Consider the following 144,179-nt stretch of genomic DNA (forward strand, 5'->3'; position numbering starts at 1 on the left):
GTTAGTTAACAAACCCTCTTACTGATGTACACCATCAGCAAACCTTATTAAATTAGCAAAGCCTATATACTGCCTAGAAATTATCAGTCACATGACCATTTTTATTCATTGTGCTTTTTTGATTTTATAACACTTTTTTTGCATGCCATATGGCTTCCCTGTTAGCTACATTGGCTGCTAATGGTTAAAAACCATGTGCTCAAATTCACAACAACAGCATAAATATAATCATTTAAATGATAATTTACTAAATCAAGGATGCATGAAACCGAATTGAGGGAATATCATCGTTGTCTAATGAAATCACTTGTTTTACTCATTACCATATGTCTACATAATAGCTCAAATCAAATTGCAGTACATTGTTGAATAATATTTGAAGATGCCCATTTTCTTCCCATCAGAATTTTAGCATTATTGCTAATGATGTATTAAGGTAATTTTTATTACACAAATATTCATTCACGCAAATATGTTTTACTTTTAATTAAAAAACCGGCTGCCAAATAGCTTGTCGTTAACTTGTCATTTTATTTGCAAATGAAGTATTATTAACTCAGAGTCCGTAAAAATATACAATTTTTTACTTGTAGAGGGACATATTTACAAGAATGGATCTTTTCAAAATGAACAGACTGGTTTACAAAACTCATAAGAGAAAGATCATTTTTCTTTCTTCTAACCAGATGGAGACTCTCAGGCAAACGGGGTCACCAGCTCAAAAAATAAAAAAAAAAACAGTAAAACAAAAAAGTAAAAATCCGAACTTATAGAGATGATAGACATATTTACACTTATATATTCAGCTGTATACAGGTACCTGTATGAACACAGAAGCAAAGCATTCCCGATATCTGATCTGTAGGCCATAACATGCAATCCCTTTTACCCTTTAAATTTCCTTTTACACACACTGTTACAGTTTCCATGATAAGTTAAAGAAGCTATTTTGAGACACCTGTTTGATAGCAACCATGTTGGATAACAATGAATAAATAAAGGCTATACAGTCAAGTACTTTGAACGCTCATCCGAACTCAGATCGCAATGTGAGCACCACATCAAAATGTACTGGTGGCTTTATGGGAGCGTATTCTCCATTAGTATCTAAATGCTGTAGCAAGATGGCTCTTTAGCCGTATAAAGTAATAATGAAAGCCACCAAACTGTCCAGCAGGCACCAAAATGGACCAGGCTTGACTTTTTGCCAAATAAGATTAAATAAATGACCTGAAACAAAGAAGCGAAACAACCGGAGGATGGGTTGAACGGCTGCCCAAAAAAGCAAGACAATGGGCTGTGTTCCAAACTGTAGGGAGCTGCCTACGTATTTGAAGGAATCATGCTTTAAATATTTGAAAAGGTAATACACCTTTCATTTGGCCAGATAAATGTTAGGAATTATTTTAAATCAGTTTCAGTACCAATTGTTACACGACATGTCAATCTTTACCATTTTTTGTCTTCTCTGAGTCTTGTTTTATTAAGCCAGCTGTGTATAGGCAGCTCACTATGTTTAAGAACAGAGCCAGTGTTTCAGTACTTAACCCAAGAGTTACTGATCCTGCAAGGGTTTGGGGAAAGCACGCAATCACCTGGTTTGTTTGGACGTAAGGATACAGGAAAACCTCTGTGAGGTTTGGAACCGGACAACTCCGCCTGTGTTCCCTACCCTTACGTTTCCCATTGTTCACTCCTCACTCTATGTGACAGGCCATCCTTCATACTTAGTGATAGCAGTCCACCCAGTCGCTCCTGAAATATGTGTCTGTAGAAAACGTGTCTTTATTTATGAGTCTGGGTCAGCCCATGCATGTATGTAGAATAAAGGCAATTTTAGGGTAAGTTGGCAATTGGCAGAAGCAGTGTTTTGCATTATAAAAGTAAGAATAATAACCAGGTTAATTTTGCTTCGGCATGAAAAATTTGGTAGCAAATGTGAAGGCCCAAAACACTTATTTTTGAGTAATTGCATTATGTAATACTTGCTCCCTTATGGCTTTGCTTTCTTAAATATGGTGGATATATAAGTAGCCATTAAGAAGGAAATTATTTATTTATTAAAGGGAGGTTAGCGGGTACGATCACTTTGAGAAAATGCATAATACCTCAACAACAGCTTTATTATGGCCTATAACTCCAATCTTCAAACGATAACTTAAAGGATATAGTGTGCATATATTTATCTGTATGTACAATATAAAACATCATCATGACTACAGAGTATACATTATTTGTGTGGCTGTATATGACTGCCTCTTTGTGTCAGAGCGTTCTTCCTGCACCGACAGGACTTCAGAGGCTCCCAGCACATCCATTGTGTGAAGAAAACAAATCTCAGGGGTAGACGTTTCTGCGAAGGCACACAAAACAGGCAACTTGTCTATTTCAAGTCTCAAAAATGCACCATGCACGGTCTTCCCGGGGGTTCGGATACACGGCTAATAGAGAAAGTTCTTGACAGAGCTTGGCGGTGGAAGCTGCGGGCCGTCTGACACAAAAAGGCAACCATCTTGAGACGGTACCATAGTGTCACTCTGAAAACAAATGGTGCTATATAGCACCAAAAGTGGTTCTTTGCTCGTAATCATAGAAGAACCATTTTTAGTGCCATATAGCACCGGTGAAGCACCTGTGTAGAACCATATAGTGCTATGTAGAATCATATGTGGTGCTATATGGCCCCTATATGGTTTTACACAGGTGCTTCACCGGTGCTATATGGCACTAAAAATGGTTCTTCTATGATTACGAGCAAAGAACCACTTTTGGTGCTATATAGCACCGTTTGTTTTTAGAGTATACTGTAAGCAAACCCACACCGGCCTCCCAACTAGGATGCAGAAGTGTTCAGTAGAGAAGTCCCTGTTATGTCATTTTCTTTTAAGTGTCCACAGTATTGTGAGATTATATTTAAAAGTTACTTGTGCCTCATATGTTATCATGTATGACTGCTGGGTATAAAGAATACAAAAATGAATAAAAACAAATTCGTCTTAAGAAAACATTCATAGTATTCATGACAGATTTTGGTTGAAATTAAAGCTGTAACAAATACAAACTGAAGCAAAGCTTTCCAATGAGTTCAAACCCAAACCTTGCACTTTATACTATACACAAATTTGACTGCAAATACTTATATGAGTGTGAAAGAGTACAGATCGGTGTATTTAGCATGTGCTGCCTGCTTTGCTTACCACCATTCACTTAAGTAATAATGCAAATAAGGTAACAGAACATACCTGCCCCCTCCCCGCAAAAAAGGGGTGCATACATTTTGCACAGTGCAGGAGTCCTCCACTTTAATGTTTTACTGGGACTGTACAGCATCGCACCACCAAATAATAAATGTACACTATATGGCAGGTCTATATATGCCAATAATAATAATAATGCTCTTCTCCATCATTTGATTATCACACAAATGGTAATGATGCCATGATTGCCAAACATAATTGAATTCTGAATAATGTGCACTCTAAAACTCGGCCGAAAGCAAGTGCGTTTGCTATTAAAACTATGACAATGACCTAAATTAAGTATGCATGGAAGAGCACAACACTAGCGCACTATAGTACTGCAGGCAAAGTGGTGCAACCAATTAGCGAATTTATTGAAGTGTCCGAGTCTTTCTGTGTCAAGTCTCATTTCAAGTCATTTTTTCCAGCCACTCCATGTGTCCCCCTTTTTAGTGGTTACCGGGGCCGGGGCCAACGTTTGCAGTGCATTCTGGGAAACGATGGATAGGAATTTCGTGGAAGTATGAACAGGTTATATATTCCTATCAGCAACAAGCAGCGATCAGATAATATCCTTTCTCTTTAGATGGAGATCTGGCCGTTCCTTTATCGCCTCTACATCGTGTTTCATAAACCCAGCCTGCACTTGGTCCTTTAGCCTCTTTGATTCAATAAATAAATAAACTGCACTTGGGGAAATCATTCCACCCCACTGCCCACAACGCTTCCAAAGCTTTAAGAAATCAAAAAAAAAGTGAAAAAAGGCCTGCTTGCGCCGTGTGATCAAAAGAAAGAGAGCGAACCAAGGAAAAACCAGACTAAACATTTTCCTCTCTTATTTTAATACTTCAGAAGGGGGCAAGCACGTTTGTATATTCCTCTTTGTAAATATGCATTCAACTTTTTAGCTTTAATATGATTGATTTTATTTTGAATTACATACTTATTTATGCTTTTATTTTATAGTTTTTTATAGTATGTTTGTGTCGTAGGTGCAACTTTTGGAAGAGTCACTGTGGGTTTCCCATATAGGTTGGGTTTCCTCTACACTGTCTTTACACTGTCTGGAAGGCCTTGCTTTGAGCGGGCGCCATGACTCCTGCAGGAATGGTCATGTTTACTGAAGGGTTAGGGGGTCTGAATTTTGGGGTGCCAGGGGGTTCTGGGGTCTTGGGCACCACCTGCGTGTAGGCCGGGGGAGACTGGGGAAAGCTGTGGGGTTGTCCATTTTCCTTGAGGGCAACGACGGCGGGTGGCCGTGGACGTTGGTTTCGGGGGGCGCTGTTGTGCACCATGGACTGCGTAGAGGATGCACCAGAGCGTGAGCTACCAGAGCGGGATGAAGAAAGGGAGTTGGGCTTCACCAGTTTGGCTTTAGGGGCTTCTGCATCTTCCCTGCAAAAATGCATACATGTAGAGGTTAAGCATTGTTATTATTGTACTTCCATAATAAAAAAAATACCGTACTTTCCGGACTATAAATCGCTCCGGTGTATAAGTCCCATCAGTCAAAAATGCGTTTTAAAGAGGAAAACATATATAAGTCGCACTGGACTATACGTCATGTTTATTTGGAAAATAATTTCACACAATCCAAGCCGTAGAACAGACATTTAATCTGGAAAGGCAAGTTATTTAACTAAACAATAGCACACTGAACAGCAGGCTGAATAGGTGTCCGCACATGTTAATATAACATAAACAGTTATGAATGAATAGGCCAAATTAACAAAATCAAGTTCCCGAAGTCATTCCACATCACTAAATCCATTGAATTACATAAATACAGGAGCAGCATAAAGCAGACCCTCGGGGCTATAGACGGTAATGGTTTCTCTTGGTTCAAATGAAATAATTTTGACTTATAAGTTGCACCTGACTATAAGTTCCAGGACCCGCCAAACTATGGAAAAAGTGTGACTTATAGTCAGGAAAATATGGTAATCAAGACAAAATACATTTATTTGCCTGTATTTGTGTTCCAAAACAAGCATGGGCTGAAAATAAGAGGGCTAGGTGACATCATCCACCAATGAAGTCTTGTTGTTACTTTCTGGATGACAATACAAGCCAAGCTAAACAGATAATTCATACATCCATATAAAGAGACTGTACTGTCCAATTTAAATCAGTGTACACAAGATATGCCCCCATGTGTAAAGCTTATGGTCAATTCTGTGTGCATAATTCAGATAAACAACTATGGTTGCATGGTTACACATAGTGAATTCTCTATAGGTTTCAATAACAGCTGTCTCATATATATTATGGAGATTGTCCTGTAGAGCTGGAGAGCTAAATGGACCATCCAGAACATACACACGAACATACAAGCTCATGCATGCTGACATAGATAAAATCACATTGATGAAATCACCCTGCCGCAGTTAATATAAGAAAGTGGTCCCATAAACCACGATCAATGCAGATCACATATGAAACACAGAGCGAAGACTCACCTAATCTCATTAGGAGTCTCCTCCTCTTCATATTTCTTTTTCTCCTTTTTGCGGAAGACAAGCCAGATGATGAGAATGAGGAGCAGGACGCCGAACGAAACGCCAACCACTGCACCAGCCACCACACCCATACCCCTCACATCTAAACACATGAGAGAATGGCACGTATGGTCACCCTACTTTATTAAAGTTCTCATGAGATATCTAGAGAGTAAAAACTGAATTAGTCAGACCTAAATTAAACTTTGCAATGCAGCTACAACAACAAAATGTCTCATTCACATCAATTCTTATTATTCCTGTGGTGTGACAGATGAGGAGAGCAGGCCTAAGTGCAGAGCAGTTGTCAAATGTTTACAGATCTCTCTCTGTCTTTCCTCTGGTGAGCATTAAATTCTTCTGCTTCTTCCAAAACCATTACACACAACAATGAGAAATGGCCATCTGAGCAAGACCAATGACAAATAACCACACACTGCCTTTCACTTGCCAGTGTTCCGTAAAAAGTGTGTGCGTCTGTATGTGTCTGAGACAAAGGGGAGAGGGGAAAGACTGAACAAATCAACCAAGCAAAAATATTTTCTCTTTAAAGGCGCAGTGTGTAGATTTTAGCGGCATCTAGCAGTGAGATTGAGAATTGCAACTAACAGCTTGAGACCACCGCTCACCCCTACTACAAAAGCTACAATTGCCACCACAAGAAAAATATGTTGTCTGATATAAATATGTCATCTGAGAAAACATGCTCTGTAAAGCACTTTGTCCATTTAGGGGTACTTTAGAAACATGGCGGCGCAAAATGGCGACTTCCATGTAAGGGGACCCACAGTGTATGTAGATAAAAACGGCCTATTCTTAGTTAATTAAAACAATTCAGTTCATTATGTAAGGTATTTATACACCACTGATAATATAGTTAAAGACCCCCCTAAAATTTACACATTGCACCTTTAAATAAAGTGTATATACAGAAAGAAAGAAAGAAAGAAAGAAAGAAAGAAAGAAAGAAAGAAAGAAAGAAAGAAAGAAAGAAAGAAAGAAAGAAAGAAAGAAAGAAAGAAAGAATAAAAAAGAAAGTGTGCATTGTGGAATCAGCCTTTATCCATCACATTAAGTGTGGTAACGCTAAGCTAAAAGTGGCACCACTGACTGATCTCAGATCAGAGTCTCCTAACCTCTGCACTAATTACACCCTTCCAAAGCCCAGAGGAAAGGCTGACCCCAGAGCTGTACTCACATTGCATTGTCACCTCGATGATGCAGTTCTCCTCCCCTACGTCATTGCTGGCGGTGCACTTGTAGACCCCTGAGCTGTCCTGTGTCAAGTTCCTCAAGGTCACAACCTCTGGGTTCTTCAAATCTGAAAAAAGGGAACAGAATTAGATTTTTTGTTACAATCTAATCATATATTTACACACACACACACACACACACACACACACACACACACACACACACACACACACACACACACACACACACACACACACACACACACACACACACACACACACACACACACACACACACACACACACACACACACACACACACATATATATATAATCAGAATCAGCTTCATTGCCAAGTCCTGTGGGTTAACATGTTTAAGGATTTTTTTGGTATATAGGTATTAACAATAAAATAAAAATATTCAAAAACAAATATAAAATATAAAATCTACGGGCATTAAATATATACCAAAAAAATGGATGATAATAATTGGATAATGTGACAAACTATATTTAGTGTCAATCGGTATTATGTGTCAATGTTATATAGGGGGATTTTGGAATAATGAAAACATAACCATGTGTCATTTTCGAACATTTATAACACTTTCAAGTTAAAGGAGTAATTCAACAAAAAAAAATAGAAAAAAATATTATGGAAGTCAATGGATCCCAAAACGTTTTTTTTAAAGCAGAGGATCTGTTTTATTTTATATATTATATGTTTATATGTATTAAAGAAGAACATTTTGTGGAAGGCATTAAACTTTTGTGAAAATCATAAAAAATGCTGGCACTGGCTGGCAACTTTTTTTTTAAAAACGATGGTGAGGAAAGAGTTAAGGGAAGTAAATGATGACAGAATTAAAATTTTTGAGTGAACTATCTCTTTAATTCTTATTATTACACGGCTCTCTGGAATGCTTGATTCTGATTGGTCAGTTGAGACATTTGCAGGTTCGTTCTTTTCAAATAACAACCGCTCCAAAGTAATAACGCATAGCCGCACTGTAAAAAATTGCTGTAAAAAAACGGGGAATTTTGGACAGTAATTTACCGTTTCTCATAAATACAGTTGAATACTGTAAATAAACATTAATATGACAAACAAAATAATAACAGCAAGCTCCTGTTCAGTCTTACGGGATAATACAGTATTTTTTGGTTTGGTCAGGCATGTCAGACATGTGACGAGCTCATCTGCAACCATGAGTAAAACTGATTTAACTTCACTGTTTTTCTGCATTTTATTATACGAGAAGGAAGCAGAATTAAAGACTATCTATACATTTTCACTCCGATTGTGACCCTACCAGCACTGAGACGGACGACGAATTCACTTGTTTTTACTCCTCGCCTGTATATCAAGGTAAGCACAAACTGAACAGAGTCTGTGTTTCTAAGTGAAATAATTGACAAAATGTTATATATATTTGCTTATTTTTGAAATATTTCTAAAAACGATTTATTTGATTTTGACATATTTAGGGCAGATTGTTAAACGAATTGGCAACTAGCTATATAGGTTAAATACAAATAAAGATGCTAATGTTAATTTGCAATCTAATCAAATCTCTGACTGATGTGCGATTATCTATTGATATTTTTTTTAAATCTACATGAGGGATTGGGCTCTGTTTCACCATTTGTTTGTATCTTTTTTCAATGTGTGCACTTTTAATCTTTGTACAGGGCATTGTGAATGTGTTAGCATTTAGCCTAGTCCCATTTATTCCTATGGCTCCAAACAGGGATGAATTTAGAAGCCACCAAACACTTGCATGTTTTCCCTATTTAAAGACTGTTACATGAGTAGTTACACAAGTAAGTTTGGCACAAAATAAAACTTTTGTTTGGAGCCATTGGAATGATTGGGGCTAGGCTAAACGCTACATTCACGAGGCACTGTAAAAGATGAAGTGCACGCATTGAAAAAAGATAGGGCTGTATTAATTCGTCTAAGTTGAGGTAAGAACATAGTAAAATATTGAAAACGGCTAGTCCAAGGCTGATACTGCTGAGTAAGTGTAACACTAAGGTATGGAGTATAAAACAATAAAACAGTAGGCCTATAGAAAAGTCTTTCAGTCTGTCTAAAAAATCTCTTTCTGTAATTAATATCATTAGCTTTTCTAAGTAATGGATTTGTAGCAGTATAATATCTGATAGTTTTTTGGGACATTAACTATAATTGTTGTCTGCATCAGTTGCTGGTGATGAAGTCACATTTGGAGGTTGGATGATCAGCAGTGAAAACAACATCATCTGTGAAGGAAAGATGAAGCTGCGAGGACACTGGAGTTTGTTCAAAGGTAAATCCTCTACTAGCTGTTCAAGAATGTCACATTGCGTTAAATTAGTGTCTCTTTCTTTTTTGTAAATTGACTTTAATTGCATTAGGTCTTTTAAATAGTAAGTCGAAGTTTAAGCTAGCATGTGCATATAGACATAACACTGGGTTTTGGCCAAATTTGTTGTCATGCTACATGTTTTTGAATAAAGTATTTCTCTCTCATTACTGCCAGAATGGCAACAACCAGAATATTTATACTGTGAATGCAGTTGGTTTTATCTGTCTTCATTGCAATTAATCTTTACTTCTCTCATTGTACTTTGTAGATGCTTAATTGGTGTGAACCCTAAGAGGTGAACAAAAGCCAGGCAGGTGAAGGTGTCCGAGAAGACAGGAAAGCTTGTCCAGAAAAACGAAGCAACTGTTAATCCCCATGTGACCACCCTCATCAAAAACTTCATGGACTTTGAGTGGCTTTCACATTGTATTCTACAGTGTTGTGATATTTATGTGACATCACAGCATTATGTTTTATTCAGCCCAGTCTCATTAGTGAGGCAGAAACTGACATTTAAGAATGCACTGAATTTTGTTATATTTAATAAAAACAGTGTTTTATCATCATCCTTTGTTTGAGAATTTTTTTGCAAGCAATTTTAAGTGTTTATTTTAAAATTACATTTTAACAATGCTAGAAAATCACATTCTACAGTATAAATAACAGCAGGAACCCTAAAATAACAGTATAATGCATCCAAACATCTGACAGTATTATACTGTGCAGCTCCCTTTTTTTACAGTACTGTCTCGTAATATTTGTACAGTAAAAAACTGTTGTTGTAAATTACAGTAGGTAATCTGTAAAATTACAACTATATGCTGGCAAATCTAGCTGCCAGTATATTACTGTAATTTAACAGTGAAATTTTTTACAGTGCGGTACTACTTGTACGATTAAAATCGCTCCACGCCAATAAAGATTACTGTTTGGCGCCATCTTGTGACAAACACTGGACAACCACAATTAAGAATGGAATATTTTGACATTAATTTTAACATGTACGGAAAAACAAAACATTTAAACAGTGGATAGAAGAACGAACAACAACAAGACACAGAGAGCTTACTGAGACTGAACTTGACAAAATAGAGCATGACAGCTACGAAGCCAACACACAAAAAAATACAGAATGGGCATTAAAACTTCTCAAAGACTGGCTAAAAGAGAAAATAAATGGAGACAGACAAGTATGAAGCAGAGGATCTTAATAAGGTATTACGATCATTTTATGCATCTGTGCAAAGTTCGCGGAAGGATAAAAATGTTCAAATGTTCAATATTCAAATTCATATTCATGTCCAGTTTTTTTTCTTATGTGGCAAGTAGCCGTGTAATAAGCGGCATAATGTAGAGACAGCCTCCGCTTCGCATCAGCTCCTGATCACACTGTCGGGGCTTATTTCCCGATAACTACCGGCTGCCTCTACATTATTCCTTACATAACTTTCTTTCTCATTTTCCCTGTGCCACGTTATGCTTATGAACACCATTAAAGGGACAGGGTCTATGAATCGACCTCAGGGTAAGAGAAACATAATGCCGATTAAGCAGGATTATGATATCGGTAACTCTCTGGTTAACAGCTCAGCCCTGAGCCTGCAAAACAGTGTTAGTAGTCCAGAGCTACCCTTATTTACCTCTTCTTTTACTACACTACTTTACAGAGGGTGTTAATCAGAGACCAAAGCCTGTGAAGCGTCTCTGTCAGATGCCACGTAAACAAATTAACGTGTGTCAATCTAATATATGGTTCTGCTGGAACTCCAGCAGAAGAGATGGACAGTAAATGTTTATCCTCTGGTCCATGAGGAAGCGTCTCTGTCTGCGGCTCATGATGAAAGAGGACGCACTGAGCGTGCTCAGAACCCCTCGCACCTTCATCATTACAAGTCACTAGGACCATTTACTCATTCAAAAATTACTTTTTCAAAAAATCATCAGACTCTCTCATCAACTATGTGATGTGAAGTCTGGGAGTGGTGAAGCGTTAAGCGGCCAAGAAAAGCTAATTACATTGAGCAGGTGTTCATTGATAAGGGTGGTTAACTGTTGAGCTTGGGCAAGGGTATGATCCAGCACGTCTGCAGAACTGCGTACGGCTAAATAGATTTGAAAACAATAGGGCTCTGATGAGCTGGTGTGTGCTGGAGTAATCATTTGGAAACAGTGCTTGAACATTGTGTTATTCTCTGTTCGGTCTGCGGCTGCTATTAAAGAGTTCATCTGTTGTCCAAGCAGAACCAAGTAAGACTGCATTCTAATGCATCAACTGACAAAGGTGATTAAACATCTTTGGTTTGTCTGTACCACACAAGCTTTGTTTGGTTTTGGCCAGTGGCCGCAGGTCTGTTCTTTTCAGAGTGTGTAATTGTATGTTAATATGTAATGATGAATAATTCACCACGGATCATTGAATTGTTAATAAAATAATGCACACCCAACATTGCGGGTGTGCATTATTTTCTTATAATTCAAAGGACCAGAGTCAATTATTCCTCTTATACCACAGTTACCACAAACATTGCTCTGGTGCCTACTTTTAAGACATTCACCCCTGAAACAAGCCAATCAGAATAAAGCAGTCAACAGACCCCTGGTATAAGTTCAGTTTAATTCAGTAAATTATTTTTTAATCAAATTAATTAAACTGAAAAGTAACTCGCATTACTTTAAAAAAAAGGAACTCAAATATTAATGTGTACATTTATAAACTAATGCGTTACTTTACTCGTTACTTCAGAAAAGTAATATTATTACATAATGCAAGTTACTTGTAATGCGTTACCCCCAACACTGCTCTTTGGTACCAATATGTACCTATGAGGTACTAATAAGAACTCTTTGGTGCCAATATGTACCTACACTGTAAAACCTAACAGTTAACTTAACTCAAACCATTTAAGTAAACCGGTTGCATTAGACCATTTAAGTTTTAAAACACATAAATTTAAGTACTGTGAACTTGAGTCATGTGCAATTATGCACTTATATTTAAGTAGTGTGAACTTAAATATAAGTGCATAACTGCATATGACTCAATTTGTTTAAGTTTACAGTACTCAAATGTATGTGTTTTAAAACGTATGCAACTGGTTTACTTAAATGGTTTAAGTTGAGTAAACTTTTAGGTTTTACAGTGTATGATATCGTTTAGTTATCTTTAAGCATATCTAATAACAATCTGATGAATAATGTTTGCTAATCTTAAAAGAGATCCGATGTAAATCTTTATCATTAAGTTTTAAAGAGTATAAGTTACCAGACTACTACAATCAGCACTTCTGAAGCAGTCTACTGATGTGCAAGGTTTACGAAATTAATGTAATTAAGACATCGTCAATCACAATTTGCTTTATGTCCCAGTTTTTGGTCAAAATATGCTACTGTATGACATACACCAGAAGTTATGTTAATGGTCAAAGGGACTTGCAAGATTATCGGGTGTTGGACTCACCAATGAGGGAGAGAGGGGGGAGTTTCCCCAAACTCTTGCCTTTATCCAGGACTCTATCCCATTTGTAACGGATGGGGTCTGACCCATCAGAAGACTTGCAGCTCAGTTTGACATCACTGCCTTCTAGCAGCCTACCCTCCATCCAGCACCGGGGCTTAGATGGTTTCACTGTAAAAAAACAACAACAGGAATGTGTGTTAACGTTACGTTTACTGACACACTGTTACATAGTTACTACCCATGTATGCATTTGGAAGATCCAGATAGCAATTTATCAGTTGTGTTTATTGAGAGAGAAACAATAAAGCAATTTCTTATAGGAAGGCAATAATACAAGAAGTGTATTCTTTAATGCTCATAGTCATAGTTGTTGCAACAACATAAGTTGCATCAAACTTTCAAAACAGCACACTAGTATTTCTGTTGACGTATTCAAAGAGACAATCAATCACAAGTCTGACATTTGGGGGGCTGAGGGTCATGACTCCCATCTGACCTGATACAGCAGATCTGAACTGACAGAAGTCAAATAACAGACCCTACTACCAGCTACCGACTGGCCTCCGAACAGTCCCACTGGTATCCTGAATATCCAAGCACTGCTCTAAATTGTTCTGGGTTCAGTTATAAGGGCCTGTCCAGAGGGATCAGTCTGGGGAATGAATTACAGACCTTTCGGCCCTTGATGACCCCGTCTATAAACACACCAGGAAATAAGAACAAGAGTCTATAACCTGTCCATAGATTTTCTCAACACTGTTGGCGCTGTGGCCTAGTGGGTACATGTGCTCTAAAGCCTGAAATATAGTGAGTTTTTTACATGTATGCGAACTTACATGCATGGTCGAATGTACACCCTTCAAAACATAGTTTATTTAACTCGTATGTGTACATTCTCTAGTAGGCGCATGCACAACTTACGTGTACAATGTATGCAGGGTTAAAAAATCTGGTGGTGCGCAGAGAATTTGTGCGCACACTCCTGATGATGAAAACTGTGTCACGCACACTATATGTGGACCCTCGCGTACACCTAAAACTCCATTAGACACAAAATAGCAAATTTGGCTTGCTTTCCCCCATTCACAATCTTTCTTTCCCATCATAGCCCATTCTCTCTCTGCCTTTTGTGGCAAATAACAGGCTGAAAATATAATAATAAACTCTACACTAACTTGCTAATGTGTCTAGATTCGAGCAGGGAGAAAAGATAAAAGTAAAGGAAAGGGGGAAATGGGGTGGTGGCAGGAGGAATTATGGGAAGGCAGAATTCAGCTAATCTTCTTTGATATGTTAATAAATGAAAGAAATTCCAGCATGGATGCCCAATTTACATCAATCCATCTGCCCTTTCTCTCTTTCTCAACTTCTCATCAATTTCCAGGCCCTTTGTGGTTAACATACTAATCTAGGAATAAAACCATTTTGGAAATACAATGAAGACATTTTTCGCAGCTTCAAACTGCTCATCGTAAGCTGTCACTTCTTAAAAAGATGACAGCCATGAAGCAAGGACCAACTAAACCAGAAAAGAAAGCCAGAGATGAGTCGAAATATCTTTGTTTCCACTTCTTCTCCTGGCTGGTGACAGATATATTGCGTTTGAATGACGGCTTGGAATCGCTGCAGTCTAATAATGGAAACCAGGCAGCTCCAAATATCAAAGCTCATCTGAAGCTCATTTGTGATGACAGAAAACTGTTTGGGCTGAAGAAGAGAAATCACACGAGCTCATAATTCTGTCTCTTCTGTATTTTAAAAGATAGAGCTCAATCTATGCTCTCTCCTCCAGCTGTTTCAATTTAGCATCATATCGCATTACCATCTGAAGTGATATAAACTTCACTTCACCAGCCGCTAAAGTTTCAGCCTTGCTAATGCAACAAATTATATTTTTAGATTACGTCAATATGTTTGAATGATCGTCAGATTGAATCACAGTAAAGCTGGCTGATGGTTGCGAGCTGGTTCATGGGGATCTTACCCAGCACAATGAGGTTGACTTGGCTCCAGTGGTATTTACCACCTGTTTTGACCTTGCAGTGGTATTCACCGGAGTCCGTCAGCTGCAGATCGCCGATCAGAAGAGAGGCGTCTCCGTTGAGGTAGTCGCCTGCGAAAGACAGCCGACTGGCAGGGTTGTCATTGGTGTAGACCTCATTGTTGAAGAATGTGATGATCTAAAACATAACAGAGAGAGTGATTTTAATATAGATAGTTAACAGAAATCCATCCGGCAGACAAACTTTATTTAGGGTGTAGTATATACACATAAAATACAACTAATGCATGGCAAATATATAAAATATATAAAATGCATTGTTGATGCAAGAGGTCAGAGGAGAATGGGCAGACTGAGTCAAGCTGATAGAAGAGCAACTTTGACTGATATAACCACTCGTTACAACCGAGGTATGCAGCAAAGCATTTGTGAAGCCACAACACACACAACCTTGAGGCGGATGGGCTACAACAGCCAAAGACCCCACCGGGTAACTCTCATCTCCACTACAAATAGGAAAAAGAATCTACAATTTGCACGAGCTCAAAAAAATGTGGACAGTTGAAGACTGGATTTCTGTTGAGACATTCAGATGGTAGAGTCAGAATTTGGCAAACAGAATGAGAACATGGATCCATCATGCCTTGTTACCACTGTGCAGGCTGGTGGTGTAATGGTGTGGGGGTTTTTTTTGGCACTCTTTAGGCCTCTTAGTGCCAATTGGGTATCGTTTAAATGTCACTGCCTACCTGAGCATTGTTTCTGACCATGTCCATCCCTTTATGACCACCATGTTCCCATTCTCTGATGGTTACTTCCAGCAGGATAATGCACCATGTCACAAAGCTGGAATCATTTCAAATTGGTTTCTTGAACATGACAATGAGTTCACTGTACTAAAATGGCCCCCACAGGCACCAAATCTCAACCCAAAAGAGCATCTTTGGGATGTGGTAGAATGGCTTCGTGCCCTGGATGTGCATCCCACAAATCTCCATCAACTGCAAGATGCTATCCTATCAATATGGGCCAACATTTCTAAAGAATGCTTTCAGCACCTTGTTTAATCAATGCCATGTAGAATTAAGGCAGTTCTGAAGGCGAAAGGGGGTCAAACAACAGTATTAGTATGGTGTTCCTAATAATCCTTTAAGTGAGTGTATGTCTTCTGAAGCTAACCAATACATTTGTGAGAAAAACAGCCATGTTGAGCCCATTTCTGAAGATAACCAACATATTTTACAAGATGGCTAATCTGTACAACCACATTCAAAAATGTTTATATTTTTGCCTTTGATTTGCCTTTGCCCCTATGATGTTGGGGTTAGGGGTGAAGTCCGCTATTGTTTTTTTATGATAATCATAATTTTTGCATGATTAACTTTGTACGAATTCATATGAATTAGCCAACGTCTTCACAAGTCCACTTAGATTTGAAAACCTGAGGGCCTGAGCGGGTTCTGGTCTAAAAGTTTTATGTGTTCCCCGGACAAAAGTTGGTATGATATTAGCGGAATCAGGTTTCGGGTATATCGCCTGCATCAAATCCTTTTCCAACCCCTTCCCTGTCTGCCAAAAGTGCTTGCGACATTGTGTCGCTAGGTTAATTTTCATTGAGAGAGACCTGACGATCACTTTTGAATCCACATTTTAGTGGTTACCTCGTTGTCGTCGTCAGACAACGAATGAAAATAAATAGAGCAGCTGGCCTAATTGGTTGTGAGGCCATCAGGTTTCTTTCTGTCTGACTGATGCGTGCAGGCCTGCAGACTTTACATGTGCCGTTTATATGTGGGTGCAGTCAGGTAAAACAAATTGCCACTGGGTCGGGTAGGACTCGGGTGTAGTCTTTCTTTAAAAAATTATTTATGCACCTTGAGTTCGCTTAGAAAGTGAATGACATGTGACATTGCGCTCGAGAAGACATCTACAACTCCTAAAATATGTACGAATTCTCGTGACATAAGGCTGAGATAACAGAACAGCATTTTAATATAATTATATTCATTTGTGTTCATCTGAAGAAAAAAATATTATTTTTAAAATCTGGGATAGCCAACACATTCTCATGGCAATTTATACATTTTATGTTGTGCCCTATTTATATTAATTCGTAAGACCACATTCGTAGGATTTTGTATGATTTGCTTTTATCTCTGTGACGGTAGTATTAGGAACAAAGTTAGGGGTGGGGTTTCATTATTGTTTTTTTTTAAATCATCATATGTATTTATACAATTCATGCAAATTAGCCAACTTGTAAGAAAAAAACTACATAAGAATTCCCATGAGATCAGGCTGGGATTGCATGAGGCTAAATTATGAGACAATTTTCATATTTAGGTGAATTTTTTTTTTTTGTCGGCAGGTAACAAATCATCTTCTGAAACTTCTAAAAGTGCAAGTTATTTTGAAACCTTTAAATAAGTCTTTAAAACTTCTGAACTATACACAAAGACAGTCACACAAAGGTGCTTCTCTAAATCAGGCTCTACCTGTTCTGCCAACTGCCCGTGAGAAAGATGCTAAACGCCTGCCACACAAAACCACAGCTGCCAACACACAAATACACACAGAGTTTGATGGTGACAGGCTCCTCGATGCCTGCAGTAAAGAACTAAACTCTAATGCCACTTCACATCAACACACCTGCGGTCAGGTCCACCTGCTGAAGCTGTTTACTATAACTGCTCATTTCATACACATGCTCAGTGTGTGCAAACTGACAAAACACTCGCCCCAAAACTCATTTGCATCTCTGGCAAAACATCTGTGATTCTCCCTGTATCACTGACAGTCATAACGCAGTGTTCTTTGTCATATTTAATTATTTATTTAGATTACAACTGACTCTAATGTTGCTGGAGAATAATCTTCTCCAACATATTTTGAGTCCCAGCAATACGGCATCTCTTCAAATACACTATGCTGATAGCATTGTCGCGTATGGATCCCCTTAGAGTCTGCGACATGCTGATATACATGCTGTGGCTAAATGTTGACAAGTCGCACGTTTAGTCACGCATTCTTTGCATCCGAACAAAGGAATGACTTATTCATGGCCAGGGGCTTGATTTTTTCCACGAATTAAATAATCCAAAAATGATGTGACTTCTGATAATCCTGTCTCAAATGTCTCAAATCTTTCTGTTAAATATTACATGTGACAAGCAACCCGATGTAGAGATATTGCAGATTCCTTTTACGCCTTTCTTCAGTAAGTCTTCTGAAATCAAATCTCAACTGATTTTGAGCAGATTTGTGCCGACTTTAATACAAAAGAGAGATCGGCTCTGTGGAAGAATGAGAAACCTTATCGCAATCAGATAATAAATAATGTAATCTGAAAGTATGACACAGAATGACTTTCCCCTGATGAATAACTGTGCTGATACAGAAACCATATCTAAATGTAAAGCCATGTTAAAACAATATTCGTTTCACAGTAGTTTAATTTTATAGAAGACATTGCACGCATCTGCTTGTGTTTACTGAACCTTACTAAAAGAGAGAGAGAAAGAGAGAGAGATTTGAAAGTTGATCATTTGCACTTGGTTCAAAGGCTTGCAAATGTTAACACGTAAATGATTTTAAACAATTTAACCACAAAAGCCACTAAAATTAGCAATTTTCTGTAAGCACAGACACACATGCGTTGAATGTGTCCGATCCAACTCCAATCAGACGTGATTATCCCTATGCCCTTCAAAGATCAGAACTCTTGATGTATAAACTTGAGCGAGAGAGTTGCGGTACTGTGTCTCATAATGTGTCTTTACACTAGCCACGGTAGGGGCGGCAAAAACGTGATATTCGCGCGTAGTAGGACGCTTGAACATTTGAGTTCACTGGCTTCATTTGCACATGAAAGCCGCACGTGAAATTCTAGTCATTCGAGAAATAAATGCGGAAATTCGCGTCATGGGAGGGCCTTCTGCGACTCCGCGGAGACGCCGCCACTCCACTCGCTTCCTGTAATCACGTCACTACTACAGCAAGGTCATGGTTGGTTAAAGCAGCGCGGAAATCAGCCGAAGTTAGATTTTTCAACTTGCGCGTTTCCCGGGGCAACCCTCAATTCGCACAGATAATAATCCATGTGTAATCGCATCTTTGCATTCACTTAACATGTAAATCACCCACGTTTGCAGCCTCTACCCCGGCTGGTGTAAACGCAGCATCATATTGTAGTCCATTAAAATACATTTGGCAAATAAAGCACTACAAAAAACGTAATTTTCGCTTTATGTGGCAACTGTTTAGGCTGCATCTTTTTCCCAAAGCGCCATTTGGAATTCGTCCTCCTTCTGTGTGTGTGCGCTTGTGTTTAAATGCACTCAACAAATGTAGGCATGTCAGAATTACAGTTATGCTGCTTACATAATGTAGCCTTTTTTCATGTTTGATGACAAGATGGAGACTTAAGGAAAATTATGTAGACTAATAATTTAAGTTTAATGTCCTAATGATCAGCCTACTCATTTGTATGTCCCACAGCTGACATGGAATGTTAATAACCGGTTCGGGAACTAAATTTTTTTGTTCTAACCGGTTCAGGAATGACCGTAAACCTGAAACGTTAAAATACTGTTTCGGTTCAGAAAGAAAAAATTGGGAAAAAACATCTGGTTCAAAGCCCTGGTCTTATCTAGCAAAACCATCATCTTTACACAAAAAAATAAAAATAAAAAAGAAGTACTTTTAAACCATAAGTTCAAACTGGATTAGAAAAAAAATTATTTGCACCTATAAGTTATGATGAAACCACATTGTGTCCCCTTGTAAAAACATTAGGAGGACCAGGGATTAAAAACTTTAGAGGAGATCATACAAAGTAAAGGGTACATTGACTCCCCCAGTCTGTACCATACAGACAGGTAAAAAATAAAAAGGCCAAAACTCAGAGATGTCTCACCACACGCTGTTTGACGTTAGGTTTCTGTAGAAGCCATTCAATGTCCAATGTCTGCCCATTCGACTGCCAGAACTGATGATGGCAAGGCAACGTGGCGTTGTCTCCAACAACCCGCTTCATCTCGGTCTGAGCTCCAGCCGAGAGCAAACTCAACAGCACTGTAAAGAAAAACACAAGCATAACATCAACATTTACTCTGATTATTGTTTATAAATACCAAATTTTCATTATCCAATCTAATCCCAGTGGTCACAATAAATTTTTTTAAAACATTATGAGAATTGAAAAAGGTTACAGTTAATTTGCTTACAAGACGGGCTTAAAATCCCGTTCATCAGCAAGCCTAACACAACACACAATGGACAACAGTCAGCAAAACAATATTAAAAAAAGACTTAAGCATAACTTTGTTAGCAAAGCTAGCATTACGTCCAGTCACAAAGGCTTTGGTGAATTCACAGACATGTTTGGGTAAAAGTCCACATTCAGTACAGCAGTGTCTCTGTGAATAAAGCTCTTACTGCCACCGGGACACGACTAATTTACTGGAGGCTACCGCTCATTGCCGGAGGCTTGAGTCACATTATAGACGGCGTCATGAGGATTTACGCACTAGTCCGAGTCCCACGGGGTCCAGAAATAGTATGAGATTTACAATTCTTTCCACCTGGCGAGAAGATCTTGCAGAGCAAACAATGCGTCACACAGGTCTTATGTGCAAAACCTACGGATATTTATGGATTGCTGGCATTAGCATAGCATTGCGCTTAATCTGCTGTTGAATATCGCAAATAGCTGTTGTCGTTCCTCCCATGCAACCGTTGCTAAAAAGGATGCCAGCACAGCTATATAACCTGCTTGTGTAAATATTATGACATTTTCCCCTTTAGCTCTACCACCCAAGGGAACGCACAGGAGATTTCGGGGCTGTATTGCTAAGCGCAGGCTTAGGATGGATGGACGTGTCGTTTCAAGCGTGTTTTCGTCTGGCTGTGCTCATTTGTAAGTCACCAGTTCATGCTATGAATGCATGCAGCACGTGTCACAAGAGAAGCATGGCTTACGATTAACTGAATGACATGCAGCCCTCGAGACGCCACCTGTGCCAAAATGCTCGCCCTGCTGAGTCACGATACAAAACCAACAGACTGTAATGCCTTCCTGAATATTCTTGTTTGGTATAGTGAAACATTTTAATGAGAGAAACCATGGGTTCCTTTAGGTTATATCCTGAAGTCATAACCATTACCAGTGAATTTCTGATTCAGCTCTGCTGTCTCAAAAGGCTCAAAAAGCCGCAGGCAATGGAAAGAATTAGACAAATGACTGAGTTCCTCTGGCTCCCTGTCTACTTGTGTGAACTGTCAGAACCAAAACCGTGAGTCAGCAAAAACGCAGCATGCAGGTCCCCAGCAGCGAGCCTTGCTTTATGATTTTTTAATGCATTGCTTGCACCCTCCATCTTCTGGCGTGATCTCCAATGAGTCAGAGATGCAGGGAGAGAGATGTGTAAGTATGCTGTGGAGGTACAGTAATGTGGGAAGAGGAGAGATAGGACCTGCGTCCAAAATCACATACTGTGACAATAGGTACTGAATTAGATGAAATACCTACTCATTGACCAGTAAAACAGTAGGTACAATAGAATAAGAATATGGATAGTATGAATGAAGTCGGACGTACTACACCCGCCATGCTGATACTAGTGTTGGGCAATTTTGAGATCGTCCTATCGTCAGCCTGTGAAATTGCTGATATACGATAGTACCGGAGGGTAGGACAATAGTTTACTCATTTAGGACAGGCCACTTGATTTGTAGACAAAAAATAATCTGATTTAATCTAAGGGCAACACTGGCTGTTTCTCAATATGCGTTCTTCAGCGATCTTGCGTCCTTGTGTCCTCGCTCTACGTCATCATTAACAGTCGAAGTTCAATTCCAATTCTCCAGAACACAAGTACAGAGGACGCATGAAAATACCCGGATGAGTTCTTGATATCGAGGATGCATCGAGTGCAGACTTGCATGTTGAAATCTGGGGAGGTCAGGTGACCAACAGGAAGATCGCACACATCTCAATTCTCACAAGTGCGTTCTGTGTTCTTGCGACCTTCTGAGTTCGTTCTTACAAGGTCGCCTGGAAAGACCAGTCTCCACGAGAACACAAGTCCGTTCTTTGCGTTCTTGGAATTGAGAAACAGCCATTGTCATGACCGCAACCTTCTAAAAACTGATGGCATTAATCCAAGCGCATCTTTAAGCCCAGGCACACCGAAATTTCCTGCATGCCAGGGAGCAGGAGCAACAAACTTGCTGTTTTTTAACCCCTGCATGCCTAACAACCTCTCTAGTGCAAGGAAAGTCAGAACAGTGCATATTACATGTGCGAGCCGAGGAAGAGTCTGAGTCATGCCATTACGTATTCAGGTTGAGCAAGAGTCCAAGACGTGTGCATTAAGTCCAGGTGCATGCGAGAAGCCTAGTTGATACGTGTGACTTTTGTTATCATAACAAGAAGTTAGTCTTTAACTGGAATGAGGTTAAACAAGCGCAATTTAACCAACAATTTAACAAGAGACATTTTTAAATAAAACAATGCCTTTTTTCTTCTTCATAGCTCCTCTCCCAGGGGCTCACATGATAGTATGGCCCTTTCCCAAATGGCGCACTTCATGTGGACATAAATTGCGAGTGCTTGCTTAGTCTATGAAATGGGTGTCGCATCTGTCATTTTTACACTCCAAAGTTTGCTCATCAGCGCCACATTTGCACCCTTGATGCAGTCTTCGGCGAAGCCCCGCACTGCTGCAGGCTTCATGGACTTTACCTACCCAGAAGTCCTTGCGAAAGAGCAATCAGACGACGGATGGAAGGTGTTCACATTGATGGGCAACTTCTTTTCCTATTTCCGGCTTTACGCTCGAGTTTACCCTCGTGGACTCGCGTCAAGAGTCCCTAAAGTCTGCACTACATGATACCATCAAAGTGTGGATTCTAAGGAAGTTTGGGACAGGGCCTATGTCAATCGAATGAACACTTCAGTATTTTGCTGGAGATAGTAGGTCATCTTGGTACTTTTTGCCTACTGTTTTTCAAATACTATGAATTCAGACATACTTCTCGCCTACTGCTTTTTCCCGACTAAATAGTATTAAAGTAGATGGTTTCGGACGCAGCAAGAGTCTAGAAAGTATGCATTTGGATACATTTGGCAGATGCTTTTATCCTATGAGACTTGTGCATTCAATCTATATTTATTTAACCAGTATGGGTGTTCCTTTGAATCAAACCAATGACCTTTGTGTTGTACAGTGCTCTACCCCCTGAGCTTCCCTAAATGCAAAGACAATATAAAATACAGTATGTTAGGCTGTTATAAGTCAATTGCTGGGTAGTTGGGTAACAACAACCCAGCATATGGTCATTTATAATCCAACAGTTGGTTTTGTCCAGATTTGTATCAACTATGGGTTAAAACAACCTAGGATGTTTACAGGAGTGTACAGGACAGAAATATTTAATTTGCTGAGTTCATTTAAATGCATCTTTGAGAAGGTCAAATTTATTTATTTATTTTTGATATCCTTCTTTGTTTTTACTAAATTAACGTAAGTGACCCTTCTAATTGCCTGTGTTTAGAACAGACCGAAACAAGACAGCTTCACTTAGTGTGTATCAGGCCTGTATGGGTCTCCTCGGTGCTTCCTTTTGATTCGCTCTGTGCTGTTAAACGCCTAAACCCTGTTCTCTCTTAAACCCACACGAAGTACGTGATTGGGCCAGCAAGCTCATCCCTTTCTTCTTTGCACATGCAGACCTAGAGGTAAGGGGTGAGTCTCTGAGTGTCTCTGAATGCTCACATCTAAGACTTAAGGCTCAAATTTCCTTAGACACAATGTTCCTTCACTTGCTGAGTCACTCCTCGCCGCTGCCGGTTACAGATGGACGTTTTAATATGTTGGAACAGCCTGGCAATAAATCAAAAAACAGAATGAAAGCCGTTTTAATTCCTTTCTCCTTGAAGGTAGCTATAAGACTCAGTAGTAAAAATATCCAGTGCACCGTGAGCCAGGTGGTTTAAAAGCGCTGCTTTATATGGGTGATAATAGTGAACTGTTTTTCATTTGAAGTTAAGGATGAGCTGTCGGGTTGTGGGATGCTGAGGTTGTGGAAACTTTGTTCACTGTGAGTGTTTAAGTCGAATAAACACGCCAATTATTGGCAAGCTGGTAATATTGGTTACAGTAGGTCGATATGATGCTAAAGCATGGAGCACAGTGCAAGCAACACCAAGGTCATGAGTTTGACACGTTTTGTCCAAGTTAGTCTTCACAGATAAACACAAATTTTGTAACTGCATTCTGTCGTTCTTATATGACAACCAATCTACTTAAGATAAACTGTAACAAAGGGAAATACAAACAATTGGATAAACTGTATGAGGAGTACTCATATTGCCCTAGGGGGAGTTATGCTCCAATAAATCCACTATCTTTCTCTCTCTCTCTCTCGCTCTCATTCATTGTCCACCAAACAATACCTCCAAATATTTCCTTACCCTTATCTTTAAACTCCTCTTTAACCCTTTAAATCCTTAACCTTTCCACAGCATGCTTGCAAACCGAATGCATCCTTTCCTTGGTTAACATTCGAAGCACAAGTGCAGCCTAAGATGTGAATGCCAATAAGCAGTAATCCCGTAATCTGTATTGCTAACCAACACAATGACTTCTAGGCTGTCTGAATCACAATCTAAATTTGACTTTACAGATGCAGTACTACAAGACAATCCTTATTTAACTCACACATTCACCATCTATGTTAACCAGCACAAATGGAAATCAAGAGTGTTTTACTTTGATCAAAAAAAGAATGAGCTATTTTCTAACCTTTGACCCCCAAGACAATTGCTCTTAAGAGCCTTACATTAAGAACAGATCAAGAAAAGCTTATAGGTCTTAATGTTGCTCATCTTGTTATCTGTGATCTATCGTGAGCCCTCTGTCTGCTGGGACACAGAGACAAATGCAGGCATGTAAAGTAACATACAATGAAAGTGACTTCCTGATTAATTTAACACAATAATCAATATGTGCTTTTAACTAACAGACTGTTATAAGAGGCATTGTGTGAGTGTGTGCCATTAATTTATTCATGTACAATTCAGAAAAAGCACATTAGTATGCGTGACATTTACCACAATAGCTTCTTTATAAAAAGAATATAAGTGTATTTGCTTTAATTATGCTGTACTTATATATGCATGTATGCAAAAGTTAGTTTTGTGAATTTAATATTGGAAAAATGGTAAGGGATCATGTTTAAGGTATAAACAAACCCGCAGTTTAAAACTTCTAGCCTGACTCTTTAGGAAAGTGAACAAGTTTTGTCTTACAGCTCAACTAAATTTATGAAAATGAATTCATTGGCGCTGCTGACATACAGCACACATCATCTGTTTCTCTCTGACACATGATAATGTCCCGTCACAGACGAGAAAACACTGAAACATTCAGACCTCTATGGCTCCTCCAGACAGGTGGTGGAATTACAGCATGAATGCGTATTCACATATGTTTGAGATTAAGTCCGGGCGAGTAAAAGCGCAATGACAACAACAGGCCTGTGCGAGAACCGAATCCGCAAAAGTTTCTTCACTATAGGTGGAGATGACACATTTTGATAAATGTGTTAATGAAACAGTCCTATGAATCATGAATGATGAATCAGATCATTTTGAATGGTCCATGAATGTTAGATCACATTTGAATGTGCTGGAAATGACAAAATGACGGCATGCACGTATGCAAAAACGCATAAATTCACACGAACAGACTTTCCATCTGCTGTTTTGAAGATCATCTGTAGATTTTATATTTAATCAAAGTTTCCAGCATCTTTCTCTTCCAAGCTAATCTACCAGCAGGCACACCCTTATACAAAAACATTTCGTCAGCCCAAATGTTTGCTAAATTATACATATTCATAACACACAAACACAAATTCTGACTACTGGACACTATTAAATCCGACTAAAGATGGTCCTTTGATGGGATAACATACCATAACCCTCTCCATAGCCCGATAGATGAGAAAAGGAAGGTGTTTAGGAGAGGAGAAATGATTGTTAGGAAATGAATGTGGGAGTGGTGATTGCAGTTAAAGGTGTGAAAAATAGACCTTGATTTAGACATCAACTATATTGGGTTTGTTGGTTTTGCAGTCTCTCAACTGATGTATTTAAAATAGAAATATATCATAGGCATGTTTGTTAAAACTAGTTATATTTCCTAATTAAACTAAGGCCTAGTCCTGGTTTAATATAATCCCTGTCCTGGAAACCACCCCATAGAGTTTAACTACTGTTTTTGGTTCAGAGAAAAGGAAAGCTGTTTATGTTCCCCTTCAAATTGAAAGCTAAAGAAAAGTTCAGAAGAAAAATGGCAAGCCAAAAGAAATGCAGTTACATTGAGCAATACTTCCAGATACAATAAGACAAGAACTTAATCTGGATTTAATCTGAATCTAAAAACAGTCCATGTTTTCACAGCACTGAAACCAAATGATGATTTCCACTCTGGAATGCTGGTCATGGAAAACCTGGCTGTGTGGTCAAACTCCAGCAGTTGTTCCCATCACAGAGAAAACTTTGTGAATCGGAGAAAATGAGAGTTAAAAGTCATACAGAACACTAAAGTCAGATTTTCCATCATGCTTTGCTACTCTTCTCTCTGTCTTTGTAAGATGCACACACTCATGATGAAGGAAAATAGGCAAAGAATGTTTGCAACACATCTTTCATTGTTCAACGTACAGGTATCATCCCAAACTCAGTGCCATTGGTTGGGAGAAAATGTTACGTACTGTAGCAGTTAAAGGAAATTTACCATCCATCCCTACTTCTAAAAAAATACAGACAAATACAAGTGAATGTTACAAATACATAAACAGATTATATAAAGCCCCCCAAGCAAAAGAAAAAAAAAAGAAATTAGTTTGTTTTAAGAAATAGACTTTTTAGGATCATCATGATATTTGCATTGTACGGAGCCCCTAAGGAGACATGGAGCAAAAATTAAATAAAGTTTAGTTTCATGTGCTCACGTGAAACTTTCATGTGCTCACACGAACCTTCATGTGCAGAAGTTTAGTTTCGCATGCTCATGTGAAGCTATCGCGTGAGCACGTGAAACTATCACGTGCTCACCTGAAACTATCGTGCCCGCACGTGAAAGTGAAAGTTTCACGTGCGCGCTCGATAGTTTCACACGAGCACGAAAAAATTAAATTTAAAACAAATTCTGCACATGAAAGTATCATGTGAGCACATGAAAGTTTCACGTGAGCACATGAAACTAAACTATAGACTTTTTTTACTCCAATGTCACCTTAGGGGCTCGGTAGTATTATAACACTAACATTCAAATAAAAAAATCTGAAAAATGCACATCAATTTTTGCAGTACTGTAAAGTAACACCAAAAATCTCAATTTTAAAAATTGGTTTTATGATGTTGTTGTTGTTGTTTTTTTTTCAAGAAAAACACATGGCCTTCATGTTAAAGGGATAGTTCACCCAAAAATGAAAATTCTGTCATCATTTACTCACGCTCATGTTGGTACAAACCTGTAAAAATTTCTTTGTTCTGATGAACACAAAGGAAGATATTTTGAAACATGTTTGTATCCAAACCATTCATGGACCTCTATCGCTTCCATAGTAGGAAAAAATAATACTATGGAAGTAACTGGGGTCCACGAACGGTTACAAACATTTCTTAAAATATCTTCCTTTGTGTTCATCAGAACAAAGAAATGTATACAGGTTTGTACCAACATGAGCGTGAGTAAATGAAGACAGAATATTTTATTTTTGGGTTAACTATCCCTTTAATAGCAGGTTTTGTGCATTACTGCCTGAAAAATATTTGCCCAAATATGCAAAAGGATCTATACCCAACTCTCTAATATGACATATGAAGATGTTTATATGAATATCAGAAGAACACACAGCTAGATTGTATTGCCAAATATCTCATCTGTGGAAATGGAAACCTTTTATCGAGAAGTGACACATTCTTGTCTTTTCCTGTCGATAAAAATAAAACACATTTCTCCAGGATATCTAGACACCTTTATTTTTCAGCATATTCACCTAGCCAGAATGACAGTCGGTTATTTTCCCTGGCAGATGTTTCATTTTGTGGAAATGAAAAGGAAATATCCATTACTGAGAGCTTACTAGATGAAGAAAAGCACTTCTATAGTCTATCTATTCCTCAAGCTTGTTATCTCTCTTACACACAAACACACCCAGACGTCACAACAAGTTTAGGTTTATATCTGACCATCTAAACAGATGCTCTGGAATAACAGCAGACCAAATGAAGGAAATACACTTTCTTATTTGCACCTATCTATAGTCCAGAATGCAAAAAAAGTCTCCAAAAAGCAATATATAGTCAAGTTTAAACCTGGTTACAGCATCATAATAAAGTTTAGCAATCAAAAAAGTGAAAGAAAAAAAATCTCTGAACTTTCTTCATGACTTCAGCAGAAACGGTCACAATATGAATTTATTATCCAGCACAAAACCCCACTTAAACCACTGACACAAACTCTTTGGTTTCCATCTTCTGTCTGTTGTTTAAAACCACACTGATCATTGTTCCACCTGCACTGAGACACAAATAAAAACCCCACATCTCTTTTGTTTATTGATGCTGTCTCATCTGTATTTCTGCATGTTGGGTTCGGATCCTGTCACATTGTAGAAACTGAATTTCCACAGCGACCTCCCCGGATCAATACTTAAACAGCTTTTGTGAAGTTGGGCCCTTTTTGCTGCAATCTGCAATTTTTTTTATGTCCGCTATGGGAAATCCAGCTGACTCGGTGTATGAAGTGAAATTGCGTAATGTATCTGTGTCTCACAGCCATTGGTTGATGGATGCCTTATAACCGCAGTTGGCCAGAGTAAATGTGAAATACTATCTGCCCCGTGCCTGTTATTACGAGTAATTCAATACTCCGGAGGGTTAAAAAATGCACCTCTAGCTTTTCTTTCATTGCACATAAAGAATGAAATAAAAATGACGAGTAAATGCGAAAATGGTTGAACGTAAAAACTAATTGACTGAGAATAGGGCTGGACAATTTATCGAATGCTCATAAGACTGTATATTCTTGATGATTTGCAGACAATATAAAATAAAGTAAGATATATCTTAATCATTTTAATGTGTTATTGATGGAGTCATTAGTCTTCATGAAGACTAGGATTTTCATTTGGCTAATTTCGCAGTCTCTTTATGTTTCACGAATTGATTTAGCTTAATTCCTCTATTTACAAGTGTTTGTAAAAAAGTGGCATTTTGAATGTATTCAAATGTTTTAATAATTGTTTCGTAATGTGTACTGTATAGTAAATTATGTAAGAAACATTTTTTTTAAACAATTTTACATTGCAATTTAATCTGCTGTTTATTCGAAATAGTTTTCCTAAAAATAAATACATAAATATAATGTAAAATTTTAATAAATTTTGGTATTTTGATGCAAGTCTATGGTTACAATTTGATGTACCTGTCATCTTTCTATTTAGAAACTGAAGAAAAAGAAACTTTTTACAGTATTGCTATATCCTAGGAAAAAAATCCTTAAAGGGATAGTTCACCCCAAAATGAAACTTCTGTCATCATTTACTCACTTTCATGTTGTAACAAACCTGTATACATTTCTTTGTTCTGATGAACCCATTGACGAAGGAATAAATAATATTATGGAAGTGTCAACTGTGTCTACTTTTTCTATATTTGTTATGTTTTTTTCCTTGTGTCTGCCTATACTAATATGCAAAATTGTGAAAAGCGCTTCAGTTTTGAATTTTAAAGCAAATGTCACATATCAGATTTTCTCTCTCTCAATCTCTGACTGTCGTGTAAAAGGAATGGCTCTTACCACATATTAGCGTCAGTGTGTGACCGGAGCATCAGACAAATGAAGCCTATCAGTAAACTTTCCAACAGCACTAAGCATACAATCCCAAACTGCTCTCCAGGGTCTCCTACAATGTGTCCATTTTAATCCATGTGAGGAGACAGACTCAGGACTGAAGCGCTGGGTTTTGACAGCACCTCCAAACGAAACACACGGAGGACATGACAGGGCAGTTGCCACAATGCCTGTCCCACTGGTTAATTAAGTATAGATCAGTATTGAAACCATCTTATGATTTGCTCCAATCATCTGTGGATCATTTTGACAAGGAACATCTTGGCCTGAGACAGTAGCAGGACACAGGAAGTTGCAATGGGAGGGAAAAGCAAGCGAGATTGATGACACGCGTTCGATCAGAGCGTTTCACTGGCATCAGCTGAACCCCTGGAGTTGAAAGGGTGTCAGGGCTTCATGTGTTACAAATATGAACAGGTCTTTGATGTGAAGGTGGTGTGACAGTGACGAACTGCCACCTGTCCTGCCGAAGCAAAGCAAGGGCTTAGGAAGGTCCCATTAAAGCACAGATGATCATTAATAGCGCAAGTTACCATCTGTCCTGTCAAATGCTCATATAGGACCAAGACTGCAAAATATTTAACTAGTCCATCCTTTAGCATTTCCTTCTGCCTTTAAGTCTCCGTCAGACACAAAAAAGTGGAAACTGGACATTTTAGCCAAAACACAAATCAGTTACCAGGAAAGTGTGTTCGGATTTTTATTTGTAGCCAAAGATCCTGTCTGTGAAAACCAAGCTATCAAGTCATTGTTTGTGATTTAACAAAACATTAAATCAATTTAATTTAATGTATTTAACTTTACAGCGATATGGACCCAACACTGCCTGACTTAACTCATTATTGTACTGTTTTCATTTAATTTTAGGTGAACCTGTCGACAAATGCAATAAAGTATAATTTTACCAATTTTATTTATTATTATTATTATTATTATTATTATTATTGAATGATTGATTTTATTTGTTGAATCCATGAGGCAAACTTAAAAAACTTGAACTGAAGAATATTCATGACACTGTTATAAAACTATATGACAGAGTATTAACACTTAATGAAATTTAAATGACAAATTATATTTGTACCATTGTAGTTGAGGTAAAAAAAATATTCATGACGTTGTTATAAAACTATTTGACAGAGTATTAACACTTAATGACATTTTAATGACAAATTATATTTGTACCACTGTAGCTGAGGTCAAGAAAAATATTTATAACGCTATTATAAAACTATATGACAGAGTATTAACGCTTAATGACATTTTAATGACAAATTATATTTGTACCACTGTTGCTGAGGTCGAGAAAAATCTTCTTCATGTTCATGACACGTGTAATGTCAAGATTATGAATGTGTCATGGCAGTCTTATGAACACCCCTTCATGTTAAGTGTTACGAAATATAACCTTGATATCTTTAATTAGGTAATGAAAAAGTTTGAAATCAATGTAAAATGAATTATTCAAAAATTTTAACTTTGATGCTACAAATCTCATCACTACATTATACAACTTTAGCCAGTTTTTTACAGACAGGGTCACATTTGCAAACAAATCAACTATTTAATATTTTAATTTCTTTTTACTTCATTCTTTAAAGTCTATCGCCTGCTCAATGACCCATGCATGCTGGTCCCATCCCACCAGACTGCACACGGCCCCCCAACCCTGATAAAAATGCCCACGCGGCCACGTCCGGAGGAAGAAAGAGAGAAGATTGAAAGCAGATGAAGAAGGCTCTGGAGAGGCGTGTGTGTCAGCCTCATATTTCACTCCCTAAAGGCTGATTAAAAGGCCAGGCAGAGAGATTCCAGTGATCTGGACATAGTGCTGCTTTCTGACTGATGTCTCGGCCTCTCTAATTCCTCAATGAACCAGAAAGCCTCAGTTGCTCTCAAACGCCCTCCTTTTCTTATTGGTCCCCTTGACTCTCTGTGTCAATCTGGACAGATAATAAAGACTGAGATAAAATATTGAAAAACAAACAAGCCTTTATTTCCAAGCAGGACCTTTTAAAAATCTCTAATGTCTGATACATTTTTCTTTATTATTTTTCTTCCTTCGCCTTGTTTTCCAGCAAAAAACAAAGAAATACTAAAAAAATACATCTTATCTTAGACTATTTTGTTTTTTTTTAATATCTAATGTGTAGAGAGTTCATCTTTCCTAACCTATTTTTGCAGTGTGTGTAGCTGTGCATTTTTTTCATTAAAATGGGGGTTTAGACTGCTGCCAGAATGCATTATGGACATTTTTTGTTGAAATTCATTGACATGAAGGCGAAATGTAGGTCAAGAGGTGGAAACAATGTGATGCGATACTTTCAGAGAGAAATGAGGACAAACAATATGATTTTTTTTAAATTGCAACGCCTGGGTCAAAACCTAATATGAAGCGAAAGTAAACAGAATCATTATTCCTCATAAAAGCAGTCTTGTTATGAGGAGAATTGTTAAGGCTTCACACCTCAGAAGCTTCTTTTCTTTTCGGAAAACAGAGCATCGCCCCACGAGACACATTTTCTAGCCTTGTGGCACAAAGTTCGACTAGCAGACGTCCGTTGTGCAATTCACAATCGTAATGGATTGAGCAACTAGGCTTATTTTCATCTGGCCTTTATATTCCCTGAAGGACTGAAGAAAACAAATAAGGAGTGGAGGTCTTGTTTATCCAGCCCGTTGGCCAGCGGAGGGCCACTGCCACGTGTCCGTGTGGAGCCTGGCGTTGTGCCGGAGCCCTGCGCACACAGAACAGCGGATCTGGGGCTGGATGTGGGTGGATGCAAGTCTTGTTTGCAGTGCCGTTCCACAGCCGACTGCCCTTCTGGGAAGGGACTGGTGTGTTTTTCCCTGCTCTGGATACTGGACCCTTTTTTCTCATTTACTTACACAGCTGGTCATAATAGGCACACCAGCCAGCAACGCACATTCCTTTGACATTGCAGCAATGTCACAATGCAGGCGCAGCAGGAACCATCTACTTTGCCTAACAGTGACGGAGAACTGGGCTCGATGAAACACTGATTCACTTTTTTATTAAAATTGATCGCAAGATTTAAATATACTGGATTAAGGTTAAAATTGCATACCTCAGTTTTGCAGACCTTTGAGTTTACCCAAAATAATATTTTGTAGACATAAAGATTATAGAGGTACAGAGTGTATGTGTACTTTATAGTGCTGATTATTTGATCTGGGATAAAACTGATGAAAAGTTTTGTTTGTGATTGCAAAATATAAAGGAGGTTATAAAAATCTAACCTTTTCCATGTTTAAGTGCTGTAATTGGGTCCTCAGTGCTTTTATCAACCTAGAAATTATGAAAAAGAACAACCCAGTAACTTAGTTTTGGAAAACCATTCTCTGCAAGCATGTGAAAGAATAGGCCATTGAAATTTAGCTCCCCTTGTGATGTCAGAAGGGGATAATACCGCCCCTTAATCTGCACTATCCAACCACGCCACTGCCATTTAGTCCAGAGATTAACTAATTTGCATTTTAAAGGACACACCCACACACGTTTAATTATGTGTGGGATCAAACCCACAACCCTTTGTGCTGCTAAACTAAAGCCCTACCACTGAGCTACACAAAAACACATCCATGAACTTCACTAAGCCCAAAAAAATGACCATACATCCCCCTTTCAGTTCTGCACTGTATTATAATCTGCACAGTAAACTTTGTCTTTAAAATAAAAAACTCTTCAAGCTATTATTATTAATTATTTGTTGCTGTGTGAATAAAAACTTGCCATATAAATAGAAGGTTAATCACAATATCTTCTGGAGAAGACCCCAGGCATTGCTTTGTCATGTGGTACACAGTATGCCAAACACGCTGTTGTTTTAAAGCAGTGCCACGACTCACAGGCCCCTGAGCGAGATCAGTGCATCACTTCTATGGGCCCTTGATCCAATAAAGATCAGAGCTCTTCATGCCACTGTGCCAAACAGGCATTCGGTCGAGTTAATGACTCATTACAGCAGCTGAACAGAGAGAGGGAGAAGAGTTTTACAGAAGTAGAAGTGAGTAGGAGAGTCATGCATGTGGTTCCCATCATGCCGAGCGAGAGGAAGCACTCCAAATATTCTACCTGCTGAGAGAAACTGTTTTACGAGAGACTTGTTCCCACAATACAAGAGTAGACCAATTAGTCTCCTTATCAACTTAATAGGCCTACTGCTCGTGCACCTTCTTTTTTCGTCTCGTCTATATTTTCATTGTGGTTTCAGCAGTAACACATTAACAAATGGCTTTCGTGGAACAAACGTAACTTACGGTAAACTTTGCAAAGAATGAATAACATTAGAGTCCTTTTAGAGTAGTTTATATCTGATAACAACAAAAACAACAACAACAACAACAAGTAGATTACTTTAGTTCAAATCATAGCTTAAGCGTATAAAAATGACACTGAGCTACTTTACTTTGTAAAATGTGTACTATTTAATGTATACAATCTTTACTACAGATCAGCTGCCAAACCTCCTTTCACATAGCGGTCATCCATGAATGCCATCTCCCCTAATCTTTAGGAAACCAAAACATTTGTTATTTTCGACGATGTACAGGTATTTGTTCCAGAGTTCAGTTTAGCAACTAGCCAGACTATTAAAGAAACAGAGACCAGTGGCCGGTTGCATAAACTTCTAAGACTAGTCTTAAAAGTTAGTCATGAATTTTTTTCTTCAAGGATAACGGTTTCAAGTATGTGACATAGAAAGGTAGCTTGGTCTAATTTAAATCCAAATAATAAGACTGATTAGCCCTAACTAATTGCTAGTTAATCAGATTCATTCTTAAGACCCAGTCTTAACTTCACGGCTGTTTATGCAACCGGCCACAGAAGTTAAGTTCCGCCCAGAAATGCAACTGCGACAATGCACGTGCGTCCAATGAAACCGTCTACAGCAGGGGTGTCAAACTCAATTTCATCCCGGGCCACATCAGCATTACGGTTAATCTCAAAGGGCCGGTTGTATTTGAACGACTGTATGAATGTATCAACTCTTTTATTACTGTACATTGCATAATTTTCTCTGCATTTGCTTACTATTGGTTTTGTTAATAACTCAATACCTAGCTTTGAAAGTAGAAGCCCAGGCAAATAATGACAAAGTGTATAGAGTACAACTATTCTACAGATTATTTTAAAAATAATTGTGGTGACAAAAGCACATGTTGTATGTGAGTACATTCAAAATGTTCTGTTACCCTTCATTGTGCAGGTCAGAAAATTAGAGGCATTTTAGATACTAATAAAGAGTTTTACAATCTCCACCACAATATGCATTTATTAGACACATATACTCTCACTTGTCATTTCTTGCCCTCTTTACAAAAAAGCTGTGATTTTTTACCTAGCTTTAAGTGTCTGATTGACTGATGTCTCATGAGTTCTGTGTTGTAGGCTACAGATCAAAAGTTTCAATCGTTTATTAATGAGTCAGATGAGTCATTAGTTCGCGTATTTAGCGGGAATAGACGCGTTGTAAACTAATCAGCTGGACATCGCAAAACATTTCTGTACACAAGACGGGAAAAATTTTCTTGCTGGATCTGCGTGAGCGTGCGCGAGAGAGGGAGAGAAACAACGAGCAGATACTGTCCGTTTCCATATGCGGAGGTCGCATAAGCAGCGTCATCAAGCCTAGTTTATTTAAGTTAACTGACCATTACATTCGCAAGTCATACGCATATTACAACTATTTACTATGAACAAAGAATAATATTTAACTTTAGAATTGTTAATAATCTGAAACAAGACAGTCTTGATGACGTATGCAGCCGACTTCCGGAGGCTGCAGCGTTCGCATTCAGACACGCCCACTCTAGAAGTGCGCGCGTGCGGGGCACTGCTCGTTCTTTCTCATTCAATCATCAACATTATCACTATAATTACATTACAAAAAGACTTTGGCGAGACAAAAATTTGTTTTGGTGGCTGCTAAAAAAATCAATGTAGGAAATAACCTGCAAAAAATAAAACTTATAATAACAATAAAATAATCTGTAAACTCTGGCGGGCCACATAATTAACATAATTTGTAAACTCTCGCGGGCCAGATGAAATGAGGGGGCGGGCCGGATTTGGCCCGCGGGCCTTGAGTTTGACACCCCTGGTCTACAGTGACACCAAACCTAGACCCTCCATAAACTTATATTGTATAAAAATGAAGTCAAAACGGCCGCTGACATCTTGCGTAGTATAATGATCAATGTTGCCTTCAAGTTGATGACAGTGGTTTTGGTAACCTAGTAACCAAAAATAAATAACACAAGCACGCTTATAAAATAGAGACAGGACTGCATTAAGTTACCATTTGGCAAGTTATAAATTTACTAGCAGTGCAGCTTGTAATTGGCAAACTAAATGCTGTGCATAGAAAAAAATTTACAAAGGCATTGCGATGACGTCAAGCCCCATATACACTGAAAAAAATTATTCATTCAATTTACTCAATTTTTTAAAGGTAAGTGGTTGCAATCAATTTATGTAAGCTACATTTAAACAAACAAGATTAGTAAAGTAAAATAAAATAAAAAACTTTTGTTTAAATGTAGCTTAAATAAATTGATTGTAACCACTTACCTTAAAAAATTGAGTAAATTGAATGAATAATTTTTTTTCAGTGTATGGGAAAGACAACGTCAACTAACACAGCTATACGATCAGTCACGTGGGTTTAATATTTGCTACATCAAAATTTCCATCTCCCATTATTTGCATTTACTTTCGTTCACACAAGTCAAAAACCACCTTAAGTGACCATAAAAACTTTTTTTGCACATTTAGGGGCTAATCACACCAACCGCGCTTTAAACGCTTCGAAACGCAAGGCCCGACGCACTGCCTTTTTAAAAAAAGAGCAGTGCGACGCGGCTTTTCATATTGCTAAGCAACCACAGAGTCATCTGTCTTGTCAATCAAATATTGAAGCGTGAGCGCTCTTTTGCTGTTAACTGTCATATTAGCAGAAACTTTAAAAAGAGGGCGCTTGCTCTGACCTTGTTTGTGGGTGAGAGGTGCACAAACACGAAGGAGAGAGTGAGCGAGTGTAGTCCGGTTCTTCAAAGCAACTGTAAACTTCCCTCACCACAACGTAAGGCCCGCCTCTCCCCTCATTCGATTGGACAATGGAAAGACGCGAATGACGTCGGGCGCTTCTCACACTTGAATGTACATGTGAGATAAGAAATAACTAAACTAACAGAAACTAATGAAAAAAATAGATTTGAAGAGCCCCAACTTCCTGTTTATAGGAAATCAGTCAACAAGATATTCTTCTCGTTCCCGTATGACAACCCAGAGGAAAGATCAGAGAACAAAGCTAACATTTCACTCCATCTCTCACCAAATGAAGCTCTTGATTATTAATGAACGCAGCCCGCGTGGGGCGGAGGTTGCGCGCGGCAGAAATGAAAAAGAATACATTTACAGATGATTGCATTTGCGATGCATTCGTAATGTTGGCTTTTGGGAGATAAAGGAAAACATAATTATTTCCTCCTATCAGACTCTGTATATTTCTTCTCTGATTTATGTCATCCATCCGCTTCCCTTTCATTTATTTCTGCTTGTGTTGTTTCATATTTTGCATAATATAAATCATACCTTCAATCCCTATATTTAAATATGGATCCCTGAACTTAAAAGGCATCAGAAGACAGTAAAAGAAACTGAAAAGGGTGTGAAAGACAAGCAAGCAAAAGAGAGAGAGAGTGTGTCATGTTAATCTAAGCAAGCGCCCTCTTAGCCATGAGAATGCACTGCCCTGGAGCCCTACACAAATGAGGTTTATTTTTGGCAACAGAATGAAGAATCTTATTTAAGGCTAGACATGTTAAATGTCTTGTCTTTTATGCTTCTGCCCAAGGGTAATGTTTTTTTGGCTACAGTATGGAGGAAAAAATCTGCAGTGACTTTGAAAACTTAAAAGCTAAGGTGGTGACTGTTGCCTTTTTGGTATAACATGGCATCTTTGGACACACTCCCCTTCTCGATTCAGCTCAGGCATCCGTTCTGCTGCAGCAAGTGCTTTTGTCCAAAGATTAATGACAGGGATTAGGCCTAAAGAAGCTCTGCACCATGAAAAACGTTCAACCAACAACTGTGAAACGATTTCTCCCAGTTCACCATTTCATAGAAATATCAAATAAACAACACTGAACTGGTCTGCTTCAAAGAGGACATGTCTGTTTCGGGAGGAAATTTGATTTAAAGCACATTGAAATGGCAATGACGGTAGAATCCAATAATGTTTGCATGGTTGGAGACTTTGCCTACAACTTCATCATCTATATGATATCAGCATCGACATAATGTGCATCAATATCCAATTTAAAGTCTTATAGACGGTTATTTTATCCTGCTTGATTTTCCAGTCATAAAAATGTTTAAATGTCTGGTGTTAGTAAATGATATATCAGAAAAAAATTATCAATTTGCAAAATTAGCATACTTTACAGCTATGTAACTATTAACAGACTTTTATTTGCCATATTTTCCTATGCTGAATACCACCTGTGCGTTTTTTACTACCCACAATCTTTGCTCGACTCAGAACTGACTTGCGTCAAGAAGTCACTTGTGGTTCATTTATTCACTGCTCAGAGGGAAACTAAATCATACACATCCGTCCCAAAGGATATTTATAAATTTATAACAAAATAAGTGCATTTCACATATGATACAGAAACAGAACAAGAGATCTGATCATCATGTTATCAGATAACTGAACTCTGGAGACTCATTCTGACTCAGCACCTCCAAAATTTGATCTCTGATCCTTTCATTACAGCATCAACATGGACTGTGTGTATCCTGAATTCCTGGTACATATTTTATCACATTTATTATTGGTGCTTGTCAAGGCAAAGATCATACTACTGTTTATACAGTATTTCACAACCCCTAAGCCTTAAAGTTCACGTTCTTCCTGATCCCATTTTTCAAACTTTAGTTAGTGTGTAATGTTGCTGTTAGAGCATAAATAATACCTGCAAAATGATAAAGCTCAAAGTTCACTGCCAGGCGATATATTTTCTTTAAAAGAATTCCCATTTCAAAGGCTACAGCCAACGTTTTGGACTCCAGCTCTTCTTCCCGGTTGAATGATGTCAGTAAAACAGTTTTTGACTAAACTCCGCCCACATGAATACGTCAGTCACCTGCTTTGGCTCAAACGGCTCTGCTAAGCTACGCTGCTATCGAATCACAACACAGTAAACAAGCTACAAAATAAAAACTCGATACGTATTTCTGAAGGAGAGACTTCATAGAACAAGGAAGACATCAGCCTGTTTTAAGTACAGTGAAAACAGCGCTATATAGATAAGTAAATTGTGTGAAAAATACAAAAAAAATGTTACATGTGAAACATGAACACGTTATATTGCGCACAATCAAAATTTCAAGAGCACAGAAAAAATGGGACCTTTAATAGAGAACTAAAAAATCATATTACTGTTTTTTTACTTGGGTGAGTATGCAACCACCTACTGTACTAACTGTTTTTATACAGTAGGCCAACCCGGATGTTATCGGGACGGTGTTTCCCTCACATAAAAGCCCATCCATTTTCCCATTGACTTTTGGATTATCGAAAGTTCCTGAACTCCTTCATATTTTGGGCGAACATGAACTGAACGTACTGTATTACTGCCTGATGAATGTTATAGTGAACTCGTTCATTCTGGTGCCTGTGAACGGCACGCTCTCTTTCAGTTTAACGTCGTTCAATTGGGTGCCAGATTTCTATAGAGTCTTCCAGGCGAAAACCCGGCTAAAATACACTGTAAACAGGCCTTAATGTGTAGCAAAACAAAAAACAAACACCCAATCTGGCAACACCCGCGTTTCATGGCTGCATGCGTCATCAAAACAAAGAGCAGCATGGAGGTGACGCACTGGACGCTGCTCACATAGTCTAACATTAAATAACATCATATTTGTCCTAAACGGTTAACGATTAACATAGGCTGCTAACGCATATTCTGAATCTTGAAATAGACTCTGACTAACCTCACGCTATTTAACGTGCACGTGCAAGTTGTCCTACACGCGATGCCTTGTAGCGCTTCTCGCCCGGAAAACCCCCTTGAAGCACCCGGCTAGCCTTTCAAGGTATGTGCAAGCAAATACAAAAATTAAAAGACAGTCAATGCTAATGTAAACCCTGGTTGGATAAGGATTTAAAGTTGGATATGAAGATGAAATCTGATGCATTTAACTGATAAAATAATGTCTGTCTGTGGTTCTATATGGGCCATAATGGCAATAATTTAAACAAAAAATAATATGGGGAAAAATAACTATAAATATTTCATTTTTGGAACTGTGAACTAGTTCAAAATTTTGAAATATGAACTATGAACTGAACTAGTTCATTTTAAAATTTGTGAACTGTGAACTGAACTAGTTCATGTAGAAAGTGAACTTTCCCAACACTGAACACAATGCTCTACCAAGTAAGCTACAGAAACACAAAGGGGAATTTAGGGGCATATCCACATTTTTGTCCATATTTGTTGTGCACTTTAAAATACCTGTGTCCTGCTTATAAAGCAGAAATGTTTAACTTATCAGTTTAAATTTCTCACACCATCATGCAGACAATCTGACCGAAATCAGAAAGAGTTTCTTTGCAAGGTTCAGTCCACCAGCATCTCTGCCCATTTGTGTATTCATCACACGGGTCAATTAAGATCACAGAAATTCTCTGTGGATTAGCCGGGCGTAATCTGCCTAGCCGCCCGACTATTTCTCCTGTTTTTGTGTCTCCATCATGCCGGTCACGGAGAGCCCTGCTGTACATCAAGTCATGAGTCTCCTTGCGTGGCTGAGGCTGCTAATAGGGGCATGAGAGGAGAGGCTATACGTTACATGGGACTCAATTTTCTCTTGTGGCGTTATCTCACTTTTTCATTAGCTGCCTCTCTTTTGGGTCTATTTCTGTCATTCCCGGGCTCTCGTTTACAACCCATCTCATTTGTAAACATGCCGGCGCTCTATTCAATCTCTCTTTCACCCTGTGTGCTGCTGATGTGGCTGACTTTGTGAATGTGGCTGGAGAAACATGTCTCCTCAATTCATGCTCACAATCACACTAAGATTACCCAGAATCCCTCTGGTGTGAACCAGAGAGAGACGGCAGTGATGATTTTATGAGAGGCGGGGGCTTCCCTTGAGCAAACACACAAACATGTTTACATCTGAAAACACACACACACCTCGCCAGAGTTGGGGTAGACGGAGAACAACAAAATTCATGATGTGACCTTCAAGCCCTAATGTCTTTATGGTCCAGGTAACGGTGAGATACGTGTAACCTGTCAGTCAAACACAAAGGCAAAGGTATCTGCATAAGCGTGAAGGGCAGCGTGAACTTGACTTCCTGTCATACTGCAGATTCAGAAACATGCTGTAGGCCACTCTGCCCAACAAAAACGTGCTACCTTGAGGAGATATCTGTGCGACTGAGCGTGAAAGGCTTGAAGACGATTTGCAGAATTATAAACACCATTTGATAAACTTCAAATCGGGTGTACAGTCGCCTGGACACGTGACAGCGGGTTGAGGTGCGTGTGCGCTCCTAGCCATCAGCGTCGTAATGTCACTGGCTTTTATATGAAATTAATCTTAATGTCACTCCATCCGCATACTTTGAATGTCACTGGCGTTTAATTGGATGCTCAAATGGCAGTGTTGTTTGGGTCCGAAGGCAACGGAGAAATAAGCAAACTTAAATAAAAACAATAATGCAATATTGAGCTTTCTAGTGTAGCGTCACACTCCGCCGGTTCCCCGATGCTGTTTCGCTGACAAAACCAAAGGAAAATGTCACTGTGCTCCTATGATTAAACCAAGGGTCACATGGTTTAAAAGCGTCTGCCTTCCAACACCTGACAATAAATGTGAAAAATCTGTCTTTTAAAAATAGAGAAACATAGAGAGAGAGAGAGAGAGAGAGAGAGAGAGAGAGAGAGAGAGAGAGAGAGAGAGAGATGGAGAGAGGTAGACAAGAGGAAGCAAAGTCCAAAATTAACTTTTTGACACAGCTGAAATGTCAAGTATTTGAAACAATTGACTGACCACATTTTTCGCCATCCATTGCATCATTATGTCAAAATATATATATAGAATAAATCTGTTTGTGTTATTGCATTTTAGTGTACAGCGTAGGTCATGACTCACCATGAGTCAGTTTCCGTCTCTCTCTTTCCGACACACTGTGAGTTTGTTCCTTGCAGTTTTATTTTGGAGGCTTAATGCGAGGAATATCATATGTCACCATGTGTTGTCTAAATTTTTTTTATTTATAATAAACAGATTTCTTTAATATTTCATTGACGTAAAAGTTAGAAGATGCGGATGACAGATGTCTTCTGTTGGTATGAATCCGAATCGTGCACGTCACTAAACAATGACATTTCAATATTTGAACAAATTCTGTTTACAGCATACAATATTATGTTGCACTGGTACAAACATTACACTTTTTGAGACCAAAAAACACTATAATCAGGACATGACAATGACTCCAATCACTAGGAAGATCAGCAGACCTGGATCCATGGGACATTTCCACCATTGTAAACAAATTTCAAGTTCGCACATCTAAAAGTTAATGGTACCCAAAACATCACTGAGCTGTGCCAGGTACCCACACTCTCTGGCATCCATAAAAGGTGAATTAAACACAGCAGGACTTTATTTAAACCTGGCATGAATGGTGTTTATAAAATTAAATGTCTTGGACTGTTTAGTCTAACCCTTACAGAGACTTTAAATGGAAATCATGAGAGAGCGAGAAAGTCTTAAGAGCTCCAGTATTATATGCCATACAAAAAACAGTCACCCTTCCTATCACGCTGACTCACCTGAATGCAACACATTCTACATCCACATGTAAAATACTTTCACATCCTTAGACGGCAGAACGATTTCAAAGAGCCACACAACATAACACAGACACGTTGATGTGATCTTACACACACACACACGCACACACACAGGCACACAAGCTGGTGAAAGCTATTGCTGTAAACTGCACCAGGATTAAACAAAACAGACCTGAACCTGTCAAGGGGAGCAATGTGGCGGCTGTAAGTGCCACATGTTCCCTGTTAAGTCTCACAGATACACACACACTCCTGTCATACAACAGTACAGCTCCTCTCTATGCAAACCATATACAGGCATGATGGGAAGCCATTGCCTTTCATGGGAGAGAGAGTGAGCATGAAAAAAAGATGGGAGAGAGAGAGAGAGAGAGAGAGAGAGAGATCCCAGATCTATTGTCATATGTTATTTTACATGCTCACATCAATCACGTCACCAGGGAAGAACTGACCTGATGTAAGATGTAAATGTAGATAATGATAAATAGAAAGAATAATGCTCTTCTTTTTTATCTGATTTTGACACCTCACAGCCCCTGCAGGATCTTGTGGTCGCAATAATGAGCACAAATGCAATCAATTCTCATATTACTTGCAATTAACTTCTGCAAAGAACAAAAACAAAAAACAACTAGATACCAGTAAGACTATTCTATAAGGTAGACAAGTACCAAATCAGCACTTACTGTAAACATCACAAACCAACCTGGGAAAGCATTAGTGTTGTAGTCAAGACCACCTAAATCGAGACCAAGTCAAGACCAAGACAGGCCAAGACCGAGACAAGACCAAGACTTTGAAGGGTCGAGATCAGGTCAAGACCAAGACGAGTGCAAGTCACTGCATTAAAACACTTATGATAAAATGTGGTATATGCATATGATTAGGCCCTTCTCGTGTGTGTGTATGCCATGAGAGAAGTTGATAAAAAAAATAATAATAAATTGGCAAAAAAAATCAGTAAATTATAATAATTATTTAATAATTAATTATAAAAAATAATTTTGTGATCTGTGGTCTTCACCGCTCTTGAAATAAAATTCCGAGTCCTTTTCGTCGAGACGAGACGAGAGTAAAAATGCGGTTGATTTGAGACGAGAACAAGACCTTTAAAAAGTGATACTACACTACTAGCAAGCATGGTAGTCTTTGTGGGTTTAAGCTGATCTTTTCTGTGAAACAGCCATATTTGCTATTCTTTACCTACCCAAATAAAGGCCACGCTCTGCTGCAGCTGTAGGAATGCAACGTAAAAGTGATACATAGCAGAAACACTTCGTCCTATAAGAGGATGTGCTTGCTTGCATTTTAGGAGTTTGCACCAGCCTCATTATAAATGGATGACAATAACTGTTGCCATGCATGTCTTTTAAACTGACATATCTTAATGGAGGCAGTTAAAAAGCCACAACATTTTAAACAAGTTATGGGAATCACCACTGGCTTATTGATCTGTGCTCAGAGTGAAACAAGTGGCTTCACTTGTTACAACGATAAGCCAATCATTGATATGTAAGGCACTACAGACTGATGACACAGCTGGTTTTATGTTAACTCTTTCCCTGCCATTTATGAGTTAACTCAATTATGAGAAACTCTTCTGCAACTTATGCAACCCGGAAGCAGTGTTGTGTGTAACTAGTTAGGGGTCGATCACACCAAAAGCATTTATGGCAGTTGCAGGCGTCTTTTTTGAGTAATATTCTATGGGCAGGGAGCGTTTGCGTGCTGTTATGTGCGCCGAGCGCCTTGCAGTTTTTGCCGCCAGCCGCAGCAAGCGCTTTTGAAGGAGCGCTGAGAGCGGAGAAGCGCCCAACGTCATTCGCGTCTTTCCATTGTCCAATCGAATGAGGGGAGAGGCGGGCCTTACGTTGTGGTGAGGGAAGTTTCAGTTGCTTTGAAAAACCGGTGTCATGAGCAATTCGATCCCCCCCGAGCAATTCGGTCTCCCCTAGGACCCCCGCGTGATTCCATTGGCTGGAAAAACTCCTCATGGGTAGTTTTCTTAGAGCCTTATTACAATTCCTACAAAATCGCTTTATAATATGATTTATGCATTTAGAACATTGTTAAAATTACAATTTATGTCTTTTAAATGATGTTTTATATAGTAGTATATAAATGAGGCTATAGGTGGGAGATCTACACATTGCTAATGTCATATTATTTAGATATTATATTCTGTACCATTTCCACTTTTTACTGTCTACTTATACAATTACTTACTCATTAATTACTTATACAAAACATGATTACTACATAGTTGAATCACACATTTAAATTATAATTTATAAGCCATGATTACTACACTTTTACTATTAAAAAAATATATTCCATAAGGTATGTAAATTTTTAATTTGTAAAAATAAAAGTATGGTTTTTGTAAAGCAGATGATGACATAAAAGTACTGACGTGTCTGCAACATGAATATTAGTTTATTATATTATTTTTTTGTTAACTTTTATAAAAAAAAAAAGTATGCTTCTATTTTGTACAACGTAATTAGCTTGCTAGACCGCTTACGCAGACAAGATATCGCAATCACACATTTTTGAGCAGGCATTAGTGCTAGGTACCAATCGGGGTCCTAGAGGAGACCGAATTGCCCGGGGGGATCGAATTGCTCATGACACCGGACTCCACTCGCTCACTCTCTCCTGCGTGTTTGTGCACCTCTCATCCTCAAACAAGGTCAGAGCAAGCGTCCTCTTTTTAAAGTTTCTGCTAATATGCCAGTTAACAGCAAAAGAGCGCACACGCTTCAATATTTGATTGACAAGACAGCTGACTCGGTGGTTGCTTAGCAATATAAAAAGCAGCGTCGCACTGCTCTTTTTTTAAAAAAGGCAGTGCGTCGCGCCTTGCGTATTCAAGCGTTTAAAGCGCTTTTGGTGTGATAAGCCCCTTACTAAGTTTTTAGTTACTGTAATTTAATTACTTTTCCCTTGAAAATGTAAAGTAAGGGATTACTCTTATTTTTCTTGTAATCTAATTTTAGTTACTTGTGGCCGGTTGCATAAACATAGCCATGACATTAAGACTGCGTCTTAAGAATGATTCTAACTAACTAGCAATTAGTTAGGGCTAATCAGGCTTATTATTTGGATTTAAATTAGACCAGTCTACCTTTCTATGTAACATACTTAAAACAATTATTATCAGTCTTGAAGAAAAAAATTCATGACTAACTTTTAAGACTAGTCTTAAAGTTTTATGCAACCAGCCACTTAACTAAATACTGTGTATGGACTCTAAAATAATTATGTATACTATAATACAATAGTGGATTTAACATGGTTTAAGTTTACAATTCTCACTATTAACTGGTTGATTATTAGCATTAATATTAATGAGATGCTGGCTGTTTATTAATACTTAATAGCACATATTATTCCTGATTCTGCAAAACCTTATTCTACAGCCTTAACCCTCCCCATTTCTACCAATACTTAAAATTAACAACTTCTTTAGTATTAATAAGCAGTAGTTGGAGTATATTGAGGCAAAAGTAGTTAATAATTAGTTAACAGAGAGAATTGGACCCTAAAGTGGGACCAGAATAATGGATGTACTTTTATATATTATTTATTCGAGCCATTTCAAGCCTATCCTTGTATCATGGACTAAATAGGATTTAGAAAGTAATAAGTAATAATTAATTAAATACTTTTTGGAGAGTAATTTGTAAATTAATCTAATTAGATTTTATTAATCAGTTGAAAATTTTAAGGAAAGATGCATTTATTTATGAAAATAAGTTTTGGTATTAGGGCTAGTATCATTGGACTAGTTTTGATCAGCCATGGGATGATTTTCTTATGCGGATCTGGCAATCATGCGGACCAAGCCCAAAGCAGTTCATTGTTTCAACAGCAGCCATCTTATGTTTCTCCTAAACTGAAAACACATGACAAAGAAACGAAATAAGACAATCGTCAAATACTTGGATCACGAATGAGCTAAAAGCATGTGTGTGTGTTTTGTAGAAGCTGTGGCTTTGGGGAACGCTCTGAATGGAGGGTGGGATCTAACGCTTTCCGCTACAAAATTTCCCCACCTTTACCAAATACCATCCATGCTTTCTGTATTTACAGACACAGTCGGTTATTATAGTATAGTGCAGGTGAATACAGTCTACATTTTCCAAAGAAAAGTCCTGTTGAGAAAATAGTACACCTTTCCATCAGTCATCAAAAGCTGAGTTTCCCAGCTGCCCTTCCCTGGATCCACAACCATCCATCTCTTGAGCTGTTGTCTGGTGAGCCACGGCACGAGCTGAGTCTCTCTTGTCATCTCTCCCCCCTCAATCTCTTTTCCTCTGTGTGCAGTGAACAGATGGAGCTCTGGCATCAGCAGTCAGTCAGGAGCTCACAAACAGGTAAATGGGACCACAAGGAGCCTGACTGTACACAGTCAAAATGGTTTTGTGCTCTAAAGTTTGGGACTCATATGCTTGCATTCTACTTAAATGAATACAAACCCAGCTAAACTAAATAATGTTTTATACATAAAATCATCCTACATAATGTAGAACAATTAATGGGAAATCAAACTTTGATGCTCCTTATCTCATAAGTATGCTTTTCCACTAGCTAGACCAGAACTAAACCAGCCTAAAGCTCCATGCTCATCTCAGCTAGGTATGTCCAGCAAGTCCAGTGCTCTTCTTGAAACCATCCTGTTCAATTACCTTTATTGGCCTTCTCTCTTCATCTTTATTTATTCAGTTATCTTTGTTGAGCACGAACGTTCCTGCACTGTCGTTCTTGAACTCTTTCATTAGCTGTCAGACACAGAAGTGCTCCCGTGAGAGCTGCAGATAAAAGCTAGTGAGGGCCGCATGTTGCAGTGACCATCCCGTAACCGTGTGGACCATTATCACTGACAAGCTTTCATCCTCAGTCCCGCTCTCTCCTTGCCTAGGGCCCTAGGGTCTCATTCGAATCGTAAATAGCGCACCGCTTAACCCTGCCAGCATTGGTGGGGCCACAGGGCTAACAGACCAGAGAACAGCAGCGGGTGGACATCTTTTTCTTTCTGCTCTTAACATTAACAAGCTTTGGGTTGGACATCACAAATGAGTTCCAATGAATATGTCAATGGACTATTGCTGAAATATTTTGCCGTTCAGATTTTTATCCTAAGATACAATTCTGCAAGATACAATCAAAAGTCAAACATTTCAATAATTTTCAACAACTTATTCCAAAAAAAAATAACCTGCTAAAAAATGTACAGCTTTATACTGTCATCACATTTGTGTCTATCTCTTATTTTCCTAAATAAAAAAATAGAAAGATTAAATACAACTCTATTCTAAATATGTGTGTCTATACTGTATAGGTAAAACATAATTCACATTGCCACCTTTCAGTTGAAACATATAATAAATATCCAAAATTAAATTTGGGCCCTATTTTGAAGTTGTGAATCTGACGAATAAATATGACAATTCCTCAATAATATATATTTTTTAAATATCCCTATAGTGCTGCTGTTAAAGGCGCAAAAGAGGATGTTTTCCGCCGACTGAGAATCCAAAGACCGTTACTGACTTTTTTAAATAAGCGCATGCGTAAGAACAGCCTCCCTCCTTCACAGCTCATTTCTAGGGAACGCCTTCCAAAACTCGTGCATGAGTATTTGAACACGAGTGTTTGTTTACCACCGGCATATGCTGTGTCGCGTGACTCGCGTCAGTGGATTCATTATGTGAAACTATATGATAATAAACACATAAGACGTAAAGTTAGATCATTCGACGCTACTCCCATTTCAACTAGCATGTAGCAGACTGGTCACTGCCTTACAACTACAGTACACAAACAACGTCAATATACCTGAATAACAGTACAACAATAGTTATTCTACAAAGAAAGAATAATCACTGTTACCTGTCGAGAAGAATTTTTGCGAACTGCGCGTCTGTCTTGACACCTCTCTGTTCCTTCATTGCTCTCCAGCGTTGAAATGTTTCTCCAATAACGACTCTGTTTACATTACGTTCTTCTGACAATTTTCTCCTATTCCCAGCGGCTTAAAAAGTCTTTCTTTTACGTCCTCCTTCGGGTTTCTTCTCTTCCGTGGTGCAAATTCGAGGAGGAAAGCAGGAGCGACAATGAAAACAAACCGAAACTAAAGACGGAGTTCATGCGTTATGCGCATGCGTCACTCGTGTAAAGTTACTGGAGCGTGCACGTCTCTCACAAGGAACGTAATGGCAGTGATTGACAAGCCAGAGGGCCAATCGCTCATGCGATGATTACGTCAACGAATGGCTGATGTTTTTAAAGCCCTACCTTATGCACAGATGACATATATTAAATGTATTAGTTTCAGTGCACCTAATAAATAGTCTTTTATCATTTAGTAAAGACAGTTTCAAGTAATACTGCAAAAATGTATTAACCAAACATCCTCTTTTCCACCTTTAAATGGATAGTTCACCCAAAATAAAAATTCTGTTCTTTTTCATCAAACCTGTATGAATTTATTTTTTCTGATGAACACAAAACAAGATTTTTTGATAAATGACGGAAAGCACACAGCTGATTGTAACCATTGGCTTCCATAGTAGGAAAAACAAATACGATGGAATTCAATGGGTACCATCAACAGTTTGCTTACCATCATATATCAATATCTTATTTATCATCAGGAAAAAATAAATTCATACAGGTTTAGAACAACATGAGGATGAGAAAATGATGACAGAATTTTCATTTTGGGGGGAACAATCCCATTAAGTCTGTGATACAAATACCCCATATATACGGAAATATAATACAACCACATGAATCTCCTGAGCTATGAAACAGCAACCTATAAGTAATAAAATTTCCCCTAGGGGGCCTGGGTTCATTGTGGCATGGGTAAGTCCTTGAGTTTTGGCAATAAATACAAGGCCTTACCTTGTTTTTAATCAACCGCTAGGACTAATGGCCTCATGCTGTCACACACGACTACCGTTTATCACAGGGCCAATGGGGCTTTCACATTTATCAGGCATGCTTAAGTAATTCCTATGACCCCAGAAGGTCAGCTTTGACCCTCGTGACCCTGTGCGTGGGTTCAACAAGGATCATATCTTGGCCTATATAAGGCGACCATCATTAACAATCAGTTTATTGGTGCCTTCATTAGATTCCAGTCACTCTGAGGTGCTTTATTGGAGGTCTGTGCGGTCGAGTCTTCATTTCTGATTCATCCCTTTGTTTGATGGGACTTGAACCAATTTAATCACACAGACCAGAAAGCTGGCCATCCAATTACTGCAAAAAAGGACATCTAAAGACCCTGAATCTGCATCAGATCCTTGCCATGCCATGTGATTGAATCCTATGGGCGTAGTGATGTTTTACCATTTCAATACTGTTAAGTAAAAGCTTATATCTTTAAGTATGTTAAAGATCATATTGGTCAGAAGAAGAAAGAATGAAAAGAGAGAATGAGAGTGTTGTCGCATACTAGATTCAGTCAGAGCTTTGCCAAGGAAATAAAAACAGAAGTTGTGCCAAACCTTTCAACATCTGGGACTAACAGTGAACAGTCTTAAAGCCATCCCCTCCCATCAACACGCAGACTGCACCCTTCCTCCTCCTCCATAAACATCTGGCGTCCAAACCGCATATTGAAACCAAATCCAACAAAGCAAGTCTCCAAGCCATCCGCGCTTCATTTGATTGGCTAAGACCTGGCCAGGGCATTGAGATGATTCACTCCCACCAATGAGAAATAATGGTTTTGAATGGCCCCATTGAAGGGCTTGTTTTTATTCTAAATGGTCCAGGAATGAAGAAATCATATTCGGAGAAGAAATGAACCAGAGAATGCTCTCCAAAGAGCAAAAAATAAGAGAACAAGCCAAGCATGCCTCATTTTAGTCAGACATTCTCACACTCAAATGACTGTCAATGTTTTAAAAAAGCGAAAGCTTTCAATTATGATTTTCTACCGGCAGTGATAATCTTGTGAAATTCCTTACGGGATGAAATAATGCTCACTTTCTACTTTCTTCCAAAGAGGAAGAAATAAGAAAACAGTTTGTGTAAACAGTCGGTTTGCTGCAAGTGGAATTCCACAAAAGTATCAGGAGGCAGTTTCCTCCATTCCATGTCAATCATTTCAGGTTCATCCCTGATTAGCGCATTTGCCGTAATGGTAATGAGGAACAGCAGTGGCTTTGTGATTATTTGCCTGAAGTCTTACGAAACTTATGAGACAGCAGATCAGACTAATTTAATCTGATAACACAAACAACTGTCAGCAAGAGGGCAAATTAGTCATTTCGATTTATCTGTTTTCATCTCAGACCTACAGTTCTATCTGAGATTAAACTCTTTACTCATCAAAGGTCTGCGAGTCTTTACTACATATGATTAATTAATGATCTAAACCAAAACAACCTACATTCCTAATGTGATCAATAGCAGGAAGGCTGGGAAAAACACTGACTGAAATTCACACGATTAAAGCTAAAGAAAATTAAGTATAAATTATGTTCTAAATAAAAATTTAATTCATGTATTTGGCAGACACTGTCATCAAATGCAACTTACAGTGAATTGCACGCTATATGTTTTAACAGTACTGTGTGTGTTTAGTGGGATTAAAACCAACAACATTTGCGCTGCTTATGCAATGCTCTAACAACTGAGCTATAGTTAAAATAAGTAGCATTGATAATAATGTGCCCAGGATCTTCTGTGTGAATGATCAGAGACAGATACTTAATAATTATTTCATTGGTTTTTATCTTTGTTGTGTTAATCTTTTCATCAACAGTTACTGTATCATTTCCTTATCAGTCATTTCAGTTATAATCCTCATTGCCTGTGCTTAATTGGCAGCCTCACCACAAAACACTTTGTTCAGAAGTGTAAGATTGATTGTGAAGCCAGTGAAGTAGAGGTGTACATGCGTACTTGTTTAGGTTGGATAATAGCTATTTGCACTGCATTTAGTGAATGTAGAGAGGTGACCAACCAAGGATGGTGCGTGCATTTGTGTAAGAGATGAAGCATTACAGTTCTGTTTACTTTGTTAAGGAGAGGGTTACGTTGGACAAACAATACATTGAGTCAAGGAAAAGGTCATGCAAATATGAAAATTCTCTTTTAATTTACCCTCATGTTATTTTAAATGTATATGACATCTTTACTTCAGTTGAACACAAACGGCTCTCCTGGTTTTGCCAAGTGGTTGATGTCCTCAGTGCAACATTATTGACCCTGGGACAACATTTCAATCAACCAATCAGATTTCAGATTTAAGTTTAAGCTTCTAACCAAGATTAGCTGCTTCTAAACTATTTTTCGCACAAAAAAAAAATTATTCATTTAATTTACTACATTTTGTTAAGGTTAGTGGTTGCAATCAATTTATTTAAAGCGTAACTAAACCCCTGGTCAGAGCCTGACTCCGCCCACTGGCAATATTTGAAAAATGCAAGAAAAGTGGGCAGATCCCAACAGAGATAGAGGGGACGAACTAAGCTCGTACCAAGTGTGTGGTGAGATCGTAACAAGGGCGTGGTGAGCTTGAATCTGCTTACGTCACGAGTCATTTTTTGGACCCAACATCCAATAGGAAAATTCAACTGCAGTAGCCACCGTTCAACCTGAAGAGGGCAGCACTCAGACGTTTTTACACCATATATTGCAGTATTGAAACACTTTATATCCAAATGTCAAAAAACTTACTAAAATCAATGAACAGCACTAATAAAGCATCATTCTTACAGATCAGTAACTAAAAAAAGTTGGTTTAGGGTTTAGTTACTCTTTAAGTTACATTTAAACAAAAAGTTTTAATGTTTAAGCTTAAGTTAAATTTTTTTGTTTAAATGTAGCTAAATAAATTGATTGCAACTAACCTTTACAACATTTAGTAAATTAAATGAATAATTTTTTTCAGTGCATCATTTCACTATGATTTTAGGGTACGGTTATGGTTAGGGTTGGGGTTTGGGCTGGGTTTAGGTTTTATTTACAAAAATGTTGTCCTTGGGTCAACACAATACCTGTATGTTGCCCTGAGTACATCTCTCACTTGGCAAAATCAGGTCGGGCGAACACAAACGTATCATTGTATTAAAATTGTATGGTGTTATCTTCTTATATGGGCTTTAAAAGCCAAAAAGCATCCATCATTATGACTTCTGGGTTAATAAATATTGACTTCTGTAGTAAAATTATATTTTATGTTTTGAGATTATTTAGTATTTGATATGTTGTATATTCGTGGAAAGATACAGATCACCACAGTGATATCCAATAATGTGAAATGCAGATGAAGTAGAATCTCACTGGAGTCTGAATACTATTATACTTTATTTACTTTATTAAAGTAACCTTACTGTCAAAGAATAAAGCAATAAATCACTATGATAGATTATTCACATATGTAGTCCATCTATAGTGTCAAGGCAGAATAGTGATTGACTAAGGTTTAAAAAGAACTAAATGCCCACCCAAGCCCATCTAAACAATACATTCAGCCTATCCATTGACATGGGCATCCGGAAAACACAAAAAGAACTATCATAAGTACCCACTTGGCATCTGGTTCAATCATGGAAATAGTAAAGCTGTTAAGACTAATATCACAATTTTCCCCAAAAACTGAAAGCCTCTGGAGTGGCTTTCAAGAATCATAAAATGATTGAAATAAACAAAATATTCCAGCGCTCTGCACTAATTCATTGAAAGTTTAATTGCTCGGTTATGAATGAATCCCCCGGGGCTTCTCCTCTCCATGAAGCTAATTGAGCTCTATGGGAAGCTACTTTTGATTAATATACCTGAGTCCATTTGTAAGAAGAAAAGATCTGAGGAAATCTGAATGAATCATATTTGAATAAATCAAATCATCACGAGTAGCCTACTGTAGGAATAGGGGTCATTCAGACTACTAAGAGACTGCTAATAGTAGAAAAAAGGCAGATTGGGAGACGCTCTCAAAGGTGCTATCATTAAGAAACGCTAAATAGCTTTTCATTAGTGCATGCACGCCAATGAGGTCCATGTGTCTGCATGAGCGGCCAACTGAAAAGAATCAACCTCATGACCTGAGAAGGTTCTGGAGTGGCCTGCCATGAGAAACGAGCGATACGATCGGTTTCCCACTGAGGGACATTACGCTATCGCACTGACATTACAAACGGCTCACTGCAACACACAAACGCGAACCAGCACATAATGAAGCCTTTACTCACGTTTACCCTTGCCTCGATAATTTATTTAACTATTTACTTTGGTTAATGATGTTACTTTCAAGATGTAATTACCACTTCTCACACACTATATTTACACGCAAATAAGGGAGAGTCGATCTGATAGTGAAATTAGGCAGCTGGCTTAAGGAATAGAGCAAAAAAAATAAAGATTTTGCTCAGAAGTTGCACTTTAATGAGTTTTATTTTAGTTTTAACTTTGTCTCAGAGATTTCAAACATTTGATTGGAACAAAACCTGTGTAGGGCATGATGAGTCATCAATGTTTTTGGGCTGCTTTCCTGAAAAATAACACATGCATAACTACTAAAACATAATTTTGTCAACTGTTATGAGGTAACTGCATATCATCCCTCAGAGATAACTGATGTAAGCAAAAAGCCGTACTTTAAAATGTTAAAAAAGGGTTCATTAGCTATACATTTAATCTCATTGATGTCCAGGACAAACAATTAAAATATTAATGAGATCTTATTTGTGACTTTTTTTCTAGTATGCATATTGAAATATTTACATTTTCAGTCATTGATTTTTAATTCAGTGTCAGCGGGAGTTCAGAATCAAAAATTTGTTTTGTTAGTACCACAGCTGAGATGAAAAAAAAATAGAAGCAGAGGGGGGAAAAGAAAATGAAAGTAGAGAGAAAACATAACTGTGTAAGATGAACAAAAGTCTGCTCCAAATCCAAGAAAAATCCATAGAGACAGACAGAAGAACTACAGAGTGCTGTGGGCTATGTAAAAAATGCAGCATTTCTTTCAAATCAACATATATTTTTATATTACTTTAACTTAACAAATGAAGTTAAACACTTTTAATTTCAAGCTTATTTTTTTAAGTCAAAACTCAAAATAGTAGGTTGAATTGATTTTCAAAATCAAGTTGTTTTAACTTAATGCTGCATTTTTTTTTATACAATGTCATATGTGAAGACAAAGCACACACACCAGGCGATTGACAAAGTTCAGCAGTTTTCAGAGTGCTCTGCTATTCTCTAATGAAATTCAATCGCATTCTCTCAATATACCAACCACAGCTGACCATAGCGATGTATTTGTGTTTATGATAGAGGACCGCATAATTCTGTAACTTGGTATTTGTTGCATGTGGTAAATGGCTCAGCACGAGGTAGCAGGTGCACCAGCCTTGTTCATTATTACCGACTGACTTCTCCCACTTAAACGATCGACACCGGTGTAATCAAACCAGTATGTTCTCTTGGTTCTCTCCTATTCTTTAAATGAAATTGTATGTAGCAGGCAGCCCCCACCCATCCACACACATATAATCAAAATGGCTTTTCAAGTAGTTAGATGGGCTGCTCCAACGCTATCTCATGAGAATTCGTACATATGGCTAATTCGTGTTCATTCATACAACCACAATCGTAAGTTTTGTATGATTTACCTTGACTCCTGTGAGGTTGGGGTTAGGTGTGGGGTTAGGTTCCGTTGTGTTTTTTTTCTCATGAGAATCGTACGTTTTTGCACAATTGACTTGGTATGAATTCATACGAATTAGCCAACCCGTAAACTTTGTATTGAATTCTTGTGAGATCAGACTGGCTGCTCTCTTTCAATGCAAAGTATTTTAAATTGTTGTATACAATTCAGTGCACTCTGGACCAACAGCTAAATCCGAAAGTATACTAGGGACGTCTGCGTATGCCCGCCTTCCGAATGACGTAATTTTCGTCATCAGGAGGGTCCGCGTATGACAGCGCATGCGTCAAAATGTTGAGACAGGACACTACACTACGAACAATTACACAAAGGCAGTAGACAGCGTTTGCAAATACACCATCGTCTTTTCTTCTTTTATTTTCACTTCTTCCAAGAACAGAAAGCTGTGGAGCATTTTTGTCACCATAATATTTGATTCCTGTTCGTTGTTTTCTTGTTGTTTGTTCTAAACTGTTTGCAATGGTCGATCCGCAATTTTCCTTCATCTATCCTAATTGTTTTAATGTACTGTAAATGTCGCGAATCAGTGCTGCCCTGACGGAATGGTAGAGCAATTATTTGAATAAGAAATCCTTTGTATTGCAATATGTGTCAAAAATACAAAAGCCTACAAAATACAACAAAATGAAATAACAGGTAAGCAGTCTGCTAGTACTCATAGAATACATACTGTAGACCAGTGGTTGTCAAACTTTATTTGCGCGGCCCCCCTTGGGTCCCTTCGTGCCCCCCCAAAAGAAAATTCATGACATAAAACATTCAAAAACGTAAAATTTTTATTAAACAAAACATATTTAATTATACAACATAGGGCTGTTGGTTAGTAGCCTTATTTTTCTGAGGTTTAATTACACAGAATTATGTATTTTATCAAACTGGGGCCCCCCTGGCACCATCTTGTGGCCCCCAATTCGAGAACTACTGCTGTAGACAACATTGTTATGAAGCTTGTTCTAAAAACTCCCATTTTTACCTTACAATTCTGTATGAGTGATTTATGTGGAGAGATGATTGACAGAACAGGAGGATTAAAGCTTTGATCCTCTTGCTGGTATCATGACCTTCATCCTCTAAGTGCATTATGGATTATCGAATAAAGTGACATATGCCACCAAATAATGAAAGATTACCATCGCTCGGTTATTCACTGCTTTGTTAGCTATGAAATGTGGAATCTGTTACTTTTGAAGGGGAAACTTGAAGCTGTTCACCATGCAAGATAATGTCTGACATATCAGCGTGCTGAAACATGTAGGCCTTTAGTTTTGGAACATACATTTGATTCTCGAAGAGGAGCAGGCTTATCGCTCGGTGTCTTCTACTACAAAACACACCACATGACTTCTTGACGTTCTCACAATGGCAGTACGTCATAAAATCAGCTACATTGTGATGAACGAATGCTTTCATAAAAAAAAGTTTTGTAGTCGAGTATAAAAGACATAGAGGTCAATGAAAAGTCCCAACCGTGATAGAAAAACAAACGCATGTGCGTGTGTGCTAAAAGCAGGAAGGCTGTACTTGACTGAGAGGTCACATTCTGAGAAGTAATAAAATCGGTGAAGGCCGGCATGAGAGAGCATTCAGCTCACGCAAGCATCTTTCAGCCCTTGCGCAGGAAATGATACAGTTAGTGAGACAGAAAGACAGTGACAGAGAAAGGATGGATAGGCAATAAAGGTAAAAAAAATGAAATCTGAGTATTTTCATCTTTTTTGATTATAGATAAATCGACAGGGCTAAAGTGTGTGAAATGTCTGGGCCACCCTGCACAAAATCATTCATATGTTTACTCATATATAGCTACAGTATGACCCTATAGATAGATATCACTTTACATCCCACTACATGATTATGCATATGTGTATAGTCTCATCCTGCAAAGGACAATAATAAAGTCAGAAAAAGTCCACTGAGCTGACACGATCTTCAGATCCAGGTAATTGATATTATTTTTAAATTAGAAATGAGATAATGACATCTCGCAAATGCTCTCGCACTTGTTATTAATTCATTAAACGTTTTCACTTCAAATCCACTTAATCCCAGCCATAGCCATTCAGAAATACTGCTTTGTTGGCAGAATCTGCTAAGAGTCTCATAAAATATGCTCATTACAAGATAACATGTCATATACATTTAAAGGGTTTTGCATCTGAGCTCTTCATATCATCCTGTATGATTTTCCAACGTGAAAATGCTTAGTACCTCAGAGGCCTTTACCATCTTTAACAGCTCTCTACCAGAGACTGATTTCAAATCATTCCTGTGCTCATTTCCACTCTCCATTTCTAATTTTTCGTTGCCTTCCCCCTCCACAGTACAGAATATCTAGCGTAAAGAGGAAGGACATTGAGCATTCAGAAACCAGCCTGACCTTGGCCCACCTATCACATTTATCACACACCTCTCCATTGGTTGCACTGTGCTGATTCACACTTTGGTTACATTAAAGTTGGTTACACAAACATCAGATGCAGAGCTAGGCGACATACCAAATATTTCCAAAATATTCACAAGGATTTTGTGGCATCATATCATTTCCAAGTAAAGAATTGCACAAATGTATTTTCTATTCAGTTATTCTATTTAATTTTTAATATTATCCTTTAAAATGTGTTTTCCACATACTGTAATATCATCCTACATAATGTTAAGAACATTCTGTGAAAATAACCTTGATATATTTAAAGGTCCCGTTCTTTCTGTGTTTTTGAAGCTTTGATTGTGTTTACATTGCACATTATAACATGCGTTCATGTTTCATGTGTAAAAAACGTGGTATTTTTCACATAATTTACTTATGTCTATATCGCTGTTTTTACTGGCCTAAAACAGTCTGATGTCTTTCTTGTTCTATGACGTCCCTTCTTCAGAAATACGTATCGAGTTCTGATTGTGTAGTTTGTTTAATGTGTTGTGATTCGACGACAGCTTAGCTTGTCGTTAGCTTAGCTGGCGACTGACGTATTCCTGTGGGCGGAGTTTAGTCAAAAAACTGTTCTACTGATGTCATTAAAGCAGGAAGTAGAGGGCTGTAGTCCAAACCGGCCGTTCACTGTAGGCTTTGAAAGGGGAATTCTGTTAAAGAAAATATATCGCCTGGCAGTGCACTTTGAGCTTTATCATTTTACAGGTATTATTTATCCTATTATAGCAACATTACACAGTAACTAGGGTTTAAAAAATGGGATCAGAAATAATGTGACCTTTTATATTGACTGAATAAGGATGTCGAAGATTGAAATCAATGGAAAATCAATGAGTGAATCAAGCGTTGATGCTCTTAAGGGGGGTCACACACCAGACATTCAGCACCGCGTCGCGTCTAGGACAACTCGGAGGTATCGTACACCGGAAGTGCACATTAAATAGCGTGAGCTTAGTCAGATAGCGTCTACTTCAAACTGCAAAATATACGTTAGCAGCCAATGTTAATCGCTAACAATTTGGGACAAATATGATGCTATTAATGTTAAACTATGTGAGTGGCGCGACAGGGATTTGAGCAGTGTCTTGAGTCACAGCGGACAGACTGCCGCGCCTGTGTGCGTACACACATAGAAAACAATGTGTTCTGTTTTTTTAGAACGTCGTGGCGCTGACCTGCGCATCTGGTGTGCAACCCCCTTTACTCTCATGGTTAGATTATGAGACTTTAACCTTGATTTCACAAACAGGATCACATATTTAAATATTTAAGATTTGTGCTTAAAGGGAAAATAGGCTCATTTTTCAGGTCCCCTTGAGTGAAACATTTTATTTTTACCGTTTTGGAATCCATTCAGCCAATCTTCATATAGCTTAGCATAATCCATTGAATCGGATTAGACCATTATCATCAAGATCAAAAATGACCAAATATTTGAGTTCCGACATTTTTCCTATTTAAAAATTGACTCTTCTGCTATTCACAGTAAACAAGGGGACTATTTTCAGGCGCTGCGTAATATCATTGTGCCTGCTGCAGCCATGGAACGGCAGCAAAGTCCTTGATTATTACGCCAGAAGGAGAGTATAGTTCCTAGCCATATTTGCCTAGAAAATCACAACTTTTAATTTTCTGTCGGTCTTAGTACACGATGTAACTACAGAATCAAGTAGCGTCAAGTTTTAAATAATCAGATTCAATGCATTATGCTAAGCTATGCTAAAAGTGGTACTGCCAGACCCGGAATGTATTGGCTAAATGGATTCCAAAACTGTAAAAATCTAATGTTTAACTCTAGGGGAGCAGGAAAATGAGCATATTTTTTAAAAAGTGGAGTGCCCCTTTAAAACACGAAAATTATTCACATACAAAAGGGCAAGAAAAACACATTTATCTTGTGAGGACGTTAACATATTTCGACTGGAAAACAAAATGAAAAAAAAAAACAGATTAAGCAAATTATACTTGATACATGCACAGTCATTGAGGCCAGCAGATCGCTGCTGGTGCAAGCACACGCCAACTCCATTTTTCTGATCACATTGTTGGAGTGAAAATGCGTGTGTGTGTCTGAATAATTTCTCTGAGGGGTCTTACGCTGGCCAAGATGTTAGGTGATGGATGAGGTTAAACGACACTCTCTCTCCCTCTAGATTACTTTCGCGTATAGCTGCACACAGCCCTGACTCGCCGATGCCCGTTTTCCTTCCCAACAGCCCGACACGTGAGATGCTGTGGTAGGCAGTACTCAAGGAGAATATGAGGATCCATCATCATCGCTCTCGTTCCCCTGCCTCCAGCAGCTGAGCGAATCTCGCACGCCGGGTGGGCGAGGGGAGGCGGCTGCATGTTTGAGCTCAGAAAAATTGGGGTGATGAAAACATTTCCTCATGCAATGCAAAGCAAACAATACCATTTCAGAGAGTGAATCGGGCCGTCCCTGTAGACTCATGGGGTGAGATATGTAAAACAGTAGAATAGTGTGTGAGTGTGTGTAATGGTCAACAGTGTGTAAATGGGCACGACCTGAAGGGAACTTTAAAACTCTACATATCTTACCACAGGGTGAACATATGGTAATGCATTCATATATGTGTAAACTGATATATTAAAATGGCCACCTGACGGTCACATTATGTGTTTATACCTGGTATTAAAATGCATTTTGGTCAATCATATCCACAAGCGGATTATTAGATCATTACATCAATAAGCGGAGAGTAGGCGATCTTACAGTATGTGGCTGCTTGAACACATTCGACCACATGGGCGTCTACACCACAAAAGCAATCCGGTCGAAAGTGCATTCGACTACCTCTGAATGTGGTCAAAAGTGGACTAGCTCCAAATGTTTCACACCCCAATTACACTTGTATTTAGCAACGTCCACTTGTGATCTAATCGACCAAAATATACCAGGTGTACACAGCCTATAAGTCATACAAATGTCCTTGTGTAAGTGTTGGCTTACACCCTTCAGAGAGCATCAACCAGTGGCGCCTGGTGACTTCATTTTGAGGGCGCACGATGCGAAACTCACAACATGCATTTAAACCGTCGTGTCTGATTCGTCATTTCAAAATATGTGTTTGGTGCGTCATATGAACCATGTGCATTATGCGTCTTGTCAAAATAAGTGTCTGCTGCGTCTAAAGGGTTTATTATAAAAGTGACGCTCGCGTTTGCCAGATACTCGCTTAATCTCATGCCTAATCGGAGTTTAGTGTTAAGTGAGTGTCTTGCAAGTATTTTGTGAACGCAAGTGTCTCTTCTATCATAAACTCTTTCGATGTGTGTGCAGCAGGCACTTATTTTGACAAGATGCATAATGCACATGGTTCATACGACGGAACGAACGCATACTTTGGATTGACGAGCAACACGCATGACACTACAAACACATATCTTTGAATTCAGGCCTCTCGGAAGAGAAGTCACCAACCGCCACGGCAATCGATATGGCTATTACTGGTCTCTTCATGAAGTGTTATCATATTAAACATCGACATAACCTGTAGTGTTAACATTATATCTTTGCAGCCCATTTTATGTCATGCGTTTCTAAAGAAAATTATATTCAAAGGAAGTCCATCGGGAATGCACCTAACAAGTCATTTCAAAGTCAAGTCAAAAGATAACTAAGACGGGAATATGTATATTTATGTTGGCATGTTAATGATTTTATTGTCCGTCCATCTTCTCAATATTGAGGTTAAAGTTGTTGAAATAAATTTGACTCCTGTATGTAGAAGGTTGGAGCAGTAACCAGCAGGTCAATATTTTAGTCTCCGTCATGCTACTGATGCAACTGCTAAAAATGTACCATGTCAACCCATCTTCCAGTCAACTGTCAGATTGAGCTAACAAGCACATGTCAATCACTTATTTCGTCTAACAAGGTTTAGCCTGAACATACCCAATGGGCATGTAATGTCTGACAATGTTAAAGCCAGACATTTCTTGAATAGATGTCATGAAATCAACGTGCCTTTTTATGGATTTAATCCTGCTAGCTTTGAAGTCATCGAAAAGTTTGTGTAAGTTCCTGAAAAGTTGATTGAATGTTTAGCAAAAACACACATTTTGAATTTTCAGTATTTTTTTTTTGGGTGGTAAAATAACCAAAAAATTTGATTAATCCCACTCTAAGCAGATTTTGCCCAATACAATGTGAGAAACGTGCTATTTCACTAAAAGCCATTTCATATGTCCTGCCCCAACATCTGTTTCCAAGAGAAGATACAAGAAAACTAAATTGTACACTTTCAAGAGACTTCATTGAGACCGCAAGACTCATCTTTTTTTTGTTAATAAGAAATGAAATACCTTAATGATACAAATTAAACCCTTTGAGTCGAATGTCTCTGAAAAACACTATAGGGCATAGCTTCCCAGCATGCCCTATAGAGCCAAAAATACATCCAGGTTGGACCGGTGTCCTTCCTTTTACTACAACCGAATTGATGTTCTCAGTCGTACTTTCAAGGACTTGTCCTTGCGCCCTCCAGGCAACCTTTATTATAAAGCCACCAAGCTAGAGTGCTCCTGAATACAGCACAGTGTTTTCTGGGTATTGATTCGGGTCACATGATCCAAAGATCAATACCATCTACAGTATAAATCACCCCATAGGGTGTTCTGAGTTAGCCATGCTAAAGGCAAATGAGGATGAGTTGGAAAAAGACAAGGACTAATTATACAGATCTTTAAATTGAAAGTGCATTCAATTAAAGGAAATGTATTGACCTTCAAACAGGTACACACCAAGACAGAGCCAGACTGAGACTCGCACACAATTCAACTACAATATATCAAGATATTGACAGAAATGGACACACATACTGAACACAATGCGACACAATCTTCAAGAATTTTACATTAACAGACCTCTATTGTCCAGGCCCCACCTGTGAACCGATAATAAGCCTTGCTTTTCATATACACTCTGTCTAAAGATCCACCACACCATACATTAATGTCAGCCGAAGAGAGGGAATCTGTCGGATAAGCCGCACATTATAAGACAGACGGCTATGCTCCGTAATTCCTTTGGAGTAGCTGTAAGCCTGCCGTTATCAGGCGGCACGTTCGTTTTAATTGTGTCTGCTTTAAACACATTAGCCTGGCGCCCTAATGCGAACCCCTTCACAGCGTAACATTACAGCGAAATGCACCGCTAGCAGCTAATTGATGTCACTCTAATTTAATTGGACAAAAGGAGGCAATTTATTTGCACAATTCATAACTTCGGAGTAAACTATGAAAAATAGCAGCCTCAGGAAACAAAATCCAGCATGCCTCCTCTCTCTCTGCGTCTCCTGAAGTTTGCTTATCCGTAAAGGGACCCAAAGGGAGATTTACAGTTTTACAGATGAAGTACAAGAAATGCTGCTTCACTTAACCTCTGAGGTGCAGCGATATTGTTTACATGGGCGAAAGTTTTTTAAAGCCTAGCAGACGTCTCGCGCTATGAATAAGTCATGGGGCACGTCTGAGAGAAGGTAAACATTCTGCTTTATATAAATGGTGAAGCGCTCAGTGACCACTTTAAAGCACTTCGATTGTGTTTGCTTGGGTCAAACGCTCATAAATAGCCAAGTACACTGAGTCAAGGACGGTAATCAGACTGAGGAAAAGCTGTGCTATACTGTCTGAGTCAGTACCATGGACAAATGCAGACCGTGATGGTCTTGGCAGCAATGGAAAACATTATACACCGAAACTAGTCTAAAGTTCAAAAGAGTTAAAAAAAATAGTGACTGGAAAATTGATTTACTATAATAACTAAATTATAATAACATTAAGAAGAAAAGTGAATAGGGTCTACCATAGGTTAGAAAAATCACAAGCGAGATCTCTTCAATATTGCAGTTGTTTTTCTTAGATGACAGGGTAGATTAAGATTGTGTGGATAGGCTTTTGCTTTAATCCAACACTTCTCAGGATTTTGTCCTGAGGAAAAATAACTCAGTCAACTCACATACGTCTCCTCTAGAGATCTTTACAAGAGATCTTGACAATGTCTCAAACTGTGTGCAGATTTGCCAATATACAAACATCTGGAAGCAAAAGTAAGAGACAGTATGATCTCAAACATTCATCATCAAAGTCTTTCAGGGCCAAAGGGATTATTGTGTCAAAGGATTTTAGGAAGAAACATCCAAGATAAAGGTGATACTTAAATGAAGTTACCAACACTGCATCAAACCAGCACTACAAACAAGTACACAACAGCATTTACCAGATTGAACTACAGTGGATCATAAATATTTTTGTTTAACTCTTTTCCCACCAGCATTTTTTTTTTTTAAGTTGCCAGCCAGCACTGGCATTTTTTATGATTTTCACAAAAGTTTAATGACTTATTCTTTTAATATATAAACACACAATATATCAAATGAATGAAAGGACCTCTGCTTTTAAACAAACAAACAAACAAAAATGTTTCATCCTATCTTCATTTGTTCATTTTTTATCACCAGCAAATATGGCTGGGTTTCTTAAAAAATACCAAATTTTGAACAAAAAGCTATGATAATTGCATTGGCTTTTTACTGCTTTTTGATTTGTGTATGCTGTGGTGTTTTATAAGGTGGGTAAGAGCGCCACCTAGTGCATAATAGCACTGTAATTTAATTTTCTGTAAAAACTTGTCTTTGGCCGAAAGCGTTTTCTCTTAATTAATTAGATAACTTGTCAATGGCGGAAAAAGAGTTAAAGATATAAAAGTTAAAGATTGTTTAAGCTTTTCTAAAGCTGCAGTGTTTAAAACTGATTGTTTATGTGCAGTAAGCTTATAATAATGAGTAATAAGTTGATTTGTTCATACAATACATACACAAAAATATGTGTAAAGTAACCTGCAATTTTATGTTTTAAACAGAGATGGCGATGTAGAGGCAAAAGTTACAGACTTCAGCTTTAACTTTTATGAAATATAAAATGGTGGTTGTTGTCTATATCACGTGCAATGGCACAATCTTAAAGGAATATTCCATTTTCTTAAAAGAAAAATCCAGATAATTTACTCACCACAATGTCATCCAAAATGTTGATGTCTTTCTTTGTTCAGTCGAGATGAAATTATGTTTTTTGAGGAAAACATTGCAGGATTTTTCTCATTTTAATGGACTTTAATAGACACCAACAATTAACACTTAATTCAACACTTAACATTTTTTTTCAACAGAGTTTCAAAGGACTAAAAACGATCCCAAACGAGGCAAAAGGGTCTTATCTAGCAAAACGATTGTCATTTTTGACAAGAAAAATAACAAATATACACTTTTAAAGCACAACTTTTCGTTTAGGTCCGGTCCACCGCGACCTAACGTAAATGCGTAGTGACGTAGGGAGGTCACGTGTTACAAATATAAAACTCACGTTTGCTGACTATTTTAAACAATAAACTGACACAAAGACATTAATTAGTATCAGTTGACATACAACAACGTAGGAACGGTCCTCTTTCACCACACTTGTAAACACTGGGGCGGAGTTTCGCGTTCGTCCTCTCTGACCTCTTGACGTGATGACGTATTGCGTCGGGTCACGCTAGCGCATGACGACCGGATTTAAACGAGAAGTTGTGCTTTAAAAGTGGATATTTGTTATTTTTATTGTCAAAAATGAAAATCGTTTTGCTAGATAAGACCCTTATGCCTCGTTTGGGATCGTTTAGAGTCCTTTGAAACTCCGTTGAAAAAACTGTTAAGTGTTGAGTTAAGTGTTAAGTGTTGGGGTCCATTAAAGTCCATTAAAATGAGAAAAATCCTGCAATGTTTTCCTCAAAAAACATAATTTCTTCTCGACTGATCAAAGAAAGACATCAACATTTTGGATGACATGGTGGTGAGTAAATTATCTGGATTTTTCTTTTAAGAAAATGGAATATTCCTTTAAGCCCAGTATACACTGTGCAATTTTAAATAGCCCTTAGGATTGTGGCTTGCCACACTGTGCCAACAAGATCGTAGTTAAGTCGATGTCACACTATATGATCTCAGTTTCCATCAATGTCAGACTGTACGAGTTTAAAGACTTTAAAATTTTTTTTTGAAAGACAAAAAATGATATGCCTTTATTTTTATTGTTATTATAGTTTCACATTAACATGGACATTGCGTGCTTTTCCTCGCATGAGGGTTTGTGGGCTTTACTTACGCGAAAGAGCTTGTAGAGAGAGGATTCCTTCTTGCACGCACATTGACTTAATGCGGGGGTCTTGGACTCCTCCTAGCATCTGAAATAAAACCGGTGCGTCATAAGCAGCTGAGCTTCTCTCTGTCTCATGTGCACGTGCTCTCACATCTGTCCAAAGTCTAAACATAAACTAAAGTAGTAATCCTTACGTATTTGTTTAGTTTTATACGTTTCATGCGAGCTGAGGCAAACTATCCCTTTTGTTTAAAATGCATCTTGGCGCCTCTCTCACTCTCACGCACTTGCAGAGAGAGCTGCGCTCTGTCCAAAGTCAGATTACTAGATAGAAAATCCTGTTTATGATATGCATTACAGGGAGTTGTAGCAATACATCCCTCGTGTTTAAAAGATAAATCGCGTTCCGCTGAACCGATGTTTTTAAAGGCACCTCTGAGAGGTTTATTTTCCTCCGCTTGACAAGCCGACCGGACGTGACATGGGGCGTGGCAGCATCGATGATCCCATTTTTTAATTCGAAGTTCGAGGTTGTGACTTAATTTCGATTGATTTTGATTTAAAATCGAAATCGTGACACCCTTACAAAATAGTGTCTTAAATTTTCGGACAGAATTTTGTTTGAGGATCATTTTGATCGCAACAATCTTTAATCGGCTGTCTGTGAACATGTCAAACTAGCGATAAAGACGGCAGATTTTAGCCTAGGATTACAGTAATCTTTCAGGATTTTAACATTTGTCTCAGACAGCTAAATCCTGGCAGAAATCTCACAGTGTGCACCGGGCTTTAATGTGAATATTTTTCAGACGTTACTGTGAATATGGGTGAGGAGCACTTTGTCAAAATAAGTTTTTGGCTTTGTCCATTTTTGCTTTTCAGTAGAGAGAAAGGTCACACCACGACCTTACGGTTTTCTACTGGTCATATATCGTATTTGCAGGTCAGAGTTTACCAGACCTAAACTTTGGTACACAGCTAAATGCAAAATATTTTCACTTTCAGTCTGACGCATTCAAATGCATATGAATGAAAGTCAAAGGAACGAAAAGTGACAAGACAATTTTTAATGCAACGCTAAGTAGCCAAGTCACTCAAGTCTCTATATGATATTGTACTCCTGAATCTTCTGAATAAACTGTCTGCATGTAAGCAATGCAATAGTTATGTCTATCCTACAAAATACCACTAACAAGGGTTCGTCCTTTTTAGATCTCAGATCACAAAACCCCAGGAGATTTTCCAAGAAAGGGAAAAGGGCAAAGAATTGGTTTTGAATCTTACTAACAAGAGCTATCTGAAGTAGTAAGGGCACATGCTTGGCCTCCGGTAGCGCTCCACATTACGTTTTCATTCAGATGAAATGTAGTGGCGCTCTGGGCTATTCTCCGCTGAGGCAGCAGACTCCTCTGTTCTCCCCCGGACCTGTGCACGGTGACACCAGGGATTTAATTGGCTCATTAGCACACAGGCTGGTGAAGAGCCGAATACACCACATTGCTCAATGTCAAAAGAGCATCCAACAAGAAAGGTTAACCAACTAAGAGATCACAAGCCCTTTCGTATCACACACCGTCGAGTTGTAATATTCAAATAGGGAAGGTACAAGATCACTTTGTTATTGTGAAACAAAGCCAGAGAGAGTATTGGATAAGAGATGGAAACTGAAAATAGCAAATGAAATGTCTCTGGCCATCCATATGTTGCAATATATCAAACATGGGAGTCGATTAGACTGTTTACTGAAGCTGTAAAGCATCGTTTGAGGTCTGCTGCAGTCCTCAGCTCAAATTTTAATTATTCTGAAAGCCTCGTTTTGCAAACGTAGCTATTTCCTCCCCTCCCGAGTCTCTCTGGACCAGGGACAACAAATCATGCCAAATCTGAGCACTCCACATCCCTCCACTGTACGTAAAAAGACGGTGTACAGAATATGAGACGCATAATGGGATTCAGAATAACCTCAAGCTAGTCTTGAAATGTAAATACAAACAAGCCGATAGTGACAAGAGCAAAATGTAAATCAATAACAACATTGAAAAATCAGGTATGCATTTCCAGAAGCATAGGATTTAGGATTTACACACAACAGAATACCATCTTTGCACTTGCTAGGATGTTGTATCCCATTGGTGAGTCAAATACGGACATTTTATGGGTTAATGTAAACTAATGGTTAGGTTTGTACATATTGTACCAAACCATGGGTTCATGGTCCTCATAAAAAAAAATTATTGACATTTAGTCAATGTAATACACAAACACTTTATCAATCCCTCACAAGCCAAATGACTTTGAATATTTTAACCCCTTCCAATCGCTCTTCTTCTAAACTCTCTGATTTCTGGTTCGATGGACTGTGTAGTAGACACCATCCTGCATGATACATAATCATCTGCAAAGACACACTGGAGAGTCCAAAAATGACTAAACAATTAAACAAGTACAGCTGCAGGCGGGGGACTCAGGAAGAGAATGGCTTTAATGTTCATCTCCCCGAGGTACAGTAAGCTTGTTATGTGCAAGACACAGACCTAGTCTCAAGGTTTCAATGTGGGAGTGTGTACCGTATGTTACAGCCAAACAGAGTTACAACCAAATGCCTGCATCCCTGAATAAATCAGCTGGGTTTCAGCAACAGCAGATGCTGACAGTGAACGCTTCCTGATATCGCCACGCTGGGTAAAACATTAACATACGGCGGTGCTATCGGCTATATGGCGGATCTTGCACCTGGTTGCACAGGGACACGGAAGATGTATTAAACCGTAAAGATACACATCTGCATGAACAGGGCGGAGGAAGGTCTCCGTTTTATCAACAAGTCAAGTCTAACGGCTCGTAAAAAAGCAAGGTGGGTTCGCCATCTGTTCTGAAGGATAAAAAGTGAGCTTTATATAGCAAGGCAGCGCACAATAGTGTTTTTTCAAGGTGAAATCACCTGGACAAGAAGTCGCCTGGCGCTTTAAAGGTCGAGTCACTTAGACAAACTGGCATGATGGGGTCAGCGTGTTCAGCGCTATTAGGAGAAAACTATAATAGCAGACACTCTTGCAAATGATTGGTGATACTCCTTTATGTAAAGTTTTTACTCTGCTATGAATAAAGACAGACACGGAGGTCTAATAATTAAGCCATTCATCATCCACGCCAAGTACTAGTCTTTAATGTATAGCTTTCTATACACAACCCATACTTCTGGAGTGAACGTGCAAGTGTACATTAATGTATGCTTACAAAGACACTGACAATCACATATCTGGGCTTTTAGTAAGGGATGAAAGGATGCAAACTTTTTAGTAAGAAAAGGCAAAGTCATTTGCACTTTCTGCATGGCTGAATTTAATTATCATCAACGTTCAGCGAGCGTGAAGTATAAATGCAACGCTGGCGGTTTTACGATACATTACGTTTTGGTCATTTATCCACTCCTTTATTTTGAATTTAAAAAGGTCCATTAGGGAACGCCAAATATAGAATAGTAATTTTATGAACATCATCCTGGAAGTACAAACATTATAAACGGCCCATTCGGAGAATAACCATTGTGCACAGTCATAAAATCCTCAACCCTGGCCGGCATCTCATCAATCAATTCAATAACCGATCTATGTAATCATATTTTGCTTGTGCCGCTTTCTCTCACTAAATGATCTTTCTGTGCTAAAGAAATGCATTTGTCAACAGCAAACGTATTGTTTTACCAAATCGTGACTCAGGCTTTGTGGACCAGTGAGCAAGTGAGCTTGTTGAATTTTGTTTTTCATTTATATAGAAATGCGCATATTCATAAAACATATCTTATTTTGCATATGTTTATTTTTTCACACAATGTTGCTTGTTCTTCATTTAAGATTTGGCAACGCTGCAATGGATAGAAACAGGTCGCTCCAGGATGACTTAATGCGTGACGGGGGGCAGTTTGGCTGAAGAGATTGAAATGAAGTGAGACAATGAAGCAGGCCAGTCGAAACATCAAATGGACCGGCCTGCTAGCAGAGCTAATAGACTGTTTCAAATTGAAAGGAACAGCGGGTGTCTAAATAGAGTGATGTGGAACATTTCCTCTAACATCCACGCTTTCCCAGAACAAAGCAAGAAGATGCACACAACAAATAGAGTCTAAAGGCCGCTCTCTGTGTATAGAAACGGTGGAGATGATATTTATCTATCTAATCAATTCAATTCAATTCCAGCTGCCTGTCAAAGCAGTGGAAACAACGCTGGAGTCTCCTGCTAATGAATTCCTGGTGGGAAACAGAAGATGCTGTTTGCGTTCCTGCCTGAGGATCCAGCGTTGTTTCCTGTTGTAATAGAATTTCTTCCTTTGAGGCATTCTGTGCATCGGCAATGAATGCATTAAAGAATCAAAACATGACAATCCACTTGAGACCCAATCTGATTTTGTAAATATAAGACAATGATTCAGTTGCAGTTAAAGGTGATTCAGGAGACAAAGAAAGACTTTGCCTGAAAAAACTAGATCAAAAAGTAGGTGCATTTAATCTTATCATAAAGCAAACACTTACAATTAATGTGATATGCAAATGATATGAATGCACATCATTTTCAAGTAAATGGTTAAAGAAAAAATTATGCCCATGAAGAAGAAACACATGCTACATGAAATATCGAAAAAGACCAAATATAAACAATTCAGAAAGCTAAATGTAAGTTTCTTGCTTCCAGTTCACATACATTGAAAATGTCATTATTCATGTTTTAAAATATATCAGTTTCTGTCAGAGTGCATTCTGTTTGTCATCAATGTCAATTATAATGAACTACAAAAACAATAATATATAATTCCAGCTGCCTGTCAAAGCAGTGGAAACATAAAAAATATATAATATATAATATTTTTAGTCTAAACTCAAAATTCATTTGTTTAATAAATACTATCTGTCATGACATGTTTTTCATAATCAGTTTCCTTACACACCATTAGTCTGTTGCATCAGACTTTTGCTTCAGCTGCCGATCTTCCATGCTGTCTTGTTTTGATCCTGCTTGTTTTTGTTTCTGTTTTATGTTATTTTTGGTTATTGTTTCTGTTTACTACACTTGCAATGCGAAACGGAACCACAATCGCTTGGACTGGGCAATTATCCATTGTCTGATTCTGTATGTATTTATTGTTTGCTCCTTATTTTTATTGTGAAGTGTCCTTGATCTTGGGAAAGGCGCTATATAAATGAAACATATTATTGTTATTATTATATAACTATTTAAATGGAAAGCGATTCGATTTTTTATCTAATTAATTACATGATGTGCTGATTAATTAATTGCATTTAATCACACATTAGCCTCACATTGCATAAAAGTGAATAAGATAACAATGCTTTTCATGTTTTTTTTGACAGGTTGGTCTGTAGTTTTTGAAATATCAATTGTAAAATAAGCCAGTTGATTGCTGTGGTAATGTCCCGCCCCTCTTTCACTGTGATTGGACGGCCGTGTGAGAACTGACATTGACGAGCAAAGCTTTTCACCCAGAGTTAAATATTTTGTGCTGAGCGCGGACAAACCGCCGAGCACTGTTTTTTCCACGCTGAGCTTCCATTGGATACAATTGAAAACATGTGCTAAAACATGCATATGTTTTCTACTGTTTCCAATGGAAGCCTGGTGTTTTTCAGCAATTAGCGTTTTTTGAAAGCCGGTTTTTATACGCTTAGCTCTGAGTGCCAAGAGTTGAAAAATATTTAACTTTGGGGGAAAGCTTAGCTCTTCAATGTCAGTTCTCACCCAGCCATCCAATCACTGTGGAGGAGGGGCGGAACAAATATCACAACAACCAACCGTCACATCGTACAACGACTGATAAATAAAAGTGCTCAGCTAAAGAAAGCTGGTGCTCAGCTGAAAAACAGCTGGCATTCGGCGTCCTCCAGGCGTTTTCAGCCACGCTTAAAAGTTTTGGTGTTCATGCCCCTTAAGAGTGCACCAATGCTGGGGGCGTGACCGCAGTCAGCGGTAAAACCACGCCCAGTTGTGGGAAAGCTGCAGTCTCTCTTGACTTTTAAATACTGCTACAACCTGAGATGCTCGCGATGGTGTTAGGGCCGGGCTCATGCTGGGCCACAGTTTTAGCCCTGTCCAAATAATCCCGAACACACAAAATGTTGAAAAACTGTTTAACGGTGTAACCTGCAATTTAGTACTACATAGTACTTCACAGTACTTCACAGTCCTTGTAACACTTTTCAGCAATACTTCTCTGACATTTATAATGTGTTAAGATTTTCTGAAAAGACAGAGTGTGTTTACGAGAATAATCATGGTATTTTAAGATAATTGTTGTGTAAATATATCAGTTCAAGTGCAAACAACATGCGCGCTGTCTTTAACGTTTGCACTTGAGATGCGGCTTTCTGGGTAAGCGCTTTAGCACACACAAAACTTCTCAAACAGCGTGCAACTACTGTAGTGCATTGAGATCTGTTTCACTTCTTCTTGTGCTTAAATATTTAAATTGGCAAGGTCTGAAAGCATGTGAAGTGATAAACGTTTGTGGCGATGCAGCACTGGTTCGATCGGCTGCATTCAAAATTGTAACGTGTTATTTTTCCACATAATTAATTAATTTAATTAACGCGTTAAATTAACAGCCGTGATGCAGCTTAATGCCATGCTTGTATGCACACAAGTGCAAATGAGTGGTAGAAATTTTCAGCAAATAATAAATTAAATTTTATATTTTCATAAACTGCTGTATTGTTGTATAAATATTTTAGCATTTATTAAGTCAGATGGCAACAGTATGTAACACTCATTATAACAGCTCTCTAGCTTTACTTACCAGACGAACCCAAAACCACCAACTAAGCTGTAGCTCTCACAGTACAGCAGATAATCCCATGGGTGTTTTTTCCTCAGCAAACACTTACTTTTATATTCACGATCCTCATGTACACTCTTTAAAATTTAATTTACGTTTTTTACATCAGTCATGTTAGGTTTTTGGCAATCTGCTTTTTTTTATTTATTTTCTCTTTCAATAGACAGATCGTTGTTCCTCACTGAAGATAGAAATATGCTGCTTCTGCTTTAAAAAAAAGTATATATCAAGCCGCCTGAGCTCAGAATAGACAAAACGGCAAGCGCATCCATGCCAGCATGTTCTTTAAGATACTACTACACGTCTGGAGAGGACGTTGTCAAATCCTTGAGCTAAACCTCAGAGTATATTTGCAAAAACATTGATTCTGTGTCTAACACTGTTCACTCCTTTACTATTCCCTATATATAGCGCATCACATTTGAATCCACTATATAGGGACTGTGTAAACGAAAATGAGTGAGCGATTTTGGCACTGACATAAATATCATGCATCACAGAGTACTGTCATGGACATTCGTCGAAAACATAACACTTAAGCGTGTGGCTTTGTGGATTGTACTGTAAGAAGTTAGTAAGTTTTCTTACCTTTTGTCATGTTCACTGTATTATTTGCTAATAAAGAGGTCAACAACAACTGCTTGTCAAGGACTTAATTTTAAAATAAAAACTATCAACAAGAACAAACCAAGAATATTAAATTTTGTGGTGTTTACTGTCAGTATCTTTCATTTTATTCCAGTCACACATTCGTCTCACGCTGTATCATGGGAAACAGAGAGTTAACAAGTGTACATCAAATGTATACCTTAAAATCAGAGTGCATTGTATAAAAAAAATAGTGAACGATGTGTTGAATGTAATAAAGTTCGAACAAAGCTACAAAATGGCCGACACCCAATAAAGTGCACTACATAGGGGGCTAATCCGGACACAGCTCGAGACACATCGTCTGGTCTCTTTGGATGTTGTGCCACACAGTAAGGGCACGGACAGAAATTGACTTTGCAGATAATGTTGTTTATTGGCACCTGCTGTTTTAGATGTATGCAAATCAGGTAAAGGCTAGAAACTATTGTGATCATCTTTCATACAGCTTGCAAACTTAGCTGGGCAAAATATCATGCATGCTTTTGCACACTGGGACCGTACAGCATCACTCCACCACTGCAATAAAGGCACCCGAATTGGCTCTTTAAAATGCTGAAAGTGTGCTCGACAACACTGCATCTCTAGATATATGCTGGGTTATGATGCTCTTTGTCATCATTTCATGAGTAACTGCAAGATCCCGTTAAATAAATTTCCATTCTGTTTGCTTTTGCAGATGCAAAATTAATTGCACTAGACAAATACTCACTTTTTGTGAATAATGCACATCTATAATAAGCCTCATTTACAAAGGAAATTGCACTGAAAAAATTACTTAATTTAACTATGCTGCAATGCTAGACACCCACAGACTGATTAAACCGAATCGCAAATGATGAGTGAATAAGTACAAAAGGTTTTTGCTCTGACACGCAGAAGTGAACTTATACTTGATGTTTTCTGTTGGCTTCATTGGCAATTCATCTGGTGCACTGTTTATCACCGCGCTAATCTCAGCTTTTCCATGAGGACCGTCATCAAACTGTTTACTCTCGCTACAACAAATTACTTCCAAGAAACAGGAAAAAAGTAATTGCCCTCGCGCCATTGACTTTCATAGTTATTTATTGCATCAAATACTGCACGGGTCCTCTATTCGTTCTATTGCAAATTAGCACGAGGCGATTAGCAAAATCCTGTTGGTCCGTGCAATACTGGAAGCCAATTCATAAACCTGCATATCAGTGAAGGGCGGGGCCGAGCAAGACTTTGCAAGGGCTTTGCTACACCGACATGCATCTGGACTGAATTATCGTCAACCTGAACCATTCATGAACATCTGTCAAAGGTTAACCGTAAAGGAAAAGAGGCAGTTCCCGTTGAGCGACTACAGAGTAATCTGGGAGTAATTTAGCCAAAGGAGTCAAAAGAGGCAGAGATTTATAGGCCAGATTCAAATGTGCCCTGGTGTTTACAACGGGTTGCTTTGATTTGATTTTCAGTCAAGGAGCTTAGTATGTTTATTTGTTGTAAATACTGAAGTTTTGTTATAGTAAGAAAAATAAAGGTAATATTTTTAGTCTATAAATATGATGCAGCAGATGAGGCATGGGGAATATATAGTGTTAAAAAAAATTGTGTGTTAAAAAATGTATACAATTTGAATTTGCAATGCATTTTGACATTACATTGTAAATACTGATAGATCCACCCCAAACTCATGCTATTGGTTGATCTAATATTTCCATTTGGCATTCTTCTTCATGTTTTAACGCATTATTTTAATAGCATTATAGGACTTTAATGTTTAGATTTTTCATTAAATCATCCTATGAATGCCTTACTCGTACCGTAGTTGTCTTTGTATATAAATCTGGGCTAGGAAAATGGCATTTTAACCTTTCAAACATCTCTACCACAACGGCAAAACACCTCCCACATTCACCATGTATTTACGAAAAGAAACGTCATCACATTTTCCTCGTGGCCAAATGAGTAGAATTACACATCTGGTGAACTCCTCAAGCTATTTATCTGCACTGTGAGGAACTGTGGCGTGACAGCACAGGACAAATATTGAATACTGAGTTTAAACTAAGACAATGTCACCCCATATCGCGTGCAGCAGAAGACAGGCTTTTCTAAACAGCATCGAACCCTATAACTAAGAGTCTTTAATGGATAATCATATCAACTAATGACACCGAGAATAATCTTCACAAAGACTCACGGATATTAGTTTCTGTCCTTTGGCAGAAATGAGCAGACAGGTTAAACCTTGAGTGCTGTGGACTTGATTTAGAAGTGAGACTTGATTTGGATTATATCCTGATAGAAAACCTCAGGAATGTACATTACGGCAGAGCCAGACACCCAAACCACTTCTGGAAAATAGCAAGGTTATTTATGGTCCCTTACCAAACATTTGAGCTTTAGTAAACAAAACAAACGTAACATCCGAATTGCCAGATGGAAAATCGAACATATTCAAATCACTCTGCAAACACCAATTTACAATCTGCAACAGATTTCTCATAAATATTTATCGGGAAACATAACGCGTACCAAAAGTCATATTTAGTGTATGAACAAAAAATTATTAGAATGCCACATTTGTATCTTCTTTGATTCTTAAAAAAAGATGTGCATTGTTTGTGTGTTTTGCCTAAACATTTCTAATTGTTTATCATAATGTGAACATTTGGTCACACTTTATATTACGGTATCACTGTTACAGTGTAATTATACATTTAAGTACTAAGTAATAATCATTAACAACATGTACTTACTATAGGGTTGGAGTTAGGATTAGGGTTTGGTTTAGGGTTAGTTACATGTAATTATGCATAATTAACTGTTATTAATATAATAATTACATGTAACATGTGTAACAAAGGCACCTTAAAATAAAGTGTTACCGAACATTTTTTGTGACTGTGGGATGAAGACATAAAAATGTCATTTTTGTAACCTCTGTGTCTGTGGCCCTGTCATTTAGCATGAGAGATCTTCTTTTACCTGGCTAAATATAGCACAGAATGAGAAAACTAGTTACCTCAACCAAGAGTTTCCTGATGATGGAACTAATGGTGTTCTTATAGATCAACTGGAAGAGCATTGTGTTAGCAGCGTATGCCATAGGTTCGATCCCCAGGGAACACACGTACTGATAAAATGTATGAAGTGACTTTGGATAAAACCATCTGCTACAGCAACCCAGTATCACAAAATAACGTACCTTTAGTCACGTAAATTTGTGAGTTTTTTCAGTGACACTATCACGTTTTTTCCGCATTTTTACGGGACCGTATCACGTATTTCTGTTTATGTGTCATTATCACGTGTTGGTTATTCAACTGTTTTTGTCTTGTTTTCTTACCATTGTCACTTCGGTTTAGGGTTAGATTTACATAAAATGACATCCTTACCCAAACCGAACTCTAATCCTAATGCCAGATGACAATGGTTTAAAAATCAGAAAATATAAAAAAAAATCCGAAAAAAATTATAAACCAAAACTTAAAGTGACATCCTAAAGCAAACACCAAATCTAACCCTAAACCGAAGCGACAATTGTTTGAAAAAGGGAAAAAGCAGTTGAGTTACCAATACGTGACAATGACACATAAACAGAAATACGTGATACGTTCACGTAAAAACGCAGAAAACGTGACAGTGTCATGAAAAGACTCACAAATTTACGTGACTATAGGTACATAATTTTGTGATACAGGGTTGGCCACAGATATTGAAAACCTTGGGCCTTCTCGACTGCATTTGGAGGTTGTAAGCGATGGAAAAGCCAAAACTACACTGTTCAAAATCACTTGTGCAGTCTCAGCTGGGTTTGGAGGGCACTACGAAATCACATGACATTAAGAAAGTTTTTTTTATTACAGCTCCATTACATTTCTGACAAGTGAATTACAATCTGTTTTTACTTTCCAGATTTCCCATTTAACGTTTTTCATTCCAAGTCAGTCCTGGGTTACACTAGAGATTTATCATCTGTATGGATTGCCATGATTTCTGCACAGTACTGAGTTGGGCTAGATTAGCAGCAGTTTGCAAAAATTTTTATTTTTGTGATAAGACTATTAAATATATACTGTAAGGCTCTCATCTAGGGTGCTAGACTTAAGTAATATTAGATCTTCGAAAGCATCGAATGACCCCATTATGCACTATTGATTCAGTCTATCATTGAGGACACTCAGAGAAGACAAAGAAAAACGATGGTGTTTGCTTGTGAGTCGAGTCCATTAATACAGGTATACATCTTTAAATGAGTTTACTTATAATGACAATGCTAGGGTATTTAATTCTCTGCATAAGCCTGTGACACCTACTATCTTTCACAAACAACATCAACAACAAAAATGATATATCAATAAAACAATGCATTTATATGATCTATATCATAAATATGGCTCGGTCGAAGGCTCAGTCTTTAAATCATGATAATCTGTTATTGACAAACTGATTAAAGTTATTTACAACGTAGAAGCGATGGTCTCTTTAGATTACACTCAAATTGGAAATAATTCAAATATGTGTACGTTGAAAACCAATGTAGTTCAAAAACTAAAAGATATTTCGGATAATTCAAGGTCTGTATTCATTGCATCATATAACACTGCTTGTGAATTAAATGCATGTGCCAGGGTGCATAAAACACGCTCTCTATTTTTATCTTGCTTTTTTCATCACCCTAATAAGATTACACCAATAGCAGCATCCCATAAGGGATTGGGTTACAGTTTTATCACTATAAGCACAGGCAACACTGTACATTACAATTTTACATATAAATAAAGGCTAATTCTTAATAACAATAATTTAATCTTCATTATACATTTAAATCTATTACAATGTGAAATGTAAACACTTGATCAATTTAAAAGTATTAAAGGACTGTTTTGGACAGTAAGTGTACAATATGTTACCATTCATATGTTTATTATCCAAGGGATTGTTGGTAACACTTTATTTTACAATGTCTTTGTTACATGTTCCAGTAAATTATGCAAAAACATGCAAATATAGTAAGTTTATGATTAATAATTATAAATCAGTTCTGACATGTATATTTACATTGTAACAATGACACTAAAAATAAAGTGTAGTTTAGTCAGTGTTTAGACAAGAAGTTATATGTTATATCCTAATAAAATAAACACACCTTAAGAATGAAAATTCTGAGGTATAGTTTAGTATTTACTATAATAAATTATAGTATATATACGAATTCCTACACTGAATTGATACATTGTAGTAGATACTGTAGTATAGGAATTTTACTACCATTCATATAGTAAATAGTAAAGTATACTACAGTATTATTTCATGTGGGTGAAGTGGACAGTATGACATATACCCATAGCCACTTTGCTCAAACCTAACGGCAGACTTGTTCTTTACAGATGAAATAAGACCATGACTGTTCTTGTAAGCTGACGTCCTCATATAAGCAGAGTTACAGTTGACCTTCGGGAACATTGCGCGAGGAATTTTGATTCATTGTGTCGTTTATTCCTGGCACATATACAGTAACCAGGTACTGCACAATACTCACATCTCTATCCTCAATGCATCATATACACGCGCAGAGGACACCAGAGATGGATGAAGGGACAAAAGTTTGGCGCAGTGATTATAATAAACGATGGGACAGCCACGCGCTCCCGTTGCAAAGACGCGTGCACAACCGAGCAGGGGACAATGAAACGCGAGCGAGACTTTTAAAATGTGACCGATGGGATGCGTGCATGCCTTTAAACATCCTCCCGACGTTTGACCCCAACACGCGGACACGCGAGACCCCCGTGCCCACCGGGACATCAGCGGTTCTTACCACCGGCTCTTCTGTGGACGTTTAACACGAGAATCTATTTTTGCCATACGATGTCACAACAAATTAAGAGATTTGGGCGATGTGCCCGGTCTTTGTTCCATTCAGCTATACGTCCAATGTTATGCTTTAACAATAGCAACCAATGGTTTTGCCGAATAAGATTGTACTGTATGAAATCATTCTGCACATAAAGTAATATACGTATACAAATATTTATTATTCTCCATTATTAAACATTTTAACAGCCCATCTTGTTGTAGTCTCATGTCTAAGCAGATGATGACTAAACAACCAGTTGTTTAATTCACTCCACCGAAAGGGTGTAGAGTCCTCAAAACCATCTGGATTTGATTTACTCAACAGACGACACGAATGGGTGGAGAACTGGACTCTGCTTGTGTCTATTCCATCAACCTTGGGTGTATATTTCTTAAAGAGTATGCTACTTCATACACTGCTCACTAATACTGGAAACTTATTTAGCGCGGTTCAAGGTGAACAAAATTAGCACCTATGCCTCAAACCCTGGCGCATAACCCTCTCAACTTCCAGAGAAGATGTCCAAAGCGCAGATCATGAATATTATAAAAGACTCACATACAAAAGAATAAATAACACTCAGTTTACTCACATAGGAATAAGGAGCGATGTGAGGAATACATCACGAATCCTTCGCGAGCTGGAAGTCCTTTATAGTATGGAGACTGAAAACAATGCGTCCTGGTTTTCTTCAAACGGACTCGAGTGTTCAATCATAAAACAAGAGAAAGCAGAGCAGAAGAACTTAAGAAGGGGACAGGGATCAGCAATCTATAAGGAGACGAGCGAAGGGACAGCATAGCTGAATGAGTCGATACATGAATCCACCATCAAGGACTGAAGATCATCTTCAGGACGTTTCCATCGCTTTCACCGTCAAATCGCCAAAGTTCCCGTGCGTGCGCTCTGTCAGAGGACGCGCGTCTCAGGTTCCCGTTGCTTGGTGCTCTCTCTCGCTCTCTCTCCTCTCTCTCTCTCTCTCTCTCTCTCTCTCTCTCTCTCTCTCTCTCTCGGTCTGATGCAGAAGAATTTACAGTGTGCTTTGTGTGGATGCTAAAGGATGGAGACCTCTAGAGTCTAAAGTACACTTACACTGTCTGACTCTATAGGAGAGAGGCAACGGAGAATGTGCCCTGATGGCACAGGATGGCACAACTTGAATTGTTTAACAAAACGTGCATGACACAAGTAATAAAAAAATCACAAAAGTGTATTATTGTATTTATTAAATACAAATTTATTGTCATACGTGTTTGTATTTTTGGAAATTGGAAATTGCATTGTTACATTTCATAAAACGAATGTGTCTAGTTAAGGGCAACACATCTGTGTTATTTTTGGAACAACACACTTTGTGTTGTTTTAACACATCTTGTGTTGTCCCTTTTATTTATTTGAACACAAAATCAACACGAAATAACACAAAACAATGTCTAAAAAATTAACACTTCCTTGTTTATTCATGAAATTATATATGGCTGTACACTGTTAGGATTTACACATCTTTGTGCGTTAAGCTTTTAACATAGTACGTGTAATTTTAACACATTATGTGTCATTTTGTGTTAAAATTTATAAATATACTAAAAAATATTTAGTGTTGTCCCAGAATCAACATTAATGTGTTGTTTTTAACACATTCATTCTAAGAGTGTACTTCATAAAAACTGTAAACATAAAAGGAAATCATAACGTACAATAAATATATGTTGCCGATATTTGACAGCAAATGTTTTTGAAAAAATACAAGAAAATGTTTATTTGACAAAGATTAATGATTTAAAGAAGATCATATATGTTTTATATACCTTTATTCCTTAAAATCTTGAACTTGCATTGCATAATTTAGACCTATTGGTAGTTTAGACCTATTGGTAGTTTATTGGTAGGTTATGACTTAATATATTTCAGATTTTGTGACTTTTAGTGTAATAGCTGTTAAAATAATTCTTCATGTTGAACTGACAAATGGTCATTAGGTTAAGTATTATTCTGATGCTTTTTGTAATTTTCAAAAAGGCAAACTATTGCTTACAAATAATGCATCATGATACCCATTTAAATATAATGCATCCTCTGATGGAACACAATTAGAAAATCTCAAAAATGTAAGTAGTCTTACAAAAGCAGTTTTACCCAAAGCAAGTAAAACAGTTCACATATTACAACATGAGGTTTTGCCCTAGAGCATTACAGTAATACTGTACTGTAGCTCATGTATCTGTCCCCGTTCACAGTATTTGTGCCAACAAACCTTCAGCTATCATACTATCTCTTTAATGCTAATGTGTATAACACTTAATACAGTATGTAATTTTTAACAAGTTTCCGAAACACTTCCCATGACCTCAGTTGGCAAAAACAAACAGTCCAGCCTCAAATTCTTTGCTCAAATAAACAAAACCACATCATATCTAGAAAGAGTTTATATGTAGTTGCTTCAATGTATTAAGCTGAAATAGAAGAATAAAATAAACACACTTTTCACACTTCAAAGCACACGTACAATAGCAGTTAGATTATACAGCGGCTCCATGAGCTGTGACTGACAGGAATAAACTTTTCACAATATCACATTCCCTTTAAGGCGTTTCGGCTTGTGATTTATTTATTCTGTTTCGATGAGATGTGAAATCTTGACAACAGCTCCAGATTTTTTTTAGTTCATGAGGTTTCTGAAGGTTATTGGTGAACAATGACTTAACTTTTGGTTTCTTCCTCACAAATCATATAACAAAAGACATGCATATAAAGGAGTCTTTGCTGAAAAAGACCTCAAAATATAACTACACACAGATACACACAAACAAATACATAAATCCTTACGAACACACATGAGTCGACACAAAAATAAAGAGTCCTTCATGTATACAAGTAAATATATTCACAAACATGCACTGACACTGTGCACATCCTCACAAACAGTATAAACAAGCACAAAGGCTGTCTTCGACCTTGCTTTATAGATCTATTGAGGATTGTCTTTCATCTTGCCATTATCAGCAGTATAATCGTTAGGAGCATCATCATATATCATGAGTATCTATTTAAGCATCTAAATCTGTGTCCTTATTTAACATGAATGGCTATTTTCAAACTCCAGTCTCAGGGGACTTTTGAAAAGAAATTTAGTTTGCCTTTGTAGGAGATTGCTTTCCATCTTTTTAATCACATAATCCCTTAAGAAGAAAAAGCACTGTGATGTTTAGAAGTTCTTCTTCATTTTTGAAAAGCTGTGAGGAAAAAAATATCTGCATCACACCATTTTTATTGTCTCCTCCTTCCAGAACTCGCACATAGAGTAAACATCTGTTTTCCTTTATTGTGTTTTCCAATAAACTGTTTTTTTATATACTTTTAAGTAGCTTTCCACTTGACAGTTTTTCGACAGCCAAATGTGCAATAAGTTTGCGCTTTTGAAAAAATGTACATACACAAGACAACGCTGTCAAAAAGATCCGCATTTACATGGATCCGTGAAGATGACTAGACATGCTATATTATGTGTGCAGGGCAGTAGGTGGAAATTTTACTTTGTAAAGAAGCACCACTAGCCTGCGCACATACCCATTCCTTTAAAGGCGGGGTGCACAATCTCTGAAAGCCAATGTTGACATTACACAAACACGCCCCTACCCCAATAGAATCTGGACCCACCCCATACATATGCAACCCAGGCAATGATGTTGGTTAGTAGACACGCCCCTTACTGCTACAAGTGTGTTTTGGTACTCGGCCCGACTCCCTTTTCCAAAGCGGTACTCAAAAATCGTGCACACCGCATTACAATACAAACAATCAAGACAGCAAAAGCAGTTAAAACGGATAAAGATTTAGGTTTATAACTACAAGTGACCCTGGAGCGCCAAAATTTGTTGGAGAAGCATTAATAAACCCAGTCCAGTTTTGGTTACACTCAGTATGACTATAGGCTGACTTTACACATCTGTGTGACATCACCGCTATAACAAATTCACAATTACGTAGTTCACAAGGAGGCAACAGGGCGTTGTTATCAAAAACGTCCACTTTCAAATCCGACTTTAAAAGTTTGCGTTTCCAGAAGCCCAATTCGTTGTGTAAGCGAACAGTCATTGTGTAAATGGCCCTTTATTCTGTTTCTTTGAGTCAATAATAACGGACACATAACTGAGTCTAAATAGCATGGATATGATGTCTAAAAGTTTAGCTGGATCCATATTATTACTCTGTAAGAAACTCAAGCTGCTACAGAACCAATAACTCTTGGATTATCACTGCTACGCCTGAAGGAAAAGTCAGTCATGTCCACAGAAATGACAAAAACAAGAAAAAACTGAAAATAGTGAAAGTCACCCATGTCAAGATGGAGGGTGACAGAAGATGGTGGCCAAAGTGAGGTGTTGGGTGATTTGGCCTTTGCACTTGATGGAGCATCCGAATGCAGATGGTCACACAGATGGTTGATATTTATATCGCCGGTCCTAAAAACTCATCCGGGTGGAAAGAGCTCTTTATAACGGATTGGTTTGCAAAACAATGTGCCACACTGTAGCACTAAACAATAACTCTGGACTTCTGCTTAGTGACTTTCAAGTAAGCGTATCCACGTTAATGTAGAGGAGCAAATAAGTCTAAGCTGTTTTTGACATGCATGAAATATATTCTTCCCTAAGTGCAAAGTCAATGATTTTTTAAAAGCCCCAGGCGATACATCCTTATGTGCCACTGGTGGCCTCACAATACTACAGTCATTTTGAGAAGTGGGCATTACTGTTGCCACTGTTGCAATCGTGCCACTACACAGAGCTCCTGTCTCCTCCGATATGCACACACACCTCGCCCTGCGACATCTTTCATAGATGTGCTGCTATTATTCTGACAAGAAAACGAAAAGAGGCGCGTTCGCACAGAGGGAAAGCAAACGCATGTCTGTGTGACCTCTGGGACCGAGACAAAGTTAAAAGGCCTCTGAAGAAACAATGCGAAGTGAAAAGTCTCTTTGTAGAAGTCTATTTTTAGGCACCGCTGGGATGTTTCAGCTTTAACGTTTCACGGCTCATGGATCTTTTATTATTTAATGAATGGATGGCCTTCTGAGATTTATGGTCAGAGGCTCAAGGCCTCAGTGGCCACATTGCTTATTGATCCGCATCAATTTGTTTGTTTATGGATTGGCAAAAACATTCCCATTCATTTTAATAGAGAATCAGGGTCAAAGCATATTTGCATCCAGCACCTTCTAATCCAATACAAATCCAACCCATTTCATGACACTTCTATCGTGTTTCACAGCAGCACACTTTAAGGTGGTTTTTGACCCATTTCAGGTGTTCTTGTGACAAGAATAGCAAATGGGTTTACTTTTATGGTCTGATCATTGACTTTCATACATCCACTGTATGAAAGAACGTCGGACATCAAAGGTCCTGTGCTTTCATTTGCTTTTATTACCATTAGAAACTCTGAAAGAAAAAGACGATTGAATGGAACCGATGATAAAAATGTCCCAAAAATGAAACATGAACAATGGACTACTGCCATTAAAATAGTAGATGATGTTGAAATATAAGATTTAGATATTTTGAGAAGGACTTTATCCTTCTATGATGCTTCATTCTGAGAAAGATGGAATTTGCTCAGAGACTGCTCAATAGATCAGTATAGAGCCGATGTTTATAATGTAAACACTATTAAAAATAAAGGTGCTATACGAAAGGTTCTGATATAAGGAGTACCGTTTCCAGGTCCAAGCCTCTGCTCATTTCAAGTGAGACTACAATCTCAACAGCCATTTATGAGAACTGTTTACTCATTTCATTTAAGATAAGCTTTTACTGTATAAACTTATGGATTATGCTGCATTCTCCAGGCTCACGGCATCCCGGACTGAGATTTCAGTATGGATGGAGATGAAGATTTTTTTCCATAGTTTTCAAGGACAGTGTGAGTGAATATTAGTATTTTTTGTTCTTTGTTAAAGGACCCGGGAAGCGCCATGTGGCGTCAGGTCGAACTAATGGATAAAAGAACCATTTTTTAGTTCCCAAAAGATCCATTCAGTTAAAGGTCTTTAAAATAATAATTTATTTCTTAGATTTTTATAGTTTTAAGTTTTTTTCCCACTACAAAGAGCCTATGGTTAAATATTGAGGTTCTTTGTATGTTTAACCCATACAGCGAAAAATATATTTTCAAATACTAAAATTGCCAAAAAATATATGCACTGAAATATATTTTGAAATATGTTTACAAAAATATTTTTTTTGATCATTTTTTTTGTGTATTTGAAAAAATAAATATATTGTAGCCCTTATATGTTGTTGGGGCAATTTTTGTGTCTTAATTTGGCCACAACTTTCACCGTGTTTCAGAAAATGGAATGACAAAATTATAAAAATCAGATGCTGCACAAAAATTTAAAATGCATAAAAGCTTTTTACTAATCCTTAACATGCCCAAGACTGTGAGAAAGGTGAAAAATCACTTTTTATATTGAAAATATAAAATGAAATACAGAAATACAGTCATTTTGTGTTTTTCTCCCCAAATTAGTGACATCATTTATGAACTTGGCAATTAAAGAGTTAAAATCATGGAATCTTTGTAAACATTTGATAGTTTTATCAGTACTGTGGTTGATTAACAGATTTATGCAAAAAAAAAGAAGAAAATAAACATTAATCTGATACATTTTACATACATTTTAATTTAGTGGCCTTTTTGTACATCAACAACATGACAGTGTAGTGAATTTTAACAATGCACAAGGATTAAAGCATTTATATTCATTTTGCATTGGAAGAAAAACTTTTTATGTTACCAAAGATTAAAATTAAATACATTTTCGAACCACAAAAATACACTTAGACCAGGGGTCACTAAACTTTTTTCTCTGGGGGCCACATTATCGTTCCTGACTGTGATGGGGGCCCGGGTCAGCTATATAACATAGAACTGTATGACCCAGACCAAAATGACCACCAGCAGGCCTCATTGTGTAGTAGAGACCAGCCAAAAGTCCCCATCAGTAAACGGCTTTCCATGGGTAGCTAGTAGGGGAGCAACCTTATAGCTAGCTCGGACAGCAGCCTGGTTTACCTGAGTTTGGCAAAGGAATACATTCTTTTGTGCAGCCAGTATGCCTGTCATCCTTTGAATCCTGTCTTGCTTGCCCTCGCTAGCTAGCATGCTCTTTGTGGCGGGATTGGTGATGACGACACAGATTATTTTCTTTGAAAACTGCAACACTTTCTTAACATATAACACAAACTGCACAGTCCTTACACTGAACAAAAAAATAATCGTTGGTCCACGGTTCTTTTAAAACTCTGCCCTATCTTATCAACTTTTTGTTTAATGCTAGCCATTTTGCTGTCCTGAACACTTCCAGTTCTGTGATAGTTATCTGCACGTGCGTTGTCTGTTACAGCTTGATCACGAGCATGTCGGGTGACGAAAATTTGGCAAATATTGTTAATTTTATAACTAAATATCATTTTTTTACTTAAAAAAATCAACAAATACTAGATGCGAACTTTTCCAAAGAACAATTACAAAAATAAAATTGCCTCATAGGGCCGGTTCAAGTAGTGGGGGGCAGAGGGGCTGGGGGGCTGGTCAAACGGGGGTGGCAGCCCACGGGCCTTAATTTGGTGACCCATGACTTAGACTTTTATATTTTATACATACTTATACATTTTATACAAATATCTATACCCTATTCAACATTTAAAGTGGATCAAAACCTTTCATAAACCTCATCTTAAAGGGAACATATCATGAAAATCTGACTTTTTCCATGTTTAAGTGTTATAATTGGGTCCCTGGTGCTTCTATCAACTTAGAAAATGTGGAAAAGATCAACCGAGTAACTTAGTTTTGGTAAACCATTCTCTATAAGCATGTGTAAGAATGGGTCCTTGAAATTTGGTTGCCCTTGTGATGTCAGAAGGGGATAATACTGCCCCTTAATCTGCACTATCCAACCACAGCACTGTCATTTAGTGCAAAGATCAACTCATTTGCATTTAAAAGGACAATTTTAACATGCTATAATAAATTATCTGTGAGGTATATACCCAATAACCGGTAACTGGGTAACCAATACCCAACAACCGTTATTGTCATAGGACAACTTTGATTAACTTTTTTGATCCACTTCAAATGTTGACTAGGATATTTTGGCCAGGAATGGGTTGTAAAATTAAAATGTGGCAACCCATTTGGCAAAAATATATATATTTTAAAATATATGTCAATAAGGTTAAAACTAAATATATTTTCAAATTCAAAAATATATTTAATTAAGCTTTACTTTCTACAAAATGTATTTAGCATAGGGATGCTAAACAATTAATCGCGATTAATCGATAGCAGAATAAAAGTTTTTGTTTACATCATATATGTGTGTAAACTGTGTATAATAAATTTGTATAAATAAATGTACACACATACAAGTATATGTTTTAGAAATGTTTACATGTGTATATACATTTGTGTATTTATGTATAATTTATATTATATATAATTATAAATACTTAATATATACATTTTTTTTTCTTAAAATTATACATGAATATGTTCATATTTATATATATACATATTTATTATACACAGTTTACACACATATGTGATGTACACAAAAACTTTTATTCTGCTAACGATTAATCGCGATTAATTGTTTAGCATCCCTAATTTAGCATATATTAAAAACATATTTTTGGCCAAAGAAATGTTTTTTTTTTTTTGCTGTATAGGTTCTTTATGAAACCATTTAGCCAAAAATGGTTCTTCCATGGAATTGTTTCTTTATTTTTAAGAAAAATGCTACAAAAACTTTTAAGATTTTACTGTAGGTATAAGATTGCTAATCAGTTAATTATTGTGATAACTTTATGAGATTTACCGGGCCCCTATACATGTAAATTGTGTAAAAAATCATGAAAAAAGTCATTAATTTTTATTATAATTAATAACAATAATAATAAACATTTTGGTACAATAATTAGATGAATATTCTTGTGTTTCTCCGTGAGACCTTCTGCCCCACTCTCTTTTCATTCCTTTAATAGATCCTGATAGAGAAGTAACTGCTGCAGCTAGCTGAGAGGACAGACACACTAATAAAATGAGATCAACTGAGATTGTGGCCAAATTGAGTTACAGCCTTAGTAGAAGACACCACCCATCCACCATCAACCCCCAACCCTGACCACATATGCAGACCAGCCCTCATATTTTTCTCCAGCTCTACAGTCCTCTATACTCCTGGGAATGTTCTTGGTCTTATCACTTTCGAGTTTGTCCACAAGAAAAATAATTACAGCCAATATGGTTCAGGTGGCCGAACCGAAAAAACCCACAACCTACTTACGTAAGATAATCAAACTGGGCTAATTGGACAGCTGGAAACAATCTTCCACAATCTGGACTTTTGAAAAGCAGTGGCTACTTAAAAGAGCTTAGGCTTCTTTATTGAACCAAACAAATGATTCAATTAATTAGCCGATTAATCTTGGATTTAGTCGCCGAGTGCATTGATTCCTTAGCTGGTTGGTTGATAAAGAGAACAGTCACATAGATTGGTGGCTAAATCCTTATAAACACAGGATTTTTGATTACGTTAAATACAATAAATTAATTTAGGAATCAGATGGCAGCTGTGGTGCAGAAAAGTTCGCATTACGATCTATTCGTTAAACATGTGGTGGAGCAGCAGAAGGGTGTGTGGTGCAAGGCTAGATTAAGCTAAAAAAGCATCTAAATCAGTAAGTCAGAGGGCAACTGTGGACACTTCCAATCGCTTCAGTTAGTCAGTCATGTCATGAATCAAATGGCTAAATGAACCATCCAGCCTTGACCACAGAACGAGGTAAGTCTGATTTACACACTAACCAGGCGGCACTGTCGGCGCCAAGATGAATTACTTAAAGGGGATTTTGACATTTCAGAGGGGGTGCGCTTTTTTACTTACGTATTGCTAAAGACAGCATTTGCATAAGATACTGTAATGCAAACAAACCAAGCTTTAAAACTGTAACATTTATCATATTCAACCTTACTGGAAAACAGAATAAAATAAAAAAATGTAACTAAATAACACTGATTATGATAATACATTTTTTTTATATTTAAAATATATCAGTGATATAACATGGGTGCCTATTACAAATTGCGCATAAATCAAATAGGCCTTATGTTTAAATTAATAAAAAAGTAGAATATTTAATTTACCCAGTGGATGTTTACTATGTGGATTTTATATGATGACTACTAATCAGTCCTTCCAGAAAAACACAGTTTTTTGGTGAATGTTGCGGGACAAAAATCCTTGATCTTGCAGCATGTTTTCTTAAAAAAATGCGATCGAATATGTGGGATATTTATAAAATTGTATGCGATAAATTGCGGGAACTTGCAAAAATTGCGGGAACTTGCGAAAACTGCGGGAACTTGGGAAAACTTTTTTCAGCTTTTGCAGTTTTTAAGTGATGTTCACGTCACATAATCACGTAACTTCATAACATTCCCATGACGCTTGTGTGAAGATAAATGCAACAATTTTCTGCTAAGATTTATGTGATTTTTGCCCCGCACAGTGTTTCCCACAGGATTTTTAGAGACTGTGACAACATCATGTGTTTGCGTTTGATCGAGTGTTGGCATCTGAAATATGTTTCACTTCTACTCTTTGATCTGTCACATTATATTGCATTTTAAGACAACGAAATGACACTTTTACATAAGATCTGTTCTGTTGTCAGACATTATACGAGTAGACTATAAAATAGTGACTAAACACGACCCACTAACACCTCGTGTTTAATCCAACTGTTGCTAAAATCCTAAACGTGACCTCATCTGACAAAATCATTATACATTTACATTAAAGCCTTGCTGCTGTTGCTCTTCTCATCAATGTCTTGTTGTGTTATGAGCCCTTTATTATTTTAAATGTGAGTTTTATTGTATATCACGTATAGCGCAGACTATTCGGTGCAAATTCAGAAATATGAGTGAATACACTGTAACTGTTACTGTGGGTTTACACCAGACGTGAGTTCAACGATTTGCGCTAGTAGTAGGGATGTCAATTTATGCAATTTCCCATATTCGATGATCATTTAAATTAACGATCAATCAATCAAATAATCGTTAACAGTAATAGTGCAATAAGCCTTCACTGCAGTGGCATATAGCCAATGACATAAAAGTGTGCATAAAATTGTCAGCTTCCTCACGCAAATTAAAAGATTTTATTTTGTCTAAATAACATGCTAGTGGGATTGTAAAATGAGTCAATGTAGTTGTTGTTTTGATAAAATCATCAATTTAAACTTATCTCGTAATGAAATATAATGACTTATAGACACAGTGTATAACTCCGCCTCACATGGGCACTCTGAAACAGACGCATGAAAGTCCATGTCAAAATAACAGTTTTATTATCACCAAGTGTTATTTATCAAATTGTTTACCTTGCTTTCCGAGTCGTTGATACACTGTTTGTAATTATATCCAAGAAGCACACGAAGGGCACTTTTCTCGTCGTCACCTCAGCTTAGACGTACTTTCAGCAAAGATGCTTATATTACGGAGATGGCAACCTTCCATTAGAAAACACGCAGCGCCTCAGACAGCCAGTCAATAATGATAATCAGTGATATATGTTGCGGGCATTCAGGGTGTAACGACAGTCAGTTACAGTTTACATTTGACAGTTTCTTGCCATAATTTAAGATTACATTTTAATCTGTTCATTAAAAACGGCTTCTGATCTCCTTCTCTGTATATAGCAGCGTTGCTATGCTAATCTTGCAGGCTTGCCTGAAGAGGGTCTTTGCTTTCAGTATCCTAAACGTATTTGCATTTTCTGCATCGGATCAGATCCACTGCGGATGTCATTTCGTTGCGTTGGCAGCCAGCCAGCCTCGTCTCGCATGACGTTAAAAAGCACATGCGTGTGCTTGGCATCGAGCATCGTTGTGATCATAGCTAGTAGTTTAACTTTTGCACGCTCGCTTAATTTTTTTTCTCCGACTGTATGTGTTTTGCGCAGGCGCCGCACACACGTGCATGATCTTGTTTTTCAACAATCGTTAATATTTATAGAGTAAATTCTTATCGACAATTAATCGAAGATCGATTAATTGTTAACATCCCTAGCTAGTAGGTTACATAAGTCAATGCAAAGATGCGATCAGACGCGTCCTTGCGTGGGGCGATGCGAATTACGCGATATGCGCTATTCGCCTCAAACGCTTCTTCGCCCAAGTTGAAAATATTCAATTAGAGCAAAAAAAAATGCATGAGACAAAGTTAAATCCCGCAAGTAATTTAGAGTGAGCAACGCGATGCTACACGTTTGGTGTGTATGTAGCATTACACGGAGTTAGTACAAAACAAGTGCGCGGGCATACAACATCATAGAGAGGGATATAACGGGTGTGTGTGGGAAACACTAATGCTAACCTTTCGTCAAGTCATGATAAACTCGATCAGCCGTCTTCTCTGTCAGTAACATCTGTGACTGTTGACGTTTACGCGAAAAAGAAAGTATACGGAGGAACAGACATTGAAAACACCCCCACCTTTTCACTGTTATGTTATGTAGAGAGAGGCGCAAGCTGCACACAACATGAGAGAGAAAGGGAATTGGAGGCACTTGAGCGCTTGCAACAATGAATTAAGACGTTTTTTAAACAGTAAAATATAAATGTAAATGGGAATCATGAAAAATCTATTTGTGGCGGCACGTCACGAGTAAATAAATGTATGGGAAAAACTGCAATTTATGCAGCGAAAGTGCTGTGTATTTGAAAAAATGCGGCCCCCGCATAAATATGTGGACTGATTATGCGTTAAATCATGTGATCGCATAATCACGTTTTTTCTGGAGGGACTGACTAATAGGATGAGGGGTGTGACTCTAATAACCCATAACCTGTTTCAGTCCAGTCATAAAGTTTCAAAATTTATAGTTTCATAAAAGAAAATCAAATTTGGCGAAATCAACCCTGGGAAACACAAAAAGCTGGCACAGGAGTATTTATTTTAGGCATCACACAATTTAAGTGAGTGGGACAGAGATGACGCCAGCTGGCTCTTGAGTTTTTCTCTGAGGTCATTGGAAATCACCTGTCTGCGTCTGCTCATTTTTACTTAAACTAGCACAGGCAGCACTTTTCAATACCTGTCTTTTAACCATCTAAGTCATTGAGGCTAAAGGTGAGATTGCATTTCTGAGAGGATCGACCTCTTGCACAATAGCAGGGTGATGAGCCGGCCTAAAGGGCCGCCTTTCAATTTATAGAACTGACGAGAATCGAGGAACCTCATATCTCTGTGTTGAGACTTACAGTCACTGAAAATTTGAAGATTGCTGTCAGGTTCAACTTTTCTCACCCTATAATTGCAAAGGAGGAGGAAATGACACCATCAACTTCTCTTGCAATAGCGGAGCCATTTTTATTTATTGTATATGACAGGTTTTTAAGGCATTTACTATATATAAAATATTTAAAGAGGTAAGTAACACCCAAGCGACAATGTTAAAAAATTAGAAAAAAATGAGAAACCAATACATAAAATTACAAGAAAAGATGTGTGGTATTAAGTGAACTGGGGTATCATATGTACGCAAAATTGGACTTGCGTATGTAATGCACGACTTTTCAAAAGGCTTGCTATTTATACGCAATTCATGAAAATTGGTTTCACTTCTTTATCCATTATATAACTTAATTAACAGATTAAAAACTGAGTTTCCATTGGTTATTTCTTCTAATTTTTGCCTTAAGAAATCAGATTATTGATTACAGATTGACTTCTTTTTGGCAGTATTTACAAAAAAATAATAATAGTAATTACACACAGTTCTTGATGATGTATCACAAATCCAAAAGATTTCCAGATTAAAATCCACAGTAACACCAAACACACACAACAGACCGTCTATTAGAGAGGTCTACAGCACATAATGCAGAAGATTACATTATTTACACTGACTCCTAATAAACATACAGCAAAGCCTCTGTTTTGTAATCCCTCTGTATACCGAGCTTATTCTTGTGAAGTAACAGCCAGTGTTGAGCTAAAAATAGATTTCCTCTAGTCTGGGGTTCAAGGAGCCATGAATTCATCGCAGTCTCTGGAAAAGCAGCGAAGGGACAATTAAAGAGGAAAGATTGGCTTTTTCCATGGAAATACCAAAGGTTGCTGAGTTTGGTCTTTCGAAACGTACGTGGGAGATTTTCAAGATTCGCTATTTAACATTCTTGACAGCTGTGCATAGATCACACTGGGACTCTACAGTATCCTATAGGCGTCCAGTACTTACACATTTAAAAAAATCAATAAATCCCTTCTGGCTCACGGACTTTCCTGGAGACCACATACAGATTATATCCTCACATATGAACAATTTGTGACACTTGAATGAGAGTCAGTTGGCAGATAATGTGCATGTAATTGGATGTTTTAAAGGCTTTGTACTGGGACACCACAATCATGCCTGTAGAATGACAATGACTCTCTTTGGTCTATGCATGTTGACCAAAAAGTTTGTGTAATATATACAAATAAATAAGGAGTTCAGATTCAAAACCCTCTAAGTGCGTCTGACATGTTTTCTTGCAAATTAGCCCTTTTATCAGCCCTTTTATATATAGGGTCAGTAATTTCTCTTTAATGAAAAGGTTGAAATGCCTTATTTACACATGTCACTTCAAAGTCATTTCATTTGTATTTAACAAATTTGACTGTCTTTCGCTGCAAAACCCTCTAATTGCATGCAAGCATTTTGTGGAAAAACACCACTTAGACATAATAAACAATTGCAAAACCACTAAAGATGCAGTAGAAACATTGCAAATAATGAAAGTCAGAATATAAAAATGAAGAAACACATTAGAGGGCGATGTGATCCATGTCACTGCCATATTCAGGTCCAAGTACTTACAAGGGACACAAGTTTGCATGTGACCCACAGTTGTTTTGCACTACATCATGCATCCAGTTCATTTTGCATGCACCTAGATGAGATTTCTGAAAATCGACATGGCATTTAGCAGATTTTGCCAAAAGCAGAATTTCTATACTGTATGGTCTTAGGCAGGGATTAAGCGAATTTGAAGCGAAGGTATTAATACATGGCGAGAGCATTCGGTCATTATTATTATATCATTTTTGACAAAGGAGGCGTTTAGTGGCCTTACTTGTATGACTTAATACTTGTTTCAGATTATAAGCACTTTGACTCTCTCTCTCTCTCTCTCTCTCTCTCTCTCTCTCTCTCTCTCTCTAGTCTGACCTTTTGTTCTGATACCAGTTTCATTTATCACCAATGTAAATATAGAAATGTCTATAGATTTCTTTCCTCTACAATGAAATCAAAACGTTTAACAGTGATGCTCCTGGTTGACGGCAGAAGGGAGAGATAAATCAGATCTCTCCAGTCCACGGACTCGCTGATGCCTGTTAAAATACAATCCTGATTTGATTCTTCCACCTTTAATTTTTTTATTATTTCTTTTATTATTTATCTGTCTTTTTCGCTAGCGTTCCTGGATTCAGGAATTAGCACAGATAACATGCCTGATCGTTTATGATGGAACATCTTTTTCCCATCTAGATAGAGCCTAATGCATTTATCCATTCTAACAGATGTCCCTTCTTATAAAGCTGAAATAAGGAACCTATGACAGCCATTGTGATCCTTGAAAGAAGCTGACGCATTGGAGGTTCATGCTTCAAACTGGCAGCAGAAAGGGCTTGATGCTTGCCAGCCCTACCAAAAGGGATTTCAACATAATTATGTCACTTGTATGGCGGATGGCATTTTGGTCATTTTTTCAAATACTTCAATTCAGTAGTTTCTGTTGCAAATTTGGTAAAGCCAAGTCATGTGATTGATCCCCAGGGAACACACCACATACTGATGAAATGCACTGTAAGTCACTTTGGATAAAGGGTCTGCCAAATGCATAATAAATATGTAAACATGTATAAAGTGGTACTTAAGTACTGTATGACAGATGGTTGTGCAGTTTCTATGTATGTGTGCTTGTGATAAAGCCGGTGCATGTGTGAAGGGTTAAATTAATTTAATCAGATCAACATGTCTGTTTTGGTTAATATTCATCCAACATTAAGTTACAGTATGTCTTGAATACAAATAAACTAATGTAAAAAAAACTGAATTTGTCCCAATATTGGATGTATACATTAGCCTAATATGCTGCTACTTTCAATGTCATTAATATTAATTGAACAATCAAATAAATGCAGCGGCATTGTGTCTTGGAAACTCAGATCATTCTTTTTCAAATAAAATATCAAATAAATAAATGCTGCGTTTACAGTCTTTAGTTAAGTATTAATTTTGTAGAAAATGTTGAAAATGTTGACCGGCTAGTGAAAAAATAAGCCATTAAGGTAATGCTAACCACTGATAACCCATTTTGATAATAGAAGCTTGGGCCCTACTGTAAGTAGGTAAGAGGGAAGAGGACTAGAGGAAAAGAGATTCGGGATGGGCTGCATAAATTTAGGCAACAGCCCCAAAAGACATCAGATGGAGCGAGAGAGAAAGAGGAGCTTGAAGGCTAAAATCCAGAACTCATTTAAGTGGAGCTCTCCTGCTGTGATCTAAAAGCATTTTTGAGAAGCTGTTGTAAGGGTTGAAGGCTTGTTCGTTTTTACTGCTTCTCGTGAATTTACACAGCAAATGAAAACAGCAGACCCCTATGAACCAGCCCTCGGCAGATCTTAATTGCACAGTCTTACACTGTAGGTCTAACTCCTATATTGCATCACTGTGAGCAGATTGTTGATAGCATTTTTAAGGATCTACATTTAAGGATTTTACTCATGCATATATAATTCATAACATAAAGATAATCACACATTTTCCCTCTTTATATCTGCCTAAAATTTTTATTTTTTATGGTATTAAGTCATTACTGTCACGGTGATCCGTGTCATGTTTTGTTTGTCTCTCCGATTACGTCACCTGGACATTCACAGACTGATTCATCACACCTGTTCCCTGTTAAGTGTTGTGTATTTATACTGCTGTCTGTTTCTCACCTGTCGCCGGATCATTGTCATTGTCATTACTACCCTGTCTGTTCCCCCGTGTCACATTTTGGATGTTCCTGTGTTGTTGTTTTACTCCTCGTGTTTTGTTTCTGTTCATTTTATATTAAATATTATTTATTTCATGGTGAACCCTGCACTTGCGTCCTGATTCCTGTTTCCCAGTCATGACAGAATGATCCGGCCAGACTGGACGCAGCGGGTTCACGGAGGGCGGCTCCCCCAGGAGTTTCGTCGAGGGGGAGTAGTGACATCGGGGTTCATTCCCCATCAGCCCCGATGTCTCTTGGGGACCACCGTGAGCGATCGCTCGCTCCTGCGAGCATGCGGGAGGAGGATCGGCCCAGGCGGTCCCCCAACGGTTGAGTCGTCGTCGACGGTCCCTCGGAGGACCACCATCCTGCTCGCAGGGGGATCCGGAACGGACCACGCCCGATCATTTCCCCGGGGTGGCTACCGTGAGAGGGTCTCCGTTTCTGCGAGGGGATGGGAGATGACTTCCGGGGGCAGCTGATCGTCGGTGATTCCCAGGAGGGGGGTAATTCGTCTGCCTCGGTTCTCGGAGCGATCGCTCCGGTTCTCCTGGCGCAGTCCGGCCTACCGTTCCTGTTGGTCTCATCCCGGCGGCTGCCGGCTTCGCCAAGGTCCCCAAGCCCTCCACCCCTCCCTTGGACTTTCGCTACCAGACTTTTGTGTTTGTTTTGTTTAGGTGAGTGTCTGGTAGCCACTCTTAGAGGGAGGGGTCATGTCACGGTGATCCGTGTCATGTTTTGTTTGTCTCTCCGATTACGTCACCTGGACATTCACGGACTGATTCATCACACCTGTTCCCTGTTAAGTGTTGTGTATTTATACTGCTGTCTGTTTCTCACCTGTCGCCGGATCATTGTCATTGTCATTACTACCCTGTCTGTTCCCCCGTGTCACATTTTGGATGTTCCTGTGTTGTTGTTTTACTCCTCGTGTTTTGTTTCTGTTCATTTTATATTAAATATTATTTATTTCATGGTGAACCCTGCACTTGCGTCCTGATTCCTGTTTCCCAGTCATGACAGAATGATCCGGCCAGACTGGACGCAGCGGGTTCACGGAGGGCGGCTCCCCCAGGAGTTTCGTCGAGGGGGAGTAGTGACATCGGGGTTCATTCCCCATCAGCCCCGATGTCTCTTGGGGACCACCGTGAGCGATCGCTCGCTCCTGCGAGCATGCGGGAGGAGGATCGGCCCAGGCGGTCCCCCAACGGTTGAGTCGTCGTCGACGGTCCCTCGGAGGACCACCATCCTGCTCGCAGGGGGATCCGGAACGGACCACGCCCGATCATTTCCCCGGGGTGGCTACCGTGAGAGGGTCTCCGTTTCTGCGAGGGGATGGGAGATGACTTCCGGGGGCAGCTGATCGTCGGTGATTCCCAGGAGGGGGGTAATTCGTCTGCCTCGGTTCTCGGAGCGATCGCTCCGGTTCTCCTGGCGCAGTCCGGCCTACCGTTCCTGTTGGTCTCATCCCGGCGGCTGCCGGCTTCGCCAAGGTCCCCAAGCCCTCCACCCCTCCCTTGGACTTTCGCTACCAGACTTTTGTGTTTGTTTTGTTTAGGTGAGTGTCTGGTAGCCACTCTTAGAGGGAGGGGTCATGTCACGGTGATCCGTGTCATGTTTTGTTTGTCTCTCCGATTACGTCACCTGGACATTCACGGACTGATTCATCACACCTGTTCCCTGTTAAGTGTTGTGTATTTATACTGCTGTCTGTTTCTCACCTGTCGCCGGATCATTGTCATTGTCATTACTACCCTGTCTGTTCCCCCGTGTCACATTTTGGATGTTCCTGTGTTGTTGTTTTACTCCTCGTGTTTTGTTTCTGTTCATTTTATATTAAATATTATTTATTTCATGGTGAATCCTGTTTCCCAGTCATGACAATTACCTAATTCATATATCAATATAAAATCAATTATTGAAATTGAACTTTTGATATCCTTAATACCTTATAAGGCTTCAGTCTGGATTTCACAGACAGGTTCACATACATTTTTATTCACATACATTTAATGAAACACGGTCAAAGTTTGGCTGGTTGGTTTCGGCAGTTGGTTTCGCCTTTGCTGGTAGATGCGACTACACTATGACAAACTGGTTGTTTCTACATTAACAACCATTCAAAAGTAGAAATTTATTCAGACTAAAATGGTTTGCAAACAAATTATAATTCATTAAACTACTATTATTATATAATATATTATTATGTCTGACAGTGACTTATTATCGAGCCCCTAAGGTGACATTGGAGTAAAAAAAAATCTAAAGTTTAGATTCATGTGCTCACGCAAAACCTTCATGCGCAGAATTTTAGTTTAGTTTCGCATGCTCGCGTGAAACTATCACGTGCTCGGGTGAAACTATCGCTAGTTTCTGGTGAGCTCGTGAAACTAAACTTTAAAAAAAATTCTGCACATGAAAGTTTCGCGTGAGCACATGAAAGTTTCGCGTGAGCACATAAAACTAAACTTTATTTAATTTTTGCTCCATGTCCCTTAGGGGCTCGCCTGATAGCTTCACGTGAGCACGCTATAGTTTCACGTGCTCACGCGATAGCTTCATGTGAGCACGCGAAACTAAACATAAAAAAAAAAATTCTGCACATGAAAGTTTCGCGTGAGCACATGAAAGTTTCGCGTGAGCACATAAAACTAAACTTTATTTAATTTTTGCTCCATGTCCCCTTAGGGGCTCGCCTGATAGCTTCACGTGAGCACGCTATAGTTTCACGTGCTCACGCGATAGCTTCATGTGAGCACGCGAAACTAAACTTAAAAAAAAAAATTCTGCACATGAAAGTTTCGCGTGAGCACATGAAAGTTTCGCGTGAGCACATGAAAGTTTCGAATGAGCACATGAAAGTTTCGCGTGAGCACATGAAACTAAACTTTATTTAATTTTTGCTCCATGTCCCCTTAGGGGCTCGCCTGATAGCTTCATGTGAGCACGCTATAGTTTCACGTGAGCACGCGAAACTAAACTTTAAAAAAAAATTCTGCACATGAAAGTTTCACGTGAGCACATGAAAGTTTCGCGTGAGCACATGAAAGTTTCGCATGAGCACATGAAAGTTTCGCGTGAGCACATGAAACTAAACTTTATTTAATTTTTGCTCCATGTCCCCTTAGGGGCTCGCCTGATAGCTTCACGTGAGCATGCTATAGTTTCACGTGCTCGCGCGATAGCTTCACGTGAGCACGCGAAACTAAACTTTAAAAAAAAATTCTGCACATGAAAGTTTCACGTGAGCACATGAAAGTTTCGCGTGAGCACATGAAAGTTTTGCGTGAGCACATGAAACTAAACTTTATTTAATTTTTGCTCCATGTCCCCTTAGGGGCTCCGTAACTTGTGTATATATATATATATTTGTTGAAATATATTTTGGAATATGTTTACAAAAATGTATTTGTCACATATATATGTTTTGGCCGTTTTTTTGTATATTTTATTTATATATTAAAAATTAATAAACTTTAAAGCATTAAGAATATATATCTAGCCTACTATATCTACTTTGTTTATGTTACGAACTTGTGAAGATAACAGTTTTAAAAAGCTTAAAATTGAATATATTTTTAACTTAAAACAGATACTTTATAAAATTAACTTGTATTTCACATATACTTTAAATATATTTTGGCAAAGAATACTTTTTCCCATATGATGTAAAATTAGAAATGTATTCGCTTGCCCTTGAAATACATTTTGAAATATTTGTTGATATATGAAGGTTAAAACTAAATATATTTCCAAATTCAAAAAAAATATATTCGATTGAGCATTACTGTCATGATCCTGTCTTCAGGTCACAGTTTTCTAGTCATAGTGACAGGATCATGGCAGCCCAATGTTTTGTGTGAGAGCACTGGCTTTGTTTTTCCTAGCCATGTGCTTTCTGTCTCGTCTCCTGACCCCGCCCCCTTGTTTCCTCGTTTATTATCCCATTATTGTTTGATTCATGTCACCTGTTCCCCTCTTGATTTGCTACCTTATTTAATGCCCTTGTGTTTGCTGTCCTGTGCTTGATCGTCTGTTTATGTGGAGTTTATATTTCTCCTGTTACATAGTCTAGTCAAGTGTTAAGTCAAGTCTTGTTCATTGTAGAGATTATTTTACGTTTATTGTCTTGTTCTCTGTTGGTTTTCAGTCCAGTCAAGTTTATTATCTAGTTTAGTGTTTACAGTAGTCTGTCATTAGTCATATCTTGTTTTTGCCCCCTCGTGGGTTTTGTTTTCAGTTTCATTTAATAAAGTGTTCATTGTTCCCCCATTCTGTCTGCGCTTGGGTTCTGTCTCCTGGCATCCCTGACAGAACGATCGAGCCATTGAGAACCCAGCAGACAGTCCCATCATGTGGCGTGCCCAGGACCCTGAATGGTGGGATTCCATTACCTCCCAGACCCTCGCAGGCAGCAGCCCGTTTCCACCCCAGGGGAGACTGTCCCTCCATGACTACGCCTTGGCTGTCGAGAAGAGCAAGGGGAATTATCCGGACCCCTTGGCTAGCGAATATCTAGTGGCCGGCCTCAACCACCCTCCACCGATTGCGGAGCGGGAAAATCTGGTTTCCCTGCCCTTTTGGGAGATGGTGGAATGCCTTGCGCAACGGTCCTGGGATGAGAAGGCGTCCCTCCAGTCCAAGTCCAGTCCTTTGCCTTCTATTCCTGAGGGAGTCGTCGTTGGGGTTCTGACGCAGGAGGTCCCAGCGCTCTCACTCTCAGCCCCTGAGGACTCGGCTCAACTCGTAAGCCTGCGGGGGAAGCGTGAGCGCAGGATATCGTGGGAGTCTGTATCTGAGGGGTCCTCCTCGGAGCCTGCCACGCCCGTCACAGCACCTCTCTGTTCTCCCCCACTCTCTGCTCCCCGCCCGAAGAAGAAGAGGAGGAGGAAGGGGATTTCCAGTCCTCAACCTCAGTCTCTGCCGGGTCTCATGGCACACCCCCAGCCTGCCTCTGTCTTTGTATCCCATTCAGAGCCAGCGCAGCCGGAGCCAGCGCAGCCGGAGCCAGCGCAGCCGGAGCCAGCGCAGCCGGAGCCAGCGCAGCCGGAGCCAGCGCAGCCGGAGCCAGCGCAGCCGGAGCCAGCGCAGCCGGAGCCAGCGCAGCCACAGCCACTGCACCCTGATCACCTCCGTGACCCAGTCTTGTCTGTTTCGTTCCCTGTTACTCCTCCTCCTGTCCTGCCTACTCCTTCAGCCCCTCGCGTACCCACTGCTAGGTCTGTTCCTCCAGAACCCCAAGTAAGACCTGCCCGGACCCCCGCTCTAAACCCAGTCCCTCCCAGTCTGGACCACCCCGGATGAACTTTCTCGTTCCCCCACCTCCCCTCCCTTTAATGATGTTTTTGTTATTTCATCCCAACCCTGTCATTGTTAGTTGTTGTTTGCCGTTGTGTTTGTGCATTATGTTTTATTGGTTTTTCTCTGTTTCCCAGTATGTCCTGTCTCGTGTCTAGTGTGTTCCCTTGTGGGACGCCAGGTGGCGTCCCTTAAGGGGAGGGTCCTGTCATGATCCTGTCTTCAGGTCACGGTTTTCTAGTCATAGTGACAGGATCATGGCAGCCCAATGTTTTGTGTGAGAGCACTGGCTTTGTTTTTCCTAGCCATGTGCTTTCTGTCTCGTCTCCTGACCCCGCCCCCTTGTTTCCTCGTTTATTATCCCATTATTGTTTGATTCATGTCACCTGTTCCCCTCTTGATTTGCTACCTTATTTAATGCCCTTGTGTTTGCTGTCCTGTGCTCGATCGTCTGTTTATGTGGAGTTTATATTTCTCCTGTTACATAGTCTAGTCAAGTGTTAAGTCAAGTCTTGTTCATTGTAGAGATTATTTTACGTTTATTGTCTTGTTCTCTGTTGGTTTTCAGTCCAGTCAAGTTTATTATCTAGTTTAGTGTTTACAGTAGTCTGTCATTAGTCATATCTTGTTTTTGCCCCCTCGTGGGTTTTGTTTTCAGTTTCATTTAATAAAGTGTTCATTGTTCCCCCATTCTGTCTGCGCTTGGGTTCTGTCTCCTGGCATCCCTGACAATTACTTTCTACAAAATATATTTTGCATATGTTTAAAATATATTTCTGGCCAGATATTTTTTTTTTGCTGTAGCTTAAAATTTACATTGTGTAACTTTTTAACGACATGTTTGTCCGGTGGCAGCTACCGTAGTTTCTTTATATGCTGGTAATATCAACATTAAAGGTCCTGTATGTCTTAATGTACTGTTTTTTCCATATGCTGCATTTTTTTAAGTGATTTTTAAGACATCCTAAAGCGATGTTTACAGCTCATTTGATTGGCTAAAAATGTATTTCCGATATTGAGCACACAAAGCATCATGCAAGTCAGGTACTCTGGGGCTGCATGCATGTGCCAGCCAATCACCTGCCATTAAAATAAATAAAAATTTTCTCTGGGTATATTACACTTTCCTGTTGATGTTCGTAATCAACGTCAAAGCATTACAATATAAAAACAATCATTACAGCATCATCTAGGACAGAAGTGACTAATCCTTATAGGATAATCCTCAGAGTTATCATTTCATTCAAACCACAATTATACGGTAACAAACAAGAATGCTAATTAGGTTTAAGTGAATTCATACAATTAGCAAATTTACTTTATTAAACATGAAACACAAAATAAAGCATGTATCTTGTTTGTGTCTAAAGTTTGCTCACACACGCTTTGTATAAGAACCATCGGTCAGAGGAAGAGCTCAGCGTCACAGGCGAGATCACTCATGTGAGCCCTGCTAACCAAATACACCATCGGTTGCTCTCACACACGGCACACTTGAGTTTCATAAAACACAAATGACATCCCTGCACGCTAGCAGACACAGAGCATCACAGGAGCAGACCGCTCTCATTAAACGCTCGCCGTCTCTTTGCTCATTATTCACATCAGAGAAAAGCAGGCTGTGCGTTGACACATTGTCTAATGTTTTCTGCATCTACACACTACAACTTTAATACTGACATATATAGAGAAAATACATATTCATGCAAATAATTGCTTGTTTGGAGATGTCAGTTCAGAAGCATGCTCAATGACATTTGTTATTTGCATGCTGATACGCTGTGGGACAAATTCATTAAATGAGTGCAGCCTAGTTTAGGCAGACACAAACAGTGCCAAAATAGCACTGACCCTTTTAAGATGCTGTCATTCAAACACAAGCGTTAGAGAATGTACTTTATTCTCAAAATTATGTGCTACTGTGTATTTTAAACTTTCGTATTACGTTGAAATATTGCCATTTAAGAGCACTAATAATCCAATTTATGATAACTTTTTGACTAGTTATAAGTTGCTATAAATAATTAAAATAAAGTTGTATTGGCTATATCTTGACATGGGGTGTATTTATTCATTTCTTTTGACCAATGGCAGGCTGAAGTAGTCTTGAAAACAATGTTTATGTTTGCTATTCCAAATGGATGACATGAATGGCATGGAGAAAACACACTGTAGCTTTGAGTGAAACAATATTCATAAAGCCATCTGCAAGGTGGCTATAATGTCTCCTCCTCTCTCACTGCAGATTCCAATGCAGCCTCCTGCTCACCTGGCACACACACACACACGCACACACACGCACACAAACACAGTGGGTCTGCTAGGTAAATACTGGCCGGGTGCCATCAATGCAGTCTGCTTCCAGCCCAACTGAAGACTTCCTCTATTACAGCTGAAGTGATCGCTGGCTACATGTGCTCTCCACAAGACTCTTTTTTTATCCAAGACTGGATAAAAGACGAGCAGTACATTTCATTGCAATGAGACGTCTGTACAGTGTCCAGTGAGATGTAACAACATAGACAGGTGTTTTTATTTCATTCTCAATGGGACCAGGGTGGCTTATAAGTGGGGGTGCTAGAATAGAGAAAGTGGTATGACAGTGTCAATAAGTTGAAAGTTGCAGCCAATCGGCCCATTGTGATGGCCAGGGGTGGCTGGTGTGTATTATGTAATAGAATAAAACATTAAAATAAGATCTTATTTAAAGTCTTTGTAAAGTCAGATGATTTTAAACACATAATAAATCTCTGAAACACATTACAAAGACTGTGAACTAGTACTGAATTGTCAAATTTACACATTTCTGTGTTAAGGATTGTCTGGGTGGGGCTTAAATGGTGGCTTGATGAGGCACCGGAGCAACCGAGCATGGCCCCGCCCCTATTACAAATGTGAGAATCCATTTAGGTTGCAGCTGTATTAGAAAGTGGAGAGAGACTGCAGTTTTAACGTGAGTGGGCGCCCCAGCATTTGACAGAGAATCCTGCCTGTTTTTCCAAAATTTTGATAACTTATTTTATTTATTTGCCTTTTTTAATTATTAAAATTTGGCTGGGTGGATAAGATCATTTAATGTCGGACTTTAAATTTCACATTAAAATAAATCTTTGGTGTCCACAGAGTACACATGTGAAGTTTTAGCTCAAAATACCATATAGATAATTTATTCTATGTTAAAATTTCCACTTTGTAGGTGTGAGCAAAAATTTGCCGTTTTGGTTGTGTCCTTTTAAATGCAAATGAGCTGATCTCTGCACAAAATTGCAGTGCCGTGGTTGGATAGTGCAGATTAAGGGGCGATATTATCCCCTTCTGACATCACAAGGGGAACCAAATTTCAATAGCCTATTTTTTCACATGCTTGCAGAGAATGGTTTACCAAAACTAAGTTACTGGGTTGATTTTTTTTTCACATTTTCTATGTTGATAGAAGCACTGGGGACCCAATTATAACACTTAAACATGAAAAAAGTCAGATTTTCATGATATGTCCCCTTTAAAGCGTTTAACAAAAACACATTCAAAAATATGCCGTCTTGCAGCTCTCTCAGGGACTGTTACAGTATTCCAATCAATTCCTAATGGCTAAAATGTTTTTTTTATCTCAATAAATATTGAAATGTTAAATTATGATTGTAAAATAGGAATTGTGTTTCACATCGACTTTTACTGGCCACTACCAGGGACAATTTCCTCTTTGATACTCGCATGGGCACCTGATTGATCGAAACAAACACAGCTAGTTTCAAATTTAGCAAGAGGGAACAGGATGTTCGCTTCACACCCAACCTGCCGTATCCTTGACAACACAGCTAACTTCACAGTAGTTTATGGTCGGCAGGGTGACCTCAAGGCTTTTATCAAAATCAACATGATGAAAATGACATATGGAGCATATAATTACCCTTGTCAGACCACTAAAAATAACACGCTTAGTGAAGAACAATTACACCAGGACTCATGGATTAGCTGGTGCTTTAATTGCTGCTGGTGCAAAAGTAGCGCAGTGGATGTTTAATGCTAAATTAGCCATGTACTGATCAATAGAATTATCATTAGTTGGGGTCATATCATTATCACATGCTTTCTGCTTTCATCCAACTGACAGAATGACAACCTGTTATAAAAGAGCATTTCTAACTTTAAGAGCAAAATAATTCAAATCTCGCTTGACTTACTATATTTCACTTAGAACAGTTAAACTTGCATATGTTTGTCAAAAGTGTACTGCATATTAGTTGGCATTAACTTTTACTAAATTTGACAGAAAAAGGATAGCAGGTGAATGACAGCTCATGAGGGAATATAGTGTGTCATTCTGAAAACTGGTAATGGGTCTGAAGTGTAGATGTACAGATAAATTGGAGGGGGGGGGGGTAGAGTTTAAAAATGAAAATAGAGGAAGAGATTGTGTTTAGGTGATTGTTTCATATCCCCTGACACACACACTCGCGCACACACACTCGCGCACACACACATGCACACGCACACGGACACACCTCCTTTAGCCAGCCCAAGGAAAAACATCACACCCCTGCATTACCACTGCAATGTCAATGAGGACTATATATCATTGACTATATGAATAGATTTTTTTGCATAGGTCTTGCTATGTAAAGAAGCTATTTAAAGCCCTGGCAGCGGGATTCATTTGCTTTGCAGAGCTCAGCCCTATTCGAGCACATAAAGCAAAAGTCTTAAAATAGCTCAGGTACGCAGCAGTAACTTACAGCCCAACGCTTTATTTCCCCCCATATACAATAAATATTGTTAGCAAGCAATACAGCTGCTGTTGTTCAAACTTAAGGTTTGGGATTTCAACAAACCCCTTATGATAAGTTTTAAGCTATAATGCATAACTCATCTCGCTCAGTGTGTGCAAGAGAGATTCATGAAACCTCAAATGGACGGCTTGTTGTGCCATTATTTTTCTTGGACGATTTCTGTCTGTTGGGCGATAAAATGACTTGGGTCGGCAAGCAACCACCTAGATCCCTCGGGTAAAATTGCTTTTCAGAACCAGCACTTCCTTTGTTCCTCTGTGGTGGCTTCCACTTTCCATCCAATCTGCTAAAAACACAAACTTAAGAAATAACCTAAGACACACTTTTTCAGTACTTATATTTATAGTACTTATATACACATTATGGGCCCTATCTTGTACCCAGCGCAATTGACTTTGTCAGTGATGCATGTATCATTCGTATTTAGCACCGGCGCACAGCGGATTTTTCCCTCCACAGACGCACGTCGGCAAACTAGGGAATGAACTTGCGCTCCCTGGGCGGTTCAGCGCAAAAAAGGAGGCGTGTTCCAGCGCAAACCATACCTGATGCTATTTTGCAGTTTCAAAAAACAATTGCGCCACTGACCAAAAAAAACTAGTCTAAAGTCAGTGGCGTGTTGCGCGTGGTTCATTATGCTATTTTAAGGGCGCATTCTTGACCATAATACGCACACACTTTGCATATCTAATCTACACAGATGCAACAGTTATTTTTGCAAATCATAAATTGTTACAATAAAAAATATTAACACATGAGATAAGGGAAATCATAGTGGTGAGCATTGTGGTGATAGTTTTTATTTATTGTGTGGCTGCGTAAAAAAATTCTCATGCAAATAACGATTAAAATATTTTAATAAGTTTGTTGTGTGGCTGTATTACGTTTATTTTATGTAAATAATAATTAAAATGTTTTCATAAGAAACCTTAATGTATGTGAACTTGATTTGTAAGTGTACTTTGGGGTTCTACCTTGCTTGCGTTTCTTGGGTCCGATTTCAAAGCCCCCAAACCCTTTCAGTGGTGAGGGTGGACGCAGCGATGTCCTCTGCTGGTATCAGGTCATAGAGGCAGATCCACCTCCCGTTACACGGCTTGCCCGATTTATGCTGGCAAGCTTGGGATTCCCCCGTCTCCTGACATCATTGTAGCGCTTGGCACAACGATTGGGATGCCAGCTGATGAGACAATTGTGGCTATTTCCTCTCACGCCTGTTTAACCTATGCTGATTTGTGCGGGTTTCTCCCATCTCAATACAAAACAACTTCTCTGTCTTTGACTGCTCTTACAAGAACGTGGGTCTCCTCGGCTGTAAACCGCTCCTGGCGTGCGCCTGGTAAATCCGTCATAATAATAGCAACCCACCATGGAACTTGCGCACTTGCGTTTAAAGAGAATGTTGGATAGCGTTCTGATTGGTTTATTTGACGTTACGCCCAAACCACACCTATGAATAATGAACCTACTTCAGACCAACCCCTTATTGATTTGCGCCTGGCGCAAAAATTATTTCTCCCGCCGGGAAAATAGCAACAGCGCCCAAGATCCGCCCACAAACTCACTTGCGCTTTGCGCTTCGCACTTGCGTTTCAGATCGTTAAAATAGGGCCCTATATGTTCATAATAATAATAATAATAATAGATTTATTTGAAATTTCTACAAGCACAAGCTTACTTTACAATGGAGACAAACAGTAAAACATAACATATGTACATTGCACTAGGGACTAAGATGAAAGACCAATAAACATGGCAGCAGGCATAAAGAAAGGCTGCATAAAATGTGCATAAAAGGTGTGTTTTAAGGTAGTCTCTCTTTCTCTCTCTCTCTCTCTCTCTCTCTCTCTCTCTCTCTCTCTCTCACTCTTTTCAGGGCTACTACCCTAGATTACTTTTAAATTGGCATTGCATTACTAACAGCATTTTTGTCTCTTGTATAACAAATTGCTTGTGGTGTCCCTCATTTTGAACAAAAGCGACTCTAAAATGACTGAATGTAAACATACACACAACACACAGGCAGGCAGAGAGAGTTTTGGCCCCACTGGATAAACACACACATGGCCAAGCGTGGCCAAACACTGGGCAGAAAAATATCACAGGCCAACTGGCAAAAATAGCTGCCCTCCATGGCCTTCCTTTCTCCTGCCTCCAGCTCTTTCACTAATATTAGTAAATACACAGAGCTCACAGGCAGAGCAAATACACACAGACTAACTCACGCCTGGGGCTCGACTAACACACAGCCAGCGTGTCCTGCTTTTAACAAGTCCTCTGCTGAATCTCCTCACACCATAATGAGCAAACACGAATGCTGGAAGACATAACAAGAGTGAGTGATAGAGGAATAGAGCTTATTCTTTCATGTATGTGAATGAATGTATACTGTGGATGTCCATCTGAATCTAATCCACTGTGTGCTGTTGAACGTTTTCTCCATAATTGTTATGACAATCTTATGACACATTGGCCGAGGCTGTGTGGTGTACTAGCAACCTGTATTCATTAGGTTAAAGGGGACATATCATGAAAATTTGATTTTTGTTCATGTTTAAGTGCTATAATTGGATCCCCAGTGCTTCTATCAACCTAGAAAATGTGAAAAAGAACAAACCAGTAACTTAGTTTTGGTACTGTAAACCATTTTCGCAAGCATGTAAAAATATGTTATTGAAATTTGTCTCCTCCTGTGATGTCAGAAGGGGATAATACCACCCCTTAATTTGCATTATCCAATCATGGCACTGCCATTTAGTACAGAGATCAGCTCATTTGCATTTTAAAAGAACACACCCAAAACAGCACATTTTTGCTCACACTTACAAAGTGGCAATTTTAACATGCTATAAAAAAAATCTAGATTGTATTTTGAGCTAAAACTTCACATACGTACTCTGGAGACACCAAAGATTTATTTTTATCATTCAAATTTGGCTTGGTGTTTAGTAACACATTATTCTGTGGTGTGACAAACTGAGAACACATTTAATATCAGACTGTAAATTCACCTCGTTTCAACCAAGAACGCTGGACTGTTCAAGCTGGATTTTGGCCGTTTCTAGGCCATTTAAACTTAAGGTTGGGTTTGCCTATATTTTATACAGCCATGTATATTTTAAATATGGTTTCTTGACAGGTATGTTAAATGGAAATTATTTAATACAGAAATATTTGTTTTATTAAAACAAAACATTGCTGTATACATCCATCAGTTGACATAATTGTTAAAATTCACAACATGTTTACTTTGTTCAGTCATTATACTTGCAGATGACTTTAGCCCTGAGAAAACCTGCTCCAAATCCCAGAAATAATACTATATTTGGCTGTTTTTTTTCTGTCACCTGGTTTAAAATATTAAAATGCCTAAAAACAACATGGGAGTAAAATAACATAATGTGAATTGAAGGCGAATGTGAAAATTCAATAGAACAAATCATGTAGTTTTCTGAAAAAAACATTTAATAGCAACAGTGGGGTTTGACTGTAAAGAAACATGCGCTGGGCTGATCTGTGTTTGCGTCCCAAGCCACATGAATATATTATTCAAATTTCAAAGAACACTTCCGAATATCAGATTGAAAGCCATTTCTTGTGTGACTCTTATGTTAAGGCCAAATCAAAGCTGAATTGTGCTTGTGTTTTTATAAAAGACCATAGATCATCAAAATCAAATGGTAAATGCTCAACTGTCAGTCGCCGTTTGATATCACCCATGGTGGGCATGAGGGATTTATGTTGTCTTGTGTGATGGCAAAAGAAATCAGTTCCCGTGTCTTTCTTTACCTTGTTGTAACCGAAGGATAAAAGAGAAGCAGGTTCCAGAACACATGAAGCATGCCGTCTGGGCCAGATAAGACTTTCTCTCAAATTGAATTGTCAGAGAGGGACCATATTTCTATAAAATTACGATACAAAGGGAAACAATGAAATAGCATATTGCATATTGTCATATTCATAATATACAGTAGTCTGTGTATGGAAGGGACACAAAGATATATGAACGTGTATTTATTTCTTGTCTAGACTAAGTTTTATCCTCTTAATTTTTTGTTTGAGTCCAGTCAGTACCCCTTTATTAAGCATCTCCTCAAAATACCCAGAGTGTCACATCCTATACCATGTGGACGGCACAATCTGGTCGCATAATAATTTGATAATGGGATATTTTTGTAATAGGTTTCTGGTTTGACTTTTTTTAAGAATGTACAAAGAAAGAACTTTCTCAAAATCTCTTGTAAATTAGCATTTTTATCAGGCTGTTATTGGATTCTGCAAAAAAAAAAAATGTATTTCTGAATGGCCTGAAGCCGGGATTAAGTGAGTTTATGGCGAAATTATTTGATGAATGTATAATACATGCAGAGAGCATTTGGGTAATATAAATTTCTTATTTTTGATGGAGGTGGCGTTTAGAGGTTTTTGCATCTGAGCTCCTCAATTGGACACTTTATTTAAATAAAACAGTTTTCATTTATTTCTCACCTTCATAAGCACCAGACTGAGTTTCCTGAATGACAGTTTTAGAGCAGATATAAACATAAGTACACACAAATGAAACTAAACAACTACACCAAAGGTCAAGCAGATTTTTTTGTGCTTAACAACAGCGTCAATTATTGGACGTTGCCTGCAGACTTCAGATAAAGTGATTAAAACTTAAAAATAACACCTCTTGACCCAAATCTGTTTTATAAATAAGCCACCAAACACCAAATCCACTGCTTCATAACAGCCAGAAACCTAAATCTTATTTACATCTCCACCATGGAGATTCAGACTCAAAGCTTAGCACACAAAGTAAGTGAGTTGGGAGGGTGTGTGTGTGTGTGTGTGTGTGTGTGTGTGTGTGTGTGTGTGTGTGTGTGTGTGTGTGCGTGTGTGTGTGTGTGTGCGTGTGTGTGTGTGTGTGTGTGTGTGTGTGTGTGTTCAATAATAGAACATTACTTCTATTACTAGTATCAAAGTATTTTTGATTATTATTACTTCATTTATATACTTACACTAACAAATCTGCAAATATACAATTGTAATAAAAAAACAAGGTATTTATAATAATTTAAGATTAAAATGATATTAGGATATTAATATAAGGTAAATTGTTATTACAGTATGCTTATCTATAATTAAAAATGTTATATTTATTTGGTAACACTTTACTTGAAGGGGTGTCATTAGACTAACATGACAGCTTCATATATCAAATATGACTGAATTGTCTTTGTTATGACAACTTGACATAAACCAATACATAATAACTTGTAATAAATCTGTTAGTGTTAATACTCTGTCAAATATTTTTAAATACCTTAACAAAATGCAACAGACACAAAAGATTATCTTTATGTATGTACACTATACATAAAAAACAAACAGAACTTGTTTTTCCTTACACAGAGGGTTCTGACATAGAAGAAAAACATTTACAAAACATTTAATTAATTAATTTAAATAACTGTTTTCCAGTGATATGGACCCAATGCTGCATGACTCAACCCATTATTGTACTGTTTTTATTTAATTTTATGTGAATTGGTCTACAAATGCCATAAAATATAATTTTATCAATTCTTATTCTTATTTTTCTTATTATTATTATTATTGAATGATTGGTTTTATTTATTAAACACATGGAGGAAACATAAAACAACATTATGAACTAAAGAATATTCATGATGTTGTTATAAAACTATATGACAGAGTATTAACACTTAATGACATTTAAATGACAAATTTAATTTGTATCACTGGTAAAAAGTGGTCAATTATGTTGTCTTGGTAATCTCAAGTTATCATGACAAGTTATGATGTATTGGTTTATGTCAAGTTGTCATAACAAAAACATCTTAAACAATGTCATCTTTGCATTAAAAATGACATTATTGAATGAATGACACTTAATGACAGTTGTCATAAACGTGCATAAAATCTCCTTCATGTTCATGACACGTGTCATGTCATGATTATGAATGTGTTATGTCAGTCTTATAAACACCCCTTCAAGTAAAGTGATACCATTTATTTTTTGTGTTATCAATTATTAAGCATGTTGGAAAATACTTTATTTTTTGAAGAAGGTACACTATAACTTTTGTAAAGAAAGTGGTGAAAAGCACTGATGCAATCTCACCCTGAACCCCATCTTTTTACAGACATCACAGCCTCCCTGTCACTCGGTTGCCATGACAGTTTATTCTCTAAGGGCATTTCCCTTTAATTAGAAGGAGAACCTCGGTCAGGGCGCGAGCCATCTCTTTCCTGCATATCTTAAATACTTCAATAAGAAACGGCTCAGGGGAGTGCGTGATTATCTCTGGATGCCATTTAATTGCACACGATTATTTTTCTGCATAATGGCTGTCTTATTCAATGACCCAGAATCAAAGGTGCTAATACTGAAGTGAAGTACCTAGTTCATTTCTCAGAGCTGATGGTGAAATCAGACACAAATGGGAAAGGCATAAAGAATGTAAAGTGGGAATTAGAGGGAAGACAGTGAGAAACAAGATTACGAGAGAGAACAATGGAGCACAGAGACAGGCAGATATGATGAAAAATGATGGGGAAGGACCAAAAACAAATTATCAACGTGATAAAATGAGGTGAAGAATGGAGAAGAAGTATCAGTATTTTATCATCTGCCACATATCTGACAATCAATCAACTTTAATGCCACAAACAATCATTCTTCTGGAAGCTTTGGCCACAAACGTATGCACACGTATGGTATGGTTTTGCATACGGCAACGTACTGTAAAAAGTAATTTACAATATGTTGCTGTATAATGTCATAAAGAAATAATATAATGCAATTCAAAAAAGTAAAATCCCTTAGCTCGACCCAAACTACATTTTGTCTTGGCTGTATAAAAATTACTACATAAATCATTTTCCTTTTTTCAAAAATAGTTTTTGAACTTTTTAAGTTACAGAGATTTCTTGATGGCCTTTAAGGCCTTTCTGAACAGTAAATCTCTTTCCACAGCATTTCTCTTTGCTTCGGGGTGACAGATTCTTGAAGGAGAGGATGAGCTTAGAACATCCAAATGGGACACCTCACGGTGTGAGTCTGAGCCAATGCTATTCCAGGCTGCTCCTCTGAAGAGGGCAGGAATGACCTACATAGTAAATGATTATCCTTTCATTCGGCTCTGACTTTCCTCTCCTCCGTCCCTCTATTCATGTTGGGCCTTGAGGAGCACAGAGGGCACACTCCTCAACTTCACTGCAAAAGACAGATAAAAGACCATCCGCTTCAAATGAATCCCTTCACCCTGCACGCACATATACACAGTGTCCCTTTCTTTACCACATGTAACATATAAGCTCCTTAAACTTTATCACCTCAACTTTATCGGTCTCCTGTTCACCTCCTGCATTCAAAAGTTATTTTAAAAATCTTTCTCTTACTATTTCCTAAAACTTATTTTCTTACCTTTACCTTATTTCATTCTGTAAGTTATTTGCTATGTTTGGTCTGTTTTTTTAGTATTTCTCCTTATTTACACACTGGATTACCAACACATCTCATGGTAGTACCTATTTCAAAAGGTGACCAAATTGTCTGATCTGCTTTCGCCACAGTGATGTTTGGGTTGGGATGGAGTTTGATTTGTGGTTTTTCAGACAATTGTACACTTTCATGCAATTTACTTAAAAATTGCAACATTTATTTGTAATAATAGGATTATTTACATGTAAAATCAGGTTGGGATTAACACTCTCAGAAAAAAGATACAAAAGTTGTACGGTACCTTTCAAAGAAGTCCAAATTCATATAGTTTATGTACAGATATGTACCTTTGATGTACCAGTATGTACCTTTTAGGTACAAAAGTATACTTTTTGAAAAGGTACCGCCCCAGTAAGGGCCCCCACTTTAAAATAAAGATGATTCTTCTGTCCCCTGCACTTTTCCACTCGGCTTCTGACTAAAGAGGATACAGCCAAATCTCGCAAGAAGTTGGGTTTAGGGTTAAGTTTTGGGGAAGTATTTGGAAGAAAAACAAAGGTTTTGGAAATATACTGTAGGATACAGCTACGGCCAAATCTCGTGAGATGTTGGGTTTGGGGGTAGTATTAGGTTGAAAAACAGCGGGTTTGGCTAGATAGGACACAGCTACAGCCTAAATTCATGAAATGTTTGATTTAGAGTTAGATTTAGGGGTAGGATTAGGACGAAAGCACCGCTTAACTGGTGAGATTTCTAATCTAGCTGTATCCCTTCTAATCTATGTTCCTGGCCATGTTTTTTGTTTGTTACTTAAATTTGAGTGAAGTAACATATACCCGATCACAAGTGAGTGTTATAAGGCGAATCATCTTTTGGACATGCGCGTCTGGTTGAGCTTCAAAGTTCAAAGGACGGGAACAGCGTAGACCTGTCACTGTGTCACTGCGTCACGTTGTTTAGATAGCAAATGCATTTGCACCTAATGTTACACCCATGGGCATTCTGGTCTGAAAACGAGGTGTGTTCAGGTGCATTGTTGGTTCGTTGCTATTTTGAGGCAGCTAAAATAGACTACACCATTGACCAAAAAAAACCTGGTCTAAAGTCTAAAGTTAGTGGTGCAATATTTTTTTTATTATTTAAAGAGCGCATAAGTAATAGGCGCCTATAAACGGGAGGATAACGTGGGTTTGCTTATCACATACATGAATGCGCACCAGCACAAAAACGCTTTTAAATATGTAAGATTAAAGGATTGAATATAAAAGATTATTATTGAGTCTCTTGGACATAAATAAGGAAAGATTATGAGACGTTAGAAGTCGCAAAGAGCTGCTTCACCTGCAGTCTGGTAAGTAAATAAATGCTTTGCTTTAAACAAATGCATCTGTTTTTAAATGCAACCTTACGGCTTTATTGTACATGATGACACTGTATCTGTGGATATGGTGAGATGAGAAACATTTTAAGTAATGCTTTGTAAAAAATCCCATGGCGGTGTTCTAGTGCTGAAACGCTTCGGCTCTCTACACGTTTGTAAATCCTTTATCTCTTGTTTGTATTTTTAGAGTACAAACCTTTTCTTGCATATTTGCAAATTATTTAATGAGATTACATTGATTATGTAGGATATCAATACATTTACAGCAATTAAAAGCCTGATATTTGTACTTCTATGACTGAAAGAAAATGTCTTTTAAAGGTTTTAATCCAAAAAAGTAAAATTTTAATAAAAATAAAAACAACACATTTTTTAACATTATTCTTAAACTGGGGATCTTCTTCCTCCGCTTAGTTTTTCAGTTTACAAAGTCAGTCATCTAAATATGGATTAGACATAGCGCCAGCGCAACTGGCTTTTAATGGGGATGAGAGCTGAGACTCTCATTGGTTTATTGCATGTTACACCCAAAACACACCCATTACTCATTAGGAAACTATGAACACCCTTTCCGACCGTGCGCTCGGCGCACAAAGCATTTTCCCGTCATTAAATAAGCAAAAGTGGCATCGGACACGCCCATAGTAGAGATGCGCGGATGGGCTATTATTTCATCCGCAACCGCATCACAAAACTCATCATCCGTCCGCCATCCATCCGCACCAACGTTTCTGACCAGTTTTCAAAACCGCACCCGCCCGCCATCCGCTGACTGGGCGATGTGATGACAGCCGCGAGACTAGAAAGCTCTAGAATATCAGCAGTGAACTCAGTCTCCGATCGGCGCACACGGGACAAAAATAAATAAATAAATCAGTAATGCCTAAATTAAACGCACAAATTACATAGTCTGCACTGGTGTCATCCTGATTTACCACTTTGTAAAACTTATTCCAGGCAAACCTTTTCTGACCTTCTATTTCCTTTGTTTTTAATTCTCATTTTTTGAGGCGTTGATAAGAGCTATGTCAAAATGCGTCCTCATTTCTCTGCGCTGTTAATGATAGAACGAATGGATTCTTAACATGCCGAGGCTATCCCAAACAATTAAAACCTTTATTAAATAAAAGTGTATTAGAAAACTTTTTCTTGTCACTGTTTTAGTATTATAAGTTATGTTTTGTGTTAATATTATTCTGTTTATGTTGCGTATATTTGCAACATAAGGTTGATTATTTGATATACTGTTGAATAGTTTAATCTACATCAATGTGTCATATTTTCTAAAATAAATTAATATTTTTGATTACATATTTATTTTAATAAGTCAGAAATGTCTCCGCTGTTTTCTGCTGACAGGCGCGGTGGGGGCTACTGGGGGCGCGTGCAACAGGTGACGCAAATTATGGGTCCTCAGAAGGCTAGACCGTCTCATTTCAGTTCTCTTTGAGAACTTCTGAGGCTGCCACCCTGAAAGACAGAGTGCTCACCTTTTAAGGTTGCATGCTTAGAAGGACACAGCTAACAAGCAGTCGATCCGCCACCCGCCCGAATCTAATTAAAATATTATTTTTCGTCACGTCATCCGCCCGATCCGCGGTTTATCCGCGGAGTCCGCGGCTGTAACCGCCAACCGCGCATCTCTAGCCCATAGACCGTGCGCTTTAGACAATGTGCTTAAATCATTAAAATAGCGTCCTTAATCACACAGTGTTTGAAAATAATGTCATCTGACTCAAAACTAAAAATGCAATGATTTTTCTTTTAAACACACTCTGTTTTAAGTGACTGTAAGCAGTATTTTGGATCCAGGCACTTACTGTACTCCTATGCTGTCTGTTTCTAATGTTAATCATTGCTTTTTCTGAGAGTGTACTACATTTGTAAAATGTGCAGTGGACGCAGAGCACACTGTGCCCAATAATGTGTCCTGCACTTAACTTTTCCAGTGTAATGAATGAATTGGTAATGCTGTAAATAGGGCTGTAATTTATAAAATTGTATTGCTTTTACAGTCAGTATATTCTGTATTTAAAATTTCATTAAGGGATATATTTATGTAATATTCTGAGGCTGAAGTTTATAACATTACTACACACAAATATCAGGTAAAATTGATCTCAATCTATTTTACACTGCAGTTCAAAACAAACCCATCTTATTTCATCTCAGTATTACTATTTGATTTGGCTCCACCTTCGTGTTTACTATTGGCTGATTTAGTTTTATCTCTATTAATGTATGTGGTTACACCAGGTTGCTTTGGTCCTCCTGTTCAATTCTATAAATAACACTTTATCATACAAGAACAGAGCAGACCAGTGAGATAAAAACGTTTTTACCCGCCTGTGGGTACAAAGAAATACATATTACCTTGTGAGACTTTTGCATCACAGTTAACCGACATTCGGCATTTAACTCAGTTTTTCATTAGGCTCTTTAAATGTCATTCAATAAGGCAAATGAAATGCACCAGTTAGTTAAAAAAGTCATGGGTGTGATGTTCTTCATATTTTAACCTAAAACGTTTAGCATCTGCATAAGCAAGACTAAATGCTAAATTAATCTGCACACAATCACATATTACAAATTAATAGTAAGTGATGGACATTCAGTATTTCATTAGGAGGTGTATACAGGTGCAAGACAGGTTGTGTAGGGAATTCTCCATGCCACAATGCATGACCACACTAAACACCCTAAAATAAAAAAGTACAATATTCTGAAAATAAAGGTACGAGGTGTAACCTGCCCAAAACTCTTAAAACAAATCAAGATGCGAAAAAAGTTTACTGCTTACATTCAACTGCAGTGTACAGATACAGACATGCCTCAAGTAGACAATGCTATTTAGGAAAAAGTTTTGGGAAAAGCTGTAGGGAAGTTGATTTCGCTGAATGGGGAACATGGAGGCTTGGAATGGCTTTGGCTTATTAATGGGTATAACTGCTTAATATCCCACAAGACTACACTATACAATATGCTATGAGAGTCTCATTCCTAATAATACAGAACTGTTGCCAACTCATTCTTTTCATTCTCTTTTTTAATTTATTTCTCTCTGTGTGTGCCAGTTATCCTTTTCCTTGGCAGCATTTACTGTCCCTAAAATCTGATGAATAAGCCAACATGCTGTTACACTGGTTAATTGAGTTTATATAAAAAAATGAGTCATATTTTTTTGAAATAGAAATGTTTATAGTCGTTATTATAAGATCAGGGTGCTAATGGGTATAATGCTTACAGGAGCATAATCTGAAACTGCTGACAGAGTAAAATAAATGTTATTAGTGGGTATTACCAGCGCGTATATAAAATACACGTCGTTTGAAAACCATTGCTTGACTGTTACTAAAAAAATAAAGGACAAAATGCATGGATTCACCTGAATGCATATGTTGTGCTCTCTCGCTGATTTAATACAGAACCCCTTGGATCTCACCTGAATATGTGTCTGCCATGAGTTACATGAGAGATAGCAATATTTTAAAATTCATGACTAGCCAAAACAATTTCCTCAGTTTGTTTCATTCTAAATAAAATATTGCAACTGTAAATAACATTTACTGCAATGCAGAACAGATGTAATGGTTCTTGCATATGTCAACAAAATCAAATTCATAGTTGTATGTTTGAATCAGTCTTACAAAGGCGGGGTGCATGATCTCTTAATGCCAATGTTGTAGGGGTGTGACGAGACACTTAATCCACAAAACGAGACGAAACACGAGATTGGGTTCACGAGAACGAGACGAGACAATATTTTTACACTTTTTAAAAAAACCCTCAATGATTAAATAAAAGAATAATAAACTGAAATCACATTATTTTTAAATGTTTTAACTAATCAAGGACTGGCCCTAACAATTATTTTGCTTTCTGATAATGAAGTAATTTGTTATTTTGGGGTAATAAAAATAGACCCAAGTGAGCAGTAGCATTTAAAATTACATAATAACGAAGATGCAATAATAATTGGTTCAAATAAAGAATTAAAACCAAGTTACATTAAACAACATTAACAAACACATTACATTTGTGGCCTATAAATAAAAAGCATTATGTATGTGTTATAACAAATGCCTGCAGGGGGCGATAGTGGACTCGTCTTGCGGACGCTGTCTTTACTTTCACTTTCACTTTAGACGAAAATAAACGCTTATTTTTAGTCAAACAATGTTTAAATCCATATTAATATTTATTTTATGTCCATTTCTTTACACTAGAAATGATACAGCCACTTTCATTTTTTGAGCAAGAACATGCAGACATTAAATCATGTAAACTCTGAGTGAGGGTTTAATCTGCTGAGACTTCACATCTGACACTGATCGACAGACAAACACAATGTGTCTCAGACTTCACACGAGCTCCCAAACGAACATTATTGGAAACCTAAACAAAAAAGCAAACGCAGTAAAATGCATGCACAGTAAAAGGGTCAAACAGAAAGCTGCATCCTTCGGAGGTCGCATATGCAGGCTGCATACGTCATCAAAGTTTATTTCAGATCATTAACTGAGCATTACATTCGCAAGTCGTGAGCATATTACAACAATTTGCGATTAACTAAATAATAAGTAAACTTTATAATTGTTAATAGTCTCTAATAAGACAGTGATGAAGTAAATGCAGTTTAAAAATGCGACCTCCGAAGGATGCAGTCTTTTATTTGAGAAACGGCCAGCACCTCCACAGAAAAATCTTGCGAGAAACATGTAATATCGTGAAACTCGTCACACCCCTACAATGTTGGCATTTGAAATCTCCTAAACAAACACGCCCCTACTCCAATAGAATCGGAACCTTCATTTGATAGACCCGCCCCACACATACGCAACCCAGGCAACAATGTCGCTTAGTAGGCACGCCCCTTACTGCTGATTGGCCACAAGTGTGTTTTGATACTCGGCCTGACTCTCTTTACCAAAGTGTGTCTCAAAAATCATGCACCCCACCTTTAAAGCAACAATCTGTAACTTCTCCCTCTCTATCGCCATCTCTACTTCAAACTTAAAATTGCAGGTAACTTGGGTAGTCATTTTCTTTACAAGTTATTTTCTTTGTGACTCGGCACTGTTGCTCTGTGCAAATGAATCTGATGGTTTATGGTATATGTATCGGTTGTCTGTGATCACCTCATTGTGTCTGTCCAGCAGAGGAAAAAACGATTTAATCCTTTTAAAAGAGACCTCACACACACATTCTGGTTTCCATGTTTTGTGGAGACATTCCATAGACGTAATGCATTTTATACCATACAAACTGTATATTCTATTCCCCTTACCTACCCCATTCCCTAACCCCAACCATCACAAAAACCTTTCTTGTACCTTAGATTTTCAATAAACATCATCTTGTTTGATTTATAAGCTTGTTTCCTCATGGGGACATCAAAATGTCCCCACAAGGTCACAAAAACACTGGTATTCCTATCTTTGTGGGGACAATTGGTCCCCACAACGTGATAATTACCAGGTACACGCACACACACACACACACACACACACACACACACACACACACACACACACACACACACACACACACACACACACAGACATTGACATTTGAAAATCCCTTTATTAATCCAATTACATTTGGGATTTAACCACATAAATATATTTAAAACAAACATATGTAACCCACGTGTTTTTTTTCTTATTAATTCGATTTTCATTGTGTGTAAGGCTATAAAAAGCATATTCAATCGTTAACCTTTTTTTACAAAACATTTTGTCAATAAGATTGGATCAATGCACCCACTTTCTTCAACTTAGTTTTTTCTAGTACACCAAATTGCCAACTTTACCATTCCAAACAAAAAATTAAGAATAATAACATTATTTCTGTTTTCAACTATAACTTTGGCCCATAAATAAACAAAGAAACACTAAACAAACCCAAAAAATGTATACTCCAACCCTCCACTTGCTCAATCAAGTTTTTCAGGCGATAACATTCCATAAAAGTGTGAATTCTGATGAATTACAAAATGGACAACCCTCCCCAACTAAAGGATTCAGTTGTGCTATATGTCTGTTTGTGGCTAAAACTCCATGTACAATTCTCCATTGCAGATCTCCCACTCTCTTTTCAATGGGTTTCTTGTACAGAGACCGCCAGCTACCTTTCGGGGAAGAGCCTGACCCCAACACTAAAGTCCATTTGCAGGCTGTTTGATTTTTGAGGTCTTGGTTGTTCAAGATTTTAACACATGCTGTGTACATAGTTCTCTTTGATAAATCTTTGAACAACCCCATTTCTGGAATCTTCAGAGATAGCAATTTTGCAGGATCTTCATCATGAAAGTCCTTTTCCATCAAAAAGTTAAAATCCGGAAAGGAAAAAGGCTCTATATCATCACCTATATAGGTCTCTCTGAGAAAGTCTTTGGTTGAACAAGGAAGTGCAGCTTCTAGGTCATCTAGCACCCGTTTAGTGAGACGCACAGACTTGAAACCCACTTTTTCAGCAAGTACTTTAGCTTCAATCCACCCATCACCTCTTCTTAGATCCCTGACCATGGATATTCCAGCATTAATTAGATTAAACATCATGGTCTCAGAGTTCAGAATCTCAACAGGAAAAAGAGGGTTGAAAAAGAGACTCGTTAAACAGCCACGGACCTGGTTTTGATCATTCTCTCGAGACCGAAAATAATTTCCATAAGTCCAAGATATTGAGGTAATAAGGATTCAGTCCACCAAGAGAAGCGCTCTCCAGGGCCATAGTGAAAAGCTGTTTAACTAGACCCATTCGCCCAGCCTTGCGTAAAAGAGCACACGTTATTTCCATCCATCTATGATGTTGGTAATATAGCAATCGCTGGATAGCCTGCAGTCGAAAAACCGTCACTCTGGCTTGAATATCTATCAATCCCTGTCCCCTCTCCTGTACAGGGAGATAGAGGACAGCAGCCCTCACCCAATGCTGACCAGACCAAAAAAAGTTAACAATTCTCTTTTGAATCTCCTGGATTATCATCACTGGTGGATCCACAACCATGAATTTATGCCAAAGCATTGAGGCAATGAGATTGTTGGCAATCAGTGCTCTCCCCCTATATGATAGCTGGGTTAGCAACCATTTCCATCTAGACAGCCTCGCATCAACCTTCTCCACTAACCCCTCCCAATTCTTCTTCTTATATTCTTCTTGACCAAGATACACTCCAAGATACTTCAACCCAACTGTTCCCCACTGAATGTTATTCGGGAGTATTGGGAAAACCATATTACACTTTTCAGTGGAACCATGCCACACAGCTTCTGTTTTGTCCCAGTTTAGCCTAGGAGATGATGCTCTTTGACAGATGTCTAAAACCCCCTTTAAAATCTGTACATCTTCCTGTTGTTGAATGATTACCATGATATCATCAGCATATGCAGATAATATAATATGCTCTTTTTCTAAACTGCCACTTACGTATAGTTAAACCATTTAGTTTGCTTTTAAGCATGCACAATAAGGGTTCAATCGCCAAACTGTACAGTTGGCCAGACATTGGACAGCCTTGTCTGATTCCTTTTTGTACTTTAACTGGTACACTTAACCCACCTCCTATTTTTATCATGCTCACTGATCCTTCATACATCAATTTTATCCATGATATTAACTTATCTCCAAAACCAAAACACTTTAACACATGAAACAAATACTGATGATCCACCTGATCAAAAGCTTTTTCTTGGTCTAGAGATATCAGACCAGCACTAACATTATACATTTTTAAATAATCTAAAAGATCTCTCATTAAAAACAAATTGTCATAAATACATCTTTTAGGAATACAATAACATTGATCTTTGTGAACCAAAAATCCTAACACCGTCTTAAGACGGTTTGCAATTGTTTTAGACAAGATTTTATAATCGGAATTGAGAACGGCAACAGGTCTCCAGTTCTTAAGCAAACTCAAATCTTCTTTCTTTGGAAGAAGAGAAAGGACTGCCCTTTGACAACTTTTTGGCAATTCCTCCGGTTTATAACTTTCCTCAAGGACTTTAAAGAAATCCTGCCCAATTGTCCCCCAAAACGATTTATAAAACTCTGCGGTAAGTCCATTGAGTCCTGTGGCTCGACCAGTTGAGAGTTGTCTTACTGCATCAGTGACTTCTTCAAATGTAATGTTAGTGTCCAGAGAAAGTCTTTCATTCTTTTCCAACATTGGTAAGTCTTTAAACAGTTCACATGTTGCATTCAGATCAATGTCTTCTTTTTCAAATAATTTAGAATAAAAATCAACAGCAGTTCTTCTCATTATTAAAGGATCTAAAGTAATACTTCCATCGGGTCTCTGTAAACAATGCATGAAATTATTATGAACAATCTTCTTTTCCAAATTAAAAAAATATTTTGTAGGTGCGTCCATATCATTAATGGAGGTAAACCTTGCTTTCACAAGTACTGATTTTACTTTTTCATGTAAAATACCCCTTAATTCATGTCTCTTTGATAGCAAGTTTTCCTGGACTCCCATATCATTCCTATTAATCAAAGAGACATATAATGCAGAAATATCTTCTTCTAATTTAGACATTTTTCTTTTTAAACTAACCCAAGCATGTGATGAATATTGTTGGCAGAAAACATTAATTTGAACTGTTCCCACCTCCCACCATTGAAGAAGATTTTTATAATTACTTTTTTGTTCCGTCCAATGGTTCCAAAAAACCTTAAATTTGTCATGGAAATCATTATTCTCTAATAATTTATTGCCTAATCGCCAATAAGAGCAGTGAGGGGTTGTTTGTGTTATAATAAATTTTAAATGAATTAAATGATTCTTGGGCTTATATTTGTTTCTTCTATTCTGCTACACATTGTATTCTTAACATAAAATCTGTCTAACCGAGCTGCACTGATCCTATTATCCAAGGGCGTAAGTTTGATTCTGGCATTGGTGGGGACATAAATACAATTGTTGCATTGCAAAAACTGTTTATCGCAGTTTACTTGACTTAAACAATAGACAACTCATTATGCACTTCAGTGACATCTGCCTGCCACCCCCGGATCCATCCCAAATTTAATGTACTATAATAAACAACTGGTTATGTCCTAGAGCCAAAAAGAAGAAAAGAAAATCACTATATAGAAAATATGAATCCATATTTACTACATTGAAGAATATTCATTGTTATTTTATATTTCATTCTTAATTTAATTTAGCAAAAAATCCTAGTGTTGAAGTAGGTGTATGTATATTATGGTGTTTCCTGAACAACTTTTATGAACGCTTCTGAAGTTAACATTAAATCTTCTTTTACTTCATTAACAGACAGTTAATCAGTGTGAAAAAATATAAGTTTAAAATGCAACCTTACGTTATGTCTACATCTATGAAATCATATTTGTGCCTTTTTTCTTTCATGGATTAGGGACCCCCTAAATAACTTGCCACCCCATTTATAAAAGTTTTAGTGTTTGCAACTCCTCAGGTTAACATGGGATTGTCGTTTATTGGAGAAAACACTGTTTTTGAATCATCATGTGATGCAGCTTGTTCCGTATTTTGTGCATGAAACAGTTACAGTGGGTATAATAATGCTTTCTTCCTCACTTACCTACAGCTCGAATAATCACGCGCATCTTGTTGAGCGAGCTTCGGCACAATGTACAAAACAAATTCAATGCAGCTTACATTACACGCTAGCGAGTAAAGACAAGCCAATCATAAAGCGATGTTGTTAATGAGGCGGGACTAAAGAGATGACAATCCAATCATATTAGCGATGTGAGTTACGGAGGCGGGACTCATTGCAGAGAACAAGAATTAACTGTTTCTGTACCAAATGGAGCATTTTTTTTCAGAACGGGATTGTAAAAGATTTCTAATCTCATTTAAATGATTCCTGATTAAAATATAATTAGTAAAACATAGAAACACAAGAAACAGACGGACATCAGTGGTTATATATAAATACAGATTAATTGTTTGGTCGAAATTATTGCTAGGGACAATTCAGTCTTCCCTGAATATTGGTAGGGACATGTCCCTAGCGTCCCACGCTAAATCTACGCCCATGCTATTATCAGTCACTTTAACTCATGTATATTGCTTAACATCTTTATTTCTCTCTCTCCAAATGTCGGTAAGGCCAAAATGTGTAATAATCTCTTTTAAAGATGCTGCTGATGAAAAGTGGGGCTCTTCTCCATTTCTATCACACGTAAAATCCAACGTACAATTCCAATCCCCTCATATTACTAAAAAATTCTCATTAATAAAAGTTGAAACTACATCTTTAAGTTTAAGAAAAAAGCTTATTCTCTCTCTACCCGTAGTAGGAGCATAAACATTTATTAACCCAAAAATCTATTTTTAATTTTTACCCTAATAGCAAGAAGGCATCCTTTCACTACCTTGCTTTTAGACAAAATTTTAACTTTACATCTGGGTGAGAATTAAATTGCCACACCTGCACTGAGGTTGGTACTATGACTCAAAACATGATCTCCCTACCACCACATCCCTAAATCAGTTTCATTTTCTTCATTACTATGGGTTTCTTGCAAAAAACAACTTGAGTTTCTTTGAGGTTTAAACATTATTTTAGTAATGGCCATTTACTTCTATCCCTTGCCCCATTTATATTTAAGGATCCTATTTTAAGAACATCCATAAAAAGGGGAAAGGAAAAAGAGAAAAGAAGAAAAAAACAGAAAAAGCCAGACCCCCATGTGTGCTTATTTAGAGCTAGTTCTAGTAGACCTACGTTTCCCCTTAATCTTTTTAGATTTTTGTCTGACCGTTGTCAAATATTTATTTAATCTGAACCGTTTTTGTTGCATCAAAACATCAAGATTACATTCTTTACGGGCTTTCATTACAGAAGCGATAAATTAAATCCAAACGGCTCCAGGATGATAAACAAAGGCCTTCTGAGGGTAATCCGCACGGTGTTGTTGTAGAAATATCCATATTTAAAACTTTATTAACGAAAATAAATACCTTCCGGTAGCGCCGCCATCTCAGACTCCTCTGTATTCAGGAGAGAGTATTAGCGTAATGTACGCACTTTTCTTAGTGACGTATGACAAATTCAGAGGGCGGGGGCACAGAGCAGCAGCAGAGTAGCCTCCGTAGGCTGTGAAGCTCTCATCCTGAATGCGGACGCGACTAAGATGGCGGCGCTACCGGAAGGTATTTATTTTCATTAATACAGTTTTAAATATGGATATTTCTACAACAACACCGCGCGGATTACCCTCAGAAGACCTTTGTTTATCATCCTGGAACTGTTTGGATTTAATTTGTGAAGGATGGATGCACTTTTTTTGGACTATGAACTGAAAGATCTTAAACATTTTCTAAAATACCCGAAAATGTGTTTGTTTGAAAAACGATGGACATATGCAACTCGGACAGCTTGGGGGTGAGTAAATCATGGGTTTAATATCATTTTTGGCCGAACTATCCCTTTAATGCATCAGTAACAGAACCACCACAAGACGAAACTTCTTCGCTTACTCCCTCAATACTAGCAGACGCGTTTACACTCACCTCTATCGCTCCACTACTCACACCTGGAACACCTGACACCTCTGTTTCATCCTCGGCCTGTTGTTTATCAGGGCAAGAGCTTACTTTATCACCAACTACGTTTTCTCCATTAACAACTCCATCTTCTTTTCGAGCACTTGCGTCAACCAGCGGCTTTCCCACCGCAGTCTTTCCGCTACTCGCACCTGTCACGCCCGCCGCCCCTGCTATTTCCCCGGCCTGTTGTTTATGTGGGCAAAACATTCTCTTATGGCTGATATCTCCACACTCAAAACAACGTAAAGTATCTGTACTCGCGTACACCATATAAAAACTATCTCCACATATCACTCGAAATGAAACATCCAGTGTTTTAGTAGGAGCAATCAAAAACATAAAATCCTGTCTTCTAAAAGACAATACATGCTTAAGTTCGGCAGATTTACAACCCAAGGGAACGTCTCGGTTACGGATGTAACCCTCGTTCCCTGAAGGAGGGAACGGAGACGTCACGTCGTGACCGACGAATTGGGAACTCGCTTAGAGAGACCAATCTGCTTCGAATACTACTAAAACGCCAATGAACTTGGCATTGAGATATTTGCATAATGCTGGCGCCGCCCCGCCAGGTGCGTATATAAGCAGCAGGTGCAAATAGGGAAATTAGCTTCTTTTTCGCTGAGAAAGCCGGAAAGTGTGACCGGCCGTAACAGCAGGTGGCAGCACCTGTGGCGACGGGACGTGACGTCTCCGTTCCCTCCTTCAGGGAACGAGGGTTACATCCGTAACCGAGACGTTCCCTTTCAGTCGGTCACTACGACGTCACGTCGTGACCGACGAATTGGGAATCCCTATCAAAACGCCACTAGGGGCTGACCTCTTCCAGTGTCTGCGTAAAGCCCTCCGGTTCCACTTAAGGAGGAGGAGATAGGTTTTAGGGCAGAAGGCCGGGCACTAGATGTTCCTTTAACCCCACAGAAGTGCCAGCGACTGGGAAGCGCCCTACCTGAGCGGGATAGGAACGCTGCGGAAGCCACCACCCGTCTTAAGGGCTAATGGTGGGCGAAAGTCAACCGTAGTTGAGGAATAAAGACAGCCGTGGCTGTGTAAGCAAAGCAGTGCTCTGCTAAGGGAAACGTGGGCTGGTAGGATTAACCCCACGGAAAAATACTCACAAAGGAACCCGGTGGGACACAATGTGGAGCCTGAGCCAGACACGTAGGTTCGCGAGGATACAGCTAGTGAAAGGCTGACAGCCAATGCTCCGCAACAAAGGCTGCCAAGGCAGCGGAGGAAGAACAATTCAAACCATTACGCATTTTTGTTCTGAAGGCCTTCCATACTGACACAGTTATGAAGCATCAGTTGGAGGCTGCAAGCCGACCTGCGAGACTGTTCTCCGTGCTCCCCCTGGTGAGGAAAGAACACGAGAGGATACAGGCTCGATACGAACACTGTAAAATCTAGTGAACGTATTAGGTGTCGCCCAACCAGCAGCTCTACAGATGTCTGTTAGCGAGGAACCACGAGCTAAAGCCCAAGATGAGGCAACACTCCGTGTGGAGTGCGCTCTCAAATTAAAGGGGCAAGGAATACCCTGAAGATTATAAGCCAGGGCGATAGTATCAACTATCCAATGAGACATCCTCTGCTTAGTGACAGCTTTCCCTTTCTGCTGGCCACCATAACAAACAAAGAGCTGGTCTGAGGTCCTGAGGCTTTGCGTGCGATCCACGTAGAGTCGCAGTGCGCGTACGGGGCACAACAAAGCCATGGTTGGGTCTGCGTCCTCCGGAGGCAGCGCTTGCAAGCTCACCACTTGATCTCTGAAAGGAGTAGTGGGAACTTTGGGCACGTAGCCTGGTCTGGGCCTCAATGTTACGCTTGAGGCAGCAGGACCAAACTGAAGGCACGAGTCGTCAACAGAGAATGCATGTAAATCCCCTACTCTCTTCACTGAGGCCAATGCTAGCAGGGTCAGAGCTTTCATTGATAAAAGCTTCAGACTCACAGACTGCAAAGGCTCGAACGGGGGGGCCTGAAGGGCTTTCAGCACCATGGACAGGTCCCAGGGAGGAATAGAAGGGGGGCGCGAGGGGTTTAGCCTACGAGCGCCTCTTAAAAATCTAATAACCAAATCATGCTGGCCAACTGATCTGCCGTTGATAAGTGAGTGATGAGCAGAAATAGCAGCGATATCAACTTTAATGGTGGAGGGTGACAGCCTACCGTCTAACCTATGTTGAAGATATAAAAGCACGATGTTAATAGGGCATTCTCTGGGGTCCTCGCGTTGCGAAGAGCACCAGGTGACAAAAAGGTTCCATTTAAACGCGTAAGCCCGTCTTGTGGACGGAGCTCGAGCCGCGTCGATTGTGTTAGATACCGCTTGCGGTAAATCACCTAAACCTTGCGCGCGCTCAACGACCATACATGGAGATCCCACAGGTCGGGGCGCGGGTGCCATAATGTGCCCCCTCCTTGAGAAAGAAGGTCCTTCCTCAGGGGAATCCGCCAGGGAGGGGCTGTCGCGAGGAGCATTAACTCTGGAAACCAATTCTTGCTCGTCCAATATGGGGCGATCAGTAAAAGGCTCTCCTCGTCCTGCCTGACTTTGCACAGTGTCTGTGCGATTAAGCTCACTGGGGGGAATGCGTATTTGCGCATCCCCCGAGGCCAGCTGTGTGCCAATGCGTCCACGCCGAGGCTGCCCTCGGTTAGTGAATAAAATAGGCGACAGTGGGTATCGTCCGGCGACGCAAACAGGTCTATCTGCGCACGACCGAACTTCCTCCAAATTAGCTGGACCGTCTGGGGGTGGAGTCGCCATTCGCCGGGGCGCGCAGCTCGAGAAAGCGCGTCCGCCGCTGTATTGAGCGAGCCCGGAATGTGAATGGCACGAAGGGACCTCAGATGCTTCTGACTCCAAAGGAGGAGATGACGAGCGAGATGCGACAGGTGACGGGAGCGCAAACCGCCTTGACGGTTGATATACGCAACGGTCGCAGTGTTGTCGGTGCGTACTAGTACATCCTTCCCTCGCAGCTCCGTAGCGAAGCGTACAAGTCCCAGATATACTGCCCACAACTCTCGGCAATTGATGTGCCAGTGCAACTGGGGTGCTGTCCACACCCCTGAAGCTGTAAGCTCGTCGTACGTGGCACCCCAGCCCGTGTCGGACGCATCTGTGTGTACCACAGCATGCTGAGCGATCTGTCTCATGGACACACCGGACCTGAGAAACGCGGGGTCTGACCACGGGGGGAATGTTAGGCGACACGCAGGTGTAATAGCTACACGATGGATGCCGGCGCGCCACGCTCTCCTCGGGACTCGATCGTGAAGCCAACGCTGAAGCGGTCTCATATGGAGCAGTCCGAGCCCTGCCATATGCCCCAGGAGCTTTTGAAATTGTTTCAGCGGGACCGCATTCTTCCCTCAGAATGAACCGAGGCAAGTCAGAATTGACTGGAAGCGCTCTTCTGTCAAACGCGCCGATAAATCGATCGAGTCCAGTTCCATCCCGAGAAAAGAGATCCTCTGCGTGGGGCAGAGTTTGCTCTTTTCCCAGTTGACCCGAAGACCCAAACGGGCGAGATGCCGAAGCGTTAAATCTCTGTGCTCGCACAGCGTCCGTCGAGAATGCGCTATTATAAGCCAATCGTCGAGGTAAGCCAATATGCGAACGCCGCTCTCTCTGAGGGGTTTTAACGCCGCCTCCACTACTTTCGTGAACACACGGGGAGAGAGGGATAGCCCGAACGGTAAAACTTTGTACTGGTATGCCCGTCCCTTGAATGCAAACCGGAGAAACGGTCTGTGACGAGGGATAATGGACACATGAAAGTACGCGTCTTTCAGGTCTATTGCCGCAAACCAATCTTGGGGGCGAATTGAATTGAATATTTGCTTCGGTGTTATCATCCTGAAGGACCTCCTCTGCAGAGATTTGTTCAGAACGCGCAAATCCAAGATCGGTCGCAACCCACCGCCTTTTTTGGGTACTATAAAATACGGGCTGTAGAAACCCCATCTCATCTCGGTTGGAGGGACCGGCTCGATCGCGTCCTTCGCCAGCAGGACTTCGACCTCTGCACGCAGTACGTGTGCATCGGACGCTTTCACCGTGGTGAAACGAATGCCCGAGAATTTGGGTGTGTGCCGGATGAATTGAATTTCGTAACCGAGGCGAACAGTGCGTAAAACCCAACGAGACGGGCTGGGAAGCTGAAGCCAAGCCCCCAGGGACCGTACGAGGGGAATTAACGGCACTGTCGGGGTACCCGCGGTGGGGCGGCTGAGCGGGACAGGTGGTACTGCCGGTACGTCTGCTGGGACAGCATAAGTATCTACAGTATGTGTGTGTGTGACACTGACCTGAGCCCGCTGAGGGTGACGGTCGTCTGGTCTCCTCAGCGGAGAGCACAGACTCCAAGGTGGGTGCTGGTGGTCCCGTCTCCTCAGCGGAGAGCTGGAACTCCTCAGAACACCCACTGGCGATAGAGGAGAGGGAGGAAGAGCATGTAGATGCCCGCTCACATCTCTCTCGATCCTCTGGAGACCTGGAGAAGGAATAGGAATGCACTCTTTTTGTGGTTTTGTGGGTGCCGGCTGAGAAGCCGGCGGAACAGAAACAAAACGAAACCAAAGATTCTCCACCCGGCCCTCTACCGGTGGAGGGAGCGATGCCATCACCGTCTCCCGTAGAGTGATCCCATCCAAATCCAGGTCGCCCGTCTCAGGGCCGCTTCGATTTCCGTTTACCACGGGAAGCGGGTGGGGCGGGCGGGGCGGGCTGCCGACGGCTGTTCCCCCTCCGTGGCCTGGAAGATGTTCTAGTGGGGGGGGCGGAGGCAGCCGCAGCAGGGCGCCCTCGGCGAGGAGCAGACGGGCCCGCCGGCGCTGGAGGGCGAGATGCAGGTCGCTTGCGCCGGGGCATGATCTGAGCGATCGCCTCCGTCTGCTTCTGGGCGGCGGAGAACTGCTGGGCGAAGGACTCCACCGACTCACCGAAGAGGCCAGCCTGCGACACTGGAGCGTCCAAGAACTTGTTCTTCTCCGCATCCGACATGTCCGCCAGACATAGCCATAAGTGGCGTTCCTGGACCACCATCGTGGACATGGCACGACCAATCGCCTGCGCTGTCACCTTCGTAGCGCGAAGAGCCAGGTCAGTGGCAGCCCGGAGCTCCGAAAGGACAGGCGAGTCGTGTCCTCCCTCGTGCAGATCCCTCAAGGCCTTAGCTTGGTGAACCTGCAGCAACGCCATTGCGTGCAGGGCTGAAGCCGCCTTTCCACATGCCTGGTGGGCAGCGCCCGTTAAACCGGAGGACTGTCTGCAGGCACGAGAGGGGAGGGTTGGGCGGTCCTTCCAAGAGGGAGCGTGAGCCGGACACAGCTGCATCGCGACAGCACGCTCCACGGGAGGGATCCCCGTATAACCCTTAGCGGCTCCGCTGGTGAGGGAGGTGAGGGGGGAGGGCTGAAACGGCTGTAATCTCGTGGAAAACGGCGACTTCCAGGTTCTAGTCAGCTCCTCGTGCACCTCGGGGAAGAAAGGCACCGGTGGAGAGGGTTGTGACACCCGGGCAGCTCCAAAGAACCAATCATCCAGGCGGGACGGTTCGGGCTGAGGGGGGGAACCCACTCTAACCCTACGGTCTCCGCCGCTCGAGCGAGCACGGCCACCATCTCTGGATCGAACTCCGGCGTCCCAACCCGACCAGAGGGAGGAAGGGCGTCGGGGTCCACGTCAGGGGGAGGAGGCCCACCCTTGGATGCTGCGGCTTCGGTGGACCCGGAGGGCGGCACGATGGATTCTAGAGACATCGTAGAACACGACGCTGAAGTCTCCATCGGCACATCAACTGGCTGTGGATGAGGAGGCTGAGAGCCTGAGGACGAATCCCCCGCTCGGCTCAGCACAGTGATGCGCAGGTCGTCCTTTGAGAGCTTCACAGCCGCACCGTGGCGGCGTTCAGCACTCGCATGACGAGGGTTGCGTTTTTCCCGGAGGAAAGACAACCGTCTGCGCAAATCCACAAGGGACATGTTCTCGCAGTGAGAACACTTACCCCCAGCGAACGCTGCCTCTGCGTGCTCGATGCCCAAACACGAAAGACAACGCTCGTGACCGTCCTTCGGACCCATGTATTTGCCGCACCCAAGATCGCACGGACGAAAAGCCATCCTGAAAAGGACGCTGATGTCCGGATATACGAGAGAGTGGCTGCCTTTAACAAGGCACAAAGCTCTCTCGTATCACTCTTTTAGGGAAATTCACTCAGATGCTTAGTTGATGAGCGCACAGGAAGGCAACGCACACACTAAACTCAAAACAATAAACAGATGCAGAGTCGTGGAATTAAGCGAAGCGTCCGCTGTGGTACTGCTAGTCCAACCAACTTCAGCAATCGAATCCCACCAGAGTAAAGTAGCTTCTCAGTAGCAGATACTGCCGGCTTTCGAAGCGATAAAAAGCTAATTTCCCTATTTGCACCTGCTGCTTATATACGCACCTGGCGGGGCGGCGCCAGCATTATGCAAATATCTCAATGCCAAGTTCATTGGCGTTTTAGTAGTATTCGAAGCAGATTGGTCTCTCTAAGCGAGTTCCCAATTCGTCGGTCACGACGTGACGTCGTAGTGACCGACTGAAAGGGAACTGTCTTTACAGCACTAACCATTTTTCCTAATCTAGTTAATTCTCGCACAATTTGCATCATCTTTAATGAAAGGGGGTAGGTTAAAAATTGTCACTTTTGTGGCTGGAGCAAAAGAGGTGTAACGGGTACAAATACTTCCTTCGCCCAAATGCCACTTTCTATGATCCTGATTAGTAGTTGCTCGTTTTTTAGAAAGACGACAACTGCTTTGTTCATGCGAGATGCAGAAACAATGTTTTCATGGCCTACCTGTTCTCCTGTTGCTAACAGCACCTCCTCAATCGCTGTGCCTGCTTCGGGAGTACACCTGAAACCATTCCGACGCGACAGAGATGGCTCATCCCCCGCAGGGAACAAAGCCATCACGCTTAGCGAAAAACTCCTCACGAATTTTAATACATATATTAGTGATCCAGCAAGTGAGAAAAATAATTAATTAAAGATAAAGTTTGGGAAAACTCCACGCTCACACACTTGTGTGCCTCAAGCTCACCACCACACTCACTCCCAGCATGCAACACCAAGAGAGAGAGAGAGAGAGAGAGAGAGAGAGAGAGAGAGAGAGAGAGAGAGAGAGAGAGAGAGAGAGAGAGAGAGAGAGAGAGAGAGAGAGAGAGAGAGAGAGAGAGAGTGGGCAGCCCCTGGAGAGCAACTCAGTTGCTTTTTGATGGCCGGCAGAATTGAACTGGCGACCTTCCAGTTACAAGCCCTACTCTCTAAGCTTTGTAGGCCTAGTGTACAGGTGGGTCTTATAGGCTTTAAATATTGATTAAAAAAATATTATTTGCTTATTTTTAACGAATGCAGACCTTTCGCAAGAAATTTTTTTTTCTTTTCAATGAATAATGAAATGTGAAGTCCGCACACTGAAAGTTGCTGATCCAAAAAGTATTTTATTGTAAAAGCAACATTTCGACCCTCAGGTATTCATCAGGCACAATATCAATGTAAAGTGAAATCACCTTTAAATAAAACACAGGTGATCACCTTAATTAGACATACACGCATCTGGTCTCCTCAGATGCCACACTTTCAATTCTGCTTTTAAAAAGTCCCTGTTGCACAAATAGCTGTCATAGCTTGCACAAATAGCTCTTGCATCTTGTTGTTATTAACACCCCAACTGGCCGAGCTGACTTTCTGTAACTCAACAAGTTAAACACGCACGCGCGCACGCACGCACGCACACACACACAGAGCACATTTTCATGCAAACATGACCTTTAAAGGTAAAACATTATAAGCCCTACGCAATAGATTCATATGTAAGCTTTGATCATGCACAGCAAATAATACTATCAATCATAAGCATAACTAATTTTAATGGTAAAATGCTAAATATTAATACTCATAGCTGCTTTATAATAATGATGATTAGGAGCAATGCAATTATTAATAATGCAAGTATATAATAATGATGTTTAAAAGCAATGTAAGTATTAATAATGCAAGGATATAATGATGACGTGGGGAATGTTTCATTTTTCCTTCACCTGCACCTGGCCCCTATCTGGGTATAAGTGATGTGCACACCTTTTTTGTATTTTTATTTTCGGTTCAATGTCATGAACACACTATTTGGTTTAATCATTGTAAATATAATGTCATATATGTTATTTAAAGACATATTTATATTACATTTTTGTGTAATATTAAACTGTACCTGTCAAAAGATTTGCAGCATCCGGGTTACCGTGTGTTATTAGTTTTGAGTAGTTGTTGTCTGGGAATATCAAACCTCCAAATGTCACAGCTGGCCAATCAGAATCAAGCATTCCAACAAGCCGTCTAATAAAAGATTATAATAACAGTACAGAATCTGTGTTACTCTGTAACAAGCTAACTTTATTTAGCTCTTTGTCACATTACATTAAAACATGTTACTTCTCAAAAAAAAAAAAAAAATTGTAGATTGCAACACCTTCCCTACCAAACTGAAAGTATACTTGTTTCTTTACTAAACTTTAACTAGCAGAGCCACTGGCAAGCCACCCACCCACCCCAGGCAAAGTTGTTTGCTTTGGGGCATTTAATTCAAGTTCAATTCAACACTTGAAAAGTCTTGAAACAAAACAAACTGCAAAAGTAAATCATGTAATGTAAATCATAGCCGTTTCTCAATATGCGTTCTTGTCTGTACTTGTGTTCTTGTGGACTTGTGAAACGTTATCAGTCGCGGCCCAAGTACTGTTCCAATTCAAAGTTCGCATCAAGCCCAAGTTCACATAAAATCCCCGGATGTGTTCTTGATCCGCCCATTTTATCGAGGATGCATCAGAGGAGACTTGTGTGGACTTATGACAGCGAAGTTTCCCAGAATGCATTTCGCGTCAGGAGTTCGTTCTTCCGAGTCTGAACTTGCAAGTTCGAACTACGAAGGACACAAGTCCGAGTTCGGCGTACTTGGTTTTGAGAAACGGCTCATGCCTTTTCCTCATTCAATAAAGTTTTTTTAAACACAGTTTTTACTTTGAGATGTTAAACAGACTTTAATAAACATCCCCATACTGCTCTTTACATATGTTGTCACACATTCACATACTGTTTTGCTCTTCATTTGGCTCAGTTTTCAATTGCCACCACTATTTAAGTTCTCCCAGTTTCTGTTCAGTTACTGCCTTGTTCGATTATGCTTTGTAGATGTTGTCTGTGTTCCTGTCCAGATTTATATTTAACTTCTACTGTTTCTTTAGCTTTGTGTTCGCTACAAACCTTGACATGTACTGCATCTCTAAATTTTACATGAAGTAAAGTATTAAAGTTATTAATCCAAGAGAACGTGTCACGGCGCATTTTTTTTACATTTTAAACGTGATATCACTGCCGTAAAGCAATGTGTCGTAAAGCTTCTTGAGGTGCGATATTTGAATTCAAACTTATATAACGAACGTGCAATCTGAATTTACGGTTGCTGATGAGAAATGCGTTTTTGTGTTTCATGGCAAACAAACTATTTAAAAATAGTTAAATAAATAGAGAAATGTTATTCATTTTATAGTTTTAAAATGTTCAATATTGTTAAATTCTCTGAATATCATAATAATTTCATTAGGAAAACGGGTAAACTGTCTTGAATAAATAAGTCAGAAAATATGACTGAAAACATATCATTATTATGAGTAAGAAATGCCAGTGCCCGGGATTTTAATATTTATGAATTGGAATAACTTACGTAAAATTTAAACGTTTTTTTAAAGCTGTAAATACGTAAATAATTTACGAATTAGTCCTGTCAAAACGTCGATATTATATGTTTCAGTGTGTTTTAAACGTAAGTAAATGTACGTATGGCACAATCACACTGAAATGTAAAAATACACACATATTCTCATGAGATCACGTTGAAGTGCCCAAATGACCAAACACAAAGCGTAAATATTGCATTTCTTTCTGCAAATAGCAACCTAAAGTGCATCAATTAAAAGAATCATTATTCTTCAAAATGTCTTGTTTTACACAGATGAAACATACACCTTATGGTTTAAATAAGCATGAGTCAATTAAGGTTAGAATTACATGATATGTTAAAATCCATTCAAATGTATTATCGGTTTATTATGTTAATAATATTATTATTTAATTGTTTCAGATTATTTTAAGTCTTTTATCTTATCCCATAACCTGCTTAACGGATTTCTGTCATTGCTTATCATTATATCATTGAAAAACCTGTACGATTCACTGTCTTTCTTTTTTTTGAAAAAGCCTAGTCGTAAATCTTTAAAATAAGGGAATCCCAGGTAGAAAGCTAAACATACTCTTCATTTCTATGCATTCCCACATTTTGCAATGGGGAACCTTAAAACTGTTGTTTTGAAAGTGGTATTACTCCATTAAACTACATCAAAACTATTTACTTGCACATTGATTATTTTATGCATTAAACCCCTTAAAAAACTAACGCATTTAAGTCCAGACTTCTACTCCTTTGCCCGTCTTTGTTATTCTGCTCTATCGATCCTCTGCAGATACCTGAGACTTCCTGACCCCCTCCCTCCATCCAATATGTCGAGCAGTTCTACTGAGCATTTCCTTTCTGCTCGTGCTGAATGTCTGGATTCCAAGCAACAATAAAAAGCCACATTGATTTTCTCCCTTTCTCTCATTTGAAGGACAAATAAAGGGCATCTGCCACATGGGAGCCTGTGTCTCAGTCGATTCGGGCCCACCTCTATAGCAGGTGTCAATCAGACTCATCTTATGTAGTTCTCATTTAAGAGGGGGTACGAACTCCATTACAGCAGTGACAGAATTAGCTGTATTAAGTATCAGAGGTGATAGCAAGCTTAGGGACACATTGTTTGTTTACTGTTTCCACTGACTAATTTCTTTACAAGAGAGCGGCTTACATTGTACACACGATTAGTAAACACCCCGATTATCCTTCGGCAATGTCATTTACAGCAGGTAAAAAGGGCTTAATAGGAAATACTAAGAATAATACTTTCCCTTCCTCAGCAAGGGTTTACTAGAGCTTAAAGGTGTAAGAGGTATTGCTTTAGCTGTGCAAGAGTAATGGGTTCGATCCCAGAAAAAAAGGTTACTGATAATAAACATTATAATGCACTGTAAGTTGCTTTGGATGAATGTGTCTGCCAAACGTATGAATATAAATGTAAACTCCAAAATGTTTTGAGAAGGTCTATCTCAGTTGGACTAGAAACCCTAAACAGAACTGTACTGTAGTGAATAATCCTCTAAATACCCCAAATATCATAGTGCACAATGTTGCAACACATTCTCACTAGCCTAGCATCAAAATCTGAAGCATGTTCAAACGCCTTCAGAGTCAGTATGAAGACACATGCGTCACTATACAGACGAAATGGGAACTTCGTTGGTTTCATGCTAATCCCTCAGCGCCCGATATAGACGAAAGGGCATACCGGAAAGTGATGCCGTCACGTTATGCGACATCAATGTATGCGACGATCGACAGGATCATGCCTCTGCTGGACCGTAACCACTCAATTTTTTTCTTATTTTTAAATCATTGTCGCTTGGGGTTGGAGTTCGGCTTTGGTTGTCAGTTTAAGTATTGGTTTATACTTTTTGTCTTCAGATTTTTAAACCATTGTTGCTTGGGGTTAGAGTTGTGTTTGGGTTAGGAATAGGATGTAATTTTATGTAACAAAAAGTCATCTTAACCCCAACCCCAAGCGACAATTGTAAAAAATTTGGAACAAAAATGTAGTAGTTTATGTCCAAAAGCATACGTTGACGTCGCATAACGTGTCGGCATCACCTTCCGGGATGCCCTTTTGTCTATATCCGACGCTGAGGGATTAGCATGACCCAACGGAGTTCCCATTTTGTCGATAAAGGCCCTGTCCCAAATGGCGCACTTCATGTGGACTTTCGGTCTCGTGGACTTAAATTGCGCATGCTCACTAAGTCCGTAGGGTGTCCCATCTGTCATTTTTATGCTTTAAAGTGTGCTCATCAGCACCCCCTTTGCCCCCTTGATGCGGTCTGTGGCAAAGCCCGCACTGCAGCAGGCTTCGCACACTTTACCAACCCAGAAGTCCTTGCGAAAGAGCAATCACACCAATCCGACGACGGAAGGGAGGAGTTCACACTGACGGGCAACTTCCCTTCCTATTTCCGGCTTGATCCTCGAGTCTGTCCCAAAACACGACAAGGGTCCGTAAAGTCTGCACTACATGATCATCAAAGTGTGGACTCTGAGGAGGAACACAAGTCCGGAGTGTGCCATTTGGGACAGGGCCATTGTGACGCATAGGGGCACCCTTCGCGTTTTCATACTGACGTTGAAGGCGTTTGGACATGCTTCAGATTTTGACGCCTGGGGAATAACAGCACACAAGTGTGTTTTTGTGACAAATCAAGGTTAACCACCAAATAACACTTATGAGTGTTTAAGCACCACTCCAACAAGACAAACAATCCACAGACCTTCTCAGACCACCCAACTCTTAATAGCAAGAGCACAAAAAAACCTGTACAGAAAAAAAATGAGACGATTTGACCTCTTCCTGGTAGGAGTGTTTCAATTAGTTGCTTATCTTAAGATGAACCTCCACATCTTTCTACACTTCATTACCGCAGAAAGATTTAGCCATGGGCAAAACACAGGTTCCCATGGTGAGCGGTCCTCTGAGGAAACCGTCTGAACTATGTGTGTTAAACGTGGCTTTAAAGCCTTTATTTACTCATCTTTTCTGTGAATCGCCATGCAAGTTTTTCTCCTACAAGGATTTACCACATCTGTCATGTTCCAAAAATCCACCATAAAAATAGCACATGCCAATATATTGTGCACTTCATTTATTATTTACTGATGCCATACAATAGCTTTGTGTGAGAATGAAGTAAATTAAAGTCTTTCATTTATTATTCAATTAAACATCTCCCCCAAAGCCAACATTTAGAGACCAACCACGTTAACAAAAATTAAAATAAAAAACATGTACATTGACGTCATTGATGCCAAATGCCATTTTATGTGGGTTATAAGCAATTTCAAACTCAGCTTAATAGAAAATTTGATGTTAATGGATGATGAGAATAAAATTGAAATGGTTGCAATGGATCACTGAATAATGACTTACATTTTGCTTTAACACAAAATGAAAGCATTGCTGCAGAAGATGTGTAATGAAGTAACACAAATTTTAGGTGCTTAAGTATTTTTTGAGCTTGACAAAAACAAAGTCACTTTAAACTGAACTAGAAAATAAAAACCTGACTACATGTTTAGAATAATGACTCTTTAATATGTACAGCCTACAGATGTAAAAGCTGACCGTCCGGTACACTTTGGTCATAGCACCACTGCAAGGCTAAAGATTTTTTTTTAAAGTGACCTTGACATGGTGCCGCGCCTGCAGCGCTCTGGACATGGACAGTGGGCGGCAATCAGTCCACCAGCTCTAATCCGTGATGAAAAATGACACATTCGCTCAGTTTGAAAGGTGAGGAATTACCATTGACACCTATTCATCGCACACACGTACACAAAATGAAACGGGGTCATAAAACGTTTCCAAGATAAACTCGTACCGAGTTATTATCGTTTATATCGATACATGGTTCCTGGAAGTATATTTATTTGCAGGTTTGCTTACACAAGAGAATCATTTGTAAATGAAATTGAGTGAAACAAAAAGGTTAATGGCCACGCTGAAACTGCAACAGCATACAAATAGATTGTTGTAATAGCGCAGAGGAAATTGATCGTAGGCAGTTGGCTCCCCACATGTATTCTAATCATCTTCTCCTATTTCCACATATACAGCACCTCTCCATTTCTGTGGTTAGAGAAATAGAGGACAACATTGCATTATGAAGTATGTTAGCAAGCAATGGCCAGCAAATCACAGAACAGAAATGTCAATGATATGTTTGAAAAGCAAATTGAAATGACAACCAAAAGTATTAAACAAATGACAAATTGACAAATTCATCTGCTGTTTATATCCTGTGCTATTGTAATTTCTGTAGACTACTTGCAACACGCAGTGGAGAAACCAGGTTTTCAGATTTATTATTTTAAATGTAATGAAATATTTCATAGTGTACCATTTTACTATGCGTACACTGTAAAAAAATTCCGTAGAAATTTCAATGTTATTGCAGCTGGGTTGCCGGTAATTTACCGTAGATTTACATTTATGTTATTTACTGGCAAGAGTTTGTTCAAAGTTAAATAAATTTTAAATATTAGCAAGTCTTTATCTTTACAGAATAAAACTATACAATAACAGCCTCATGCAAAGCATTCTGGGAACCAGAAATCCTCACCAACCTTTTTCTGTTTTTGCTTCAGATTTTGTTTCCCAGAATGTTTTGCTTGATGCTGTTTTTTTTAGTTTTACTCTGTAAAGACAAAGACTTGTAAATGTTTAATGTTCATTTTACTTTGAACAAACTCTTGCCAGTAAATAACATAAATGTAAATCTACGGTAAATTACCGGCAACCCAGCTGCAATTTCTACGGAATTTTTTTACAGTGTAGATCACAAATTAAGTAACAAATTGGTGACACTGACCATGTTGACTCAAAAGATCCTGCTGCCATTGAATCACACAAGATTCTTTCTGGAGGATTCACAAATCATACTGAGAGACCATGAATCATCAGGTAACAAACATGTATAGTCCATGCCAACTCAAATGCATGCTGTCATTCAAGCAAAACATGCTGTAGCAAATCTTATAAGATTCTGAAAATGTGTACATAAACTATTTACTCAAATTAAGTTGATATTACATTAACATTTTTTATTTATACATTTGAAGAGTGGTACATTGGGGAGCACGGTTGCACTTTAGGTCCGGCTATGATGAGTTTGCATGTTTTCCCTTTCTTTGCTTGGGTTTCCTCCAACCAAAGAGATACAGATTAGGTGAATTAAAGTCAATAAATGTACCTTCGGTGTGTGAGATTGGTTACAAGTGTGTTTTGGTACTCAGCCCGACTCCCTTTTCCAAAGCATTTCTCAAAAATCATACACCCCGCCTTTAATAAAATTGAATTGAATCAATCCACACACCTTCAGAAAATAAGTTAAAAAAAATTTCACTGGGACAGTACCATTTTGGTACCACCATTGAGGTACCAATATGCACCTTTTATGTACAAATGTGTACTTTTTGAAAAGGTTCCGGCCCAGTGACAACTTTTGTACCTTTGTGAACCTTTATGCGAGAGTGTAGTCTACCTTGCCTGTGCTTCAAGATGCTGGGATACACTCCAGCCGGTAACCCTGCAGAGGACAAATGGTTCAGAAAATTGATGGATTTATGCATTTGGCAGACACTTTTATCCACTGTAATTTACAGTGCATTCAATCTTTACTTTTAGATCATTATGTGTGCTGAATCCACTATCTAATGCAATGCTTTACCAATGGAGCTACAGGAACACCTGTCTGTAATGAAAAATGTCTGTTATGAAAACCTGTAACTTAATTACAAGTAACTTAATTTTATATATATATATATATATATATATATATATATATATATATATATATATATATATATAATATTTCATATTAGATATATATATATATAGAGAGAGAGAGAGAGATAGGAGAGACAAGGAGAGGAAAGGCTTGCACAGACGGTGGTGCTTTTCCCAGCAAGCAATAGCTGTGAATTCGCCATCTAGGCTAACTATTGACGCGATATAGTTTGGCCATGAGTAACCACTTTTAACCAAAATAAACTTGAATTTGGTTACATGATGTTTTTGCCAAAATAACTTGTGAGATGTATAACGTGTAAGCAAAGTCAACAATGATTACAAGTTGTTTGATTTCATTTATTTTGGAGCTATGGTTAGACATCTATTAAAGGGACACTCCACTTTAAAAAAAAAAAAGGCTCATTCTCCAGCTCCCCTAGAGTGAAACAGTTGATTTTTACCATTTTGGAATCCATTCAGCTGATTTCTGGGTCTGGCGGTACCACTTTTAGCATAGCATAGCATAATCCATTGAATCTGATTAGACCATTAGCATTGAACTCAAAAATGACCAAAAAGTTTCAATATTTTTCCAATTTAAAACTATGATATTAAGCAACGCCTGAAAATAGTTCCCTTTGTTACTTTCAATAGCAGCCCAGCTAACACACGACGTACTAGTTACGTAATTTATTGGTCATTTTTGGTAATTTCATGACTTACCAGCTGGCGACGTAACTGTTACGTCCTAGGGAGGTAATTTCATTACCATTACAGAACCAAATCACCACGTCGCCAGTACGGACTCCTTACGTCGCAAGATAACCAAGTACGTCCCAGTTAAGTAATTGGTAATATTTTGGTAATTTTATAACTTACTGACAACGTAACTGTTACGTCCTAGGGAGGTAATTTCATTACCATTACAGTACCAAATCACCACGCCGCCAGTACGGACTCCTTACGTCGCAAGATAACCAAGTACGTCCCAGTTACGTAATAAATTCATACTATTTTGGTAATTTCATAACTTACTGCCAACGTAACTGTTACGTCCCAGGGAGGTAATTTCATTACCTTTACAATTATATAAACATTCATTTCCTTTTCTATTTAGGTTAGCTTATTAAAACTGTTCAGTCTCAAAGTTTCCCTTAAATAAGTCAAAATAGATTAAATACACACGAACTGCCATTTACATGGGAAACATGAAACAGCACGCGCCTCCCGCCCAGCTGAACTTGACCAGAACGCGGGACCGCGCGTGCACAGCAGAACGGCGTAACGAGAGTCAGGACCGGTCGTTTCTCTGAACTGAAACCGTTTAAATTTCACAATAACTTATTTTATTTGTTTAAGAGTTATAAACAACATTTTAACATACTTATTAAGGCTCACAGAATCTCGCCCGACAGTATAAACCGTGTTTTATGCTGCACTAACAGGATGTTCATCTGACAGGAAATGTCGTTTTTTCAGGTAAGACACTACTTCACAAATTCAACAAATAAAATTATATTTATGAAAACGTTTAGATGTTATTTAACCTTTATTTATTTAATTGTCTTTATTTTAAAGTTTTGTGGGACATGTTTGGTGTTTTGGACTGGTGAAGGTTAGAGCAGCGTTACCCTGGCAACCGGAACATGAAGAGGACACTCTCTCACTTTCTCCGTCTGACAAAACTACGCCTGCACAATTCAGAAATGACATTTTAAATTATATGGAGAATCCATTTAAATGTTTATTTTAACATATGTTTATTTAAATGTTTGTAATTTAATGTTCATGTTCAATAAAATGAAGTATTCCATCTCGGAGTCTATGTTATGGTAAGTCTTTTAGTTATGGGCAAATAAGGACAAGTTAAG

At 38.8% G+C, this 144,179-nt stretch overlaps 1 protein-coding gene across 1 annotated transcript; it reads right to left on the reverse strand.

Moving 5' to 3' along the window:
- Window positions 1-511: 511 nt before the first annotated feature.
- clmpb (CXADR like membrane protein b) lies at window positions 512-80,387 on the reverse strand. Its single transcript, XM_065282902.2, has 7 exons — window positions 79,782-80,387; window positions 19,656-19,813; window positions 14,723-14,918; window positions 12,739-12,906; window positions 6,936-7,058; window positions 5,699-5,840; window positions 512-4,634 (listed from the first exon to the last, which is right to left on the reverse strand). Exons 1-7 carry the CDS (start codon window positions 79,810-79,812, stop codon window positions 4,295-4,297), a joined length of 1,158 nt encoding a protein of 385 aa, XP_065138974.1. The 5' UTR covers window positions 79,813-80,387; the 3' UTR covers window positions 512-4,294.
- Window positions 80,388-144,179: the final 63,792 nt, after the last annotated feature.

This window comes from Paramisgurnus dabryanus, chromosome 9 (genome assembly GCF_030506205.2).
Source record: "Paramisgurnus dabryanus chromosome 9, PD_genome_1.1, whole genome shotgun sequence".
Taxonomy (NCBI): domain Eukaryota; kingdom Metazoa; phylum Chordata; class Actinopteri; order Cypriniformes; family Cobitidae; genus Paramisgurnus; species Paramisgurnus dabryanus.

Coding starts and splice junctions, on each gene's coding strand:
- clmpb (XM_065282902.2), bottom strand. CDS start 79,812: ATGTATTCCTCACATCGCTCCTTATTCCTAT. Junction 19,814..79,781: donor ACATCGCTCCTTATTCCTAT/GTGAGTAAACTG, acceptor TTTTCTTTACAG/TGCTGTTGAGTTTGCTCTCG. Junction 12,907..14,722: donor AGTCAACCTCATTGTGCTGG/GTAAGATCCCCA, acceptor GTTTTTTTACAG/TGAAACCATCTAAGCCCCGG.